Below are 131,046 nucleotides of genomic sequence, written 5' to 3' on the forward strand. Positions count from 1 at the left end.
ATAAAGCTGGGTATTATGTACACTTTGAAATGCTGAGAGATGTAGGGGGAATACACAACTCCTGCAATTATTTTGCTCTCCCACACTGCTCAATTCCTGAGCATGCCATTTGTTTGATTAATGAATGTTATCTTTGTCTGCAAAAATCGACAATTTCAATATTGTTTTCCATCAGAAACTATTTGTTCCTTGCTTGTGGATTAAGGAGAAAGTTCTTTAGCACCTCTCCCACATGCTGGCCACATCATTAATCAGAGCAACCTCTCCTGACCTGGAAGGAAGGGAGCTGTAACGTGCACATCACATGCACATTGCTCAGTCACTCTGCCTGCTCATTCCTGTCTGTATTACTCTGTTGCTTGCCCTGCACCTCTTCCCAGTGACCCTTTCTTGGCTTTCTCTTCTCACCCTCCGTTTTCCTCTCCCCCTCCTCCGTTTTGGTGGGTGTGCTGTGTGGGAAGCCCGTGTGCCCGTTCAGGGCAGCCTTTGGTGTTGCAGGGCAGCTTGGCCAGCCAGTGGATGGCAAAGGCTTGGTGCTGCATCAGCCTCAGTAACAGGGTAGGGGTTCACACCTCAAACTGCCAAACCTAGTAGAAGCACTAATACCCTCACTTTCATGTTCAGCTTGCTGGCATTACAAGCCACATTGCTCATGGTCCTCATGCCGACTTCTCCTGCCTTGTGATACGTGGATAGACTCCACAACTCGTTAAAGTTTTAAAGTAGGTATGCTTTTATTCAGCGCTGAGAAGCCTGGGGGATAGCTCCTCCAAAGGCATGCGTACCTCAGTGTTGTTTCCCTCTACATTTATTCTCTAAACTTATATATATTCATAAGGTTGCACAATGCGCCTATACATATTCATGTCCTATCCCTGCTTCATATTATAATGAGCTAGAAGGTCCTTTGTGCCTGTGCAGTGTGTGTGTGTGTGTCCAGTCATGGGTGAGGGTCTCAAGGTGAAGTAAATGAGCCTTCCTCTTGTGAGTAGGGGTCTTCAAGATAAAGTAAATGAGTCTTCCTGGAGCCTGAACTTTTAACCTCTAGCCATCACACATGCTCTTTAGGAGTCTGGTCAAAGTCCAAACCACAAAGCTGGTCTTCACTGGAACTAAGTGACTGTTCCTCCCCCTTATCAGTCTGTTTCTTCCCCTTATCAGTCTGTTTCTTCCCCTTATCAGAGTGTTTCTCCCCCTTATCAATAGCCTGTTGTCCTGGTATTGCATGGCAAGCTTGACAGGTATTTGCAAACAATGCTTTCTGTTAAACAGGAAAAATTCCTCTCTCCCCTCTTGCACAATCCCCTTGCACAACCCCTTGTACAACCCCCCTGTACATTGGTCAACCCTCTGCATCACTTGTGGACTCCAGGAACCACTGCAGAGGGAACATCTTCGCAGGGAGATGAGAAGCCACGGAGCTGAGTGGCAAGACCTGAATGTCACTCATTTCATGCCCACTCTTCCACGGGGATATCCTGTCCAAGCAGCTTGTCTTATTCCCACTCAGCATTTATCAGCAGAGCTTTAAACTCTCCTCTCTTAGTCAATACTGTCTTATAAGAGGTTTCTCTTGATAGCTGATCATGTTGTGATCTAGCAGCTGCATCCTGCTTCTGCCAGTGATGGTCACGCTGACTCCATCAGAAACACCTCCTGTCAGCATTTCTTTCCACAAACCACTTTCCTTTCTTAGCAGGAAAAAGTCAGAGCAAAATTGTAAGATTGAAAGCTTTTTTAATGTTCCCATTAATCTTCTTACTAGAGGTACTGAAAATATGTATTTTTTGAAATACAGGAAGAACTTTCTAATAAGGAAGTCTGTTTCTGTTTCTGTAGCACTTGTTTTTACAGCCTCACTTCTTTCCAGTTGGCCAATGCAAATGGGCTGGAGCCCACCCTCAGCCCCAGCCCATCTCCACAATTGGGTTTCCTGGGCTGGAGCAAAGCCATACTCTCTGCTCGTAAATGTAGCAGAGGATGGCTTGCTGAGCAGTTTCTATTCTTCCAAGGAAGTGCTTTTGGCTTCAGGAGGCCTCTCGTTGTTTCTGAGCTCTTTCAGAGATTTGGTGAATAATCCGGGTTCATGACACGGTGATGCTGACATGGATAGTAGTTGTGTTTCAGCTGCAGCTTGCCTTTGTGAATTCAGTCCTCAGCCTTCCTCTTCCCCAATTCCAATATGTCACTAATGGTATTTCACAGCTCCACAAAGGGACAATGGTTCACAAAGAGTTTCAAGAAGTTGAAGGTTTTAGAGGCTGCAGAGGCACATACATTTAAAGCTAGTTTAAAGTTAGTTTAAAGTTAGTATACAAGTATATATTTGTGGGAGCCGTAGTTGTTGCAGAAGTCACTATTTCTTGCTCTGTATTCATGCCTTTCCAAACATACCTCCTCACATGTGCTGAGCATGGCACACATCTTTGCCTATTGATTTCATGTCTGTATATATGAAACTTAGGATTCCTAAATCATCAGGATAGGTTTTTCTTTATTAACTGTTAGCCTCAGAGTGGTCTATTTAGATGCAGTTCATTCTGCATGCTCATATATTTTATGCCACTTCTAGGAATATATAGATTAATCCTGTGTTTAAGAGTGCAGCTGGTATCAAAAACAATGAGCACATGAAAAGACCACTGACTTTGACAAGAAGAATCTATGTGATTCACATATGAACAGCTGAAAGGGGCAGTGCCTTGTGCCTGCCCTACCCTCCTATTATTGAACGTCAGACATGCTTATCACATGCAAATGGTGAGGTTAACAGATTTCATACCAAGACCCCTAAATCCTCACCCTGGGACTTCTCATTTTCCATTTGATTCACAGACCTTTGAACCATTTTGGCATTACTTTTTAGTTGTTGATGTAAATCCAGTTGCAACAGATACTTCTTTAATTTACATGGTGTAATAGTTTTGCTGCTTATTTCATCACTTGTTTCATAATATTTGGTCCAATCTTACACCTATCTGCTACACATTAAAGCTTATCCCCTTCACTGGAGAAGAGTATTCCTGACTTAGCAGCAGAATTCTGATTTATTGAGAACTCCTCTCCCTCTTTTATCAAGATGAGCAAGAGTCAGCTACTACAGAAAACAGCACTTCTAGTACTTAGTAGATGGTCTGAATTTGTCCAGTATTTCTTTAAATATTTCTGTAAGACAAGTAGGAGGGGGAAGCTTGGTCTCATTAATTGGTACACTGAAATGTTCATGGATAAGCTCCTGAGGGAAGAATTGCAGGATGTGGGTTATTTATAGCAGCATTCACCTGTCTATGCCGAACGGAAAGCGCTTGTGATAGACAACAGTTGACAAATAGAAATTTGAGCAATTACGTGGAGCCAAGGAAACCTGTTCTGTGCCAAATTACGAATCACACCACGGGGACAGGTCTGAGGGAGCAGTTGCACTGGCTAAGAGAAGGCCAAAGAACTCTAATTACATAACAATCACATCAAATCCAGGTTTTTATCTCCCCTCAGACCCACATCAATATGAGAAAGGGAAGTTCTTGGAATATTTAACTCAGCATCAAGCATTTAATATGTATTACACGTCCAGGGAGTCTTTCTTAAGAACTTAAAACCAGTGCTAATTTGGACAAACTAAACTTGTTTCTGAATCAGTGTTATACTCCCTTTCACATGCTGCCTCTTAACTCAGTAACATGTCATCCCAAATCCTTTCCTAGTACAGTGTGTCTGGGCAGGGTTGATTGCTTCAGTCAGATATTGATGTGTGTTATGGTTAAATTGCTTGAGCCTCAGCTACATAGATGATAAGATTTACTGAAAGCACATTTTAGGTCAATGATTATCCATAACTTAGCAGCTGACTTACTGAAGACACCAGCGATACTGCCTTCAGGCTGTCATTTGACAAAGGTTCCCTTTGATGGCTCCCATCTGCCCTGTCTCTCAGCACTCACATCACCTCCTCAGTTTTGCCTTTGCAGACCATAAGGTGACCCTGGTCTGGGTCTTAAATAAATCTTCTTTAATGGACTACACAACAGAGCCTCCTATTGCTGCAGTACCTCTGCTCATTTATGTTTCACCCAGACAAGACCACCACAGGATAAGGAAGTATCTTCTCAGAAAGATGCACTGATTTTTAGAGTTAAGAGGTTGACTTATAAAAAGTCATCAGCTTCAAGGTTAGTTGAGGGAGACCAGGAGACCCTTTTGCAATGGTGGGGCACCATACTTTGCCTGTTTCTTTCTTTTGAGTGCCCATGCACCTCAAGTGAAGACTGCAGCCATCAAAACGTGCCGCTGCAGAAACGAACTCCTCCAGGAGCTCTCTTGAAACAGTGTCAAGGAATGGAACTATTTCAAAACAGTTCCTTAGGTCTTATGACAGGAGACAGTGTTACCTATTTCTAGTCCCAAAAGTCTTTGGGTATCTTATTTTTTAAGCTCCTAAAGCTTGCTATGCTTGCTGGGTGGTGATAAAATGGGCAAGGAAAAGACAAGTGAAATATTTGGACAGACAAGCTTCTGTGAAGCACAGTTGTAATGACAGATGATGGAGGTTGGCAATAAGGTTAAAAATCATGGATTTCAACAAAGTACTGGATTTCTACTTAAACCCAAAGGATTTGTTATAAGAAGTACTTGCAACCTCCAATAGCCTCTTCAAAAACCTCTGTCATAGCCTGACTGCATGCATGGGTATTTTATTAATGATGATGCATGGTCCCTTAGTGTTTAGGGTTACCAGACTCATGAGAAACACTGTAGACAACCCAGGGAAGGTCCTTGCCCCAAAGATTTTGGATGAGCTGTGCACGGTGGGACAGAAGGTGGCTGCAAGGCTGTGTAAAGCGACACAAAAGCAGAAGACAGGTTCTGCAGCTGCAAAAAAAAGCCACTCCAAACCCTTGCCTTGGAGACATCTTGGTACTTCAGCTGTGACCGTGAAAGCAAGCTAAGGCTTTGAGGGAGAATAACGTGGTAGAAGGATGAGAGGATTTTGTGGGCTGAGATTTATTTATTTGAACTTTTCTTTGTTCAGAACTTACCCCAAAGCAATCTAATATCCTGTGGAATAATGGCCCACTCACCTCAGCTCCTTCCGATACATGAGAACATTGAGAACAAAGACAGCATCTTAAAGGGTATTTGTTACTGTTGCTGTAATGGAGCTAAAAAATTAACAGGAAAGACATTAGAGATGCTGCTTGATAACATAATTCTTCAAGTTTGCTTTAGTAGCTGTACAAACCAGGGTAGTGAGGTAATTGCAACAGCCAGCAAGTCTGATTCAGTGTCCAAAAAATGGCAAGATTTGTTCAGAAAAAATAACTCTAAAACACATTTTGTCAAGTAATTGATTATGAAACGTGTTTTGGTTGCATATAAACTATATTAAAGGAAAAATTTTGAAACACCTGGAAGGGACAAAGCTGTGATTATCTCTAGTGGCAGCTAATGCATACCCTAAGAGAAGACAGAAAAAATTGAGACAGGACATTTTGTGCTATTTTATGTCTCTTTTTCTCAGCAAAACAAACCAATACATATAAATAAGCAGCTGGTCTCCTGCCCCCCCCCCCCCCCCCCCAGTAAGTAAACAGATTTTTCCAACTATCAGGAAGATGATGTGAAATAATTATGATGTCTGTAATCTAGGAATGAGCAAAACCACCAATTACCATAGCAAGACACTTCAAATGCCATCTTTTGGGAAATCTTACATTTCTAAATAATGTTGTCTAATTAGAATCTGTCTGTCACTGAGCTCTATGCACAAAAAACTAAATATTAAAAGCAATGAAGTGTCTGGACTCCAAATGTGAGAGGACCCATAAAGTGAGGATGTGGATGTGTTTCTGGAAAGCAGAGCATTTTATAATAGTAGCATAGCGCCGAGTTATGCTGATTTCTGGGTTCCTGTTTTCAATTTGAAGTGTCTTTCCCATTATTCCTCATACGTACTGTCTTCACGGAGAGATGGCAATTCACTCCATGTCTCTGACAATACCATGCCATAGTCAAACTGGCTGCTATGGGACAAAGTTAAGTTTTAGCATCTTCCACATCAGAAAGCACAGGGTTTAGATTTCCAGAAATGTGGAGCAGTTGTGCCTCAGTCTCTGCAGTCCAGGGATAAAAGGGCCGTATTCACACAGCTCATGCCTAGGTCTAACTCATGTCTAACTCAACTTTCTCAGCAGCCTCCATCAACAATAAGGGTGGAATACAGCAATAGTGTCTACATCAGTCATTCCTATCGTTAACAGCGGCTCTGTTGCAGGTGGTCTGAACATGTCCCTTTGTGACTGCCAGGTATTTCATAGTTATTTCTCTCCTAGTTAACAAAGCAAGATACTTGAAAACAAGAATTAGGATTTCAGCTCTCCATTGGTTTGCTTTTGCTCAGTTGTTTGGGGTCTTGCTCCAGATGACGGGGACGCCATCTCCTCCAACCAATAATCTAATTCGTTGCTGTGGTGCAAGCTGCTGGAGTTACAAGGAAGATGGAGATCTCCCCATTGGTTTCACTGCGGTGCTGATCCCCAGGCTCCAGAAGCTGCAGTCCTAGCCCAATGCCTTGACATGTCAGAGAAGACAAAGAATAATGCACAGCTAGAGCATCTTTTGCTGACTTTAGGTGGGGAAGGATTTTGCCAATCCCCTGCTATTTGAGGAGCTGGGGGGAGGTAGGGGAGGGGGGGTACATACACACTTGAGCAAACCTTACCGCAGTTTCCTTCTCGCCCCTCCTGCCCCACTGGAAGCTCGCCTCGGGCCAGCCCTCGGCAGGCAGCAGTTTGTGTTTGTCACAGTGTGCCTCAGAAGGGCTGGAAGCAAGGCCAGCAGTGCCTCTCCACTGCTGCAGGCATGTTGTGAAGATGTGTTAATTAATGTTTGTGAAGCAGTCGCAACATGGGGCGATGAATGCCACAGGAAAAAGAAGCATTAGGAAATCAGCATTTGAGAACACGGTTTGGCTAGCGTGTGGTAAATGAGGCCTGGGGCCACACGTTTGACAACGAGGAAAACACAGCACTGAGCAGCTTGCTCCCAAAGCAGGGCTAGCGCTTCCGCAGCTCCCAGCCAGGAAGCAGCCCCGCGGGACAAGCCAAGCAGGGGCTGGTGATGAACACACTCCAAGGGCCCGGCACGGGCTGCAGCGCCATCCCAGCGGGTGGGTGCTCTTAATGCAGTTCTGTGTGTGTGCGGCTCTGTGTGTGTGAGAGAGATATTATTGTCCAAGGAGAAGTAAAACCAAGTGTGCTGAACTGAAGCTCTCGACCTCCTGATCCCCATGAGCCAGGGGATGGTGCCAGATGGCGCTGGAAGTCCTCAGCAAGGTCTGGTGCTGGGATTTTCTGTATCCTCGCTCACATCAGGGCTTACACAGCCGTAAGCGCTATTGGAAACAAATACGAGAGAAGGTAATTTCAGTCCTTATCCTGTAACTAGTCTTTTGCTTGCTGAAGGGATTGAGTGTAGAAATGTATTTTAGCAGAAAAATGTATTTCTGTGATGAAGAGAGCTTGTGGTGAGTTAATCATGCTAACAGCATACTTTGTACTGTCGCCCAGCAGCGTTAGTCTAACTACCGTAGCATCTCATTAGACTTGGAGCTCTCCCTAGGAAATACTGTTTGCACGAAGAAGGGGAGAAGGAGAAGTGCTGTGACTGCAGCAAGCCAGATGTCCTGATTTACCTTCCATGGACATTTGGATATATAAATGGTCAAGAAACTGCAATATGAATGCCTCTGAGCTTTATTCATAAGACTAATGTGAAAACCACATTTCAAATCAGCAAGGGGAGGAGGGGGAATGGTCTAATTTAAGTCATGAAAGAACACTGATTTGTTTCCACATGGAGCTAGCACTCGAGGGAATGTTCCTTCCCGCTGGCACCCTAGCACCGGTGAGGAGGGATGTTAATGGCACACAAATATACCTTCTCAGGCAAACAGATTTAAATCCCATGAAGCCGGCTTTCATGAGGAATGCTGAGAGAGCAATAACAAATGATTCTATTAGTATGAATGCAGTCAGCTTGTGTTATTTATAATGTAAATATCATCCGAGTATAAAAATTGCCTCATTGGCAGAACAGAGGTAAAATTTCCATTCATCATGGTTTAAAATAGCCTAATCATAGAATATGTAGTTGGTAACCATAAATGAAAGGTTTTCTTAATATAAAAATGATTAATAATGGGCAGGTATCTGTTACATATTTTCCTATTGATGGAAAACATAAATACTTTGTCTCAAACATAAAAACTCTGATTGTATAAAAAAGTGTTTACATTAATCTACGAAATATTTTCTTTTTATTCCTGCAGGGATTAGGGCCTTTAAAAGGACATAAAGGAAATATGATTACATCTTATCTGCCTGAAGAATAAAACACACTGCAAGAGCCATACATGCACTTAAGTTTTCATGCTGTAATGGACTACAGCCCCAGGGGCTTGAACTGCCCCACTCCAAGGTGGGAGACGTGACCTGCAGCTCCAGTCCTCAAACACCAGCACCATTTTCACTGGGGATGCTCATTTTATTTTATCACACAGATGATACTCTTCCAACGTAGTCAGTCAGTGGAAGAGTAGCCAGGAAGCGAAAGGAAGAGCTTTTCCAGGTGCAATGCCTTGGAAATACCTGGAACTTTAAGTTTGAAACAATAAAAATATCTCCCTCCCAAAGGCTTCATGGGTGTTTGAATGTAGGGCTGAGCAGCTGACGTAACCCCCAAAGCACAGGTGCCCAACAGCCTGTCCTCAGCCCGTGCCCTTCCATTCCTCCTGCTTCCTACAACAGCCAATCTTCCGATGGGGAGCATGTGTGAGCCACAAGCAGCCTGACGCCACTAAGCTGCACAGGGCTTTATCTTCCCACCTCATCCATGAGAGGATTTTCAAATGAGGCATTGCCCCACCTGCCTTGTCTGCAAGGTCCTACCGACCCAAGGGCTTTTCTCAGAACCTCTTGGCTGAGCCAAACAGAAGATGCAGGTGCTCACCTGGCATTCAGAAGTGTGGTTTTATAACCCGTGTTTCCTCAGTTCAGTGCTGAAAATACCTGGTCCACCAGTCACTGGCTAGGGTGGATATTCCCAACTGAGCACACACTGCCATGCATTAGGGACCACTGACACAGAACATGTCCAACTGGAATATAGTGCCAAGCCCAATGCAGTATGATTCGTGTGTCATGATTCAAATTATCCCATGAAAAGTAAATTCATAAGTCATTGCATGTAAAGCAGTTTATGTACTTACTTACCTCATCCTTTCTATATATTGTTTAAATTCTGCTTTGAAAGCAGATGGCTTTCTGCACTCAGCTGGAAGTTACTCCAGAATTTATATCCTATGTAGTTAGAGAGCTTTCATTTCCTACTGTAAGTTTACTCATGACCAGTTTATATCACTTGTTCTTGTGCCCATAGTGTCTATAGCTCAAGTAGCTCCATCCTTTCTGCTTATCCCGTCCCGCCCTTGCAGTGTCCGAATTCAGTAAACACATCCCCTCTCTACCTTATTTGTGTTACGTAAAGCAAGTCAAGCTGCTCCAATGGCATGAAGTAAGCATGAGGGGAAAGAGAATCTCATAGCCCTTTTCTGACCCTGCTCCACTTTAACTTTGTCTTTCATGAACATGTGTGCTGGTTTTGGCATCTTAACTAATTATTCTCATAAATGGGCAACAAAGTTTGACAGAAACCATGAGTATCACCCAAACCCAGATTGCTCACACAAATCACTCTGAATTATTTAAATTCCAAATAATGCTCAGGAACAGCGAGCTATTATCCCAAATTCATGTCAGAATAAAACAGCCCTTAACACTGCTGTAACAGCTGTAACAGCTGGATGTGAGCAGTGACACCATCCTTAGCCTACTCAACACTTACGGGGCTTGCTCGTACAAACTGCCATGACTTGTAATTCTGCCTTCTGTGCCGTCAGGTCTCCCACTAGTTCACAGGACTCAGCACAGCACAGCAGACAAGAAAGGGAGGCTGGTACTGACATGAGTAAAAGTGTCAGAGAGAAATGCCTACTCCTCTTTTGGAACACTTTCCTTCCCCTGATCGGTTCTCAGAAGATGTGGGAGGCTGTAAGGAAACTCTCCTGCCACCAGGCATTGCACCTGCATTTTAGAAACACATCTCACATTCCCCTTGCGCCACCAGGATTATGCTGAGCCCCCAAGCCCAACGCTGTTCTGTAGGCAGCACAAGGATGCACTTGGTGATGCCACTACATCCTTGAGGGGACGACAGGACCCTGGAGACACCTGAACCTCCCTCTGCTGCATCAGCTCCCTGTGCTGGTGTGGAAGGACAAGAGGACTCTTGTCCTCCCACAAGGGGGACAGAAGTTGGGAGTTTGTCAGGGATCTGACCTGCAATTCCTAACTCAAAGTTTATCTAAATCTACTTTATTGAGGGGCTCATTATTACCGAAACAAAAAATAGTTCAACTAGTTGGGTTTTTTTCATACAACCATGTCATCCAACACTTCAGATTTTCTACAAGCAGAAGGATAGCTGGGTTTATCTTGGTTGCTAAGTTTACATTATATTTATCATATCAGAATGTACTTAATGAAGAGCTTTATATAAAATGTCCCTACGCAAAAGGCTCCACTTAACCAGGTGTGAAAAGGTTGCTGCCAGAAAGCAAAAAAAGAACATTATAGTGTTTTATAAGGTCAGAGCTGTGACTGCCAGCACCTCCTAGCAGTATGAGGATGTATAGCCAGGCCCTTACTCTTCAATAACCTCTCTGAGATCTAGAAACAGATTGTTCCTCTAACCTATTGGGTAGCCTAGAAAATAGTAAGTACATTGTTGATATGACTTCTGGACACACTAGAAGGACCACCTTCCAATGCCCAGGGATGCCTCAGCACTTTATAGGTATCTGTATTGTGCCAGCTACTGTAGTGAGGGGGAGCAGAAAAAAAGAAGGTTTAAGTATTAGAAGGCTCAGATAAACATGTTCCTGGATATTTTTTCTTATGAGTATAGTCTGAGAGAATAATCTGTACACGTGAGAGTGAGAAAGGCAGCCTATAACCCCTATTCCCTACAACCCTGCAACTACAGATGTAAAGGATATAATTTTAAACACAGCATGAATGAGTATGGTACAAAAAATATTTTTCGGTTTGGCTAAACTTGTTCCGTATGAGGACTCACACAAACACTGCCTAACTTCCAGTAGATAGAGCTTCACGGCAAATATTTGCTCCCCAGATACATGTGTGCACACCTTTGCCACCTGCTTTTGGGACACTGACATCTATAGCATCCTTTCTGCTAATAACTCTTATCAGCAGCTCAGGTGTGCTCCTGCCTGAGGCTGAAGAAGCTCCTGAACACCCACTGCCTCAGCAGATGGGGAATTCTCTTGGCATTTCACCCCCAAGCCTGGCCCAGAGGCATTTCAGAGCACACCAGCTGCTTCGAGCCCCTGCAGAACTCCACTGCAGAGGTCCTGGTACCAGAGGAAACTGCCCTTCCCCATGCCTGGTTCCCCTGCTGAATAAAAAGGGCCTGAAACACCAGACATGTATTGGCTTTTTGGTAAATGCTTAAACCAGGAAGAGCTTCCAGTGCTGGCCTGCCCCAGATTACATCCCTGGGTCAATACTGCATGGAGGCATAGATATTATCTCCAGTGGTTGTTTAAAGGGGATGTGAAACACACACATCCTCAATGCATCAGCTGCTTGTCTAAGGTAGCATACCCTCTGTCTCCTCCTTACCTAGATGAGTAGCAAACAGTTGATTTGCTAGTCTTCACATAAGAAGCCAAGAAGCTAATGTTTATCAAGCAAACTTGTATATGCTATTTTCCTGCTTTCCAAAGGTGTTCCTGTATGTACTATGATTAATTCTGCTTCTGCAATTCGAAAATTAGAGTTTAGTTGTGGAATTTATCCAAATGAAGAGAAAAAAATGGGCTTTGAACTGAGGCTATCGTATTATTGCAACTGAAGTGGAAAAATACTTGGTTTCATTGTGTTGGTAAGGACAGCAAGGTTTGGCTACAAGTCTTCCAGGTAAAAGGAGCCCTACACTCTTCTAAAATTTTCTGATCTTTCTTTTGCTTCTCTCACTAGGGAAAAAAAACAAAAACAAAAACAAAAGAAACCTTGGAAATTCAAAAAGCACATCTAAATCACAGTGAAATGAGGCACAGATTTGCTGCACCTTATAGGGTTGGTCAGTGGGAAACAGCTGAAATAGTACTATTTGGAATAAAAATTGGTGTTGAAATAAGCACTATGGAGTAAACTTTCCTCCTTATTTAACTACCTCAGAAAAAAGAGACTTTACAAGACGGGTGCTGTCTTTGAAATAAATCCAGGCTCCAGCATTGCTATTTCTTTGTGACTTTGCAATGAGAAACCCTCAGAGGAGCACCCAGAGAAACAGTCTGACTGTTTTCCAGCAGTGATAACACATGCTAATAAAGCAGAGCTCACGGTGAAATGCTGAGAGCAGGTTGTATCCCCTGCTTTCATGAAAGGTACCTCTCAATCATGCAGCTGACTTACTTTCATGCTGCTTTATCTGTGGCAGTCAACTAAAAATCATGCAAAATGGATTAGACAAAGAGAGAAGCATAGACCCAGCCTGAGAAGTAACTTCTCAAGTTGTTGGGTGAGAAATGGAAGATAGACAAAACTGTAAATGACAACTGGATTTAAAATTTCAAGTTGTAATTGTAATTGATGAATTCACTTGGAAAATGGAGAAGACCTTGAGGGAATCATCCTCCAGAGAACAAAGAGAAGAGTGACCCAGCAAGACTACAGGTCTGAGAGGGCTACCAGAAGATAAAGACAAGTGCAGGAGGATGCAAATACTAAATGTCTAAAAGACTCTCACAAAGGGAGGACTAGCAACTCTTTAGAAGACGAGGTTGAAAGGGAGTAGGGATGGTGGCAAGGACACAAGTTTGGAATGGCCAGAGGTTCATTTAAGCATCATAAATCATAGCAGATGGCTGTACCTGCCTACTGAGAAATGCTCAATCTCCCTATTAGATGCATGTACAGGGGACCTACAAGAAGCTGTGATTTTTAGTGGTGACTGGGCGAGTTGGCATGGAGGGAAGGGTTGAAGTTTGCTACTGGCACAAAATTTATTCTCTCTCCAAAGGTGAACAGACTAAGAAAAAGCAATGAAGCAATGATTTTAAATTAGGAAGGAAGTTGGAACTCCACTAAAACACTGAATAAATCTTGCCCAAATCTTTACCAAATCCAGCTTAAAAACTCAAGCATTCCTGGGTCCTAACATACATAAATCTGTCCTTGTTTTCCACTTCCCACCATGCTGGTTTCTCATTTCTGTGTTAGATGATAAATAGAGTATGACTTCATTTCACAAAAGCATGATATTTTGTCCTTAGGATAAACTGAGACACTTGGTAGTGTAAAGACTTAACAAAAGTCCTTCAAAACATCATAGACTGTGGCTATTTTGTCACTCTCTGAAGAAGCAGTTGACCTCCAAAATCACCTGGGAATGGAGAAACCAAGAAGGGAAACAAGTGGCCTCAAGCAGGCAAAGACATTTGGGGTGGGAATTTCACAAGCTAGCATCACAGTGAAAAGAAATGCATCTTGTAGGAAACACCAGGAGGTGGCAATAAACTCCAGAATGCCCCAGTAGAGCCACAGAAGTGTGGTAGTCAACTCTGCATGGTCAGGGCAACACAGGGCAACAGACATAGCTGACGGATTCATTCCACCAAACTCCTGCAAGTGTGAAGTTCATACCTTTGTGATAATTTGTGTTCCCTGAAGAAGACTGTAACAAATGCAAATGTAAGAATGTTTAATTTATTTTTTTTTACTTTATTTACAGGGACAAACCCACTTCAAAACCAGAAAAAAGAGTCCAAGTTGGAAAATGTTTCTGAGGAGAAATTCTAATCCATTTTGATCAACTGCACCAAAAAAGAAAGTACACATGAAGGAAAAAAATCCAACTATCCTGTAATTCCTTCCTTTCATCCTAGGAAGATAAAATGTATATTGAACATACATGATGATAACAGAGCATTGAACCTTTAATACGGTAACAGCTTGCTGCTACAGGAATGTCACAAGGAATGAGGAATTGTCTCAAATGCTCACATACAAATATCTGTCCATAGTACGGTGCCAATTTAAAATAAATGCAATGTGGAGCATACTAATAACATTAAATGATTATAGCAAAAAAATCACACTGAATTACTGAGAAAAAATGTGTAAGATTCTGTTAAGGTTAAATGCAGATGGTCCTTGTGGGAATCAGCACAGATGGAAAGAGGTGTGGTCAGTTAAATCCTGACAGAGCAGAATCCGGTGAGGGATATAAAGTGAATAGCTTCTTCAAGTGTACCCACAGCAAGAGAAAGGTGGGGTACATGTGAGGCTGCTGGTGAATCAGACAGGAGACCTGGTGAAAGAGGACATGGGAAAAGCTAAGGTCAATGAGTTCTTTCTTTAGGCTTTACTGATAAATCCAGCCTTCAGGAACCACAGGTCCCTAAGGCCAGTGGGAAAATCCAGAGCATCCTCCTGTGAAGGAGTTTGAGGTTAGAAAATGTTTAAAGACACTGGATGTGCACAAGTCCATGGGACCTGATGTGGTGCACCCACAAGTGCTGAGAGCACTGGCTAATGTCTTTGCAAGGCCAGTCTTGACCATCTTTGGAAGATGATGGCAACTGGGAGAGGTTCCTCAGGGCTGGAAGAAAACAAATGTTAGTCCTGTCTTCAAGAAGGATGAGAAGGAGGATCCAGAGAAATACAGGGCGGTCAGCTGCATCTCAGTCCCTGGGAAACTGATGCAAAAAGCCAAGGTACTTAATGCCTTCTTTGTCTTTCCCAGTAAAACCAAACTTTAGAAATCTCTGTGGTTGGATGTGGCTTCCTCCTGGAAGGGAAAAGGAAGTATGGAATACCTAATATTACACCAAGTAAATGGTCACTATAGCATCCACATCTGGTATAAATAAATAGTTAAAGTAAGGAAACAAAAGGAGCATGTATGCAACAGCATCGTATCATACTGCGTTTTCAAGATAGAGGCATAATTCTTTCTCCCTCTATCCAGCCACCCTCCTCTGACTGGTTCACACACAGATTCATATAAATTTTTAAAATCTAAATATAATGTAATGTATAGAAATCTTTGTGCTTCGGGACATTCAGCGAGCGCCTTGGGAAAGAAATCCCTTCTCTTTATCTGAATTTAGTGTTATTAGTTCTGCTTGAAAATGCACATTGTTTCCTACAATGGTTATTTGCCTTTTTTATTTTGTCAGACTCTCCAAATTAAGTGTAGATCATCATCATCATCATCACATCTAAATGCTCATGCAGCCAAGACAGCAACACATCTCTGACTGATGCAGTAGCTATAAATTTGAGTGGGGCCAACACTCCGCCTCTGCACGGTCTGAGACCCTCTGAAATTTGTGTGGACTGAGATGACCCCTGGGCAAGGTCAGCAGGATCTCAGCCTCCTGCTTCCCAACCAGCTTAACCAATAAGCAGATTACAGATGCACTTGGAGAGTTTCTGATTGCTTAACCCAATGAGACCCTTTCTGCATTTTGCACTCCCAGGCCCACACTGATGTTCAAGACTACAGAGACGATTGCGTTCTTCAGAAGATGGTGCTCAGCACTGTACCATTATCTGCCAGAACTGATCATTAATGGGGAACAGTCCCGCATTATTATTTACCAGCCAGCTCATAAATGATGAACACTACTCTGGCACTTTCTAAATGCATGCATGTTTCGTCATCATTCATTGTAAAGACGAAAAGCCAAGTTAACCATGTATCTGTCAACAAATATTTCACCTTAACTACCAATGTATTACGAAATGCCTGTTAAACACAAAGATGTTTTTTCAGCAACAAAAAGGATGTTCAAAGCCTCATGCAAAATTTCTTTATTTTTAGAATACCTTTTATCATATTTATGTTTTAGAATTGGTGATATCACTATGATTTTTCCAAACTGCAGTTTTACCTATCTGTTTATGAGGATGGAAGTCCTAATGGGAAACTGCAACAGTGTGCCAGATCGCACCTTAGTCGTTTCCAAAAGGTCCCAGCTCTGTGCCCTCCCACACCACGTCTTACTGCTGTGCAGTTCTGCCTGTTTGGTCTACCTCTTCCTATGGGCAGAGACCCCTCCCACCAGACCCAGTTGCTCAAAGCCCTGTCCAACCTGGCCTTGAACACTGCCAGGGATGGGGCAGCCACAGCTTCTCTGGGCAGTCTGTGCCAGTGCCTCAGCACTCTCACAGCGAAGAACTTCCTAATATCTAATCTAAATCTACCCCCTTTCCGTTTAAAGCCCTTATCCTATCACTACATGCCCTTGTAAAAAGTCCTTCTCCAGATTTCTTGTAGCCCCCCTTCAGGCACTGGAAGCTGCTGTAAGGTCTCCCCTCAGCCTTTCCTTCTCCAGGTTGAACAACCCCAGTTCTCTCAGCCTGTCTCCACCGGAGAGGTGCTCGAGCCATCTGTTCATCACTTCGTCACATTACTTAACTGATGGGGCTAATGCAATGTTCCTTTGTAAATACCTGAGAAAGATACTTTCTATTTGCAGTTATTTTCCTCTAAGGTGATAAATCATTTATTGTAGTAATTTTAGTAGGAACACAAGCTTTGGGTGACAGCTCTTGTCCCTGCAGCTGCTCAGTTACCTCCTCAGCCACTGGCTGTGAATTGAAGACAAACAGGTACAAGAAGCTGAAAACAGGACACTATTATTAGGACAGCCAATGTGAAAAGGTAGAGGAAAATACAGAAGAAACCTGGGCTTCCTTTGAAAAGAGTGCACCAAGAAAAAACAGGCAGTGATGTTTCACTTCCCAAGCGTGGGTGAACAAGACTATTTGTATTTCTATTTCTATCATTTATAAATCACTTTATAAAAGGAGTTAGCCAGTGGGAAAGGAGTCACTTGCTCCGTTGCTTGATCTTCCCAACACCCAAACCAGGTGACATGCCAGTTGAGTAGGAAAGTTTGAGTGAGTGTTGTCCTTTGATGTGGTGTCAATAAAGACCTGATTATGATCTTGCCTGGTCTCCATTTCATAGGAAGTGTTCTTAAAGGTTATCACTGCTCATGTGAGTGTTATTTCTGCTAAGCATTGTGCCTCTCCTGCTCCTTCCCACTGCTGCGGCTGCATCACCAGTAATCTTAAAAAGGTCATTCTGTATTTTTAGTGATTTACTGTGGTAACAAACTGTAGTCAAGGGTAGTATTTATAGGGGTAGTTAGAAGGAGAGTAATTAAAGTTAATTTTGGGAAGAAAATGGTCCCATTGCTTTGAAAAATAAAAGCAAGTCCATGCAGCTGTAACTGCTTTGGAAGGTTTACTCCCACTTTAAAAGCAGATGTCTCTGATGTCATTTAATGTTGAATAAACCAGAATAGCTGGATGATATTGGAAATATGCTGTAAAGACAGATGTCAGCCAGATTGGTTTAGTTCATATAAAGTATTTACAAACTCCAGAGGGTTATGGCCTCTTTTAGTTAAATAGAGTCTGTAACACACACTGCTTACCATTCATGAAATGCTGTTTGTTAAAAGCAGCTATTTAGGGAATGTTGACATTGTCCCATTCCCTGACTTTCTTGTCCATCTTTCAAGAGCAATTCACGGATGCCCTGTTTTTTTTTTCTTCATATGCAAAATCAGGCACAACCGTGTTAGTACTTTATTAGCAATAAGTATAATTTCAGTCAAAAATAAATCCGGTCCTTTGCAGAGGGAAGCACACTCATGATGGAGTTTGGGGGTTCCATATTAGCACTCAGAAGCTGGGATCTTTGCTGCCCACAGGTGACTCAATGGCATGTAACAAAAGTCAGTCACTGCATGGTGAAGATCTGTGATTCCAGGTGCTATGCAGAGGTATTTCTGCATCTGTCAGGAGTCTGATTTGCTGCAAAATGTCCTTCCTTAGGCCACTTTCGGATTTAAGGTGTTTATTTGAAGAAGATAATGATACATGGGGTCTAATAATGAACCAACTTTGAGATACAGGTATGCCAGTTGAAATGAACATTGAATATTTTACAAACTTACATTTGTTGTGATCAATGCAATGTAAATATACAGGTTTGGAGAAAATCCCTTGAGCACAGCTGAGTCTTCCAAAGCTCTTGTAAGACCAAATTTGGCTTTGATTGGCCTTTCATGTTACGCTGAAATGAGTTTTTCTCTCCAAACGATAATCCCTGCTAAATGACTTCAAGCAGACCTTTCCCTCATTTCCCTCAAAATCTTGTCTCCCAGTGCCTGTATTAAAGTTTTGGGTAATTGTAGTAGAACAAGGAAGAAAATGCGTCCCTGGACATCTTGGAGCTGTGGCAAATGAGGCATGAGAGGTCATGGGATAGAATATGGAAATTAGATAACTTTCCACAGAAGACAGGCTCTGGGTGGTTTAGATACCCATATGCCTGCTTTCAGGCAGCTGTGCTGAGCCTTCCCTAGATGTCCATTTGCAGTAATGGGAACTTTGATACCTTGCTCACATAAGAACATGCATTTAGATAACCTAAATGGAACTATATCACATCCTATTGTTTATATGTTTTATAAACTGGATAAAATTACACAAAGTCAAAGGATGCCTTCAGTTGTTATGCTGCAATTAATGCCGACAGTATGATGACATTTATTGAGTCATAAAACCAGCCGATGAGGTAGGGACTTAGAGGGTATTTATAGAGTCACAATGGTCTTGATGACTCCATTAACGTTGAAGGGTTACAACCAATATTTAAACAATTGAAAATGGTGCTACTTATGTCTTGTGGCTTCTATTGCCATGGTGTGCTTCAACAGAATTTGTACTTCAGGTGACGTGGGCTCTAAGAAAGCATTGCTACTTTCAAAGTGTACCTGTAACATCTGCTGGTCACTTTGACTGTCCAGCCAAGCCAGCAGGCAGGGACACCACTGCCCACAAGCTTTTGTTTTCAGTGACTGCTTCCTTGAACCCAGCAATAAGGAGGGCTAACTTTACCCCACGGATTTTGGTGAACTTGTGTCACTCGATACAGCTCTGGTTTGACTGCTCAGAAACACGTCTGGCAAAAGCATCACGTTTTAAAAGGGGCCTATCTAATCTCAGCCTAATTTGCTGTCTGAAAACAGCAGCACTGAAATTCTCAGAGGGGTTTATCCCATTCCTGTGCAAGGAGGAAGAGGCATTTCGTTCCATCTTTCCCCTAGCAGCACAGAGCTCCTGTCAGCCTCAGCAAAAGAGCTGCTTCCCTGGAGAAAGCACTCCTTGGTAACTAAATATTGCTGTGGAGCACCAGCCCTTGTAAAACCAGCTTAAAGTTGCATTTTTATTTTAAAAATATAGGCAACAAATATTTCACTCTGCATATCATCATTGATCCGTAATTCAGCTTCTCTCTGATCTATTTCTAGGCAAAGTAGGGATGAAAATAGCACTTTATATAACCCTGATGAAAGCATCTGTCAAGTAGTGGGAAAGAAAGAAGTACGAGAGACTTGTTAATAAAACAGTAAAAATACCCAGAGACACAGCATTACAATGTGGGAGCCTGGTGCTCTAATTAAACCATCTGCTTTTAAAATTGGTGTCCTATAGTGACCAGCTTAAAAGCTGGGGCATCCCTATGTGGCACCAAGCTGAGATTCCTGGACCCGGCTCCATCAGCCTTTCCCTGGGCAGGAAGGCATCATCCTCCACACCAGCTATCTCAGATGGTGTGAAACAGCCCCTAAATCCATCATCCTCATGCAGGAGCACTCCAAAGAGTGCTTCCTGTGCCAGAAGAGTGTTGTCATATGAGGTGGGTGCATTTCTGCCTTGTCCATACATCTCCTTCAGCAGGATCCATGCTGGAACACTATCTGACAGTCAATCATTTTGTAAAGTAATCCTTCTCTTTCCACCCACTGGGAAACTTCCCTTGGTCCAAGGACAGAAGTTACTGGCTGGTTTATAAAGTGAAATGATAAAGATCTGGGGGGTTTGTCCCAGGGAACAACTGGAAGAACTTTGCAAGCTTATAGCTTTGTGAAGAAGTCAATCCCTGTGTCATCCAGCTCTACTGGAACACCATCAGGTGTCCACTGCCTGGTTTATTTTCCAGACATAACACAGCTTTATTGCAGATGAACAGGTTTTCCCACTTCCTTCCCATTGTGATTGTCTGCTGTTCCTGGCATGGTGTGCAAGGGGAGCAAAAAAGGCCACCTCTAACATCACAGGCATGGGGACCATATTTACTGATTACCTCTTGCTACTGGACATTCTTCATCAATAAAATAAAATAAAATTAAAATAAAATAAAAAAAAAATATATAATAAGCCACTGAGGTCCACTGCTTGAAAAAGCAAATGGGTAGGACCCCCCCCCCCCCCCCCCAGCTTCAAAGGAAGCAGTAATAGGGGTAGCTGGGGGGGCACTTCTCAGCCAGCATGTAGAGCTGCTGGGAAGCAGTGGCACAGGTTACACCTACTGCATTACCTGCCGTCACTGACCTCAGCCCTTTAAATCCATGCTGAAAGCATGGGAAAAGCTAATTAAATGCAACGCTTCATTAAAATCCCTTTAAAAAAAAATTATTAGCTTTGTGCAAAACAGTTTATTCATCCATTTACTGTTGTGCTCAGTCTGTTTATGAAGGTAGCCTGTTCAGTAAGGCAGGAAAACTAAGGTGTGCAGTAATCTGCTGATCCTGGGAAACTGCCATTGAGTGCCAGTTCAGCACGGTCTAAGCAGGGCAATGAGCTGTTGCACATGTGCTCAGCCACACTGAGAGGAATCACAGGACACCAGGTTGGAAGCAACCTCCAGAATCACCTGCTCAGATCTTTCTTGGCAACAACAGTGTAGACTACATGGCTGAGCACCCCATCCAGCTGAATCTTAAAAGTGTTCAAAGTTGGGGAATCCACCACTTCCCTGTGGAGATTATTCCAATGGCTGATTGTACTCATTGTGAAAATTCTTCCTCTCGTGTCCAGTCAGAATCTCTCTGGGAGTAACTTGTGCCATTACCCCATGTCTTTTCCATGTGACTCCTTGTAAAAAGGAAGTTCCATCTTCTTTGTACAAACCCTTCACTGGAACACGGTGATAAGGTCTCCTCTGAGACTATTTAGGATGAACAAACCCAGTTCTCTCAGCCTTTCCTCACATGTCTGGCTTCCCATCCTTCGATCATCTTTGTGGCCCTTCTCTGGACCCTCTTCCGCCCCTCCACTTCTTTTTTGTATAGTGGGGACCAAAACTGAACACAGTATTCCAAGTGTGGCCTGACAAGTGCTGAGTAGAGTTGGATAATGCCTTCTTTATCTCTGTTAGTGATGACCTTGTTGATGCAAAAGCAGCTCCTCGGCTTGAAGTGATTACTGACCACCTCCTGGGGCCACCTCCTGGTGCAAAAGGAGCCAGCCCAGCCCAAAGAGCTGCAAACAATTCAAACTAATCCCACTAAAGCTTTCTAGAAATGGTATGAATTGCTGCTTCAGCCTCTTCAGTTGTTTTCTACATCTGCAAAAGCTTGATGCTGGCAGAAAGACACAGAGAAAGTGGCTTGTCTATAACAGCTTTCATCTTCATCCTCATTAGCTGTGCCAGGGAGAGGAGCCTACAGTGAAAATGTCTCTAAAATGAAAGCAAATTTCCCAGGTGCCTCTCTCTCATTTTCTTTAATTTAAAAGCAGGTTTACCTTGCATTAACAGCGGCTTGAGCAACGTATTCTTTATAGGCAGGAATAAAGTATTCATAATACAAATGGATGACGACAGGATCCTGTAACACTCCTGGTTGCTCCTCCAACCAGAGGGACCCCATCCAGCTCCCCAGCCCAGCAGAGCTGGGCAGCAGATGTGCCCTGCGGCAGGGCTCATACCGTATAGTGCCCAGCAGCACCTCACAGCCTCCTCATGACACCACGCTCAGCGCCCATGGACCCCGGCATTGGAGCTGTGGGGCTCTGCTGGTGCCTGCCCTCCCTCAGCAAGTCAAGTAAAGCCCATGGCCTCATGGTCATGGTGGGTGATGGCAGCTGCCTGTGTGCTCCCCATTAGGAAATGTCCATCGCTGCCAGTTGTTCTGGTTGGTCTCAGATTTTTTGTGTTTGCTGGGGAGAAGAAGATGAGAAGGCCCTCGTAGATGATTAATACAGAGTTTAGGTCATATGTAACCCTGAGAGGATGTTGAGCAGGTAAAGAAGATCCTGTAAAGTTACAATGATTAAAATTCTCCCCAGTCTTTAGCTGGGAAAAACTGCTGAAGTGGTCATCATTTCATATTTAATTCTCAGTGATTTTAGGACATATGCAACAGTGTTTTTCTGATTATTATTAACCATAAAAGCAGCTGTCCCATTGGGATTTGGAGACCATAAAGTCCATAGTACTCCTTGGGGCAGTGATGCTCCATGGGGTTTCGGCTAACAGGGTGAGAGGCATTTTCAGCGGGGTGGTGCTTTGTAATGACAATTGATAATCCTGGAAAGAAGATAACCAAGATGTTTCTTACATTTCCCCTTATCAAATACCCCAAAATATCCCCAAATATCTCCATAACCACTCGGCTGGTGACACAAGGCAGGGAGACCAACGTGAAGTTAGGGAGTGTGGCAAAGGCACGGAGGTTGCATCTGAAGACACAGAGGGTGTAAAGAGAAAAGACTGGAAAACACACTGATAAACATGCTGGAAGTCCAGCTAGGACGGTATAACAAGGGAGAGAATTCAGTTGAGAGCAGGTTGGAGCGGGCACCACAAGAGTGATTCTGGGGGTGAACACAGTGATTTCGGCTTGATGTGCAGGAAAGGCAGGCAGCAGGATGCCAAGAGGGGTGATAGCAAGAGCCGGCAAAGGAGCAGGGAAGGGAGAGCCTGAGCCCCATGCACAGACAGCAGGCAGCATGTGGCTGCTGAAGGGCAGGAGGAAGGCTCTGTACATGCTCTGGGAAAAGCAGCCATTGCCCTTATCCTGCTTGCCACAGCACACACAAATAAAGCCGGGACTGCAACAGGCTCCTCACAACAGGGTTTTATGCTAGGGTAACTGCTGTCTGCCATGGAGAGTCATGTTCCTTGTTCAAATCTGTAGGGAATTAGGATTTACCTTTACTGATTTCTTTTAGTATGTATGCCCATACATTAAACTGAAATGAATTTTAGGAGCATACTCATGGCCTTTCCAAGATCTGCATTCCACTCCACACCTGGTGTAAGTTGGAGGAGCACATCCCCGGCTATTGATTTTTCTGACACCTTTGAATTAATTGAAGGTTAAAGTCTGTCAAGAGAATGTTTAATTCATGCATTTAGCAAGTTCTTTCATCTGCCCACACAATATGCCCAAGAAATATGGTAAATTGGAGCAATAGCTCAGTCAGGATGAAAATGAGAAACTGTTAAATTTCAACGCTTCTGCCAAGATGAGAAAGCAAGTATCAGGATCATCTCTAAACCATGAATTCTGCTAGCTGAAATAATTAAAGAGCTCCTTCTGGGCTTGCTTCGTGGAGTTAACCCATACTGTTGCACAGAGGAGATTTCCTCATCCCAGGGCTCTCAGTTGCCCCTGGACATCAGTGGCACCAGTGACAGAACTGGACTTTGCCCTGGCTCAGCCACTTCTTCCACCTTAGTGTCACCAAGGCAGTAGAGAAAACCACCACGGAAGCACATACGCCAGGTAATTCCTGCGAGGGAGACTTATGAAAGGACAGCAAAAGTAACGGAGGTAAGCTGGACATGAATAAACTTCAACTGGAATTCGGAAGAAAGTTCATTCTTTAGTGCAGGAGCAGCGGGATTTTGAGACAACCTTCCACATGGCAGAGCAAAGCCAGGAAAAAAATCCCACAGGAAAAGAATTTCAACCCAGACCCAGTTTGGTGCTTTTAGCTACAATTGGTGGTTTTATGAAACAGACTCTGTGACGACAGAAATGCACAGGATTTTCCTCCGTAACCCACGAGATCCCCTCTAGGTTGACTATTTAATGCAGACCATGAAATCTCATTGCACAAAAATGCCACCACCCCTGTAAGTTTCTGTAGGTCTAATTGGGTTTGATGGATACCCGTGCTTTGCTTAGAGCAAGAATGCTCCAGAGAACATGAAATGGCCACTTAGGGCCGAAGCATTATAGTCTGGCTGGAGCAGTACTGATGCTACAGCAATTTACCTTAATGACTCAAGAGCATATCTCACGGCGATGCTGTGTAGCTGTCCTGACCTAAAAGCCCTCTCATGGCTTAAACTCAAATTTATGCCACTCACAGAAGACATCTGAAAGAAAAAAGCGTATCCAACAAATCCAGGAAGAAAACCAGGATTTAAAACTATGACAACCCAGAGATGAAAATGTGTTGAAGGAAAATTACACCAGAGGAACCAATGATTACAGAGGTCTCATAGCAGGAAGACCATTAGGTCAGGGGTCAGCAGTGAAAGCCATCATCAGCCAGTACTTGGGTGCAGCACTGGCCCCTCCACTGGTGTGTGCTCAGGGGGCTACAGACATCTTAGCAAGCAGCTTTGCTGTCTCTGGAGATGTCATATGGCCATGTCACCGCTGCAGATGGGTAATGTCACCAAAGGGCTCCATAAGGGCCATTCCCAGCAGAGACAAGTCATTTGGCAACATCTTAAAGAGAACAATATGTGTATGTTGGCAAAGGAAGCCGGGGCAGAAAGAACAGGACGCCTGTCCAGATAGAGCTTTAATTAGACAATTGATAAATGATAAATGTTATGTATTTGAAACACATCAGTATGCTGTTCATGTCATGCTTAGGAGTGATTCATCTTTCTCACTTCTCACATACGAAAGGCTGGTCAGTACATCAACCATCTCTGCCTCTTCACACCTACATTCTTCCCGCCTCCTTGCTTTAAGGATATAAAACTGCGAAATTAAGAGAAGCTAAGGAAAACAGAAGGGAAGAGCTGCTAGCAATGCTTCACCCCTGGCTGCAGGCTCCACAAGATGGATTTTGCAGATGGAGTTTCAAGGACAAACTGGTGTTTATGTGCTGTGAGGCCAGGAGCTTCATGGCAGCTGTACCCACAGCATCTCCAGTGCTGTGTGTGCCATCCGTGCAGCTTTGCCCTTGTGGAAGAGAAGATGGCACATGAACTGGCAGGGAAGGAAGAAAATTGGCTGAAGTTATTTTGGAGATGCAAAAGCCATCAAATCTGGTAATTATCGTTTTCCTACCAGGAAGGCATGAGCTGGAAGTGTTTAATGACAAGGAAGGGTGAGCTAGCAGCAGCTGGAGAAGCAGCTTGGGACAGACTGGAGATGCTGTCTTCAGCAAACCTCACCTCCTACAGCACGGTGTTTTCCTCCTGGCCTTGGCCACACATCCTTGATCATCCTCTGCAGGTTTCTCTCCTGCCAGCACTGATCTGCTTCCTACTCCTTTGGTCTCACACCTGTGGAACAAATCCCTTCTGCATAGGTGCACCGTCCCTCTGGGAGGCAGAGGGAAAAGCAGTTGAGGCTTTTGTTTGGCAGCCAGGGCTGGAAGTCCTGATATGGTGTCTTCACAGAGAGGTATCTGCAAAAGCGTGCTGATCCTCATTGCTGCTCGTTCAAATGAATGAGGCAAAACCGACAAGTTACTGGTGATTGTTTCCCTTTTGGTTCCCAGCAGAATAACTTGGTCTGCCAAGTTTATTTCTGGAAGGTGCTGTAGTGCAGACATGTAGGCTCAGCTCTTGTTTTACACACTCTGATGTTCATTGATTTCAGTGGAATTGCTCTTGATCCCCGAAGAGGTGCAAAGAAAAGGTAAGTGCATTTACTGTGCAGCATAGCTACGGGAGGTGGTGCCTGGGTCTGAAGGAGGGGTATGATCCTTGGGGCTCAAGAGGCACAGAATCAGTGTGCTGTTTATTCCTGTTATGTGAAAATACCTTCTCTCTCAAGCAGCAGATAGCCTTCTAAACACAATACTGCAGGGCAGTAGCAGACCTTTTCTTTAGGCTGTTAGTTCCTTAATCCTGTGAATTTCTAACGTTTCCCAAATTCATCAGGGGATTGAATTGCATGCAGTGGTCACCTTTAAAGTAATCAGTGGATGGAGGACCTGCAGCCAGAGCTAAGTTTGCCTGTGCCACACCATGCAGCCTGGGGGAGGTTACTTCAGGTGACAGCATGAAAGCACCTTCAGTGACAGTTTGGTTGAAGTTTCTGGAATGAAGAAGTCAGGCCCTTCTGGAACCTAAAAAGCAAATCAAGTTAATGGTCCAGTTGAGAAAAACCTTCTCAAAGCCCAGACTGACTGCTTGGGGTGGGAATGAGAAGGTGTAGTAAGACTGGTAGACACAAATGTGTGCAAACACAGCAATGACTTTCAAGCATTTTGCTCACTGATGCTCCTCTGGCTCAGGGAAAACACACAGAGCTGGGATGGATGGGAAGATGACAGCTAGTGGCAAAGCATCCTGACCATGCTGCCTCTGCCTGCTGACTGCCCTCAGAGTCCTCTCTGGCAGCCGTGTAGGAGGAATGGCAGCACCACGAGTTTACACACAGAGCACAGGAGGGATGCTACTCAAGCAGTGATACAGAACATCTCTTCACCTTCCTCTCTGGAAATCAAGACATTTCCACCCACCCCTGCAGCAAAATTTGCCTGCTTCTACCCACTGTGACACAGCTGCTACAGCTCCGCTCAGTTCAGAGAACTGCTGCTACCGATCCTACATCAGCTGAGGATCTCATTTCAAGGATTTCAGGCTTGCCTTCCACATCTCCTTTACTCATTCTGTCTTAGAGCAGGTGGCACAGAGCACCTTGCTCCAGGGTGCAGAAGAATGGGTAGAGCTTTGTAAGCAGTGCTCACTCTAGAGATAATGGACGAGTTTCAGACAGGTATTAAAAACCACGTATTAGCCTGTTAATCAAGGGAAGTCTGTCATGATGCAAACGTGTACCTTTGGTTAGCCACTGACTGGGTAAAACATATTTAAATACCTTCTATGTATCGGCAAAGTGAGCAGGCAAACCAGAAACTCACATTCCTTTCAGACAAGAAAAAGCAGCGCTCCTGAAGGTTTTAACCCTAGAAGCAAAACTTTCAGGTGTGAAAACGTCCTGGGCCCTCTGTCCAAGCCACCCCAAGGTACCTGTCATTTTTTTTTTTATCAGCTAACCCCAGTGCAAAAATGGGAGACAATAAAACATCCCTTTTTTGGTTTGGTTTGAGTTGGGTTTTTTCTTTACTACTATTTACCTGGGGAGGACCTAGACCCTAACCTGATAGGCGTCCTACACATTGCAATTCCCACTGAGCCACCAGGATCAAAGCCACTCAGCATCTTAAGAGAATCAGGCTCACCCCTCCTAGGAGAGGAGCTGTGCAGTGCTCCCGCCGGCAGTCTGCGGGAACCAGGCTGTCACTAGAGGGAGCTGCAGCAAGAATAAAGACTCGCATTTTGTCCTTCGGCACACACAACACAGTCCACGCGTCTCTTTTGAGTTACAATTTTTATTAGACGAACATGGTTTCAGTATATAACGTGTACACGGCCTAGGATGCAACATGCTCCCTCCCCCAATGAGTTACAAAACATTGATGCCATGAAGGTGAACAGCGACTCTGCATTTGTGACCTCACGGGGTGTGACAAAAGGCCAGGAACAGGAGCTTTGCACACAGGTGGGTCTGCACAGGACAGGGTGAAGCACATTAGGAAGAGGTAAAGAATAGGAAGAAGAGAGCAAGCTGGATCTGCCCTGGCTGAAGGACTGCTATCATGAAGCTGTTCTCCATTTCCCCTCCCAAATTCCTTAGGGAGCAGGAGGATGGTGGCTAGGCCATGATGCAGCTGGAGTCCCATGGGGAGAACTGCGTGGCTGCACACATGCACTGCCAGCCAAGGGCCCCTGTGAGAACCACTGCTCAGGGTGCTGTGGGCCATTCTGCACCATGTCTTCCACTCCTGCCCTCTGCGCAGGGGAAACAGGTGGGGCTTCCTCCTACTCCTCCCACTGCTTGTGCCAGGATCTAGTGAAATCAGTAGACAATTCTGATTAGGCAAGTGCAAATACCTAATGGGATATAGCACTTGCCTGGTGATGCCCACTCTTGCACTCCTGTAAAATGCCACAAGGCACTGCCTACAATCTCATGGTCCTACTTCTGAATCATGGTATTCCCTGAACTGGACTCCCTAAGTAAATGGCCTGATGGGGAGACAGGGTAGGGAAGAGATCCAAGAAAGCCACTGAAAGCTTAGGAGCTCCACTTCATTTCAGCAATAGCACTTGGGCTGCTCAACTCTCAAATCAGATAGATAGTTATTTTAAAGTGTAAACATGGATTTAGGGACTTTACTCCAGGTCCATTTCCCCTTTGGTTCAAGACAGTTAACAAAAAGGAAAAGGAAAGAAAAATACAAAAAGCCACACTAAGACAAATCCAGAGTCCAGCAGACTCACCAAAAACTGTTTCAGTCTTACAAAGCATGTGTCCTTTGACTCAGGCCTCAAAAACAATGTACTGTGTTATTAAAAAAATAGCAATATAGAAACTACCCCTTTCTTAGTTCAAAGTTTAAGCACATGTAAGAAGACCCTACAGAAACAGTCCTCTTTCTGACAAGGCACTATCCAGTAGCATGTGGCACAAACAAAAACACCTCTATCAAAGCCACTGATACAGTGAATGTGTGCATGGATGTCAGCCCACACAGCAACTTCAGCTAGGTACAAAGGGTTACAGTTTAATTCACACTACTCTCCCTTTTAAAAACACAGGGTAGTTACAAGTATTAGCTAAAAATTGGGATCATTTGGTTCTCATATGCATATGCAAGTATTTTAAACAGAATAAAGGATTTGTTATTCCTTTCAATAAATGGCTCTATTTTCCACAGACCTTTTCAGTTACCTGATAGCTACATTTCATTATTACAAAACTGGTTTTAAAAAATCCCACATCATTTTGTGTAACAAACTAGAACTCTACTTGCTTTAATTACAAAAATAAGGCTGTCGCACAACAGACCAAATTCACATTCAAGCAATGTATATACTTTTTTTTTCCTTCTAAACTAGCCACTTAAAATTCAAATGCTCTAAGGGACTTACACTGCCAATCCATGCAAGCAAGCAGGATACCTTTGGAGCTAATGTTGTCCTTCGTACAACCGATTATGCCCACACGCGTGCTCTGAAATAAGCTAGGTTTACCTACCTACCTCTCCACTGAACAGGAGGCTTCTATTCTACAATTATCAAGAGGAGTTTTGTGAAACTAATTTAATCCCTGGAGAAATCAGTGTGGTTTTGCCTTTCACATCAGTAAACCTGCGATTTTCCCCAGGATTACTCCTGTGTATATACTTATACACTTACCTAATCTTTCGAAACTGGGACTTCAGGCAGTTCTCAAAGTTTACAATGTATCAAGTACATGATAAATCCAGGATGGCTTCTCTGTAATCAACCGTGTAATTATGTAAAATTATATCTATATTCATTTGAAAATATACATGTTTTCTTTTAAGTTTGTTTTTAGGAATAGTTACATTGAACTTGGTGAAGATAACAACAACCAGCTCCACCCCATGTCACATTCCCTTCCTATAACGAGCTTCAAGTCTCATTAAAGTGTGCGACTGGTGACAAGAACATCACAATAACTTACAACAGATAACATAATTCTTTAAAATGCACATGCATACATATATGTACATATGTACATATATATGTATGTATATGCATGTTATCAGCTCACATTCAGGATTCCTGTAGAGAAGGTGCTGCATCTAAGATTTTGACTAGTAAACACAACCATGGACTCGAAATATGTGTGTGCTCCATCTAACCCTTTCACTGAGCAGAGGAGGCACCAGAGGATCCAAAGTGAAACTGATCTATGGATGGACTCCTTTAACATCTCCTTTTTCAAAGTTTTCTTGCCTTTGTACTAGAGTGAAAAGCCACACAACTGTAAGCAGTTTGTAGCTGAGACAACAAGAACAAGAAGGTAACCTGTTCTTCACTGTAACAACTGGCAGTCATGAACATTGTTCATGTCATGACTGTAGTTGTAAGCTGTTGTCCAGAACCTGAGAGGCTACAGTTCTATTGTTCAGCATCTTCAGCAGGGACCTGGATGATGACCTAGTGGGCACCCTCAGCAAGGCTGTGAATGATACCTGAACCTGGTTGGTGGAGCTGGCAGAGCTTCAGCTCAGTGGCATCCCAATAACCTTGAGGACTGGGCTAACAGAAACCTCAGGAAGTTTGCTAAAGACAGGTAGAAATTTCTGCCTGGGGGTGACGAAGCATCAGTATGGGGTCGAGGTGACTGACAGAATAATACTCCTGCTAAAGGGACCTGGGGATTTTAACGAAAGCCAGGTTTATCATAAGCCAGCAATGTACTCACTGCAGAAAGGGGAAAGCATGTAGTGCGCTACTTCAGAAGTGTGGCCTGCAGGCTGAGGAAAGTTGTTATCCCCCTGGCCACATCTGTAATATTGGTTTGGGATCTTCTCCCAGTTCATGAAGGATGTGAACAAACTGGAATGAATAGCCTTCCACCAAAGCACAACAGCCAGGGACCTAAAGCACACAGCCTGTGAGGAGAGGCTGAGGAAGACGGTTTTGTTCGCTCTCATAAGAAGAAGGCTGATGGATAATCTAATAGTAGCTTATGACTAATTTGAGATACTAAAAGGTTGGTGCCAATCTCTTTCTGTGAGTGCCAGAAAACATAGCAAAGGCAACAGCCACAAATTACAGCCTTGGAGCTGAAGCTGGACATTAAAGGAAAGTTTTCAGCAGGAAAGTGCTACAGCACTGGCACAGGTTACCTAGGGGGTTACAAGGTCTTCATAGTTGGATATTTTTAACACTCTGCTAGACAAACCCATATCTGATTCGACCTAGTGTGGTGTTAGCCTGGATTTTGACAGTTCTGGGCCAGATGACCTCCAGCTGTCCCTTCCAACTAACATGTCTCAGATGCCATGATGACTGATTTTAACAGAACATGTTAAACATTTGTTGCACAGGCAGTGTCACTTTCTGACACTTTTTAAGAGTCTGGCTTCCTTCAAGCCACACAGTCTGAGTAATGCTGTGATTGCAAAGAAGCTTTTCCACATAATGGTTGTCTTTTTTTACCCAAAGACATAAGGACATTTATTGGAATGACACTACCCTGTCATTATGAAATCACTTCAGTAAAAGCTACATTATAGCATAGCTGTTATTTTCATAGCCAGACTTGATTCAAAATGCATAATGAAGTTTGACTTTCATCTATAATGTATTTTGGAATGGTTATTGGCAAGTCACAGGCCTAAATGTGCCTATGTGCATCAACGCAGTCCCACTGGAATGATCTCCATGTCCTTTACTTGACTCCTGCTCCTCAACCAAGCTGACCATTGTGGCTTCATCCAGCAGAGCACACACTCAGCTTTCTCACTGTCTTTGAGGCACCTCCACATTTCTACACCCGGGGATACAACCAGGATAACAGCTAGGTGAGTTAGGTGTGCTCTTGTTCCATGATAAAGAGTTTAACCATCCATGGGACTAAGCCCTGGCTTTGAAAGTATCTCCTGACTCTCATGTGGCTAATGGTGGAGCTGTGTGTTATTGAAGGTAAACTCCAGGATTTGGCAAAATTTCATTTTAAGATTGTCTAACTATAGAGCTCCAACTATGGATGTTAAGTTTTCTCAGTTAAGCAATACCTTAATATTATCATTAGCTGTGAGATCTCTTCTTCTGAACTACTCAGTATTTTCCATCAAACGTTTTTCTGCACATTTCACCTCCACTTGGAACCATGTCAAAATATTTCACTTTGGCACCTTCTCCATAATAACAACTTTTTGAACAGTCAGTTGCAATGTGCATCATTAAACAAATGGAGTTTTCATGAACATGGTTAGCAGCCCATGTCTCTTACAATAAACATGATCTAGCATAAACATCACTATAAATAAATGTAGAGCAAAACCACAGCAGTTATTGGCTTACATGGAGACCTTAAGATTGACAATTTTTACCTTCTAGATCATAACCAGCACAAACATTCTAATAATCACCAGCGTTTTAATTATCATGAGGAGCTAACTTCAACTACAGTAGCTGGAAGAATTAAAAAAGGTGAAAAATCTGACTACATAAGTATATCCATGAACAACAGAAGCCCTACTCTTCCACTCCTTATTCTCAAACACAGGTGTCTGTTAGAATATCAGTGCTAGCTGCAAAAGCAATCCAAAGACAAAAGTGAAACATCAACAATAAGTATTTTTAAAAAGGAAGATGAGTAGCCCAGCCTTAATCCCGTTTCATATGTGTTATTAAGTCTGCATTATTGGAGAGCACTGTCTCACAGCAAGCAGACTACTACTAATGATCATGTTTGCTCTATCACAGTGATCCATTGGGAAAGATGTTGTGTGCTGAAGAACAGGGTCATTCATCCAGGAGATGTGCTTGTCCATACTTCAGGTAAGTTTTCTATGGTTCTGACTCCTATTTGAAAGAAAAGAGGAAAAGAAAAAGATCATTAATGCTTCTCTCCCATGTCTGTGACCTGTGCATGCCCCTAACCCTGGTCCTAACACAGCAGTTGAGGATTCATCACTGAAGTACTACCAGACTGAATCAGTGATCTGGCCAAGTTTATAATGTCTAGAACAGGTAGGAAGAGAGCTGCATCGAAGCTATTTCTGATTGCAGTAGCACATCAGCTTTTTCCTAGGGCTAGTTCTTCAAGCTACGAAGTGAGGCAGGCTGTCAAAATAACCAGCTTTTGCAGTGCCCTGCTGAGGTTTTCCCCCCACTCCTGTCCCTCATGGAGTCCAGAAATAAATGAATTCCTGGCAGAAAAGGAACTGTATACAGGAGCTACCTTCCAGGCCTGAAGCAGTACTACTACCAAACACAGCGTATCTATAGTAGTCAAGGGAAGAAAAATCTTCCCCTATGTGTCTGACCTACTGTCAAAAGGTGCACCATACAGTCTCTTCAAATAAGCATCCAGGCTTCCATATGGCAATAAAATGTCGTCTATCATACTGCCCTCAACAGAAAGATGTTATCTGGTTTTGTGTCCTGACCTGTATATATGTATTTATTAAAACTGAATTCTTTCCCAAAAAGGTGATGTAACTCCTGACTGCTTCAGCATTTCAGCATTATTTTTTTTTTAAAGCACATCAATGCCTAATGAATAAATGGCCTGGTTGAGCCATTAAGTCAGGCTGGCCCCATAAAATGATGTTTTGATGGCATGAACTGCAGATATTCCAGTGACTAAGATCCTACTTCTGTCTCCTGTAATAGTTAAGTAAGTTGCTTTCAACTTAGATTGATAATGTGAAGGAGACTATTCATTAAACTTCATCTATCTGCTGCCTCAGGTTAACTCCCCTGTATATGCTTGGTTTCATTCAAAATGCTTTGCTTTTCATGGCAACTGTTTCAATTACCTCATTAGCATGAAGCTGATATGGACAAGGTATAGATCAGGGCAGCTGTACATCAAATACACAGAGTTCTTTTGGTTCAAAGAAAATTCAATCTCACTTTATTTCAAAAACTCCATGAAAAACCTACACCAACCTTTGATGCCAAAGTAGGTTTCAGTCTGAGGAAGGAGAAGACAGTGTTGCTCTCCTTTGATTCAAAAAATCCATCATAATCCTAGAGAGGAAAAAAAAGATGAGTCAACATTTGTATTCATGTTTTCCTGATTATCATACCACACCATGCTTTAGTCTAAAGGGCGATAATGCTAAGGAAAATACTGATACCTACCCATATTCTCCTATGCAAATCTAAAAGCTATTTTAAACTATAAAGGTATCACCAACCACAGTGGCAAAGAAAAGCACAAAAATTCTTTAACTTACACCACCTTTCACTACTTTATTTGATAGGAAAATATAAATGTGGACTTGCATTAAAAGGATATCTATTGTGGTACATTTTAACGGTATTCAAGTGCCTAACAACACAAATAAGTTTCTGACTGTGTTTGCAATTTGCATTTTAGCAAACAAAATACTTCATAACATGCAAACCAAGAAGTCCTAAGGCAGCTGAACTCCTTATTTCTTGTGTGGTGGAACAGAGACTTCATCAGCAATCATATCTCAGCCTTGGACAACCACATAGTTAAATATAAAATGTTACCATAAAGAAACTCCTTGTTTAGAAAGATAAAAAACAAGCTTCATTAACATGATCAAGTTCGTTTTAGATTTCATTTGCTTAACATCAGATTCTGACGTCAAAGTGTTACTATTGCTTTTACTGATTTATTGCATTGGGCACCTGCTACTCTTCTATCATAAGATGAGCTGACAATATTCAGTTTTCAAGGGAAAAAGAGAAAACCGGAGCAGTTTAGTAAACGGATGTGGCATATGGCAAGGAGCCAGGAAGTTTCAGGTCCTCTTCACGGTTTGGCAAAGATTTCCTGTATGACCACTAGCAAACAATAAAGCACCCAGTTCAGACTCCTTTCCTCCACCACACAACTGCAGAGCTGAAACATTAATCCTTATTTAACCACTTCTGACATGTAAAATACTCTGTAAATGTCAGGAAATTTCAGGTATGTGCTCATCACTACATAGTAATTATCTCTAAATTCTAAGATTAGTAGTCATGCTTAACTTGAAAGCATTCAACAAGAGAAATGCCTTTAAACATTGACTGCGCACCTACATGCTTTCAATACAGAATAGTAACAGGCAGCCCTGGAGCCACAGCAAGCTTTCCATCTGTGTAACAGACATTCCCAATGCACCTCTGACCCACAAAGTTAGCACTTCTTTGGCTCCTAAGCTCTCATCTCATACTTTTTGAGAGCTCATCTCACAGTTACAGTTTCAGGTGCCTTCCCCTCCATTTTTCCCCAGCAGCAGCCGCTTTGCCCACTTGTCACTTTCCACTCCCGCCTTCTCTTCAACATGTAACTTCACAAATTACCCCACAATCACGGGGTTGTGCTAATTGAAAAGCAGAAATCTTTCTCTGACCTGGCTATTCTTGGAAGGCTGTCATGGGATATGCAAAGGTTAGGAACCTTCTATCTTCCATCCAGAGTTTACTTATGCCTAGCCAATAACCACTTGTGGTTACATATTGGCTTCTCAGATCCTAAGCAAGAAGCAAAAATGGTCTGGGCAAGCATTCTGCTTCCCAATATTCCTCTGGGTCTTCACAATGCAGTGTGAATCCCTGATTAGCCCTTCATCCCACTTGCCAGGCACAGTTATAAGATATATCAAATTATATCTTTGCAGAAGGATGGTTGGTATTTTGTGAAATAACTTTGTAAGGAAAGTGTGTGCTTGCAGATGAAGACTTTAGTTCTCTTTGTTCCCTTTTTTTTTCTCTCCACCAACATAAAATAAAAGATTGTTTGGACAGCAAAGTCATAGTCAACATAGCAAAGATAATAGACCTCCCGCAAGATCCATAACCATCCTCGAGATGTGCAGAATTTCTCTTAAAACCTTTACAGTGCACTAGCCAAATATGCTTTACTAGCATCTCCAAAATGATACACTGCTATACCAATATGCACACAACTGTTCTAGCAAAGTGATACTTCGCAGCTTCATAATCATTCAAATACCCTCACCCCAGAAAAAGCAGAGCAGCGCAGAGGCAGTTTCCCTACCTATCCCTCTATAATAAGAGTATCAGCTCTGAAAGACACAGAGAGGCCAGCAGGAGTGTATGGTGGTCATCAGGCCTCAGAAAAACTAGCTGAAATCAGTAGAAAGAGTAAACCTTCTTAAGATGGCTTTTTGTCATCATCTTAAAACATGGCAAAGCGCTGTGCTATAGACTAGGGCAATAAATCAGTATTCCAGGACTAAGCTTTCTGTCTACTGATTCTTCCAGCTTTCATACACATGTATATCTATGTACATATAGAGAGAGAGTGCACACACATTTCTTCTGTGTGGTTTTCAGTTCCATGGTTGTCTCCATGTGTGATATATCATTTCCAATGAATACCATCTACCCATTCCACATTATGGGAAGAGCCAAGTTTATTTGCTTTCACTGACAGGAGGATGAAACATATCAAGGAATAAAACAGTTCTGGTGCAAAGGAAGGTAGAATCTCCTGCAGTGATCAGCATCATAGACTGAAAAACAGACTTTGCAGACAGATGCTGCTTATCATTATGAGCACAGAACTACTACCATTACTGTTTAAAATGCTAACATATTAGACACAGTTTTAAGTTTCCTCACTGTTAATTTTAGGTATGATATGTTCTACCTAAGTTTGAAATTAAACATATAATTAAACAGAGGAAATAGTCACTCTTACATCAACTTAAAAAATCATTAACAGTGATGAACTGATGCTAATTTCATAAGTAACATAAATTTATAATTAATAACCAGAAAGTAAATCCACATAAAATAGACAGATGTCACAACTAAGCCATGGCATAAGCTGAAATAGTACTGAAAGCAACCCCAACAGTGCCATGAATTAAAAAAAGACAATGTAATGATTGAGTACCTAGAGGAGTAGTAAGTAATACTGAAGCTCTGCAGAAGGATGTTTGAGTAAGCCCTTAACCTCTATAAACAAGACTTGAAAAACTGTACATATGGTGTTAAACCTGAAAAAGGTCCAGTGTGATTCTGCTAAGCAGATGAAAAGCCATGAAGGACACAAGCTATATAAGGTACCACATGTGAAGACGGCACGTGATCTAACTGAGAAATAACCTTAATTTTCTCCACTGGGTTCATCTACAAGTAAATCACACTGTCTCCGGAGTTGGATGTAGGAGAGCAGTGGTTGAGTACAACCAACAGCAAGAAGAACAGCACACACACCTTTAATATCAGGGCAGGATAAATTGCCTCAAGATGCTCATGACAGCCCTGTAAACTATCGGCAGCCAACCTGTGGGCCGGCAGCTATTGTGAGCTTTTCTGCAACAGCTTGACACAAGACAGACATCATTCTCACATCCACCAGGAGCACCCTTTCCTCCTATGCACACAGGCAGTTTTCATGAACCCTCAGACACCTCTCTGTCTCAGTGCTTTGTCTGAGGAAGGCTCTTTGGTTTTTTGGGTGAGTGATCTCAACACCATTTTCAAGTTCTGGGGTTGTCCTGACAAATCTTAATCCCAGAAGTTCAATTAGCTCTAAACCACTGCTACTCTAAGTCCATGGGTTTTTCACTCTTTGATAGTAAATTGGAAAGAAAAACAGAGCAGGGAAGGATTCACAGCCTGAAAATAATGTCATAAGAAATAAGGCTGCATTCCTATCTCTGACAAAGACTTTGTGACTCTGCTAATCCACCAATATTTGTTAATACGTGTTTACCTTAACCTCTGCAAAGCAATTTAAAAGACTTTCTAATGCTAAAAAGCTTTCTGAAAGTAACAGTTATCAATTTTTACTCCCAGAAGTACCCGGGACTGATTTAGCACAGGGTTTTTTTTTCACTAATTATCAAACCTGGATTCACTTACTGAAAAAATTGTGAAGATTGCACAGTGAGCTAAAATGAGGAAGTATATGTTTGGAAGAGCACAAATCCCAGTGGACTGATTCATTTGAAAAGGAGCAGAATATTTATTACCACAACAGATAATCCACTAAAAGCAACTCCCTAAAGTTTTGAAATATCTGCATTGCAAAACATATCAAAATGCTATTGACACTTTCTTACTTTCATAGGGAACGGGGGAAAAGCACCATGATTTTAGATAAAGCAGCAGTGAAATTCTGAATAGAAGAATTTTCCTACTAATCATTGCAATAAAAACATATGATCTCAAAATAATCACATGTGGGAAAAAATGTTAGCAAAATGCATAATAGTCCCATAAAAGGTGAAGAAATCACTTTAGTAGGTTAGTTTCTTAAGAGATTTTTGAGAAGCATGATCTCAAGGAACACGATCTCAAGGATTCATCAGCTGTGCCTTGGTATGTGGTAGGAGTTCAAAGTGGGCATCCCTGGCTTTCCTGTTCCAGCCAAGGTAACAGATGTTCCAAAAACATCCTGCCTTTGACCTTACTTTCATAAGGAGAGAAAGTCTGTGCAGAGTTGGATGACATGTAAAGACACTAAATCCATGTGTGAGGACAAGAAAATTCTTGTCTCGCATAAAGAACATTCCACTGCTACCAGCAGTAGATGCAGAGGTTCAAGAAGAAAAATGGTGCAAAGCTCAGTGGAAGCTGAGAGCTTTGTACCCAGTCAAGAACCCAACTTGGTTGCAAGCCAATGGGTTCCACTTAGAAAAACTCAGTGTGACACTCTGCCTCCCACAGAGGAAGAACACCACCATCTGCTGGTTTTGGCAAGGCAGTGGTTCCCTGTTTCTGCACCAGGTTCTACCACCAGCAGCAAGCTACTACAATCCCTCTGTCACTGTTCCAGGCAGCCAGCAGGCACTTCGGCTTTGCTGGGATCAGCTGAGCAGTGCTGTCTCACCCCTGTGCAAGGAAGTGGCTCCCACTGAGGCCCTGGAGGCACTCAGAAAGCAGCTGTTAACCTAAAAATACATGAGCATGGCAAACTGCCACCCACTGCCCCACTTCAAAAGGCAACTGTGTGCACAAATATCATTTTGACTATATCGTTTTGAATGATGATCCTTGGTGCTTTCCAGAGCTGCTCATTACACATCATTAACATACAAAATTCTGGCAACATCAGTAGCTGATTAAGGCTACTAAAACTAAGGGGACATAGAGAAAGTAGACATAGAGACATCAGTGACACAGAGATATTCAATCCCTCTGGAAAAGCTGAAAAGCCAGAAATCATAGGATCATAGAATCATAGAATAGTTAGGGTTGGAAAGGACCTTAAGATCATCTATCAGGTGATATACCACAAAGACGAAGGTATGAAAGGTTACTGAGAATGAAAAATTCCAGTTAGGAGGAAAAAAAGGTATCTCAGGATGGTGTGATGGGATAGAGAATTGACAGGAGTACAAATAAAGTTAAGCAAAAAGCTATTTTAAGTCAGAGAAGGCTTCTGAACAGGATAACAGGCATCTGACTGCTTCAGGCCTGGCTCCTCACCTTTAAGGTCAATGGCAGCTTGATCACCTACCGAGTAGTGTGAGCAAGATACAGCCCCTCAGTTTTACCACCAGAATGGTTACAGTATTAAATATGTACTCTAAAAGCTACCATGGAATGGATTAGCTCTTGCTTTGTTGAAAATAAACAGAGCTAGCTGTACTGGTTTCAACAGCTCATCTACAGACAAGCAAAATGTTCCTGGACTTACGTGGCATAAAGATCTGCTTTCCCTGCTCCTACTGAGTGACTCCAAACCAGGATAAAGAGGCAGACTGTAGTTGAAAAAGGCCTTCAGGAGCAAAGTTACCCCAGGTAGTAATAGGAGGAAGGCTGTGATGCTCACTGTGGTGGCAGGACAGTTGGTACTAGATGCAAAGCTCAGTGGGCCCATGGGAGCATATTGCCAGAGCATAAGAAAGATGCAAAGTGCTTACATGGCTTCACCAGAAGGCTGGAGTTCACAAGAGAGAAAGGCAGTAAGAATTACTAAATACATTAAAGTGATATTTGTTTCAGAAAAATAACTACAGTCAGGGAAAACTCTCAACAAAGTATTTCATAAGCTTGACTTGCTTGGAGTCTTTTCTAGGCACATGCTTATGGTCACTGCTGCTACAAAACTGGGCTAGATGGACCTTCAGTCTCACACATTTATACACTTCTATTATCTTAAGGTGTATCTTACACAAAGTTTTAATATAACCAGCAAAGTTATGTTCTATGTTTAGTTAGTACACTGGTAAAAGAAAAAAAAAAAAAAAAGAAAGAAAAAAAAAGGCAAAAAAGATAGCTTAGATAGCTTTGTTTGCAAAATCTGAATCCTTGCAGTTTATCCTGAAAATAAAAGGTGCCATGGCAGCTTTGCACCTCTTTAAAGTAGATTAATCAAAAACAGGAGAACTCTCTTAATGTCTAAGATACGCAGAAATCCCAACAGCCATCCACTCCCCAAATGCTACAGTAAACTAAGGGCAGCTTAGTCTTTGACACAGTACCCAAGTATTCACGAAATCTGGACTTAACTCCTCATTACAACACAAATGTCTTACATCCTTCTGGCATTCACGGGGGATTTATGAGAATTCACTCCAGTAGGAAAACTGTTGGTCTTTGGGAATTCTCTTCTCTTTAGAAATCCCACTTCCAGGGTAGCTTCTCCTTTCAGCAACAACTGCCAAGTTCACAAAGTTCCAGTTGGCAGTAGATGTACCCCAAATGTGATGTGGAGGCCTTAAGGGTGCTGTATTCCTGGTGCTGGGAAATGAGATCACTGTACTGGTGTGATCACAGACACAGCCAAATTAATTTATTTGGCCCAGCACTTTGTTAAGCAGGTACACTGAGGCTTGTTCAAACAAACACTGTCACAACTGGGAGAATCTATTTGCTGCACACCAAAGTTGAAATTGGCAGTACTACAGATCAGCATAAATAATTCTTTGTGCTTCAAGGAGCATAACACCAGTGCGATGGCACTGGGTCAAAGTAAAACATTAACACAAAGTAGATTTTACTTACAATTAGCAATTACACTGTCTACCTATTACTGCAACTGTGATTAGGAGAACATTGTATCTAATAAAGTTTCAAAGACAGTAACTGTGAATAAATTTCCTCTCAGTAAATTTCTTTAAATGAGCAAGTTGGCTTTGTTGCCATTTGCTTTTAGTTTGCAACGAAAGAGTGAGGTTGTTAAACAAACCCTTATTGCTTACCACACCAAGAAGCAGAAAACCAATCCTTAACACACCAAAAAGCAGAAAAACAAGGAACCCACCCAAATTTAGCTTGCACTGCTTTTCGTACAGATTTTTTAAAATGCACTAATTATTGAACTTTTAATATATTATTATGATATCTCAATTCTCATAAAAGGGGCAAAGTAATTGGTCTTACAAGTAATGGTGGTGAACTTACAATTTAGAAGCATCGAATCAGCACTTTGCTGCTGAATTAATACTGTATGCCAGTAAAAATGAGCTGTTAGCATCCTTCCTGAAAAAGGGAGTTGAGTGCTCTGAAAGAGATGACATTCATTTACTGATCTGATTAGGATTACAGTGGAAAACTCTTACTCAGCACAGCTCTCCTTGGAGAATGACTGTGTGTGCACGTGTGAATCTTTTAAAATATTATATAAATACACAAAAACATGATCTTGTCTGCACATCACAGGACAATTTAAACATGACAGTTTTCAATTACCCAACCTTCTGGTAGGATCTCTGATCATGATTTTTAAAGAGCTTATAGAATTGACTCTACAAAGCAACCTGTTACTCCTCTCCTAAGGGCCAGATGTTTATTTCAGTAATCTCTCTAGTTGTAGGCTTCCAGAAAGGCTTTAATAAAAGGAAGCAGATGTCAGCCACAGCTCTATTCTTTGGACAGTACATGACAAATGCAGGCTGAATGTGATGTCTGCCATTCATTCAGCAATCTTCATGGTACACAGGCATCAACTATCTAAGAACCAATATCCCTCAGCTCTAAGACAGGGAGTCCAAGTGCACAAGGGCTTCCCTTAGCCTTTTAACTTGGACATGTTGTAAGGTAGCTGTAACTTTACAAGGGACATGACAACCACATGTTGGTTGGTTTTCATCTTAAAGTGGTTTACTCATACTAATATTAGGTTTAGGGATTTCCACCTTCCATTTGTTTATTTTATGAATTAGACTCTGACAGAATTATCTTTCAACATTTCCTTTGTTTTCTGTGGATCCTTTGGAGAAGAACAGAAATGAGAAACTACTAAAGAAGAAAGCCACACTAATTGCAATGGTACTGCAATGTATTATACCATCTTTACTTATAAATTGATTATAACTTTGAATATATCTTCAAAATGTTTCTTAGAAGACAATCATATTAGCATGATTACAAGTACAACAGTGGTACTTTGAATTACTTATTTTATCCTTGTTATCTGACAACAGCCATGGTCTTCTCTAGATATTGTTCCAAAATACTGCTACATCCATATTGTGTGCCCCCCCCAGATATTACTGACACTTAGGAATCTTTCTATCTTTTCCTCATATATCCCATATATCATATTTACCATATTTTAGTAGAATGTACCCTATATAAAATACTTTAACCAAACTAGTTATGACACCTTCAGAAATAAACTATTTTTTTCAAGAAAGTATGACACAATAGGAAGTTTCCATTCCATGCAAAGAATTAGGATCCCAAACAAACTTGTTAGTAATTTTGTCACACTCAGCGATGATCCCTAAGTTTTGCAGACCATCAATGTCAGAAACATAAAAACCAAAAAGAAAAAAATTTCAGTGTTTTCTATAACATCCCATAAAGGTGACAATTCTAATTTTAGACTGGTCACCTTTAAGTCTTTTAAAGTACATAAACACCCTACATTACTATATTTAGGAAATAGAGAGTCTGCAAACAGAGTAAGGTATCTCCAGAGATGTATCAAATCTTTGTCAGCTATCATCTTTATATGCTGGGGTGGTTTACAAAATACCTTCTGGCTACTTCACTTTGAAACAGCTATTCATGAAGTTTAGAATGCTGAGGAAAGTTCAAATAAAAACTGTGTTGCTCAATGGGCACATACTGTCTCCACTAAGCGGGTAAACAGCAGCACTGTAACACATTACTGAATCAGTTCTAACTGCTCTGAGGAGGATAAAATTTTGGGATTATTTTATTTTTACTGAGTTGCTGAGTTTCTATGTTTTTAGGCCCTAACACTGGTCAGGCTCACTAGTCTACACTTTGCCTCTGGTACCACACTCCCCTTTATTAAGCACATATCGCATGGAACTAAATCTCTTTACCTCAGGACACAGAAAAGCAGTGTGCAAAAGCATAGGCACAGCTTATAAATTAGAACCATGCAGACCTTGTGAATGGTCTGAACAGTTTCTTGCCAACATGGAGGAAACACATGGGAAGGGTTTGCTTGCCAGCACCACCACTGCTTTCTGTATTTCTTGCTTGAGAAAATGACTTAATCAAAAAGTGCTGCGTAACTAGCCTCAGGCCACTCACATTCAGCCTAGGGTCTGCAGATGCCTGTGAGCCACAAACTACTTCAATACAACTACAAAAGGAAATTAAGAACAATTTCAAGGAAACAGCTTAAACTTGCCATATAGGAAATGATGGGAAAATAATTTTGCTCATGGGAAAAATTATAAATCAAGAAAGTTTTGGCATCATCAATCATTAACGGCTGTTAATGAACTCTGAGTAACTCAGACGAACTTCTATCTAGTGAGATTATTCCTCTTCTAAAGACAGATCCAGACCACCAAGACACTCAGTGAGTCAGGTGAGACATCTCCAAGGGTGCAGGGAACTGAAAGTAGACTGACTGAATACCAAATTAGCCCCACAGCTGCATTAGTTTCTGAAGGAAACACACTACAGAAGGTGTTCTAAAGTGAATTCTGCTAAGTTGCTTGAGAATCGAGAGAGAGAGAGTTCAAGCTCTCTGTATCTGCAGGGACAAGAATAATGATAAACCCCCCATTGCAGGCCAGGGCAGAAACTCTGAGGTAGCTCTATCCAGATTTCTTAAATCCTCTCTTTCCCCTTCTTTCTCTTATCAGTGTGTGTTGGTACTGATCTGTCATTTGACACATAGGGAAAAGGAAGAATAAAAAATGTGTATGATGTGTAGGATCTTTAAAAACCAACAGAAGAGTCTGATACTTAACAGTGCAAATGAATCAGTGCCACAGTAGTTGCCTGTGTGCTAAATAGTTTCTCAAGAACACTGCACCTCTTTCAGCAGCCTATTTTCTTTCCTGTCTATAGGCCTTCACTTTTTTGATGGAGTTGATACCCATGTATTAAATTTCAGGGAAGAACAATAAATACCACGTATCTCTGTCTCTACTGCTGCCAATAGGCACTCTATCAGGGTTTACCCTAACACTCTAAACCATATGAGCAGCTTCCAAGGAAAAAAAAAAGAGAGAGGGAGCAACAGCCTGCTATGCTATGTAAATATTTTCCCTTCAGCTCAATCTCTCACCTAGAAAGACATTTCCTTTTAATTTGGTTGGCCTAAATTTCAGGCAATCTCACATTAGAGGCAGATTTCTGTGTATGAAACTGTCACTGTTTCAAAGTGCTACCTTGAAGAGCTATAAGGTTAAAGTTAGGGTGCAGTTTCACTAAGGAAGTGGAGACTTCCAATCTTCTGAAAGATCCAGGAGTCACTGTAGATTTCAGAGAAAGCAGAAGAGGGAGGTGTGAGGCACAGATCAGATTTCAGACATCATTTTTCCAACATTTCTTGCTTTCTGCTTTAAGAGCTTTCCATGTCCAGTGTTCTGGCTACCGCAGATCCTGTTTGGATACATGTACCTATGGCTCCTCACCTACCATGTGAAGAAGCTAGAGCCCTAGACAGGATTTCCAGATTCCACCACCAAAGCCACATCCCCAAAATTTAGGCATTTCAGGGCCTAGCATCATGCTGTATTCCCATTGTGAATCTGGCCCTAATGCACCAATCTGCAGTAATCTCTCCATCTGTCTGGATTTTCCACGGTCTGTATTAAAAAGGTAACAGTAGCTAATAAGTAAGTAAGGGTAAGTAATTATTTATTCATTCTTTTAAGTAGTCTTTAAACTGCAGGACACATAATAGTTAGTACTATTCTGGGTCCTACCAGCCGTACTTTAGAAAAATATGAGTAACTTTCTTGCAAAACCACTGATCCAGCTGTGTAAAACAAATTCACAATGGGAGGTAAAGCATTTAGAATATTTTCTGTAACGGAAGTAAAGGATTTAGTTAGTGAAAACTTAGCAAACGAACTGCAGTCTTCATGTTTTTACTGGGTCCAGCTGGGATGGAGTGAACTTGTTTCACAGCGAGCTCTATGGTACTGTGTTTTGGATATGTGACTAAAATAGTGTTGATAACACACCAATGTTTTGGCTATTGCCAAGCAGTGCTTGCACAGCACCAAGGTCTTCTCTGTTTCTCACTCTGTTCCCCCCTGCCACCTTCAGAGAGCAGGCTGAGAGTGGGTAAGAGGTGGGGGGGAGACAAGCTGGGACAGCTGACCCCAACTGGGCAAGGGGGTGTTCTATACCATATAAAATCATGCTCATAAAAAAACTGGGGAATGTTTGTCTTCCAAGGTAGCCACTGCTTGGAGACTGACTGTGCACCAATCTGGTTTTGGGAGATGGTGAGTGATTGCATTTTCATCACTTGGGTTTTTTCCCCTTCCTTCACTTTTTAATATGTCTTTATCTCAACTCATGAATTCTCTTGGTTTTGCTCTTCCTGTTTTCTTCACTGCTTGTGGAGTGGTCCAGAGCAAGCAGCTCTATGGTTGCTGCCTGGGGTTAACCCCCACAGTCCCTTCTGGCTCACGAACAGGGACTTAAAAAGATTCAAGATAATGGCAGGTTTGATCAGAGTGTGCTAGACTGATTTACAACTGTTACAGCTGTGTCCCAGTTTTGTCTGGGATAGAGTTAATTTTCTTCCTAGTAGATGGTGAAGTGCTGTGTTTTGGCTTTAGTCTGAGAACAATGCTGTAACACACCCATGTTTTAATTGTTGCTAAGTAGCACTTACCCTGATCAAGGACTTCTTAGTCTCTAGTGCTCTGCCAGTGAGGAGGGGCACAGGAAGCTGGGAGAAAGCAGAGACAGGACATCTGACCCAGATTAGCCAAAGGGGTATTCCATACCACAGCATGTCCTGCCCAGTATATATACATGACGGAGGGAGTCACCCAGTGGGCCCAGGTCATTGCTCAGGTCAGGCTGGGTAGCAGTCAGTGGATGGTGAGCAATTGTATTGTGCATCACTTGGTTTTTTTTTTTATTGAGCTTTCATTATTAAATATAGTATAACAATCAATTATAATTAATAGTTCTTATATTTTATGTTATTTCAATTATTAAACTGTTCTTATCTCAACCCATTTTTTTTACCTCTTTTTTCTGATTCTCCTCCCCATCCCACTGCAGGGGGGCAGTGGGAGCAAGCACATAACTGCATGGTACTTGGTTGCCAGCTGGGGTTAAACCACAACCTGTTCAGCTGTTATTTGGCAAGCTGTTACTTTGTGCTGCTGGTCATGATGCTGACTCATTTGTTCTTGATGCCAATTTGGTTTTTCCCTCAGTTGCTCTATTGCTTGCTCCTTTTCTTTCTGTACATCAGACTTGAGAGGTCTTTAATGGCTGTTCTCAGCTTTTGCTGTTTGCTGTGTTGCTTATCACTTTCTTTTGGTTTGCCTGGGAGAGCCATGATAAAAGCGTTGGCCTTGAGCCTAGTCTGGTATTTGGCCCCTGCACTGCCGCAATCCCAGTACCCTGGGAACCACCTTGTGGAGACAATTAGCAATTACACCTTTCTCCTCCAGGACCCACTTTGTGGAAGAAGCGAAGAATGGCATCTTCTTCTCCAGGACAGAGGTTTCCACCCTTGCTGCAATGGCCCTTCAGTTTCTTGAACATCCCAATTTACCCAGAAAGTTGTATTGGTGTTTGCACCAACACTGATTTTGGCTTTTCATAAGGCTGGCCAACCAGCTGAGAATGCCACGCAGGAATGTTCCCTGAGGCAAACAATTCCTGGGTGGCAAGGAGTGTGGGAGAATTTGGGCAGATGTGTAGAGCAGTTTTCACCTTCAGTGGTTTGGGACTTCAGTCCAGAAGACATGGAATCCTGTTGAACTGGCAGATCACTTGAAAGAAGGATGCCTTGCACATACCATAAACACACAACCTCCAGCACTGTGTTGGGGCCTGTGGTAAGCCTATGGCTATGCTTAAAGGAATAAGAGTTTTTGGATCTGACAACAAACAGACACTGTGAGGGCCTTTGGATCTGAGGACACAGAAACAGACACCAGATAAATCAGATATCCAACCCTCAATTACAACAGTTGTTCCTGCAGTTAAGAAGAAAAAACAGAAGCGCAGGTTGACTCAGTTAGTAAAGGAGATAAAAGCTTCTCCTGAGGGAGAGCAGGAAGAAGAAATCACGGACTGGCCAGAAGGCAGACATTTTGAAGCATTGCCTAAGGAGGTGACTCATGCTAAATAGGCCTCACTGTATAACAGATTACTAGAAAACGAAAAACAATATGCTCTATTTACTGATGAGTTCTGACATATTGTGGGAAAGCACCTGAAGTAGAAAGATGATGTGTGGAGTCCCACGAGACAAGACACGGAAATTGTCACAGGCAAAGGTGAACTGAGTCTGCTTGCAGAAGTGAAGGCCACCCAGCTGACCACAGACATTGCCCAAAGAGAAAAGTGGCCAGTACTGTATTTATACACTGCCTCACTGATGGTGGCAAACACCCTGTGGGGGTAGCTGAAACAACAAAAGCAAAGTAACTCACAACACAAAGGTAAGCCCATCTGGGCTGCTGCACTGTGGCAAGACATTGCTGCCCAGGTAAAGAAACTTGTAAAAGTACTTCATGTAGATACTCACTTCCCCAAGAACCATGCCACCAAAGAACATGGAAACAAGGAGCAGATAGACCAGGTTGCCAGAAATGAAAAGACAAAAGTGGAGCTTGAACCTAAGGACTGGGAAACTAAGGGCCAGTTATTGATAGTTCAGTGGGCCCATGACACATCAGGATACCTAGGAAGAAATGGGATATACAGATGGGCTCATGATTGAGGGGTGGAACTGACCATCAAAGCCATTGAACAGGTTATCCATCAATCCAAAACATGTGCCATGAATAAACAAGACAAGTAGGTATAGCCACTGCTGTGGAGAACAGCTGCTGGGAGGGAGTGTGGGTTGCTCTTCCCTCAGGAAAAAGCAAACCCATTTGTGGGGTTCCTTTGCTCAAGGGCACTTGGTGATAAATGAGGAAGATAGGGAAACACAGTGTGCACCTCAAGGAGATTTAACCCTGGGAGAAAATAATCCATAATTTGAGTTGTATGTCATAGCTGTGTGACAAAGTACAACAGCAGGAGCCACTAAAACTAACCAAGGATGAGCCTTGTAAGGAACCAGGCAAGACACAACTGGCTTTAATGCAACCCAACACACTCAACCTAAAACATCCAATCCAACCCAACCCGATGCAACCCAACACACCAGCTCCTTCCTATTAAGGCTCTGCTTGTCCATTTTTTTTATTTTTTTTTTTATCTTATCCAAATTATCTCCACTTTTCTTTATGCAAAGTGCATGAGTTCCCTCTTGGAAAGTGCACTAGCTGCTAACATTTCCTTACTCTTACACAGCACTAACTAGAGCAAGGTAACTAGTAATTTCAGATTTACACTACCGTAAGTTACAAGAGCATGTTCATGTGCCTGAGTCATCTGATACGTGTACTCTCTTCTCATACACTTAGAATGTTATAGCACTGTCACTAAGATGAAACAAAAGATTGAAAAATCATTAAAGTATGTAAATCATGATAGTGTCAGTGCTATGACATAGTGCTGGATTATCAGTAAAATGATTTGTGTTCTTGTGTGCTCACAGCTCTTCTCTTGTTCTCAGGAAATAAAAATGGTTCTTGCTGAGTACTGTATTTCAAAATCCATTCACAGAAATAGTTACTGAAAAATTGTGGACTGCATCTCAGAAGACTGAGAAAAGGAGATAGATTAATTATCATATTGGAGATTACATTGACTCAGAAAAAATCCAAGGTCTTGTTCACACTTCAAAATATAGAATCTGTCTGCTGGTACCAGAGGATCCCTCCCCCTGTGTGGTACAAGGTGTTTTGTGAACCAGTAAGCATTGGTCATCTTTTTGTAGCTCTCCCCTCTTACACCAGCTATTACATGCTCAGATGGCTGATGCCAATCAATTTTGCATACTTACTGACAACACCGCAGAAAAACTTCCTCTTTATTGCAGTCACATTCTGAAAAGTGATTATTTCAAATGGTAATGTCTTAGTCAGAAAAACATATTCTGTGATAATAACCCTGCATGCATTTCTGATGTTTCCTAGTAAAGGGAATATTGAGAGAGTTAAAAGAAAAAACAAAACAGAAAACCTATTAATGCTTTACTATACTGAAAACAGTATAGCTATGAACATGACATTGAGTCACTGCTCATATGCTTCTGAACATGTTCATGTTATTTCTCTATTGAAATAACATGAACAAAATAAAAAGTGTACTTATTTTGCTTCGCCTTGTTTAGCCCTCATACATTAGGAGGAACAGCAGTGGATCTGAACAGTCTGCACTGTCAATCAGTCTGTATTGTTAGTAGCAATGTATGAGATGGAATAAGTACATAGGCAGTTTCCTGGTGAGACTTCAGAACTGGCAGGCAGAAAAAACAGACAGCGTGTCTTGATAGAACAAATTGGATTAGAAATTGCAGGACACAAATCAGGAATGATAAGCTAGAATTTTCCCTAACTCAACTAACAGAAAACTCAATAGTTATTTTTTTCACTTTAAGTTATTTAATAGTGATTTATTTTATTTTTTTTTAGATAAAGTTTTCCTAGTTTGTGAAGATAAACATATGAAAACACTAACTGTGGAAATGATAGAGACGAGATGTACAGTCTGCTGACTTCATCTAATTGTGTTATTTTAACCCCCTTTCCAGCACTGACCTCCTTTGCCTCCTGACTAATGTTTTGCCTCTACTTTATTACCCAAGAACTTCATTAACTAATGCAGCAGTCTAACTGATGAATGTTGGAGATCCTGCACATACTTCTTCCTTTATACCAGAAAACACAGTTTCTTTCAAAGCATGTTTGCTCTTTATAGACATCCATGCAGCCAGTGAGGTCTAATAATAGGATTAACTCTGCTCAACCAAAAAGGCTATCAGCTGAGCAGAGAGATTAAGGAGATCGCCTCACATGTTGCATGACATCTTTCTTGCTAATTCCAAACAGCAATTTCTAGGACTAGTTAAAACATACTATGAAGACAAGCTGAAAAGGTAAGAGACAACAGCTTAAAACATTGTATTTCCCAGGCAAACTAAAATCACACAGAACAATGTAAATACTGTTATTTGTAAGTAAGGGGCAGCTCCATAAGTGAGGGTCAAAACCCCTTCCATGTCCCAGATACATCTCTTTAATTGACATTTCTTACCTGGAAGTAGGAAGATATGAGTTATACTGCTGAGGTAAACAAGGCCAATATAAAGCATATGGGAGGGATGTTAAATACCTCACTTCAAGAAGCCAGTTAGCTGCTACACCATACCCAATCTGTTTGTTGCAGAGGATCCCAAATCACTTCTTACATGCTTCCTACACTAAACTAACAATTGCACTGCATTTGAGAGGTTCTTAGCAGATGCGAACGATCCATCAGACAGAAACAGCTTTGTTACAGCTCTGTTGAGTCTGACAGGGACAAAGTTAAAACCAGCTTGGATGTATCTTCATCACATTGTAGTCAGAAACCCACATTTACTCTGTTACAGCTATTATAATTACAGAGACCCTCTTTCCTGTTTCATTCTCCCACTGAATTCTCAAACCTGACTCAGTCACTTACTGATGCAGCCAGGGCAGCACATCAAACCTCCCTGACTCTAACAGCTACCTCAAACCTGCCTCCTAAAGGATGTAGGTCACGTGGTTGAAGTATGAAAAGATGCAGCAAGGCAAAGAGGACCCACCTGTGGTTTTTTTACAACATTTTGTTCAAAGGTGAGTAGAAGTTCTGAGAAGATTCTCCCAGACTACAACACTGCCCGAGACACATACTGTGTAAGCGGCATAGTAAAACATCCATATGGTGCCATTCTTAACATACCAAAGGCTACCCCTCCAGCTTGCACTGGATGGAGAAGTTATTGTAGCTTACAACATCAGAGAAACCAGCCCATCCATCAATCTGTTGTCAGATTCACAGGCTCTCATGCTTAGCAGTTTTTCAGCAGAGGAAGACAAGTCTCAAGCTGCTTTGCTTTGGGGAAAAATTAAGCTATTCTACAATTCAAACAGCAAATAGTTTTCATTTATCCTAGAGACTCCGCATAAAGGCTCTGTGAGCGTAAATGAAATTTACACTATGATGCATCTGAGAAGAAGGTTAATTACAATGACAGTATAACTCAATCTAGCCAGTGTTCCCATTTACTGTTCCAAAGATTGCCTTCCGAATCTTCATGCTTGGACTAGACCCAAGTAGCAAGAAAACCATAAATCTCCCACTTAGAGTATTCTCACAAGGGACTTTACCATCAACAGGTGGTACACAAAGCATATGACATTACAAATTTGCACATTTGTGGAGGGAATCCATTACCTGAAGACAACCTTAGTATTTACAGATGCATGATCTGTATTTTCACTGTATGATCATTACTTGATTCTATTGCCACAAACTGTCACCATTAATTCAGATGCTACGAGAGATAACTCACCGGCAAGACCCAGCTTTTCAAATGGCTGTATACTAATATATCATCCAATCATGGTTAGTATATCATACTAATAAATGGTGTATACTAATATATCATCCAATGACAACCACAATAGCTACTTACTCCACAGTACCGATCATCACTGAATATCTGTGGTGGTAGTGGATTGCCTTGTGCAGGCTGCCTATCCTCAGGAATATTTTTATACATCCATTGTCTTTTCTCCTCCGACATTGTGATATCCACTTCTTCAAACTCTATGCGGTTGGCTTCCAGAAACCTCACCACATCTTGTTGCCTCTTCTTTATCTAGACAGAAAGAAGGAAGAAAGAAAAAAAAAACAATATTCAGGGCAAGCCCACCATAGCCCAGACATGCTTACAAACCTGAAGACATTCCTCCTCTCCCGTCCCACTTTCATGGGATGGGAAGTCACAAACTCAGAAACACAAAGGAGAAAATACTTTTCTTCAGTTTTAAGTTTATAGAAGTTGAACACTGCTGTTTCTTTACAAGTTGGCAAAGGTTATACTTCTTCACCTCATTTCTAGAAGGTCTCTCTTTATTTCAACTGCAGGAATTTCAGCCTTTACCTTCTAAAGATGCTCCAAAAAAAAAATAAAAATGTATATAACTCCTACTTCCAAAGTAGGAGTTAAAAGAGGCAGCTGCTTTTCCAGGTCATTAGGTGCTATGTTTTCCTAAATATACAGGCACCTAGAAATGCAAGGTAAGCAACATGGCAAGTCCCAGGAGAATCTACTCCTCTAAGTGTTCATTGAGGTAAACATGTCAGTACATCTGAAAAAAGAACACCCAGGCCACACACATTTTTGTTTTCCTAGACACCTCAGCAGTTCCCTGAGCAGGGCTTGTTGAATCTCTAATTAAGAGTGTCTGTCTGCATTATACACAGGCCTAAAAATTAGCATGAACTCATCTCCTGAAAATTTACTTCTTTGCAAAAAAAAAACAAAACACATGAGGTTTGTACTGTGGGGGTTCTGCCCCTCAAATTGATTATCATCTTCATAGAAAACCCTAACAGAGGCAGAACAGTGGCAGTTTTTAGCCACTGTTAAGTGTTAAGCTAAGATCAACCCTTAAGAGCTAGCGGGCTTCAAGCAGATGCACCCAGGTGAAGACTACTTCTGCCTCAAATCAGACTTTATATCAAGATAGCAACATTTCAAATGAAAGTCTGTAGGGGCTGAGGAAAGCTACCTGGGCTCAACTAGCTAGATCTGCTCTGCATTTTCTTCAGCCCACACTGTATTTTTTGCATCTACTTAACAAAATTAATTCTTTCAGAAAGGAACTATAAATTATATGCTATATTTCTTACAGCTATAATCAAGGGTATTATTTGAAGAAAAAAGATACAGCTTTAATAATTTTACAGTATTCCTGGAGTGTCAGAATCACGCAGTTGCTGACTGGCATAAAGCCCAGGTGGATGAATCATGCCTGTGGGCATCATATGACCTAGATACTATTTGGAAATCAGAGGATTTTTAAAGTGCATGTGCTAGTTGTTCTTGTCACACAGCCCAGTCTGTCTATCTAAATGTACAAAAAGTTATGCACAGAAGTACATAACTTTTGGAGGTAATGCTGATGAAATCACTGTTTCCTTGAAATAAGAAGGTAGCCATCCCAAGAAACTGCAAAGCTCTTACATGATCCCTGTCCTTCTGAAGAAGTGGGCTGCATAGGAAGTTTATGTCTCAGTGTCTTATTCTTTTTCCTTTTATTTATAAACTGGTGGGGTTTTTTAGGCATACGTGAAAGGATCACTTTTCCATATAGAAGGCAGCTTCTAAAATACTGTGCAAATAATGCATTATCAATAACAGCAAAATCACTGCATCATCATAGCTGCCAGCATTGAAGACAACATACCTTTTATTATCTCCCCAAAAATTGCAGACAAATTCTGTTGTCAGTGTAGAAAATATTTTCCACTGCCTTTCACCAAAAAAGCTGCAAGAAAGGCCCAAAAGAGACAGAGATTTTCTCAACACAAATATTAAGTATTTGTTCAAACAGAAATGAAGTATCTAAAATGACGTGTGGGAGAGGACATTTCCTTATAGTGTAATACTGCTAAAACCAGCATGAATTCCCTCCTGCCCTGGTCAGAGCAACTAGCAAACTACACAGTGCCTGGGCCAGCCCTCTGGCCCTGAGGCCAGATAGCATCATCTGGCCAAGTCTATTAAACCTGTAGCCTCTTGGAGTGGCTGCATGCAAACTGGGAATGAACCCTGGCACACTGTGTCATCTAAATCATGGCCACAAACTGTTTGTGAGGCTGTAAATTAGCCTTGGCCAAAGCTGCCTGTGCTGGCAATCATTCTTCTAACAGTTTCATAGTACCAGAGTGTGCCATTGCTCAGACCCAGGCCATGTACCAGTGCATATATATCTACACATACCCATTTCCATCTGCTGTCTTCCATTAATCTGTACCCTGGGCACAAGTTTAACTTATATTTAATCAGATCCTTAATATTTCACTGTTCACACCATAAGAATTCTCCCACAACTCCATGTTTCCTAGTATTTCCTTTTTTATAAAACTAATTAAGATGTTGAAGTGGAATAAATTGTGGGTTTGGCTTTGTTTTAGCCAGAAGCCTTGCAATTCTCCATATGACATCTGCATGAGTTATCAGCTGTGGATATGCCAGCTGCACAAATTTAAACAAAATGCCCTAAAAATTTTTAGCCAAAAATGTAGCATCTCCTCCTCCCAAAATGGTTTGATTCAAGCCTGTAAACTGAAACAACAGCATTAGTTACATTTAAAATCCTATTAAATTATGCCTTGTTGTTTAAGATGGATGATCGGAGCATCTGCCACAACAGAAGCCAGCTGACTATTCCCCAAGCAAACCACAGGACCTTTGTCTTCCCCTGCAACTGGATCTGTGCCGCAGGAGTGCGTCAGCCTCACAATCCTGACTGCAGCTCTCATCTGTGGTTACTCTGAGCTCTAAGAGCCTCCAGCATTAAACCACATGAAACACTGAGCAAAGACAACATGGCATAAAGAGCAGCATCAGTTCTGCCTTCCCCACTAGACTATGCAGAGGACCTGGGCTCCTCTCAAGTGCCCAGTGGAGAAAAATATATCCTCATTGGACAAACAATGGAGGTGGATACTTCAGTCCCCTTTATGAAACTCAGCCTTGTACCTTGCTGCTTCTGAGGTTTCCAGAGAGGGATGCAACTGACAGGAACCTGAACAGAGTATTCATATAATCAGAGGTACCTTGTTCAGGAAAACTTGGTTCATGGCTATTCATATGCCACTTTTGGAAAGCATCTGTATTATTACAGGATAAACTGCTTCATCATCAAAATATTTGGGGTTTAAAATTTGAAGACACTGTGAGATACACCATCAAAATATATATCCATCGTGAAGTTTCGGAGGAAAATCTTTACATAATATGATTCTAATATATCTTTAATACAGTGAAGAAAACTCTGAGAAAGCTAACAGTCCACTATTATAATTCAGTGTTTGACTCCCATATTTTTAGCAGGGTAATTGTTTTCTGAACGCCATTTCTTTGGGTTTGGTTTTACTCTTAATATCTATTTCTATTCATAAAATTAAGACAGGAAAAATGCTCAGAGACATCTTCATTTTATCCCTGTTAGGATTAAAAAGCACCAAAGTAGTATGTCCATTTTGATATACAAACCTGCTAAAATATGCTAATCACTTATTCAGTAGTCCAGTTTATAAAGAAAGTCTATTGTAGCTAAAGCAAACTTTCTTTCTGCCTTAGTTTTCATTTCTTTATACTGATTTCCAACAGGTAACAGGAGGATACACTTCAGACTCCTTTGGAGAAATATTTCAAAGACCTACTCAGGTCTGGCCAGCTGGGACCACTGGGACTACCTGTTCTCACCTCCAGCATCCCTGAATTAATTCCTCTTAGAAGTAAAGAGTTTATCTGGATTTTCCCCCAGGCTCCATTCCTGAACTGACAATAACACAGAATCTGCTAGTCTTTGTAAATTGTTCCCATAGTTAATTGTCTCCACTCTAAAATATTTGCTTGCTTCTGCGGAGAATTCACCTCACTTCTACTGAAAGCTCTTCTGTAACAAGATTTCTGTTTCCTATACAACTAATATGGGGGAGAAATGGATCCCCCAGCTAATCTGAACAGTGATCTCCACTAACAAGATAAACACTATTGCTCATTTCACAGCAGAATGACAAAATGAGGACCATCATAAAACATGATCAGACTGGAGCAGAAGTTCAGCAAAATCAGATCACATCCTCTATCAGAAAGTCCCTGGAAGTTTCTTACCACTTCCAACAGATCACAATTTCTTTTTTTTTTTTTTTTCCTCTCTATGTTTCCCAAACCTGCTTTCAGAAGATGCTCTGTACTAGAAAGGCTTGCCTACTGATAGCTACTGAACCAGAGCATATCATGTGGTCTCTCTGTTGCTAAATGGCATCAGCATTTCATTATTCTATACTATCTGAAGCAAGATATACAACAGACCGCAAAAATCTCTCTAGTCCAGGATTTATCTAACTCAGATAGGATAAAAGAATATTATTTCTACTGTACTACAGTAGAAGCAAGATGACCCAAGCAGCAGTACTACTAGGAACTGTGAAACAGCCATGATTAAAGAGAACATCTCTGCCTTATTTCATTAGCCCAGTTAATATAAACAGGACAAAGCAGACACATTCTCAGTTTCAAACTCTTCACAGTGTCAGCAGGCATGTTGCCAAGTGTCTGGTGCCCACACAGTGTATGCAGGAGGTTGGACTTCTCTGGACTCTAACCCCTACCTTGTGGTGATAAAGCATTCTCTTGGCTTCAGTCCTCTTGATTGCAAGTGGAGGGACTGACAGCAGGTACCTTTCAGTGCATTGGCTGATGAGTGATATCTGTAACACTCAAAGTCCTATAAGCTCTTCATCCTGGAACCAAAGGCACCAAACAGCCCACTCATTTCAGACAGATCCCAAGAATAAATAGCCTGCTTTCTAATACAAAATCTCACCCCAAAACATATTCAAACCACACATGCTGAGAACAAGGCCTTATGATGAATATCTTCCAAGCTAGCTTGCCAGACCACAAACACATTTTAGAAGCCTGACATTTAAAGAAAAAAGCAAATACAGGATCCATGCCTAAGTCCACCTCAAAGACTTGTTTCACAGACTGGCATATGCCTATCTAGACCTGTGCCTCTAAAGACAGAGATGGTCCTTCAATTTCCCTTCCTTCCTTTTCAATCTCGTTACTCTTTCCTCACACCTACCCTTACTCCAGAACTACAGCAGCCACATTATGCGCTCACTGACTCAGCTGAAAAACTGAATGTATTGCTTTTGGCAGGGGCACCTTTAGGGTGCAGTTTGATGATACAGCTAAACAGATCTCACTGCTGCTGGCTTTCACTAGGATGACACAATATTTGTCCTGCCAAGCAGCTCCTGCAGCTTTCCCAGCACAAACATAATGCAGGAACCAAGGGAACAAGGGAAGAAGCACCAGTATCGTCAGCACCACAATCTTATCAGTTTATATCAGTAGCAAAACTGCATCCTAAGAAAATGGCTCAGCAGAAGCTGAAGCATGATCAGCTTTGAAATATGAACTGCATAAACAGCATTGCTGTTACATAAACACGAGCTCCAGCTCACTCCCACAGTGGAGCTCCCAAACGGGAGCCTCTGCCTTTGCATGTCATGCAAACATAACCAATGGGACTGTTTCAGTGTAAAATGCAGATGTAGTATAGTTACTGCAGAGAATTAGTAATCTTCATTTCTCATACAGATGAGGCTTGACACATATTTCCAGATATTAAGGAGACACTATGAACTAATAAAGAGATGTAAGCCCTAACCACATCAAATGAACAGAACCATAAACAGCTTTTACTGCAAACCTACACATCCCTTCCCTAGAAAAGCAAGGAGGAGGCAGTGCCTCTTACAAACACACTAAGCAGCATCTCCATTCTTTTCTTCTGTTTCCAGAGTTTTTGCTCTCATACACAAACAATCTCACACTTTCACAAGGTTGACATGCAAATCCTCATGGTCTTGTTACACTTGCAACCTGTAGTGACAAAGACTTTTTGCCAAATTACTCTTTCTTTGCCTGGCTTAGGGAGGAAGAACACAACTGACCCCTGGCAATTTCTATTCCAGAGGGATGGCAGTACTGTGACACACCTTTACAAAGATTCATATGTTTAACTCACTGCTCTTGGCACAGAAAAATACAACTCAGTTATGTACACAGGGAAAAAGGAGATGAGAAGCAGTGATGAGGTGAAGGAGGGCAATAACAAAGAAATATTGAAAATAAGAAAAAAAAAATCAGCATTGCATAATTATTCCCAACATTCCCAAATGGCTACCAGTCATAGCAAATACTGCATTACATGTGATACAACAACAAAAGTCTCCTCAGAACAGATCTCCAAATATCAAACCCATCTTCAATGCTTTGTCCTCAAGAAAATGTTCCAATATCCTAAAAACTGACCACAGAACTTTCCAATCTGAAGAGAAACAAACTGTCTCTGAGCAGTGGCCCCACGCAGCCTGCACTGCCCTGGTGTCCTGCCAGTCACAATATTCCGCTTGCATACAGAGATATAATTAAGGACACGCCATATGAAATACTGGATTGAACTGAGAGGGCAATCTGTTCAGTTTTGTGTAAAATAAGTTTGCAGGTCCTCGGGAGCTGCTACGACACTGCTTAGCCAGGCAATATGCACACCTTTACCTCTAGGCAATATATGTATGGTATCTTTGAAAGACTCCACTAGTTAAGAAATTTAACTAAAATTTGAGCCAGGTTTGTTTTTTAAGACTCCTAATCACAAGCAGTTAGTAAAGGAAAACATATTATTTTCTTTTTCTATAAAGCTACAAAAGACAATAAACTGCCCCATGCCCAATGCCTGCTAACCTCTTATTTTCTCTGTCAGATGTTGCACTATGCTAAAATTAATTTAAATCTATTTCTGTGAATTTATTTCTCTTACAAGCTGAAAGGAAAAGTTTCTTATTTAAGATAATTTGTAAGAAACTGTTGTTCTTTGTACGAGTAACAAGGTAACATTCAAAACCAGGAATGAGTCTTTAGTAACTACAAACACATGTAGCATTTGTGTATATATAGATATATCTATTTATAGATATATCTATCACCGCACAAAACAAGAGATGCTACCAAGTAAAGCTCAGGGCTTTACTTGGCAGTATTTCAGTAAGCATAAAGGGAAAAGGAGAGGCAGAAATGGAACAAACAAAAAAAAAGGGAAAGACCAAGAAAGAGAAGATTCCACAGAAATATCAGCTACAGGCAGTGCCATGCAGGGCACCTTTGAGCTGCATGAAGCTGGAAGCCTCTGAAGTCACTCCCAAGCCTACTTCTTTTGATTTCATCTGTATTTCAGTAAACAAGGCTTGCCAATGATGTACACAAATGAAGTAAGCACGCCTATGGTAATATTCTTGCAGGAGAAACAATGCGTCCTACAGTGTTGAAAATCCACTTAGATGTGAGTCTCTGACAGAGTAGAGATGCTAAGAGACCCAAATGCTGGCTCACTACTTCCCATCAAAAGAATAAGAATCCCACTGAAGCTGGATCTTTCTTCCACTTATTGATGTGAATTTGTATTCTGTTGCATCAATATGAAACCAAAACACTGGCACTGCTTGTAGAAATAAAAAAATAGGTAAAACAATGTGAAACTCGGAGACTGCAACAGGAACTGAACCAGAACTTGGAAGTCCCACTGAATGTAGAGGCAGGCAGCTCCAAATCAGAGAGACCTTGGCAGATGAGCAGCCAGAAGAGTCCATGCAGGCTGTGAAATGCAGTGAGAGGATTCCCAGCCTAACCTGGCAAGCAGCAGATGACTGCCAGACTTAAGGTCAGGATGTACTGCTGGTTGTTCTAGTAGGGAAGCTTGCAAAACTTACTGCTAGTTTGGATCATAGCCTACAGGAAGAGCTCAACTCTCTGGAATTATACTATCCTGAAAACTTTTACATTTCTGTTTGACAAAAATGCATGCTTGAAATTATATTTGTGCTATACAGATACAGCATCTTTCCTAGTCATAGATATTTTCTTGTGAGGACACTGGGAATGTGTACTGGTTCTTCTTTGGCTGGAACTCTAGCTAAAATAAAGTGCAGTTTAACACAGCATGCTGGTACTTTATTCTGGTTTTAAAGATGTCTCAGCCAACAGTGAGCCAAGAAGTTTCAAAATTATTACAATTATGTGCTAGGACTTTTTTTTTTGTTGTTGTTCTTAAAACCAAGTTTGGGATCCTAGTGGCTAGCACAAAAGACAACAGAAACTCTGAACAGCCTGGAAGATCTCAGGGATTCATAAAGTGTGGTGTCAGCTATCAAAAACTTCTGATGGAACCACCCCACCAGGCTAGAATAATTCATTCCAAAAGACTAACAATTCAAAGCCTAGCTGGCAGCTAATTTTTTCAACAGATAGATGTTTTTGTTTACAATTTACCATACGTTTCAGTAATTTGAGAGAGTGGTTAAAAAGAAAGCGTTATTTTCATGCAGAAACTTCTCAAAGATGCCAGAGAATAATTTAAATTTCCTATTTAGCATTCTACATTTAACTCCTGCTCGTACTATTCCCTTTTGTTAAAGTGGCATATTTATAGCAACTATTTTGCATCATGAAAGAAACCCTTTCAACAAGCAACATCTACCTTCCTTTTCAAAATGTATACTACACATAAATCAAGTATGATAACTGCAGCCTTTATTAATTCAGCTACTCTTTAGTACCTCCTAATTAAATGCAATGTTCTCTGATCTCCATGTTATATTATGTTTATTCATACATTTATTCCTTTTGATTTCTCTAAGTTATTTGATTCTGAAGAATATTTTTTCTTTCTCAGTAAAGTCTCAGTTCAGCAAGGCAGCTGAGAACTGTCAAGTTCTGAACCATTGGAAACTCAGTAGTCAGTCCTGCAGAGATGAACAGAAAGCTGATCTTTGAATCTCACAGTTCTCTCTGCAGAGTTAGGAGGGGGGAATATTTTGGTGTGTTGCACATTGAAGTCCAATACTGCGATAGCTGAAAATACGCAGGAATTTAGAAATACCACTTTGTGAATATGAAGCAAGCTTGGTTGGTAGAAATTACGATTTTGTGGAGGGACGAAAAATAGGATAACTATGGTTTGTTTCTTTTTTGAAACATGTTAAATACTTGGTAATTGTTTAACATTCACTGAAATAGCACTGAAGAGAGTAATTTTATAACAAGGTTTTGAAAAGTAAGCAAATGCCATAATACTCCTATGAGTCAGCCGTGTGCTCTGGCATCCCAGAGGGCAAACTGCATCTTGGGGTGCATCAAGCACAGCACAACCAGACAGTCAAAAAGGGGATTATCCCACTGGGTTCAGCACTGATGCAGGCTCGCCTTGAGTTCTGGTCCCCACAATTTAAGCATGTGAAGGTCCCTGAATGCATCCAGAGGAGGGCAACAAAGCTGGTGACAGGGCTGTAAGGAATGTCCAGCGAGGAGCAGCTGAGGAATCTGGATTGTCTAGTTTACAGAAAACGAGGCTGAGAGGTGACCTCACTGCTCTATACAGTTTCATGAGGATGGAAAGTGAGGTGGTGAGCTCTTCTACCTGGTATCCAGTGATAGGACACATGATAGCTGTTCAGACTTGACATGAGAAAGCATTTCTTTACCAAGATGGTTGCCAAACACTGGAACAGGCTTCCTAGAGAGGCGGTCGATGCCCCAAGCCTGTCAGTGTTAAAGAGGCATATGCGCAATGCCCGTAATATCATGCTTTCACCTTTGGTGAGCCCTGAAGTGATCAGGCAGTTGGACTAGATGATCGTTGTAGGTTCCCTCCAACTGAAATATTCTATTCTATTCTGAGTTCTGCAAAGAAAAAAGTTTAAAAGCGAAAAATCTCCCTAGCAAGAAATTCACACACATTCCCTATTATGTAACATGCTTATCACCTAAACTTTTAAGATGAAAACACACAACTGTCTTTATTTTTTTTGTGACATGGTGAGTCAGCAGAGCACTGAAAGTGTTGTGAACTGGTTTTATGTACTTATCAGTCACATTGTTCTGTCACACTGAATAAAGTAACTCCAGCTGAATTTTCTTGTACTTACTGCAAATGAGATAAAAAAGCAAATCTCTTGGTAGTAAAAAAATAGGTCATGTTTCTTCCTTCTCATTAGCTTTGAGCATCAAAGCCCAGTGGCACTGGAATATTTATCTATTAGAATGGATAAAACCACCTAGCAGCCCGTGAGACTGAATCAGTAATTAGCCTTGTTTCTTCTGGGTGGGTCTCTGTTCCATTGGCACAAGATGTAAGTCCTTCTGCTCATCTCCTACCCTACCCATGAGGCTGCACCCTTCATATTTTGTCACTATGGACTCACAGCTCAACACCCAGTTACACCTGACTGTGGATCCAGCTATTTCTGAAACAAGAGCCAGTTGATGAATTATGGAATCATGTAATAGTTAGGGTTGGAACCCCCTGTGCAATAAACAGGAACATCTTCAACTAGATCAGGTTTCTCAGAGCCCCAGCCCACCTGACCTTGAATGTTTCCAGGGATGGGGCATCTACCACCACTCTGGGCAACCTGTGCCAGTGTTTCACCAGCCTTATTGTATAAAATTTATTCCTTCTGTCTAACCTAAATCTACACTCTTCCAGTTTAAAGCCATTCCCCTTGTCCTATCCCTACATGTCCTTGTAAAGATTCTTTCTCTAGTTTTCTTGTAGGTCCCCTTTAGGTACTGGAAGGCTCCTCTAAGGCCTCCCTGGAGCCTTATCATCTCCAGTGTGGAGAAGAATGTTATGAAGAATGAAGAGTGTGGCGCTGTAAAAAGTCACCTGCAGCAGCCTCCTTGCAGCATGGTAACATTTTTAAGAGACATTAAGGAAAGCTTCAAGGCTGCAGTACAGCCTAGCCCAACAGTGGCAAACTGGGCTTCATGGAGAACTCTGATCTTATATAAACATGCAGGCATATCCATATTTCTCCCATAAAGCTACTAAGATCTCCCCATACATTTGAGAGAATTATAAGACCTCTTGGACACGTGGAAACCTAAGCCTTCCCCTAAAAAGGACTATGCTTGCATTTATTTGTTTTCTGATCCTGAAGTATCGGAGATATGATTCCAGTAGAATTTGAAAAACAAATTTGTGAACTAAAGCTCTCAATACTTTCACTATTTTCTCATGACAGCTACAATCCGCACAGCACAGCTGTGTCAGTCTGCCAACCACAGATACACACACCCTGATAATGCACTTTAAAATAACAGCAGTAACAGCAGCACAAGTCATTCAGAATTTGTTGTGCTCAGTTTTACAGATATTTACAGGTTTTCCCAGCAGTATATGGAACAGCAACAGAAAAATGCATCTGAGGCTCTAGACAAATGTCATTTTTCAGATAAAATTGGACTATATTACTGCAAAGTTCTATCAGTACAGTTTTATAAAGCTAGGATGATGGATTTTGTTGATATAATTCTCTAAACCAGGGCTGACTGCCACTGCTATTATTCAGATCAAAAACAAAATTACCTTTGACTCAACTGAGAGCAGGATGAAGCTTCTAACTTTATTAACAGATGTCAATGGTATTTCTCTTCCAACAAATGCAACTATATCCATGTAGTTTGTGTGTTCTTGCAGCTCCGTATGTGCAAATTATCACTTCTTTGGTATTTCTGCAGCTCAATTTCTTAGTGACTGGCTGCATCCCCAAACACAGCAGCATTCTCATTTTATCCCATAAACTGCAGACACATCTCCTGTAAGGTCAACAGGAGTCACCTCCACAAAGCCAAAGGTATTGCTGAATATCATGCTGAATAATCTCATAGATTTTCAGACTCCCCTGGGGTATGATGCTGGGAATCTTTACAAGAAAAATACACCTTGCTGCAAGCAAACCATTTTTACCACATAGGAGGGGATTGCTCGCACATAGGGGCCTTCATGGCAGCTCTCTTCTCTGATCAAAGACTAGTTTTCTAACTCCTTTCTAATTTTAGCTTCCTAGCAGGATCCTACTGAAGAATGTGACGCTGTCTAAATCCTTCAAATGCCACTCCTGTCTCTGCTTCTATATAAACATATTAGATCGCTCAATTAGAGATACTCCAGGAGATATCTTATGAGATGTAGATCCAGATCAAAGGTTTAATGCATACTTGAATTGCGTTTCTTTAGATTAAAGAGGGATAATTTCATGAACCCTGCAGCAATGTAATGAGAGGTTTCAGTTGCTGAAGCTTTATTGTTCATCAGATCAAAGGAAGCTTTCTTTCAAATGAAGACAACAAAAAGTTCACTTGCCTTTCTTGGGAAAACACAGACCCCAATTCCATGATTAAGAAACCAGTCATTAACTGACTTGTAATGTTACTATTAAATTGTTCTAAATAATTATTCATAAAGATTTTCATAGCACAGAAAATACCCAATATTATCCTCTGCAGCATAGGAAAATGTCAGGAAACAAAACAACTTTGTGAAAGTTGTGACAGAATTTCCACCATTAAATTCTGATGATTTTTTCTTTTGAGTCATGTTCTTTTGCTTCAGCTGAGATCTATCCAGTGAATTCAGAGGACTGGTGTTACAGAGCAGACTGGTGAAAAGGACATTATCTTTATTTCTCTTTTGAGAATGCAAAAATCAGTGGTTTATTTTCACCAGGTGATAATTAGATTCTACTGGTGATTCTGAGGTTAAGAAACATATATGTACACTGTATATACTACATAAATATATATATAAATATATGTACCATCTACATATGTATATTCAAACAAAAGGCATATGCAAATGTCACTCCCAGGCATTAACTTATGCAAGTTTATTTCTTGCAGTAAAACGAGAAACATCTCGCACATTGTCTTACCAGGAATGGTGGGGATTAGTTATCCAGAGGTAAAAGAGCAAAACCAGCAACAAATCCTGAAACTCTTAACTGTTAATACAAGTTCTATCCTACCCAAATGAGACAGGCAACAACGGAAGGGCATGCTGTTATTGGTTAATTAATGTGAGTCACTGAATATCCTGCGTCTCCTAAGAGCTTCTCTTCATAAAACAGCTAGCAAGACAGTTACTCCCTTTTCTCTGTGGCAAATTCAATTACCTTATACTTAAGTACAATATTAAATTTAGACTAAATAAGCTGTTTACTGTTGTAAAATCCAGCTGTTTTTCCTCTTTTCCCACTGAGATAGAAATAACTTGTTTTAAGAAGGTCCCTCATCACTATAGCTCTTATCACCCCAAAAGAAGGATAGCCACATGCTTTAGACTCAGCCCCTCCCGAGTTGTGAGAAATAACTTACAACACACCTGAATGGAAGGACTGCCACAGCCTTGAACAGAAGAATCAAAAGATTTTACCCCAAAATACTTCACAGATAGAGGCCTAAACCCCAAGAAAGCAGGTTTTGTATCCACTTTCTCTTGCTAGGGACAAACTATGTTAAATGAGTTGCCTGCATAATGTTTATCCCAGTCACCCCTTCTTCCCAGTCAAAGCATCTGAAGTTCACTAACAACTTTGAGTCATTCCCTGATCAGGTCAAATTCTGCTCACCTACATGAGTCCCACTGAAGTGAATATGATGTTTGTTTTCAGAAATGAGAGTCAACAGTGACTCAGGTTTCTGAACTGACTCCATCTGCCCATCCAGCAAGTGCTGGCTAAGCAATGTACCAACCCCAAGAGGGAGGATTATGGAAACAACCTCATGGCTACAGAGGAAGTCAGAAGCTCTTCCAAGCTTTTGGAGCTAACTGCAGACTGTTTTCATTGACAGTCACAGCTAAGAAACACTACCATGACTTCCACATTTCCATTCACCTCACCAAGAATGAGGTGAGGACCTGCAAAATGTTAACTAACTTCTGTAAAACTTATCAAAACATTAAGCTGGTAAAAACCACTGGCATACTGGAATATGCTCATGGGTTTGGATACAGTAGATTTCCACCAAGAACAGATCACAAGGACTACAGCATTTCTGTGTTTATTACTCTTATCAAGCTTTCACACTGCAAGAAAAACAAAGATTGCGGTATTTTCTTCTGGATAGACTCCCTTAGGAGGCCAGCACTTGAGGCTGCAGGTGAGGAAACTGCTGCTCTTTGTGTACTTGCTAATAAAATGATACACTCTGAGTTACCAGCTTAGTGACAATTCTTTACCTCCAAGTTGCATTCAGATTGCTACAGACAAAAGCAATCCTGATTTTATTATATAAAGAGCTTCCTTAAAAGATGAATTTTTTCCACAAATACTTATTTCTTCTACATTTCCTTCTTTGGATAAACAGAAGTATAAACAGCCTGAAATAATTAAACTGGAAAATTGATTGTACATAAGAGTACCAGAGTGAATCTAACAGACATCAACTGAAACATGTTGCATTATAGACTTAATTTTTTATTTTAATTAATCAAAATCAAAAGCATTCATATAGCAAGTGAAATGGACTTATTCAGCAGTATACTTCACCTTTGACAAGACTATTAGAAGCAGAATACTCAATATATCAGTTAAAATATTGAAATTTTTTAAAGCTCTTACAAGTACTAAGAAAGGTAATTTGAGTAAATATTGTCCCATACTTTGGCAGGTTTTATGGGGCTTTGACTATCAGGTAACTGACTAGTGCAATTTCACATTTACTGGTATGTCTTCATTGTTTTTTTAATTTTATCTATCGGTCCTTAAATTTAAGACATGGGGAAGTATTCAGGAGCAGAAGAGAGAAACGTTATTTGTTTCTAGCCTACCTGTCCACCAGAATTGTGGAGATTCAGGAAATTCAGCTCTCTTGCCCAGAGTTTGGCCTGGAAGTCATGCAACTGGTACTTCCTTGCTAAGGTTTGCCCAAGAACAGAGGCTTAGGCATCCAGTACAACACTTCTACCAGCATTCTAGCTATTTCATTTTAGATAGAACCTTATATCCCAAGATTCATTTCTCCTTACTGCTAATGAGGACATGTTATGTTTGCAGACAGTACTCAAGTGATTCCAAGTTGGTGTCAGCAGCAGTATTGTACTGCTTACATGCATGAACAGATTTAGAATAATATTAAAGTCCTGAACTCATTCACATAGGAGACAACATTCAAGTATAATAGTGGAAGCCACCTGGCCTGGATAAAAGCCCAGTCAGTCAATAAAGACTTTTCCACCAATTTCAGCAAGCTTTACTATACTAGATATTACATCTCAGTAAATTATGGCAGACCATAGGATTCACATTAGTCAGGCAGTGATTTCAATTCAGCATCTTCTTTTTCTCTTTTTTTGCCCAAATAAGACTTCTTGGGAAAAAAAAAACAATAATAATCATCTAGAGATGAAGTGAGTATCTGACCTCGGTTTACAGAAACATTGCTGACCAGACTTTGGGAAAGCAGTTCTGTGATGCCCAGATGTAACGGCATTGAGTCATTGTCATTTAGCTGAGCAACCTTTGTAGTGATAAAAAAACAGATGCCAAGCCTGCAATAGGCTGCATATGGAAAACATGCTGCTTTCAGTTTGAATTTACCAGGTTAAAGTTGCTGGTACCAAGATCTCCAGTTCAGTAGCACTGAAGCAAGCAGCTGAAGTGACCAAATGTGTTACAGCACGAGAGCTGCCTGCCTTGCCCCTCTGCTGGAGTCTCTCTGCAGGATCAGTGTTGGCACAGAATAATGTGACAATGGCAACCAGAAATGTGGCAGTTTATATGTTTATATAATTTATATGTTGGTGTACTAGTGCCAGACAACAAAATGGGGACAACCAAAGAATGACATATTCTTTATTCCCCGCCTAACCCCCTGGGTTGTACCCTCTAGAAAGCAGACAAGTGAGTTACGTGCCCAAATTAATTTTCCTTTCACAAACTGATGTGGAAAATAAAAGTAATCCAAAAGCAATTTGTACTAATAAATTACATGCAAGTTAGATATAGATTTTTTTTTCACTGATGTCATCAAATTCAGCTTTCTGTGATCTCCAGTGATCACTGACACTATGACTAGGGTTAGGAAAAAAAGGATTTCTAGGCTTTGATGGTATGGATGGAAGATTAAGGAGAATAGGTCACCATCAGTGAAGTATGTCTATTGAATGGAATGGCTTTGCACTTCAACACTGTTGTAATCTATAGAAAAACAGAGGGGCTAAATCTTGAATGAAAATGTCATTATTGAATCATGCACAAAGCAGACCAGCACATGGAGAGTCAAAATGCACACTTTAACACATGCTCAGGAGCCCAGTCAGAACAATAACTCCTTTGAAGTTCTATTACAGCTATGATTGTAATCAGAGGTCAGTAACCGTCCTACTGCTCATGATACCATGTAGTCTAAAGTGTGCTTTTCAAGGTAGCATTATTTCTGACATAATCTACCTGCCAAGAAGAAATGTAAATATTTGGAAAGCACTAGAGCACACAAGTGTGTGTTAGTTAGGTACTGAATACCATTCAAATATGGTCTAAATTCCACCTACATCCTTGTGACTAGGGTTCTCACCCAGCTCCCTCCTGAACACATTCCTTAAGCTACCTCAACTGCTGTTCTATGGCTCTTATTTCCCTCCATCACAAGGATGTGACTAGAATTAAGATTTTTTTGGAATACAGACTTGAGAGCTAGATCCTCAGAGGGTCCTTAAGGTGAAAAACACCTGAAGGCTTTAGTGCTGACCTCCTTGCCTCATAGAATTCACAGTTGCTAGTAGGGCTCTCCGGCTCCGTCTGCCACTTGAGCCCTGCAAAACAGGCCTGACAGAAACCAGCAAAGATGAGTATGAGTCACCTGACCTGACAATCAGAAACTTGAGTAAGGATGACAGAACTGATTCTGTCAAAGGGACTACATCCAGAAAATCCCCAGATCTCTCCTACAGGCATCTCCCATAGGCATCTCATACAGGCATCTCACAGATCTCTCATATAGACAATATAATTGCTCATGTCTGAGACACAGATACATGACATGTCCTGTTACTGGGTGAGGGTCCAACTATCTCCATCTAGTACCACTATCTCCATACTATCTCCAACAGTACCACTGCTGTTGTTACAGCACTACTCTGTAGGTGCACAATCAAAAGCAACACCGTCTTCACCAAGTGAAGGGACACAGTATTATCTTCATGTGAGATTCATAAAATGGGCTTTTAGGATCCAATCCAACAGGTGTATCCTCAGCATGCTGGCAGATGGTAGACAATACTGGGGTCGTGCATTTAAAATACTATTATTTCCCACATGCATATTGCAGGATCTTCTAACTGTAAAGATTATTGTCATGTTTCTGAAAAGCTAACTTTCCTGCTGCTCTGATCTGATCTTACAAACTTCTAATATTAAAAAAAAAACACATTACAATGTTTATAATTTACAAAGCTTAATATTTTATATCATAGGTAGCTGAATTTCCACTGATTGCATGCAACAAGTTGTAAATCCCTCCACATGACCACCATAACTAACACAGTTTTCACAAAAGGGTGCAGAGAGGCAAAACAACCTGTTAGCTGGCAGATATTCTAAAAGTGACATATTTTAAGTTAATTTATTCCACACCTCCCAGCAAGACACACATTCTTCCTGAGAAGTGCTAAGAGAAACATAGCATTGTTGAGTTACAATAACATTGTACAAACAAGGGTGGAGTTGAAATTCATGATTATCACTAGGAGACAAGCTTAGCCTTAAGTATGCAAGCATTGTATTTGTCTTCATTACATTATCCAGCAACACCTGAACCAAACAAACATGACTGTAATTATTCTGACATTCTGATGTTTTATGCTGTAATCAAAAGTCATTCCCGGTAGCAAAAATTCCAACTCATTTGACTTCCATAACATGCTTAAATAAAAACAGAGTTTATGTTTAGTCTCATAAAACAAATATTTGCCATAGAAAACAATTTATCTGCACCTATCTTATCAAGCTTCCTCATAAAAAATATATAATTCCCTTCTGTAGCAACAGTCAAACTCCAAGTTTTGGTCATTTAAATAGTCTATTCTTTTCAGGCTGGTACTCTCACTAGTCAGAGTAGATTCTACCTGCTGTTCCATTACTGCAGTAACTAACCTCCCTTTATTATCCGTTCTGCTTAACAGATGATGCTCCAAGGCAATAAATCATTACCACAGAGGAGAAAGCACAAGCAAGACAGTTGTTTCAAGTTTTTCCATTATTTGAAAGCTCTTCAATTATATCCTCCTTACCTGATCTTCAGTCCTCTGACTGTGAGAGGACTGAAGTCTACTCTGGTTTGACATTTCTAGATAACTGTAGGAATTCCGGGCATAGGGTTACTTAGCTCATGCTACCTGTTTCCTGTCACAGGTAGAGCTGCTTTAAAACACTGAAAAAAAACCATTTAACTGAGTCAATGCATAGCACAGTAGCACAAGTGTAAGTCTCTATTGATAGACTGAAAATGTGAAACCGATCAAATTAAGAGTTACCTTGGAATGATTTGTTGAAAAATGAGGGCATAAACTATTTCCTGAAAACAGTGAAGCACGGCTAAGGGAGAAGAGTGAAAGGTAATTTTAAAGTAGCCTTTCTTCTCAGCACAAAAGAACACAGATTGTCCTTATCAGGGAGGAGTTGCAAAGCTTGTCTCCACAGTCCCACAAAGAAGTGCTTGGAATTCGAGACACAGCTTACCAACGACCAGTAGAAATTCAGGTCAGAAAAAGTATGAGACAGTAAGGCTTGTAGAAACGTGCCTGCCTGCCCATGCAGAGGCTTCCCATTGTGATTCAATTGGATCTGCCTAATACATGCTTAAAACAACACGAGGATATTCAGAAATGTGCACATACATAAAATACCTTTATCTTCCCTTCCCACAAGAAGGTCTCAAGAACTTGTCTACAGCATCTTTATGGGTAAACTCACATTACAGCTTCCCTAAACACTGAAGGTGAATGTTTTCATTCCAGCAACAATTAGGTTTTCAGACCTGTGAGCTCTTTAAAGCTCATGAGGCATTTATATTCACAACTTTTATTTTAAAAAACAACAGAAATAGTAAGTACCATTAACCTCTCAAGGGTCTAAGAACCTTCAGAAGTGAGGAAGGTGCTGCAGGGAGAAGTCCAAGACCAAATGATGGGAAGGTTCACAATATTCTTGGCTCCTTCTCATCCAGTCCAATTATTTCCTTTCTATTCCCCAGAATGACACCCAAAACATTTTATGCACTGAACTCTTAGAATTATGTATGACTATTATGCATATTCATCTTCCTTAGCACAGAATAAATTACACCAAGTATAGGGATCAATAACTATTTTAAATGTTTCCAACGAAAGTTATATTTATGCGAATTGAAGCCTGCGCTGACTACACAACCAGTGTATTTCTCAGCAATGTTTCAGCCAAATGTCTATCATTTGACTTGGGCATTCTGAAGATTTCCAAAGGAGTCATATTTGCCAAACCAAAAGCTTGCTCTAGAGACTAGATGGACTTTTCATTTTAAAGTACAGAGTAATTCGACATAAGTATTTCTAGTAACATTAGGAAAGTGAATCGAGTCACCATGGCACTGCTTTTAGTTTACAAGCAAATCCTACATATAGAAAGTTTTGGTCAATTACAGCAGGTCAGACACTAATCTCAGACACATCCACTCACAAGCAGTTAGCTTACAATTTGACTCAAGCTGACCTAGAGGTGTAAATTAAACCATGGATTTTGACACTCTTTTTAGCAGGAGACGGAGTAGGATCTATAAGGGACACACATTTCTCTAGACAGGGAAATCATCCTGTCCCATGAATTGCACAGGATCCCAAAAAGTAGCTGATGTAGTTGTGCTGAAGGCTGGAGAAGATGACAAGGAATTACATGACTCACTTTTTGTTGCATTTTACTAGAATGTAGCTTGAGGAGGATGACAGTAAGTTTACAACTTCCATTTTTTAGAGATGTATGATACAGTAACCACCTTTTTCTCCAGATGAGTATAGCCAGCTGATAGTGCTTTTTTCTTTGTCTTTTTTTTTTTTTTAATCATTCAGCTTTGATGTACACACACCCCATGCAAACCCAAAATCAAAAATCTTTGATGATGTGACACTGAGAACAACGGGAACTCAGCCCATACTGAAAGCTCATGAATGCTGCAATGAAACAGATGAATCAAAACTGACACAAAAAAGATGTCACAGCTTTGGCCCGGTGTGACAGTACCTTCAGTCACTAAACTATCTATTATTCTCTGGCTAGGCAGTACTCGGACATACTGCTGCCTAGATGAAGTTGACTATCACCATATGCAAATTGTTAGCCATACTATATGTCATATTTGTGTTGTCCAACCCAGAAAAAAAGACAGCAAATGAACTGATGTGCAAATTAAACTGCTTCTCATCCTCAAATTTGGTTTGTTGGGTTAACAGATAGTGAAGAGGGTTATACTGCTGCTCTTAATCGGACATGTATCTTGCAGGCAGAGAGAGGGGAAAGAGTGCAGAAAAAACCTCCCATCAATAAGCTATTTAGAGACTGGAGATATGGGTGAGCTAATAATGTGGCCTTTTTCCTCCCCTTCAATAAAAACAAAATATAAAACTATGCATTATTGTTCAAGCTATGAGGTATGAAACAGAAACTAAACCTAACAATACTGCGCTACCACAGTGTGAAACAATTGCCCATGCAGGAAAGAAGATGTTTCTATTATGGATGTTTGATGAACATGGATTATAGAGTTCTGAAGACACTCTGTGTTTACTCAGTTGGCTACTGAAATGGATAATTAGTTTTTATTAGCTGTAATGCAGCCACTAAGCATTTTGAACACTTCATGCCAAAACATATCAGAACACATACCTGTCACCACGCCACTGAACTGAAAACTAGTATTGTGCAGTAAAAAGCTGAAGGAAGTAAAGACACAATAAACCTTCAGACTGGAAAATATACTGCTACATCCTTCCACAATGCAAAAGTGCCACTGCCTTCATTGCTGAAGCATAAAGAATAGCAATTATATCCAAATCCTTCTGATGTTTACCATTAAAGGACAAATTCAGTAGAATGCTTACACTTAGATTGCCTTCACAGAAATCAGAACTGTCACTTTATATAAAACATATGGATGTTCACAGCTCACATGCAGAAGTAATTCAACAAAAGAAAGCTGTAAGAACTTCAATTAAGCAGAGGATGCAGGGATGCCTTTCAAAACCGAGTTTGGAAGGAGCTGTACCTTTCCCAAAGTATTTCTTAGTGCAGAGAAGTGCTAGGGGTGAAGTCTGTCCCTCGGCTCTCCTTCTGTTTATTTTTGAACCTGCGGTAGTTGGCACGCACGGAGGTACCGCGCCTGCCTGCGCCGAGGCGCTGAACCCCGCTCCTGAGCGGGCAAGTTTAGCCCTGTTTCATCACCTTTAAGACCCTTTAAACACACCCAGTGTTTGTCCCCCACAAAGAGGTTTCAGAGGGGCTTGCTTTGCCAAAGGCAGTTTACGAACAAGTTAATCTCTGGCTGCCTTTCGGGGCAGGGGGGAGCAGTCATTTCCACCACCACTGCACACGCAACCCCTGCAAATTCAGACCCGCGTTTCACAACAGCCGACTGCCTGGATCCCAGGTCCTCGCCGCCGTGCAGGGCGAGCTCTAGGAGCCGAGGGCAGGCTCGCCAGCCGCAGGGACGGCGAGCGCCGGCGGGCAACCACCACCAGCACCGCAACCACCACCAGCACCGCAACCACCACCTCCACAACCCCCACCGGCCGGCTTCGCCCCGGCCCCTGGGGCTCAGCCCCGGCCGCGGCGGCCCCGCACCCCTGTCATCTCCCTTCTTCCCCGCCGCTCGCCCCCACTCACAGCCACGGAGCCCGAGGAGGAGGCGACGAAGACGCGGATCACCATCTTCACCTCATGTGCCGCGCCACCGGACGGGACGGGGCAGCGAGGCTGCGGGGACACCGCTCCCCCACAGGGATCGGGAAGGGGAGGAGGAGGAGGCCGCTGCGCTCCACCCCACTGCCCCCCGTCCCCAGCGGCGGCAGCCCCTCTCAGGCGAGCCGGGTCCGGGTCCGGCTCCTCACTGACAGGAGGCAGGCGATAACGGCGAGAGGCGGGAAAGGTGGTGGCGGCGCGCAGGGGCCGACGGGCGCTGTAGTTCTTCCCGGGCGGGGCACAGCCCGCCGCGCCGCCCTGCCCCACCGGCACGGCGCCGGCAAGACGGCAGCTGCGTGCTTCGAGCCGGGCTGCTCAGTGCTACCGCGGCGTTTGGGAGACTGCGGAGGGGCTTGTGCGCACTCCAGGTGCGCTGCCCGCAGGTCGAGGTGACCCCAACGCACGATGAGCAACGTCCACTGAGTCGTGCCCTCCCCCGTTACGGCTGCTCCCCCCCTCACAGCTCGGGCCGCCTGGCTGTTCCCAGCGCTCCTACCCTATGTGCAGCCACTGCCTCTGCTCCGCCATGCTTGGGTCTGGACCCCCTGGCTGCCACTTACAGGGGAGAAGGGGTGGAAAACGTTGCCGTTCCGGAAAGGCTACATAGGTATATTCCTGTCAGGGCAGGTGAAAGGGACAATGCAAGGGATGTTAGGCCATTGCGCAAGAGGGCTCTTCTGCACCATACATCTCAAAGGAGTCAAACAGCGCTATTTGCACTCCCTGGTATAGAAGTACAGCTGTCAATATTGACAGCTGTGGAACAGATGTTATTAATCAACAGGATAAGCAGACAACCCCAAATAACCCTTCCCCAGTCAGCTCATCTGCAAGTGACCAAAGAGAATCCCTACATCCTCATCAGCTTTTGGGGCCTGTCTTTATTTAAAGACTCAGAACCACATAGCTGGCAGCCTTATATGTGCTACCACAGTAATAACCCTCATCCTCTTGCTACCCTACAGGCAGCCCAATGGTTACTCTCTCCTTCTGCCTAACTCTCTCTTCCCACCGTTTCATCCCAATGGCAAAGTGTGTGGTGCCAGCTTCCTTCACATCTTTGCATCGCCACCACTATCACTGAACTTCCATTGTCCTCACTAAGCACAGACCTCAACTCACTGCCAAATACACCCTTAAAGCTTTCTTTACATTTTAATATTGATCATTTATGTTGAAATCCTGCAGGCCTCACAGAAGGTACCTAGCAAAAGCCATAAAAAAATTATCAGAATTCTCAGTGTTCATTTGAGTTTGATTTCTAACTTGTGGAGGTCACTCAGAGGTTTCCACTGACTTCACTGTCCTCTGGAGCAGAGCTCAATATCAAGTCCAATCCTGTAATGGGAATTCAGTTACTAGTCTTTCAAAGATCTATAACAATGTATTACTTTGCTTTCCTGAGAGTGCTTGTTGAAAAAAGTAAACCTCATTGGAGAAAACTTAGGTACAAAGGTTAGGGTTTTCTGGCTTCAGTGATCCTGTCTTCATCTGAGCGCAACTCTTGCTATGGGAACCACAAACAGAAGACCAAGAAGTGTTTATTGGTTAATTGCTGCTGAACAACCAGCACAGGAGGCAAACATTTATTTTATGTTGGTTTGTAAGGTAACTCCAAGCAACTTGTTAAAATTCTGTGATAGGTGAGTAATTATAGGAATGTGCTGGAAAATCCCCATTACCTTACTCGGTGAATTTCCTTTACACTGCAGGATTATTTCTGGCAACGTATTTTCTTGTGCTTCTCTCAGTTTTCTTTGAAAGACAGAGGTGTTTCCTTCCCACTTACTTCCCTATTTACTCTCTACTAAAAAATATTGGGTTTAATATTCTAATTTGGCCATACTGTTATTATATGAAACAAATAGAAGGGCAACTCACTGCAGCTCATTGTATTTGATTCTCTCAGAGCATTGATAAATAATATTAAATTATAATATTAATAACTCCTGCCTTTTAATATATTTCTTAAATATAGCAAAACAGAAAAAGAGAAAGCAAAGTCTGATTCTGAAGTGTGCTGAACATCTTTAACTCTCACCAAACAGAAGAGTATGCTCCTACCTCTCAGAAGCAGCCTTGAAACATAACCAACAACTAGAGAAACCATGTGGCTTCTCAGTAACAACTTTGATGTAGTGTGGGCATTGAGAATCCAGACTGCTTTTTTTATTTCTATCTTTTGCTAGTGTTTCCATACACACAAAGAAGCTAGATCTGACATGGAAGCGATCCATAAGTTAGGAAAAAGAAATATTACACTGAGAAGTTGAAGATTTCAAAGCTTGTAGAGCAGCTTCTTACTTTACATTGTTCCTAAGCAGAGAACTATTAGTCTGTGTAGGGTAAAACCTATCGGACATTGCCATGTGACATTTTGCACTTTAACATGTTGTACAGGTGAAGACTGTCCATCACCTTCTGTCCTGCAGCTGCTGTTTGCAAATGTCCTGAGGCCATACCTCTAACTCCATTTCTGTTCTACATTTCTAGAGGCTTGAAGTCCAAATTGTAAAACATTTAGCTAAGTAGAAAAAAAAAAAGTAATAAATTAAAAAATCATTAAAATTATTTATGAGCAGTTTTCCATGTTTACAGGGGGTACAGAAACACTGCAATCTAAGACTGGAGGTGAAAATACGGATTTATGGAGGGTAGTGGGATAGTTTCTAAACATTTCATGGTAAGAATGATTCACTGTTATGCCAGATCTTCATGGAAGATTAAACAGAACTTTACTGCTGCTAAGGTAACAAAGAATATACAAAAACACAGTTCGAGAGTTTGTGAAAATAGAAGCACAACCTTGGACAGAGAAGATTCTAATTTTGATAAAAGATTATTTGTATAGCAAGATGCAACAGGCATAGGAGGAAAACTCTGAAGAAATAGAATACTATGTTAAGGACTGAAAAAGTGGTTAAGATGGCTTCATCTCTCACCTGAAAGGAGCAGTCTGTCTGACACATTTCAGAAGTTTTCTGGTCTCTGGCTTGTTACTACCCATCAGTTATTTCTCTGGGTTCTGTGAAACATTGCTATGAAGCAGTAAATTCACACAGACCTTGCAATAATCTACATACCTAAAGGGGTCTTCAGCACTTCTTAAAAATTCTAAGTACCAAAACAAGTCAAAAATTACTGGTTTAGAGTGTCATTAAAAGCTCTGACAGTCCTGAGCAATCTTCCTTGGTAGAATTGTGATTGTCATGCCAGGGAGCAGCTAAAAATGATAAATAATAGAGAAAACAGAATGTTTCAACTTCAATAGACCTATCAAGTATCATCAGCTGATCTCACGTTGCAGATCCCAGGAGAAAGTGGATAACTTAAAGGCTCCAAAACATACCAAATGGCCAAAGTAACATAAGTATAGGATTGTTCCACTTTTTAAGTCACAGCACTCACTGTGGTGGCTGATAGCCTATAAATATCTTGGCTACACACAACCTGAAAGCATATAAGATGATGCTGTTTGGAGCCTGATTCTCTACATACACTCTAGAAGCCACTATATAATCAAGATGTTATTTTAATCACAGAAGGAATGTCCAAGGTACACTCCTTCAGTTATGCATTAATGCCTAGTTGTGCATACTACTACGACTCCTCCTATACACAGAGGTCCTAATACAACAGGTCAAACAGCTCCTAGTCACCCTTTCCCTTGCAAAAATGGTTTTGGAGGTCTTGTAGATCACACCGAAGTCTTCCAGTAGCAAATTCAGTTTCACACAGGACTCTGTTCTTTCCAGAACTTTCACTGTGGTCAGAGGTTTACATTCAGAGCATTTCACAGCTTTCTCCATGGTCAGATTTTAGAGATAACATCCTAACATAAAGCTTTTTTTCTTTTTACTTGAATTATTGAAGTGCTACAAAGCATAGGTATTACAGCAGACCCTTAGAAAGAGACAGCGCTGGGACAGTTTTGAGAAGGGTTTTGATTCTTGAATTCACAAATTTATGGCAAGTTGAAGAAAGCAGAAAGGTATGGCTGTTCTTGATTTCAGAGTGCTGAGTAAACCTTCCTTTATGCCATTTTAATCTAAACATGCCTAGGTGATCGGAAAGCTGTGTAAGAGTCCATTCTTCTCAGCTGCTGCCCTTTAGTTGAAGCATGACTAGTTGTCAGTATCTGTGGCTGCTTTGATTCCCTCTCTGAATTCCTAATACTAAGAACCTTTGAAAATAAAAACTTTTTCCTGTGAAACACTTTATCTGATGTAGCTCAGTCATCTGACTGAACCCAGAAGTAATAACAACTTCCAGGCTCTGTATTAAATAAGTCATCATTCCTTAAACTTACAGCTACATTGTGTAAGAAGTGCCAGAGTTCATTTTCTACTCATGCCTTTAAAGATGCCACCATTGCTGTAGCTGATCATTCTGACTGAGGAGCAGGAATCCACAAAGGTTTCAATCAGTGTCCAGCCTTCTATCCTGCCTGCTCTTTCAACCCAAGCTATTGTAAATTAATCAGGCCCAATACTATGAAGCCCAGCAGGTTTGCATTTCTTGATGAAATCAAACTTCTGAGCAGATTTATTCTCTCTCTTTTTTTTTTATTTTTAAACATTGCAATTTAGGGCAAGGGTTCATCCTTGTTTCTGCTAAGTTGAACAACCTTTCATAATCTATATTAATGCCGAGGGATGAGGGATGAAAGCCCCCACAAATCTCATTTCCCATCAGCAGTTCCAATGAAACTTAAATTACTGAGCACTCAAGATGTGAAGTGCACTCAGGGAGCAGTCATAGAGCATTACATTCCTGCCAAACCTTTTCTGGGGGACCTTCTGCCAAGCTCTTGGAAAAACAATCTACCACCACATTCATTTTGGCTGGTTTCCAGCTGGTTTTCCATGTCTGTCCAGTTTCACTCTGACAAGGCACTTTAGAAGATTCACTTCTTGCAGGATTCCGGAGAATTGGGCCAGCAATGATACTTGCGTATGCAAGGACAAAGAGCAAACAATTTTGTGGAGAATAAGAAGCAGCTGAGTACATGAATACTGTAAGCTTTCCTGAAGTGTATGCACCAAATGAACTAAGAATAGTTATTATTTTTATAGTACTTAGGAATTTTCACAGAACAGAGGGGGGGGGAAATCTCAGACTTGGAAATCTCAGACTTGGAAATCTGGGGTAAATTTGAAGATAAAGGTTATATGTACACTGCATTTCAAGCCCACAAACAGAGGCCACATTCACATTGTGGGGCACAAGACTGTACTTGGGCACAGGTTTGAGCTGACCTTTACAAACCAGCAGGGAAGAGACACTGACCCACACTAATCATCATCCCAGAGCCAAAGGTGTCCACATACACAGCGCGGGTGACCCACGCATTTTGTGATGGCCCCTGTCCTGTCGCAGGTGTATCCCATCTTTCTGAAGAAGATGCTTAATTGGCAGACCCCTTCCCTGCAGACAGGATGTGCAGATGGCATGAATTTAACTCTATAAAAGCAGAGCAGATGGCTGCAGCCAACCTATTGGCATCCTTCTAAACCAGGGGAGTGCTGCCCTTATGACATCACAGGCTGCATGGGCAATGCCATGGAGAACGAAGGGCTGAGGAAAGCATGTGGGTCCTTTTTTCTAAACTGGAGAGGGGACCGGTGGAGGGAGAAGGCAGAAAACAAATAAGTGGCAGCAGGCATTAGGGATGTGATGTGCTGCAGACAGGTTGTATTGACCTACCTGGGAAATGATTACAATTTCATGAGCTCATGAGAACAGAGAGGAACCTCTCCTGCCTGGAGAGAAGTGGAAGAGACGTGGACTCACAGTAGGAGCACACTGGATAGAAATGAGCTGCCTGGCCTGGCATCACCAGGTCAGGGTAAATACAACTTGTGAAACTAATACACTGAGCAGTGGCGTAGCGTACACAGGAGGCAATATAAGCCAGGCTAAACCTGCAGCTAAATAAATAAGAAACCATACAATATCTGAAGCAATGAGTAGACAAGCCATTGCCCTTCCATGCATCTTGTTATAGTCTCAACCCAGGCTCTTTTGTGCTAAGCATGTATCTGTCAAAGCAGATACACTTTTTGTATTATTTGGTAAAGTAACCCTGAAAATTTGGTAACATTATTTATTCCTTTCAGATTTGTAGCAGTTTGTTACATTTTGCATTTCCATGACCTGTTTTTCGCACCATGTTTTCCTAGGTCAGCCATTCAGTGAGCTATTACTCCACCTCAGAGCTATCTGAGATTTATTTTCTACCGCCATAAAGGTACTGGGGAGGTAGTGGTTGGGAAGTAATATTTTCTATAGAGGACTCATTAACCTATAACTGTTGTTCAATTCTAAAATGTAAAGTGGTGAAAATGCGAAGTGGCATTTTTAGCGTTTCCGAAAAGTTAGCTACAAAACCCAATACTGTTTGGTCATGTTTGACCTTACCAGCCCTTCTCTGCAGCCAAAATGACATTCTTTGTGCCCATGTTTGCCACTGGGAGAACTGATGGTTGACACAGTAAGTATATATTACTTTGGTCAGTGAAGTCATAGCTTAGGGCAGCTTCCAGACTATTCTGAGCATGACTTTGATGGTAAGATAAAAAAATTAATTCAGCCCACTTTATTTAATTAATTGGAAAAGGTTAGTGAAAGACACACAAGTGGTTTTCACCAGAAATCTGTAAAACAAAGAAAGGAGAAGTTAAGAGAGGTTACCAAAATTAATATTGCTGCAAGAAATGTTATTTCCTCCATTCATCAAAATCATCTTCTTAAGAGATATACCTTCCATTTCACTAAGCAATGGGCATATCGTGCATCTAGCAGGGTCAAGTCTGCTGTTGTACTAACGGCATGGCAAGGGTATGCACGTCAAAGCTGCTATTGATTCCTTCTAAATGCGTCTGGACTGAACTAGAATTACTTTCAGAATAGCAGGTATGAAATAACTAATGAGGTTTTGGCCAAGCATCTTGCTAAACCTAACAGCAACCTTTTGCTCTCAGAGTCTTTTGGGGATGAATTTGAGTGCAGAATATGACCCTGGGTTATGTCAGAATGTTAAAGATTGGAATAAATTTTGAAAGAAAAAAAAATATCAAGGATGTTGTCTGGCCACTAGAAATAAACCTAAAATCTTAGGGTTTACAAGAGCAATGCATGCAAACTGGCTTATTTTAGACAGTATACGTGCCTCAGTAATAACCTGTTTCAGCCATGAATTGGTCAGCATAGGCTGCTCTTAGAGAACTCCTGAAAAAGAAGATACAATTTAAAAAAAACTATCTTTTAAGGAATTATTTCCTTGTTTAAAGAAAATTGTCTTTTGACCACAAATGGACAAATACGATACCACAGCTATATCAGACCCTTAGCGGGTCAATATCTGTGATGCCCAGTCTACTTTCTACACTTAAAAAAAAAAAACAACTAAATAAATTCTATTTAAAATATCAGGAGATAACTTTGATAACAGTTTTACATCAGGAGATAACAGTTTTATATCAGGAGATAACAGTTTTTAATGTGATGACTGCAGTCTAGAAAAGTGGCATTGGGAGCACCCTTAGCAAACCTCTGAGTTTTGCAGCTGACCTAGTGTGTAGCAAGTATAGAATCACAGAATCATATGTATCTTGTATATCATGTGTATCTTCTTTAAAGCAATTTCTGACAGACAGCCTCTCAATATTTCTTTTAGGATCTTTCAATTTTGTCACTCACTAGGATGCAGTCCTTAAGCATGGCAATAATTGTTTGTTGTGGTTTTCATACCTACAGGCATCTTCTCCATCTAACTCAGATTCAGTTTTACCTGTGGTATTTTCATTCTGTCTCCATGTTACTGTCACTTCCAAGCTTGGGTTGTCTCATCTGTTTATCTGAAAGCTGCATCTAGATGTTGAACCAGTGAGACTGATTTTGATGGGACATGGATATAATGAAGATCACAGTTGATGACGTAGTTTCTCTCATAGTCTGGAATTCATGTATTAAGAATAAACCCTTCAGGGATTCAGAACAAATTTCTCGTGAGGCTGATCAAAAACAGTGCCATGAACTTCCCCAGGAACTAAGGGCTATTTATACTTCTCAGTACAAGTTACATTAACAAATAAATAAAACCGAGTGAACTGGGTTACAATATTTCTCCTATGTTTGGAGTTTGCTGAATTCCAATGGAGATGGGAACCTTTGTCTGTGAAGCAAATCTTTTTCATCTGCCGCAATGGAAATTCATGTCTTGCTCTAATGTGGGAAATGAAAGCTGTTCCCAAATGGATTTAGTGCCACAGAGCTGGTTCACCTGCAGAAGCAGCTCTCTTATCTACAAAATATTTGTATGGATTTTTTAAATTGGAATGGTACCTGCCTACATAAGACATTTTATGATATGTACATTCTTTGGAGATTTAGGAGACTAGAGAAGAAAACAAAAACACTGCATATAGTCTTAATCTTGGCTCCCCACTCTCTGGTTCCTTCTCTGACCTTGGAAGTTTTTGTAGTATCAATTTACAGCATTTTCAAAAATATTAGTTCTTTTCTAAAGGTTTTGCTTTCCTGATTATTTTTTTTTAACTAAATAAACATTGCTTATTTTAATTAAAAAAAAAAAAAAAGAGAGAAAGAGTTTGTTTTAGTTATAATGAATGATTCATAGTTCTTGTGGATCATCCAGGGACGCCATTCATCGTTAATGATTAATATGAAGTAATAAAACATGAAACATTTGAAAGTCAACAGTGATGTCTCTGAAGGTACATCTTTGACAGAAATTGCTGACAGCATCAGAAACCCTCCCTCTACAAATATATATTCAAACACAGTAATTTCTCTGTTTATTTTTTCTCCTTTTGCCTTCTCTCCCTTGCACCTGCTGTATGTGCAGTTCCAGATTAATATTCTAGCAAGATGACAGGTTATCTAATTTAATTTAACATTTAAATTTAACATTTTTCTTTCTTAGTTCCCCCCCCCCCCCCCTTTTTTTTTTGCTAAGTTTTAGCCTGCAGTGATTATTTGCATGGAAAGAAATTCTCTTCAAAGTCTATATTTAGCCTGATATATCGGATTAGAAATGTAAGCCAATCATGCAATGAGGTTAATTTTAAATCCTGTGGAAATTGTACCACTCTATTCAGTTTTCTCAGCACTGGCACCCATCTTGCTTGACATCATATGACTTTTAATTCCAGTGTCTAATGTAACTTCCCACCAAAAGGAGTAGAGGCAATCCCCTTAAAACCGGCATTTTAGAATTTATAAGGAGAAGAAGCCTGAGCAGATTTTTTTGTTTAAAGCTGATGCTCTGAGGGCTGTGATTGTGTTTAAAAGTATGCAAAGAATTAATAGAAAAATCATGGAGAAAAAAAAAAATGCAGAAACTTGGGCTGGTTCTCCATTTCCTACCACAAGCAATTCTTACTTAAGGGTCACCCACCGATAGTGGTAGACCTGTGTTTTAGCCAGTGCTGTATTTATTATATTTAGCCAACACCAATATCAGTTAATGCTGGGTTTAAGTTCTAAAGTTGCCTTAACTGCGTCCTTCCACCTCAGTCTGTCCCCATTTCCTCTTCCCCCCCCCCCCCCCGCAAACATTTTGAATTTATGTTTTGTTTTGTTTTCAAATAATATTGCTGTTTTCTTGGCAGTGTCTGTGTAGGGATGACTAGCACATTCATTATCCCCATCAAATCTATTTATATCTATAGGTTAAAATTCAGCTTGTGATTACTGAGCTGCAGACGGAGCTCCTCGAACAGCAAAAGGAGTCCACGTATCCGTGTCAGGCGCTGTCGGAGCCACAGTGAAGAAGGGCCTGAGAGGATCTGTCCTTACAGAGTCTTTATCCCTCTGACCTTAGAGAGGTGTCAAAAAGAGGCAAAGACTGCTACCTCACCTGTGTATTAGTGTCGGGGCTTTTGGCAGACTCAAGAGAATCCCGATTATCCAGGGGTTTTTGCAAGGTGACATGAATTTTACAAGTAACTGAAGAGAGAGCATGTTGAGTGGATGTCGTTGTCAAACTTCCAATGAATGATGGACAAAATACTAAAAAGATGTATTTTTAAAGTATGGAACATACAGGGTAGGAGTTCTTTTTAAAATGTGTTTTTCCAGTAGAACTCATTAAACATAGAGGGCAGTTCCACTCTAACCTATAAACTTCTGCATGATTTGCTATAGGGATATTTTTGTTTTCTAGGGCATGGGCTGGCTTGAATATTTAATTTCTTAAGTGCATGAACAGAAGCTGGAGTAAGGGTTTTAGAAAAGAAGGAAGGACCAGACAATCAGAAAGTATGTCCTCCACCAATGCCATAAGCAGTGCAGGACAGTCCCATTTCTGGGTAGGACTTCACTGGATTTCCTAATGGCTCCAGATGGACATGAGGGTGTCTCCTCATGGAGTGCTGCAGAATCAGGCTAAACCAAACATATTTAATATGATCTCGGACAGCTAAGCTGCTTATCAGTGTGTGTCAGATAATACATTATACAGCTGAGTGGCTAATAGACTAAACAGGGAAAGGCTGATGACAGGGCATTTTCAGTTGCTTCGGATTATATTCCCCCCTTAGGAATGACACTGTGAACTTGGCAGGCAAAGGAAAGATTTTCAGCTTCCTGTTTTTCCAGAAAACATGATGAAAATATATATAAATATTGTCTTCTGTGTGCAAAAAAAATGAGCAATCGTAAAAGCTGTCATGTTTTAAAAATCTTTATATGAATGGATCCTAGCCAGGAATAAGGAGTTAATAATTAGATACACGTATTGTTACAGAAAATCAGCCAAACAGTAAGAAATCTTTAGTTTGGTTCTGAAATTTCAGGTTTCAGTTTCAAAAAGGGTTTCCAATCTACAAAAGAGCAAATGGAATATCAGTGTTGCTGAAAAGATACCTGCATACAATCATAAAGGTGTGCACAAGCCTGCAGTGATACCTGTGCAGCCTGCAGCCTAAGAAGGATCAGGATTTCACGTTTGTAACTATCACCATAAATGAAATTAACAGAACGAAGAAGCTAACAGTGTTTGCATGAAAATAAAGTAGTGGTTTTATTTGCCATATTTATACTTTCTGTTTCTGTTTTTGGAAACTGTGCTTATTTACTTAAGCCATCCCAGACACCGGAACTCTGCCTCCTTCACTGTTAAACAGTGACTATGGCCAGTGCCATGGCTTTCCCCTTGCTCAGCTAGCATTCTCCCCAGTGACCCCCATGAACAGTTCAGGAGGCAGTGCAGGCCAGGGTGCACTGCTGGTTTGGATACAGCTGCACAGTTTCAGAATGACAGACTCACAGACTAATACAGTTTGGAAGGGACTTCTGGAGGTCATTGGTCAGACAATCTGCCCAGAGCAGGGACAACTAGATTAAGGTGCTCAGGGCTGTGTGCAGTCAAGTTTTGGGTATCTTCAAGGACAGAAACAGGACCTTTCTAAGCAGCATGCTCCAGTGTTTGACCACCCTCGAGGTGAACAGTTTTTTTCCTAACATCTGGTCAGTATTCCCCATGCTGCAGTCTGTGTCCAGCTGCCTCTCATCCTTCCAGCAGGCACCTTGGAGAAGAGGCTGGATCCATCTTCTCCACACCTGCCCAGCAGGTAACTGTGGATAGCAGTAAGTTCTCTTGGAAGCATCTCTTCTCCAGGCTGAGCAAACCCAGCAGGCTGGGCTGGGTCAGGGATGGGATAAACCCAGACCCTGGGGTCCCCGTGCTGGTCCACAGCCAGGGGGCTGCCTGTGGATGAGCGGAGAGGTCCCTCTGCATGTCAGTGCCCCCGGCACAACACAAGCAACTGAAAGCAGCTCTTGATGGTAAGGGTTGGCCCTGGCTGCAAACCCTCCACAGCACATTTGAAGTTCCCTGACCCCAATCACTCCAAATCACCCCAAATGGAGTGATCACCAGAGTCACTCTTGACTGCACAGGTGTGGAGTTAGCCCCAACCTCGGCAGCCAAACCCCAGGAATGGGACTGTATACCCAAAGCACTAACAAATTCCATCCCCTTGTCCAGCTCAGTACTAAACACATGAAACAATTCTGGCTCCAGTATCCACCCTGAGGGATACCTCCAGCCACCAGCAGCCAGCTGGACTTTTTACTGCAATCACAAACTTTTGAGTCTGACAGTTTTCACCCACCTTATCAAGCTTCCATCTTTCAGTGTCCAACGGAGGCTAACAGAGTTAAAAGCATGGAAGTGGGCAGCTGTGCCACCAAGATGCTCCGATCATGGTCTGGTTCACCACTACAGACGCAGAGTCCCAGCCTACAGCCCAGACCCTGAATGCACACTGAGCCAGCTCTCCTGCTGCCTAGAGACATCAGTGCTGAACCAAGGTGATGCCATTCCCCACTAGTGCAGTAAGATGTGAGGCTGAGGTGTTAAAAATAGTTTAGAGGACTCATGGATGTGTTTTCTACTAATGAGACCGCACCCTTGCACTGCCGTGCAAGCCTCTCCATGTACACTGGCTGGTGCCCGTACACGTACCAATTTCAAGGAAAGATAAAGCAGACAAAAAGGTTTACTTGTCAAGCGGGATGAAAGGAAACAGCGCAGCACGCAAGCCGGGGTCAGAAGGCACATGGGCGGATTCAAAGACGCGACAGAGGTGTTCCAAATCCCTCCACCGCCTTTAAGGGCTGGGTTTGCTCCCTCGGAAGCGGGCAGGCCAGCTCGCTGCCTCTGCCGGGGCTGAAGCCCCACCTAGAGCATCGCCGCGCTACTGCGCCCGCCGCAAAAACCCGTCCATCGCCTCCAAGGAAGAGGGGAAGGGTTAAGGAACTGAACGCAAACAGGTCTGCAAAGGCAGCCCTGCGCTTCGCTGCGGGGCGGGCTGCAGCGGTACTCCCGCGAGCTGAAATTCAGGCTTTGCACAGAAAAAGTTAGCAGTGAACCAATATTTGCGGACGATAAATGTAATCGCTTGGGTAACTACAGGCAGCGTTAGCCAGCAAGTGTCATCAAGCAAACTAATAGAAATACCTATACGGGGTACTAATAACAGGATTGACAGATTACAGATTTATCAGCATCAGTCAACACGGTTTCCCAGGAACTCAGACTGCCAAACAAATTTGATACTCTTTTAATGAGCTTAAGCATTAGACTGATAATGAAGATTGTGGTTGAAATAGTGTCTTCATCAGACATTTGACATAATCTTGCATTAAAAAATAACTTTAAACAAAATCAATGTAACACATTAAAGGATAATTTTTAGAACCGGTTAACAACTAAGTCATAAAAATAGATTGCAGTTGGAGTGCTTTCATTCCAAGGGATTGCATATTTTGTGAGCTTATAGAAGGATCTGTTTTGGCACAAATTTTTCAATACATTCATCAATGCCCTTGATGAAAACATAGCATTACTGCATGGAAAGTGTGCATGTATGACATACAAATAACTAATGTGGAAAACAACAAAGGCAACAGTTCTGTTACACAGACTGACTGATCATTTGTTGAGATTAAAAAATGGTCAGTTTTGTTAGTGCAGATGCGAACCCAAACACAAAATCATACACCTAAGAACCAAAGCATCATCAGATTTCTCAATTTGCAGCCAAGTCCTAAAATGCAGTAGGACATGCAGAAAGAACCCCATCAGAAGAACAGGAGTTAGTCAGCAGCAATTGGGTGCTGATGCCACAGTGAAAAATCCTACGCAAAACACTGCATACATGAGAAGTCAAATGATGAAGTATCTTATTAGGACCGGTGTCATCAGCCCCAGTGCTCCTTGCACACTAATAAACATTCTGGTGTCACAGAATCACAGAATGGCTGAGGTTGCAGGAACCTCTGGAGATTGCCTGGTTCAACCCCCACCTGCTCAAGCAGGCTCAGAATAGATTGAGCAGTACTGTGTCCAGTCATGTTTCCATTATCTCCAAAGACAGAAATTCCACAGCTTCCCTGGGCAAACTTTTTGATCACCTGCACAGTAAAAAGTGTTTTCTTATGTTTAAATGGAATTTCATGTCTTTCAAAATGTGCCCATTACTTCTTGTGAGCATCGTTTAGTTCCTTTTACTTTACTCCCCCCATGAGGGCCACCGATGAGGCCACCATCCGCTTTCTCTTCTTTAGGCTGAACAGTCCCAACTTACTCAGCCTCAACTCATACAGCAGATTTCTCAACCTCTTAAATCACCCTCACTGTACCCACTCCAGTACGTCCATGCCTCTCTTGTACTGGGGAGCCCAGAACTGGTTCCAGCACGTTCAACAAGCCCCACCAGTGCTGAGCAGAGGGGAAGGGCCACCTGCCTCCAGCTCACAGAGGTCCCTCCCCTGCAGCCCCAGGTGCCCTGCAGCCCTAGGTGCCTTGTGGCTGCCTTTGCCACAGGCGTGCATTGCTGGCTCAGGTTAATGCTCATTCATGATGCATGATGTGCCCTACACACCCTCAGTTACATGTCATGTTCAAGTGATTGGTACCTAATTATCTCACAGGCCCAGGTTCCCAGCTATCCTTGGCACATGGAGGCTCGTCCAGACTGGAAATTTTCTTGGAGCTAGGATCCAGTTAAAACCAAGGGGTTAGCACATTTCAGCATCCTGCTTTTGAGAACTACTGCAGCCTGCTTCAGCACAATTATTTCACCAAGTGACAGTCACATTCAACCATGCCTTACAGGTTGTTCTTACAGTGTAATGAAGACACAACCCCTCAGTTCCATTAAAACATTTCTATGTTAATTTAGCGGAATACAATTCCTCCTTCCCCAGAAGAGCAGTTCAGTCACCAGTGAAGACCAGTTTGACTGAAAATACCAGATTTACTCTGGAGTACCTGAGATACAGCCACTTCACCTCCTTCTGTAGGCTCTTATAAGAGCAGTTACCTGCAGCAGCAGGAGAGACCAGACAGCTGGGGCACTCACAACTTAAAATTCCCACATTTATTCCTCAGTTCATCCAGATAAAAACATGCCCTTTCACTGTTAAAAATGCAAACTTTCTTGCTTGGAACTAGATCAAACTTTTAACCACTAAGGTTCATTGCACCTTTTTACTGCTAAACAAAAAGCCATCTACCATAAGGAACAACAGAACTCACTATCAATCAATCTCTCAACCTCTTATTGCCTTGAATCTTCTCTTTCATGTCTGTTCCTGTAACATTGAGTTTTATGGACCCCCAGTGATTCTTGGAATGTGTTTGTGAAGCCTTTTGAGGTTTCCAACACCTTTCTTCAAATGCGGACACCACAACTGCCTACCTTATTTCAGTTGACAGGTTTCCCCGGGGCCCAGAAAGATGTGATGCCACTTTCCTCTCCAAACTGGTATTTCCTGGTAGTAGCCATGGAATGAACTGGACTAAACACCAACAATCAATGCCTCCAATGATTGTTTTACTACTTGAACCAAAATGGATTTAAAGCCCCAGTGAAAAACTGACCCTTCTCCAGTTCTAGAACTGCAGTAAAATTGAGATCCCAAAAGGTGCGGGACAGAAAGAAAGGAGCAGAATCTGCTCTGTGGTACAGGTGAAATCTGCAGGCCCAGTTCCAATGCTTTCTTGAGGAAGCATCCCCACCACCACCTTCTCCCATCTTCTAGTAACTGGCTCACCATGTTTCAGATGGAGTATCCAACAGGGAGGCAGTTCATGTCACTGTGCTGGGCTACAAAGAAGGCTCCCCATGTGGTGACCAGAAAGAGATAAAGCAAGTAAGAGTAAAGCCTACTTCAACACTCTGTTTGGATGGGCATCTCTCCCTTTTTTTTTGGTGATATGGGTTTTTCAGAGGGCTAGCCCCTCAAGCCTCACATTAGCCTTTGTAAACATTCTTCATGCAGTCCTTCAATATGTCTGAGCAAGCCCAGGATTTTTCTTAAACCACCTGAAATATCCCTCCCGTTTGCTCACCTGCAGCCCAGCACTGGTTCAGTCACTGTCCTTGCTTTTCTGCCAGCTACACAGCAATTGATCTCACTATTTACTAAGTCTTTAGAGAGGGTTGACAGTTTCAGTTATAAAAACAGGAAGGGGAAAACATCCAGAAAGCAGTCTTCATCAATCAAAGCACCCTTGAAGCACAGTATGGAGGCACAACAAGAATAATAGAATATTCTAGCTTTTTTATTGAAAAAAAAAAAAAGTTAAACTACTGCGAATCCTGAGAGGATGAAAAGGACGTTGGTTTAACGTTACTTAATTCCAGTCAAGCGAATTCCAGTAAGCTGATGCATACACTGCAAGAGTTTATACACCTCAAGCTGTAAAAGACTTACCCTAAATAGGCTTTTGACAAATTAAGGTAATAAAGTCAAGAATGCTTACTGTCCTGATAGTGGTGCCCAAGCTTCCCAGGGCATGTGTTCTGCTCAGAGGCTTCTCAGCCTTCCCAGTGACGGGCAGCTCAGGATATGTCTCATGGAGAAGTAACTTCAGTCTACCTCTGCCTGACTTGGGAGGCACATCCATAAATCTGAGAACCCCAATTTCAACTCCCTCCTCTGAGTGCACACAAATCCCTACCTCCTCCCTGCCCAAAGTCTGTGATGTGTAAGACTGTGGGCTGAGATGCTGGTACTTCTCCCCCTCTCACTGAAAGTGTTCCATCCATTTTGCATTAAAAAAAAACAAACAACAAATTTGATGACATGATCAGGCACCTAGAAGCAGTGTGAGTTGTGTAGTGTTAGATCTCTTTCTAATACTAATAATCAAGATGTGTTTATATTTTGAATGAAGATTGTTTTAAGGGGAAGATTTTTATTTATCCCTATACAATACTTGTATACCTTGTATACAAGGCATACCTGCATATGCTTTTAAAGCAGTTGCATTCAACACTAAAGCCAAATTTATTTTCATATAACATCCATTCTCTTTACTGGTTTTAAAGATACATCTGACCTTATTTCCATACAACATAATTTATATTACTAAACTCTACAGAAACAGAACAAAATTTATTTGCCATCCAAGCAATGGAAATGAATTTTAAAGCCAGAAGAGATGGATGTGCCGAAGCAACACACATTTCTTTTGATTAAAGAATATGTCAAAATTATTTGGTCACTGCATTTCGTTTTTGTCAAAGACTAATCCAGATATTGTGAATATGAATTTGTAGATTATGCAAAAGCAGCAGAAACAAGTCCACAGATACCATGTTTGTCCTTCAAAAAGTGGTTTTCTGGAAAAGCATTACTAAAGCCTTCCAAGAACAAATGCAGTATTTAACATAAAACGCCAGATCCTGAACAATATGCGTGAAATTTTCCTTCCAGATGTATATGTCTTCTGGAGAAAGATGTCCTTAACTGGAATGTCTCCTTCAAATAATATTTTCTTCTTGTCTCCTCAGGATCTTCTCCACCTTCCCAGGCTTTACCAGACATTTTTGGTATTGAAATTGCTTACAAAATACTTGTTGATAGCCCATAATCAGTAACAGCCCTGTTTTAATTTGGGACCTTGTTAAAATACACCCATATCCACAACCTGAGCAGTTAAAGCTTCATATTGTAATAATGGAGCATCTTTTTTTATTAGGTGGGAGTTTTAATTCATCACATTGTTAATTATATTCCTGTGATTCACCAGCAACCACTTTTGTTATTCACCTAATCTTTCTCCACTGAGTGGCTGTGAGTTCCAAATCCAAGCAGGTGTACTAACACAAAGAATTTGGACAAATTCATAAAATCTCTGAAAACTAGTGGCGTGAAGCATACACAAGTGTTTCTTTCATTGCACTGGATTTTCCCCTTAACATCTCAGTGCTTCACAGACTTGGAAAATTGTATTGCTAAAAACAGTCCCCCATGAATAATGCCCTATGCGCTTCTTTCATACATCTCCAAGTTCAGCTGAGTTTACGGGAGCCCATTCTCCATTGCCTGTCAGAGAAACAAAAGGGGCATCAGTAACACCACAGCAGTTCCAATGCCACCACAGTCAGAGAATGCTCAAGCAAATCCCCTTTAGCTGCAACTAGCCATAGTATAGGTGACACTAACAGACATTCTTTCAAAGAATTCTGACACCAAATTGTAAAGGTGAGCTGTCACTTTTCAGCAGAGGACTCGGGAGCACTTGTGAAAAGAAACAGTGAAAAGACTTCAGGTCACTTCAGAGTCCAGGGCATGGGAGATAAGCATTAAAAGTGATCTTGGGCTTCTCATTTCTCAAGGTAGGAGAGCATGCAGTAAGAAAAGCAGCCAGCTGCCAACAAAACTACAGCTTATTTTGGCAAATGCATTAAAAAGTACAAGGAGACCATGAATATCTATAGAACCAAAACAGACTGGGATTTAATTTTATTTGCATTACAATTTAAAATATTTTTATATGATTGCAGATAATTGAGAGCAGAGGGAAGTATGTGCTCATACACAATATAACTTTTATGCAGGAGAATATTCCAACATACTTTAAGGAAAAAACCTTCAGCTGGAAGGAACTACATCCATGCTCATGCTCTAACACAGAGATCTTAGTCGCATCGTAGACTGCCTTCATAGCAGTGGAGGGAGAGGACAAATATCTACCTCACCACTGAAAACAGCATCCAGAACTGGCTCCCTTGACTACCCAGATCTGCAGAACTGCTCTGAGCCAAAATCTCTTTAGAATAAATTCCTGGACATTGAACAGAGCTTTTCTGCAGGTGCAGATGGAAGATACTACCTCTGGTGTGCGTGTATAAATGTTCACGCATCTGTTCCCACGTGCAAGGTAGTATCACATAGCCTGTTCAGAGGGAAAACATTAGACAGTGTGAAGGCTGAAGGAGCCAAAAGGAATCTTCTTTGACATTTTGTACTCTATCTGCTGGCTTCAACCAGTCTTTGATCCTTTGCAGAGATTGAGTGTCTAAGTCTGAACCTCACAATGAAGTTTCACACCTTGGCATACTCACGGTTAAAGCCAGCAGTATGTCAGCTCCCTCACTTATATCACCATGCGCTTTTTAAGTCCCCACTTCTTCAGGAAGTCATGGTATTGAAAGCAATACCATAAAGATTTTCCCTTCCTAATTTGAACACCATCTTTGTTCTGGCAATTCAGGGAGTGTTTTATACATCACATTAGATACGGTTATTGTAATAGTTCCCATCCTGCATGCCACAGACATTGCTATGGCACAGTGGAAATCAATAGCATTTTTCCTACACGCCAGGGATTTCCCATCGATATTTTGTGTAACAATTAAAATGAGCACAGGTTCCATGCAGCTGAATGAGCCCAAAGGCTTTATCTCTGTTGGTACCTCTGGGAATACCAAACCACATGACACTATGACCTGCTTTAGCTATTGAAGGTTTCCTCGCTCCTTTCTGAAGCAGCCCTCTCCTCAGTTAAGCTCTGAGGCTATGGCACTTCCTTTTGAGCCTTCTACTTCCCACTTCAGCATTTGAATGAAGTATTCTGTTTCAACAACCTTCCCATCCAAGCAAGCAGTTAAGACATCAGACTTGCTTTACACAGACAGTAGAGAACTGCAGAACATTATTTCTTGCTCAGGTGATTCAGCTATTTGTCCAGTCCAAGGGAATCTGAAACAGGGGGTTATGGAGTCTCCTACATTGGAGATATTCAAGGCCCGCCTGGACAAGTTCCTGTGTGATGTACTCTAGGTTACCCTGCTCTTGCAGGGGGGTTGGACTAGATGATCTTTTGAAGTCCCTTCCAACCCTTGGAATTCTGTGATTCTGTGATTTATCTGCACTGTATTGACTCTTATGTGGAGGACAACACCTGAAATCCCTAATCATAGGTTTTAGATTAACACACTTTCATCAATTAATCTGCACAATGTCCGCCCTGGATGGAGCAGTTGATGGAGAAGTCTGACAAGATGTCATTTGTTCTGAACAAGAGGCCTGTATTCAATACAATTCAATACCTATATGCAATACCTGTATTAAACATGCATACTGCAGGAATTCAACACCTGTAACACCTGTATCACCTATATTCAGTAACTAACAATTAGTTAGTTCCTAACCAAGTCCCAAATGGTTCGTCATGACAATTAGTCTACAAATTATCAACACAAAAAAAGTCTCTTCCACATTTTGTAAAGCTTTCTCCTGTTGGTTTTATTGTTTCGGGCTGGGGTTTTTAATAGCTTTTTCTGCTTATAATTTTCCTAGCTACAATGGGCACAGAGATGGATTATGAATCCCTTTCATCCTATTTACAGCAGCAACAGCATTTCAGATTCCAGCCTGGCTTGCTGCCAGATACAAGCAATCCATTTCCTCCAGTTGCAAGCAATAAAATTATTCTGTCTTTGTCATTCTGCGTTTCCCTGCATCTTTTTGAAGGACATCACTGATTCTCTGCCACTGTTGTTGGGCTGAATTATATGCTTTAGCTGTTTAGCACAAGGGTGAGTGATACAAAGCCACAGAGGGATGAATTAAAAATATTACGCACAGGAGTTTTTATTGTTTGGTTTGGGTTTTTTTTAAACCAATTTCAAAATAGTAACGCAAATAACACAAAAATATAAGGCGCAATTAGAGAGACAATCGAAAGCAGGGAATTCACAGTCTGGTTGTTGGGGGTTTTTGCATGCCTCATGCCTATTTCCTGGGACTTTAGGATCAAAAAATTAAAAGCTCATTCAGCCTGTGTTGTGGTTTAAGCCCAGCCGGTAGCTCCCATGTCAGGTCTATGTCCCTCAGGTGCTTTCCTGCTTCTGAAATCCCTGTTTCTGTGTCCTCTTCTTTTACAGGAGTTTAAGCTAACATGTTTAGGATTGCATTCTAGCCTACCCAGGTACACTACATTTTCAAGAACTCTGATTAAGCATATTCAAAGCTCTTGTGCACAGTGCCAGCTCTGAGAATCTCTCAATTCTGACTTTTTTTGTTTTCTATTGAAATGGATACCATTTTTCCCAGAATTTATATTCTGGTGAGATGGCAATTTTTCAATTTCAAGTGCATTAAAACTGTATTTTCTCACCTATTTCCTTGTATTTTATTGTGAAGATGGTGAGGGTTTTTTGCCTGAAAATATTACCTTAGTTGACAGAACTGGTACCTTGTCGTTTCCTCCTGTTCTTTTATTTTCATTGAGTGGTCACTCAGTGTTGATTCTGAACATTCAGGACTGTGGAGAGATGGCTCTGTCCACTGCAAATCTGTTTCCCTCTCAGGAACATCCCATTTATGCCTTCCAGTGCAGGCAGGTTATAACTTTTGGATTAAATGTTCTCTGCTTTACCCTTCTCCACCCGAATTCTTATGTCACTTTCATCAGTAAGTTAATTGAGGCAAACAGGATCTGTTGTTTGTCCATTTTTCCCTTCCTCTCTCCAGAAAGAAAATAGCAGTGACTTTGAATAACAGAAGCCAAGGTTTGGAAACGCTCTTATTTCTTTGTAGAATAAAACACAACAGCCTTGTTAATTTGGACCTGCCTTTGGACTCAAGTTTATTTGCTAGCTGCAGGCAGTACTTCTATGCTTCTGTCAGTATAATCCATTTTGCTTTTAATTCTGGGGTATATTATAATCTGACACTATTCCTTTTGGTTTGCTTTTTTCTTTCCTCTTGGCTTCAGGTAGTTTTGCTTTTAAATTACCTCACACATAGAGTGCACACAGATAGATGGATGGATATGCATAAAACCTGTCATACATTGGTTATTCACCTATCTTCCCATCCTACTTAAAGAGTATTTTTGTTTCCTTTTGCTCTCACCCCTATCAGTCATTATTCCCAGATGTTCCTCTGTCCCAAAGCCTCATTCCCAAACGGCAGATGACAGTAACTGCCCCATGCCACCTAAGGCTTCCCTCAACCCCACTCCTCAGAGGAGTTACAAGAAGGGCAGCTCAATATCACGTGGTGGGTGTTAGTAGATTGCTGCTTTCACCCCTGGGCATCTCTCTGGCCACAGAATCATAGGCTGGAAAAGACCTTTAAGACCAACCAGGCCAACCATTACCCAGGACTGCCAAGGCCACCACTAAACCACGTCACTGAGGGCCTTATCTACATGTTATTTAACACTTCCAGGACAGTGATTCCACCCCTTCCCTGGAAAACCTGTTCCAATGACCGAGCACCTTCTCAGTGAAGAATCTGTTATTAATATCCAATCTAAACCTCCCCTGGTACAGCTTGAGGCCATTACCTCTTGTCCTATCACTTGTTACTTGGGAGAAGAGACCGACCGCCACCTGCCTACAACCTCCTTTCAGGTAGCTGTAGAGGTCCCCCTGAGCCTTCTCTTCTCCAGACTAAACGCCCCCAGTTCCCTCAGCTGTTCCTCATCAGACTTGTGCTCCAGACCCTTCACCAGCTTTGTTGTCCATCTCTGGCCCTGCTCCATCACCTCAATGTCTTTCTTGTAGTGAGGGGCTCAGAAATGAACACAGGATTTGAGGTGCAGCCTCGCCAGCGCCGGGTGCAGGGGAATGATGACGTCCCAGGCCCTGACAGGTATGATTTTGCACTAACGCCTGCTTCGACACGCGTCTCTACAAAACTAGACTGGTGTCGCCAGCAGTCTCGGAGCCTGTAAGAGGGGCGGAGCGGGAGCGCGAGTGCACCACGCGACTGAAGACAACACCTAACCCGCTCCGCCGCCGCCAGAGCATCACGGGAATGATGCGTCGCCCGAGAGCCCGCCCCTTCACGTCTCCGGGGCAGAGTCTCAACCAATCAGCAGCCGGGGTGTAGCTTCTCACCAATGGGCTCTGGTTGTCCCTCGGCCACCGCCTGCTGTTTTACCAATCAGCCGCAGCGTGCCGCCGCAGGTAGCCAATGGCTGATGAGGAGAGCCCGCCTCCTTTGTCCTCTCCGTTGCTGGGGCAGCCGCTGTCAATAGCCCCCGCGCGCCGCGGCGGCCCCTTTAAGAGTACCGTGGCAACGGCCACCGCGTCCGGCAGGGAGGTACCGGCAGCAGCGGGGCCTGGAGGGGGCAAAGGGGTGCGGAGGGGAGGGGAGGAGCGGGGTGGGGTGTGAGGGTGTGTGGAGGGGATGCGCCTGGGGCTGTGGGAGCGGGTCTGGGCCCGGGCTTAGCCTTCTGGGGAGCGCGTGGTGCTCGATCTCGACGTGCCGCGAGAGTCGGCCCCGGGGATGGCGTCTGTGCACCCGGGCACCCAACGGCGGGGTGGGGCCGCGGAGGAGGGGTGTTGTCCCCCGCACCGGTGAGTGTCGGGCAGCAGGCCTTCCGAAAAGCGGTGTACGCGGAGCCGCAAGTGATCAGTGCCTTCCTGAGAAGTCGTTTGTTGTAGAGTTCCTGCATTTAAAACGTACTCTCACGTGCAGGTAGTTGTTTTAAAAGTGTTCATTAAAATAATAGATTTGATATGTACTTCTCCCCAGTGCAGGAGAGTCGCTTTTTCACACTTTGGGAATGGCTGAGTTGAACTAGGTAAATCCATACTCAGCAGAGGCATAGGTGGGAATATGAACGAGGGCATGGGCCTCCTTGATTTAGGATTAAGAAACATCGTATCTTCTCCTAATTGTAGGACTGGCCTGCATGTTACCTGTTCGGACTGCTGTTTTCTCATCTCTGACCGGGGCTTACAGCAGCCTTTTCATTTTCAGATCTGCTGCTGAAAGTAGCTCTGAAATATTACTGTCAGATATGTTTAATATTGGCTTTTAAAACCATAGAGCATTTTAACTCACCAAAAGCTGATAAACCTAGAGGAAATACATATAGTTAAGTCAGCAGGTGCAGAAAGATTCCCTAATAAGTATTTGCTCCTCAGTAAAGCCTCATAGGTGAATACGTTTTGATGTGATACAAGTAAGTCTCTTTTCTGGTGTTTGGATGTGAAAAATATGGGTAGAGGGAGAGGAGGGAGACAAAGTTATAGTTAATTTAAAGTAATTCTTTCTTCTTTTATAAGTTCAGCACATTAATAGTTTGGATTCATGCTTTTGTATTTGTCTGAAGCTGGCTCTTTCTTGTGCTGTCCCTCTCTTAGAAGAGGTGGAAAAACTGATTGGACCGTTAGAGGTCAGCATTTGTACTCGGGAAGTATCATGTGGTGACCAGTAAAAGCATCTTGCTTCCTCTGGTATCAGAAGGGTGTTGAGACTGAAAAGAATTTGAAAAGTTTCATAAGGCTTGTATTACAGAAGTAAGCTCTGGGTGTTCTGTGAGGGAAGAATTACTGAGTAATTTTCCTTTCTCTCTATCACTTAATATCTGTAATCCAGTAGTTCGATTTCTATTTCTGTGATTGACATAGGAGTGATAGGGGGACAGTATTCTGTCACCACTGGTGATATTTTGTGTTCTCTGTTTTGCCTGTCATATCCTTTGCAGTGACCTACAGCTTGACTGTTTTCTTGTGATAATGAGCATGTTTTCAATACAAGATATGTAAGTAATAGCAATAGATAGAAGTGAAAGAGTATGAAATTATGAAAACAAAACTATTTCTGAAGTTTGTACAAGTCCCAGATTTACTTCAGCCATTCTGTACTGATGCATTAGGCTTCCAAAAGCATGTGTGGCATATTTGAGGGGAGGAGCTTGGGGTTTTGGTGGTGGTGGAGTTTAGTAGACCCACTGCTAACCCACTGCTAATGTTTGACTCCTCAGAAGCTTATTAAACAAACCAGGAGAAAATAGATATCTTTGTGGCTCTTACTCACACAAGTTGAACTTCCTTTATAATCAGCTCAGACTAGTTGGTAACAATTGAAAAGTCAATGAAACAAAGTGTTTCATAGGCTAAGTGAAGTAAAACTCAAATACCCCAGTGATTAATTTGTTCTCATGATGTACATTCTTTATGTTAATCAAATTACGTAATAAAGAGGTTGAAAACTGAGCTTGGCAAGTCTTGATGGGCAAAGGTTTCTTATTTTGTGTAGAAAATTCAATACTATTACCAATTTCTAAAACTGAAAACCATTTGAGGATTCAGAAAATGGTTTTGGCCATCCCTCAAAGGAGATTTTTACTGGTTCACCTTTTCCAATTTGTTTTCAGTCCATTGCTTTTCAAAGTGCTTCCAGAACGCATCAGAAATTACTGTTCATAGATGTTGCTGTATGTCAAAATGATGCTTAGGAAAATATCCTCAAAAGCAGGGAATATCCAGTTCTTACAATTTGTCTGTTTTAAATACAATGAGTTATGAAAAGCAGTCTTCAAAAAGATTGTTGCCTCTTCAGTGAGCACTTATGGGACTATAAAATAACTGATCAGCTTTAAGACAGTAGGTGAAAGTGAGTGTTCTTGTTTTATATCTATAATTAGACATACTGATGATTGAACTGTAGGCATATATGTTTTTCCCTAAAGGCAGTCACATTTGTTTTCTTTCAAATTTCCTTTCTTTTCAAGAAAAAGTCTGCATAATGATTTCTTTCTGTTCTTCTGTGTCCTGAAGGCAGACAAAATCTGGGTGTATCTTGGCTACATCTACACTGTTGAAGATATTTGTCCTATAGAGTAATCTCTGCCTCCACACAGGGCTAGGTTAACGCCTGTAGATGTGGTGGTGCCTCTAACAGTGATGTGCCCACTCCAGGAGTCAAGGACTCCTCTGGATGGCACATGTGGCCCTGGGATAGCCTTGCATCCGAGTAACAGATGAGGTTGCTTGAATTCTGCCACTTTGTTTTGTTCAGCATGTTGTTATGAGCAAAATGGGGAATACATTTCAGATGCAGAGCCAGTAATTGTTATTTTAATTAAAATCTGAATTGTCTAAGCAAGGACTTGTTTCAGATACTAACACAGTTCAAGCTATGTACAATTTCAGTGCTAAAGATGCAAACCTGGTGTTATATTAACCCACTCACTTTCCCTCTGGGACCTGACTTGCTTCAACTTTACAGGGGGGTTACATCGACATCCCAAATCCTTCCAAGGCAAGAAGAGGATGGTCATGGTTTCTTCTTTCTTGCTCTGGTCCATTTGGGTTCATTTTTATATGCTTATTAACACACTGTGCACCTTACTTTTTATTCTGTTTTATTCTGGTTTAGTCTACTCATTGATTCATGGTTCCACATTACACCTGAATTTACTACATGTGGTGTGCTTTACATGTGTTGAGTACTTGTTCTTTTTTCTATGCGTCTATAAGGCTGGTTTTACCTAGCTCCCAAGACTGCATCCATTGATGACCAGCACAGGTGAGATGTTACAGCTTAGGGGCCCAGTATTGTCCTGCAGTTTGCTTTCCCACCCCTCCAGTCACCCCTCCTTTACCCCTCTATGCTGCATTTTTGCAAGAGTTGTAGATACTTTGCATAGAATAAGTACATGTTATTACTGTCTGTTATAAATGTAGCATTAGATGCTAGACAATTAAATATATTAGTTTATATTTTAGTTTGTATTTTTTGCATTCCCTGACAGTCTCCTGTAGAGACAGAGCTGAAGCAGTGTTTGTCAGTGCACCCTCTAGAGAGCAGGTTGTTTCCAAAACTCTGCCTGTATTTCAGTTGGGCTTGTGCTCTTCAAGGAGCAAAATAATACACATTCTGCACAGATGTCTGTGAAGCTGGGACTTAGGATTGAGCTGTCTGGGAGCAGAGTTGCACCCCAGTATGTTCTGGTATTCCTACATGATCTAAGCTTTGTGCTCAAGAACATGTCTGAGGGTCTTAAAGACAAACAAGATAAGACAGTTATGGTTAGGGATATACTTAAAAAATACATTTAATAACTGCATTATTTTAGAAGAAAAACAGTTGTTACCTATCATTTGAATGTTCACAATAACTGATAATATTTAGGTGCTTAGAAACCATTATTTTGGAAAGTTATTCCCTAAGTAGAGAAAAAATACTCTCTTCCAAATAATTCAGTATTAATTTCCCAGCAACTTCCCAGTTTAGAATTCTGTCGGGCTATTTATTCCTCTAATTCCTTCTGTATAGATTATGAAGGCAAATGGATTCCAGTCACTGGAGACTGTTCTGCTAACAGTGAACTGGGCCAGAAAGCTTGAATTTGTAATGAAAATTGTCTTGGCAGCTGACATTTCTGATCTGCTTGGCTATGCAATTCTGCATATATAGACAGTAGAAGGCTGAGAAGCATGCTAAGTTTATTTTACTGGGAAATAATACAGTGAAAATTTTACAGCTCATTTACAGGTATGTGATATGCCCTGCAGTATAAAGGAGTTTTGATTAAAAGCTGCTCAATTTTTTGTGTGTAGTTTGCTTTACCATTTAGAAATGGGCTGGGAGCTTATGTCATTCAACAGGCAGAATTACTGGGCTCTGATGCAAGTCCTGTTTATACATCCATTAAAACACTGATGTTTTGAAGTTGGACTGAAGGAAGATAGATGTTGAAATAAGCTTGAGCACTGTGAAGAGTGGAGGGAGAGACAAAAGACATAAAAAACCCTAATAAAAAAGATATAAAAGAACCCCAAAGGCTACATTTGCATTTTCCTATAAAGCACATGACACCAATGCGTGTACTCCTGCCAGTTCCTGAAGGCATGAAACACTAGGTGTTGTAAGGTACAAAAGTGTTTTCTAGGGCAGAGACTGTGATTGGCAGTTAGGGACAGAATGTCCTCCAGACACATGGGACAACTGATTTTCAAACCCATTATTTGACATCATTGGAGTGTCAGAAATTGAGATATGGAAGATTTAGTAAAATTCTGCAAATACCTCAATTCTAGTAACATGAATAAGTTGTTAATTCTTTTGGTTAAAAAGTTTTCAAATGTCTTTAATTTGGTTTCCTGAGTAGCATCGAACTTTCACTTCTGTTTTGATTTCCAAATACTTCTTTTCCCCTCTTTATAACCTGGGAGTAATTTCTTATTCTGTATTTAGGTGTGTTAATTTACTGATTTCTCCTTCAGGGAAGAAGTGCCTCAAACCTCTGAGTGTAATACTAGTGGTATTCCTAGAGTGGTGTCTGTCACATTTCATATAAATAATGAGGCTAATGCAGTCCAGCATGTAGGATAGGGCTATAGGAGTCTTGTGTAATTTACAGTTTTTTACTTTTTGTAACTAAACAGCAAAATAATTCTCACTTTCCTTTTTCTCTCTCTAAATTGTTACAGAAAAATGCATTCAGAATTATAACTACTGCTTGTTGAACCAAACTGCAAAGATCTCATGTTTTGGAGGTGAAGATGATAAACCCAAGGAGATAATCCAGCTGCTGCCATTGTACAACTGAAAGATCCTTTGTGTCAAAATGAGCAGTCTTTGAGAAAAATCTGGAAAGCCATTAAATCTGAGAAATGGGAGAAAGACTAAGGAGCCCAGATTCTGAATATGACAGGAAATCAGATGGAGATAAAAATAGTGACTCTTATTATTCAGATGAAGGTAGTGCATCTCATTCATCTGGTCAGTCACCAACACTAACATCTACAAGCCAAGAAAAAAAAGATCCCAAAACACAAACTTCAGACAGCCTTGTGCACTACCAAGGTAGGTAGAGAACAGAAACTGCTGCTTTGTAACTGCCTCCAAGAGTAAATTATCTTTGAAAACTGAAAGAAAAGTGGGAAACTATCATTAGGAGAATCTACAAATAAGGTTCATGTGAATTATGCTACAGATGGCAGGTAAACTGCAACTCTGTGTTGAAAACTGAAATTAACCTATTCCTGAATAAGGAGGATTTTTGGTGATTTTCAGAGTGATTCGTGTATTTCTTAACAAGTAGCCGTGGCTCGTACGCTAGCGTTTTGTTGAAACATGCTGATGCACTCCTTTTGTCTTTGACAAAAAGCTTGAGGCCAAGGACCCAGAGGATGGCCTTAATCTGCAGCCTGTAAAAGAGAGATGATTGTTAAAATTTCTCTGACAAAATACCCTAAAGATATCTCTCTTGTGGAAGTCTAATTGACCAAGCTTTACAGTGTAATATTGTGTACTTTCAACAAATAAACAAAGACCACTAATGGAGTAAGAGAGAGAAAATACATTTGGTGAAAATTAGGTTCATGTGGAAATTCAGAAGTCCTTACTTGAGGGTGAAGTATCTGATTTGAGATGAAATAGCTCCACTTTGAGCTCCCTGACACACACCTCACCTACATAAGGTGCTTTTTTGATTGAGAATGTGGGGAAGTGAACATCCCTACAAAAAGGGAGAGAATGGTTATGGAGATCCTGGGCTGAAGTAGGGATGCGAGGCCTTTCTGACCCACTTTGGAAGCTTGTTCTAAATAACTGCACATGTTTTCTGGTGAAGTCAGAGCATATTCTCTATATATGTATATAGAGTACTCTATTTTATTCATAAGTGCTTGATAATATCTGAATCATTTGTTCAACTTTATGATCTAGAGTGTACCAGAAGGTCAGACCTTCAATCTAGAATTTGCCCAGGGAGTGTAACTCTTCAGATTCTTGATAGTGTTGGTGTCATGGTGCAGCTGGTATTTTGCCAAGCTTCTCTACGTTGAGAAGCAGCATCTTCTCAATAGTAGGCATGAGTCAGCTGTCTGGAAAACAAAATGTGCAGCTCCACTGTGCCATTTAATTTGAAGGGGGCAAGTGAATGACTAGTTCTTTGATTATTTGGCCAGAATTGAACACAACTATTACATGAAGGTGTTGTGAATGTCATGTTGTTCTTGAAAGACACTATTCCCCAATTTAAGTAAATGGTCAAAAGTGCAGACTTGCTATGGGAATTTTCTGTCTGTTCTGTCCTAAGTGTGGATAAGTTTTCGAATGGTCTGCAAGTCTAGGGTTAATGGGAATTCCCTTAGTGATAGGAGTCACATCATTTCTGCAGTGCATGTATTAGATAATCTTTTCACACCTGAATGTGACATGAGTGTTCTTTGTAAAGGAGAAAAACACCCCAGAACCCCAAAATATAAACCAAACAACATCGTAGAACCAAAATACACCAACCTTCTTTTGTTTGACCAAGCTGTGGAAAAAATGAGCATCAAGCAGAAAAGGAATTAGTGTTTGTGGAAAATGTTTAGAGGAAATTATAAGAAGATATTTAAAGCTGTTATTTTTGCTGTAAAGTATTCTCTGTAGAATAGAAACTATTCTATTCTGTTGGTGAAACTATTTGGTAAGCACCAAAGGGGAGGAAGAATTTGCTGTCACACTCACTGTCTATGTAGAAGTAACTGCACTACTGCCAAGTTTCACCTTTCAAGCCTAAATTATAAGCTGCAGCTGCTGCTGTTCAGTTCTGCTAAACGCTGACGTACCTTAATAAATTACGTACTCTATATATTCAGTTGTTTTAAGAGGTATTTTGGGTAGATTACATGCTTCATTCTTTGAGTGTGGCTTGAGAGGCAAATAAGATAAAACCAAAATGTTTAGCTTTTATCTATGGGATTAATAATAATATCAAATAGGAATGCAAGTGATGCATAATAGTAGTCAAATAAGGATACTGTGTGAAAATAACGTGTGATACAAGAATAAATTATTCAGGGGAGAACTGAATTTTCATGGGATTTGTAATTTTGCTTTGGAGGCTTTCTGCACTGAGCCTTTGAAATCTGCTGTTTTGTCTGTAAGCATGGCAGCTGGATTTGAAAATACTGCTGCATTTGTCTGAGAGAATTACATCTTGCATAAGACACAACGAGCTAACACTCAGCTAATTGGTAGCATTTTAAAAGCATTTGATAATATTGTATGCAGAAGAATATAGTATTTAAATATTTTAATAAACAATTTCAAACGTTCACAAAACATGACTGTTATTTCTGATACAATTTGCAGATGATTACTTTACAATGGTCCTGTATTGATGGCTGTAAATATTATCTCTTCCAGTAGATCACAGACATAAATTACCATTTTTTTTTTATCTATGAGAAGGAGCGTAAGTCTGTTGTATACGTGCCTTTTATTGTCTGGTTGGAAAGCTGCAGTCTCTGTTAAGTACAATTATAAAATTGTTTCAGGCAGAGCTTTATTCAAAGCAGGATGTCTGAATAGACAAACTGCATTGTCTTAAACATGCTTTTTATTTTTCCTCTCTTAGCCACAAAGAAATTGGATTCCAAATATGCACCAAGCAAAAGAGGGATACGGTGGGGTTTCCGTTCACAGAGCTGCACAAGGGATTCTCCTGCGAAAGATATAGATCTTGTTACAAAAAAAGTTCTTTCTGCTAGGCTGCTGAAAATCAATGAGCTCCGAAATGAACTGACTGAACTCCACATCAAACTAGATGAGCTGCAGAAAGAAAACAGGGTACTGAAGAGGCTTCAGCACAGGCAGGAGAAAGCCTTGAATAAGTTTGAAGATACAGAAAACGAAATCTCTCAGCTTCTTGCTCGGCACAACAATGAGATTAGAATATTAAGGGAGCGTCTACGGAAATCTCAAGAGAGAGAACGTGCGACTGAAAGACGGCTGAAAGATTCGGAAGATGAACTGTACAGAACAAAAACTGCCTTGCAGAAACTGAAAAAGCTGTCTGCAGATAAGCACCTTGCTGAGAGAGATGACCTGGCAAAGAAACTCGCCTATGCAGGGAGCAGGCTAGAAGACAGTGAAAAAAGAATTAAGGTGAGCCGACTTTGTTTTCGTAAGGAATTCTGCAACAGGTTGCCATCATGAGTTTCATGAATTGTGTTTTTTTACAGTTGTGTACTAAATAGAAAATCATTCTTTTTTGCATTTTTTCTTTTTTAGCAGGTAGGTAGCATCAAGTAAATTTCCAAGGTGATGATATAGTTACATACTTGGTAGCTGGGCATTCAAATTGCTGTTTAAAAATGAAGCATATTTTGTCAATATATACTATGGGCTTGTGCTTTTACATGTTTTTATAACTAGTAATAATGTTTCAGAAATGCATGCAGCTGTCAGAAAACTCTGTGCAATCTCATTTTTCTTCTTGGAGGGGAAGCATTTGTTTAAAAAAAAAATCTGGGTATTTAGGGAGCTGTACACTAAAATTCAAAGAAAAATATAGATAGTTATTCTTTTTCAGTTTTGTTAACTGCATTCATGTGGTGTTTGATTGTCCATTACTCTGCACATCTGAGAAGTGAGTTGAACAAAATTACAGCAATTTTTTTGATACCCAAATGAGCTTTAGAACATTTTCTGGGCATCCATTTTAAGAATTTTGTGCAATATATTTTAATTTTGTTCAGCAAAAATGTTTACATTTTTGTAAATGTCTAAACACGTCTAGATTGTAAATGTGTAAAAAATCATCTTGTTTAAACATAATTGTGTTAGGACTACGAAACTGTTGGTAGTTGTATACAATACTATTTTTAGGTAAAATTATGTTGGTCATTAAAATGGTGTTGCAGTTTGGTGTATATATTAGTAATTAAACCTAAATCATATTACAGAGATAATTTATCTGGAAATCCAAAGGATTAAGCTGCAAACTAAGCTTTCATAAAATAAATCCCAAAATACCAAGATATAAACTGCTGAGTTACCCAAATCACTTCACCCCATAGTGTCACCATCTGGCATCTGTAGTTTTATGATCAGGTATTTTAGCATTTGTAGTACTGGATAATGTTAAAATTAATCATGCTCTAAAAAGTAAGGGATTTTCTTCTACATTTTTTTTCCTTCTATCATCATCACAGGTTCACTTAAAACAGCTATTGCAAGATAAGGGTGTGTAAAGGAAATCACAATCACAGATTTAGTCCTAGTAGAAAGGTTAAAAATTATTTCTTGTATTCTTCCTTCTAATCTTGTACTTTCAGGGAGGTATTTTTTTTTTCTTAACCATCAGTCTGAGATTTGTCTGGGAGATCTGGAGGTCCACTGTGCCAAGAGCTTTGCAGAAAGTAGTCTGTGTTCACATTATCTCCTCAAATCACCTCTCAGTGCTCCAGAAGGATGAGCTGCAGCATCTGCAGGTGCTTTGTCTGCCTCCTCAAAGTTGGGATTAAGGATTTTAATGTATTCAGTGTTACAGTAATGCTGGAGTCGATATCAGGATCCAAGACATTGGTTTACTGTAATTTTATTGAAGTAATGTAAAATTACTCTTTTAAAGTAATTCAATTACTAAAAAAATACTATTGTGTTTTAATTGAAGGATCTGGAAAAAGGTCTTGAATTAAGTAGTAGCAGTTTTCAACGAGAGTTACAATCAAAGAAAAAAAAGATCTCTGAGGCTCAAGAAATAAACAGAGTTCTCCAAGAAGAGCTTCATCAACTAAATCAGAAGCTGAAGGTAAAATGTGAAGCAATACAAGTTGCTAACCATGTTCTGACATTTTATCTTTGGAAGTATCTACAGCCAGGTTTGAATAGTTTACTAGGGACTGCACTCTCTGATATGTACTTAATTATATCCCACATGTGAGTTCTTTTTGTGCTTTAAATTGAAATGTTCTGTGCTCTGACCCTACAGTCTCTATGTTAATCGTTATTGTTAGCACTAGCTAAGAAAAACAAGATCGAGTACATGGCCAAGCATTGAGATTAAACCACAAGATCTACTGGACAAATAGGTTTTGAAGGCTTGAATTTAAAATTAAGTTTGCAGGCATATGAAGTACTTTATGTTGCTAATGTACTTGCATTACAGTAGGTTTGTGTAAAGGTTAATTTAATGTATTTGTGTGTTGCTAAATTTGTGCAAAGGTTTATTTGCATCCCCCCTATCCTGTTGTTGCCCAAATTCTGAATGTAAGGACTGCAAATGTTATGTTCTACCTAGTTAGTTATCTTTAGGGAAAAAAACAAGACAAGTAACATTGCTAGCATCAAAATACTTAAGTCTACAATACTGAAAATTCAGTTGTGCAATATATATATACATTGTCTCATTCATGTCTATGGAAGCATTAGCATTTAGTTTTATTTTCACTGCACATATGCTGCTTTTTTTTCCTTTTTTTTTTCGTACCACCCTCTAATATTTTGCTAATGACTTTTCTCTCTGCTTGCTTGTAGCATAAGCCAGGATAGGAATGTGATTGTTCTCCTTGAAACGTTGGATGTAACTATTGATTGCCTTACTCTGTTTCTATTTGCAACATGTGTTTTAATTTATTATGCAGCTTGGCTAATGACTTGTAAATGAAATGTTAGTAACTCAGTGTTATATCTTTCTCTTTCATTCACAGGAAAAAGAAAGAGAACTTGAAGCAAAAAATATATATGCTAATCGTATGTTGAAGCTATCACCAAGAAAAGACATTGATATGATACAGAGAAAGAGAGGTAACTTCTGTAAAGCAAATAAAGGCAGAAAAATTAATAGTGACTCTTCAAATTAGTCTACTAAATTCTGTCATTCATCCATTCAGTGACTGACTCTACTACTGCTTGTTAAAGAATGTGTACTTTTTTGCTCTGCTTTCAACACAGCACTGATTACAAAAAAGAGCACATTGTTTGTTTGATTCTTTGGTAACTGAAGCAGAACTAAAACCCGGAACTTCATCAAATAGCATCCTTAACTCCTTTCATAGCAGATACTCCTTGGGTGAAGGAGGAGGGGGAGATTGTTTAGTAAATTCTCTAATAGATCATAGATAATGTCTACATAGCAATAATTCCAGAGTCCTTAAAAATAGTAACTTCACTGCTATGAATATTTTGGGGTTTATTTCCTTTTTGCTAATTCAAATTTACTGTCTGTCAGATGAGCTATAGTCATTTTTTCTCTCAAGAAGTACATATGTCCCAGAACATAATCTAAAAGTATCAGTGCAGTGATTTCTTCTAGTGTGACAAGCAGCCTCAAGCCTTATGCTACCGACATAAATATGTGTGTGTATGTATGTGTGTCTGTGTGTGTGCTTAGACTATTTTCATTGGATCAGTAGAATCTGCTTGTCAGAAGAAGCAGGAATTTATGGGGCTGGTTTAAATATTTAATGCCAGCATTTCAAACAGTTTGCCTGCTGCTCATTTTATGATGGATACTCTACTATTATTCTATTTTAGGTTCAGATTTTTTAAATGTCATTCCACAGAGGTAAGTGTATGTATTGCGAAGATGCAAAGAATTGAATTTTAATTTTACGAGTTTGCTTCTCTACATGTAGCTTCTGTGAAAAGCAGTAAGAGGAGTGAGATATTTTGTGGGGATTTTTTGACAGATAGAAAGTATACTGTAATGCTGCTGTAAAGTTACTTTAGAAGTAGCTTTAAGGTGTTTTTATTATTTTTCAGGATAAGTTATGCATGCAATTTTTTTGAAATTAGCTTTTACAGATGCTGAAAACAACTATGTGCTACTTGTCAATATTTTCCACTTCCATTGGCTCCAAGACATTCTTTTATGTTTGCTGCAAATCATAACAAATGAGAGATAGGTATATAGTAGGACAAGTGATTTAATCGGTTTGTATTTTCTACAGCCAGCAATCAAAATAATAAGACGGGAGCACAGTTCACAAAAGGAGTACAGACCAGTGGATACTTCTCCCCAGTAGAATTACTTCCGGAATCGGAACTTGTCCGTGGTGGCACAGTAAGCAAGAAAGAAGGGATTCTTCCTAAAATAGTGAGTGCCGTTAGAATCTGAGACTTGCTCTTTATAACTGAATGGTTAATGCAGAGCTTATATTTTAGAAAATATGTGTGAATATACAAATGTGAATATGTAGACAATATAATCTAGAAAGCATTCTGCTCAGCTTCCAAAAATGTCATACTCCATTTTTGTGACAGTTCATCATAATCTATCCCTTGCTGGTAACCATTAGCGCTCAATTTGTTTCTTTTTCTGCCACTGACATTTTTTTGAAGTTTTGAAAACTTCATTTTGGTTTTCTCTCCTTTTCTTCATTTCTAATGCTTGTTTGAGCAATCTGTTACAACAGCCTTGTCTCTCTTTTTGCTTTGTTCTTAATTATGGCTTCTTGCTTCTTTTATTTTCCAGATTTATTTCACAATGCATAAATCTAACACTTCCTCTTATTGTCACAGTGCTGGTATTTCTTCTGTCATTTTTCCAGCTTTGTGAATATGGTTGGATTTTTGTTGTTTTTCCATTTCTCTTTTTATTATAAAATAGTACCATTAAAAGTATTGCTAATACTTCTGTGACCTCAGGCTAAAATCAGAGAGATTTGTAAGGTATTACAATTCAGAATGACACAGATTCTGATACAAATTGTACAAATTCTGATTGCATAAGTCTAGGACTATTAGTCAGAAATAATGCTCTGATGATGGTTCTGACTGGCTTCCTGGTAGGACTGAAGCTTTTTCATGGCTGTTTCTTTCCTATATTCTTTCTTTCAAAATCCTTTCACTAATTATGGATATAGTTTAACATATGTGTTCTCAACATATAGTTTGATGTGTGAGTTACACAACCACACAATTGGTACCAAATGCACATCATGGAGTCCAACTGTATGTCATCTTGTAAACCTCTCTAGTTCATGTGTGGCTGTTGCTTTAACGTATATTAGATCTGGGCTGCTTGTGCTTTCATCTGTTTTCTAAGTAAGTCAAGTATTTTAAATACTTGGACACAATTTCTTTATGAAATTTTTTTCTGGTTTTTTTTTTTTACATGATTATAATAGGAATTATACTCTTGTACTTGAAGGGAAAAAGTTGTTTTGGCCGATAGTCATGTTTTCTTTGTTCATTAAGTAGGAACTATTTCTCAAATTTCTTAGAAGTGTATTTTAATCTAGAAGCTTATTTTGCTCTAAAATAGGCACAAACTGCAAAGTTAGTATCCAAATGTTGGATTATGCTGGCTCTCCATTACTAGTAGTGTTTTTTTACTGCTGACATTAGTATCTTTTCTGCAGCTTCCTTCCATTTAAATGTGTGTGTATACTCACTAGCTGAATTTTTCAGCCAAGATTAAAAATTTCTCTTTCACTGTTTGTTAATTAACTCTCCATAACTTCAAGTACCACTGTGAAACTGTCTGAATCTACAACCCACTCATTCGAGTATAATGATCAGATCGTGGAAATGGAGGGTAACTAACTGCTTGCTTATTAAAAGAATAAGGTGGTGGGGTCTAGCCTTCTCTTTAAGCCCGTGAAAAAGAAAACATCTGACTCCTAAAGAGAACTATCCTGACACAGTGATAATTTTGCTTTACAACATAGGAGCTGCAACTTTCCTGAAATCTGGAATACAGTTGATTATCTATGCCTTTTGGTTTGGGTGCATAAAGCTGCACTATCAGTAGTAAGGTTGCAGGGTCAAAGCCCTGGTTGTCAAAGCTGATTTATCTTAGAAAACTTGCTTGGTTTTGTGTTTAGCAGTAAGAATGTGATTTTAGAGTGACATGGAAGTTCATATGATTTTGCTTGTTTGTTTATTTTATTGATTGTTTTCCCCCATCAGTTTCAGTTTTGTATTCATTTATTTCAGGAAAAAGAAACTGAAGACAGAGGATGGAAGGAGAAAGCAGACCTCAACAAACAAGACCAGGACAGGGAAACAGAAGAGAAACTGAAGTGTTTTCAGGGAATACAGGTTTTAGAGGAGAGGATTCAAAAACTTCCTGATGGTAAGGAAAAACAGGCAACTGGAGGCTGGAAAATATGCCATAGAATACTAATCAAGTAAGGCTGCTAGTTTCTTGTGAGAAATGATTTTGCAGAGATCACTACAGTGGAAAATTATTTTCAGTTACATTATGCAAAGAGAATCAGAAAGAAATGCAGGATGTAGAATAATGTGTGCCCTGTACTGAGCTGCAATTAAGTATGCAGCAGCAAAAAATGCTGTCCACAAAAAAGTACTGAAGCCTGAGATTTTGCTTTACAAAACAAGGATGACATGGCAGGTAAATGCTGTTTTTATCTCTGACTTGCTAGATGTTATGGAGGTAGGCAGTAGATTTTTACTATAGTAGAATAAATCTTCTTTCCTGGTCTGTTTTTTTCAGTGCATATCTACTTTCTTGTATCATTTGCAATTTTAGTTTCTCTTTTCACTTTGGTTAAGTGAATAATTTAGTGTGACTATTTGAGAAATTTCTGTTATTATATTTTAATTTTTTTTTTCATTTGACTTCACAACATCTTAATGACTTACATTTGTAAGTCTCTTAATCTAAAGTATATTTTAGGTGGACTGCATCCTGTCATGTTAAAATACTTTCTTTGATTATAATTAAAGAACAGTAACATTTATGCTCAATGACAAGGAAGAGTTATAAAAATCTATACCTGTTTTCAGAGAGAAATTCTGTGAAAAATCTTCTACCTCCGGTGGCATCAGTGCACAGCTCACATATGCTTTTGAAAAAATATTTAATATATTAAAAAATTTTAAAAAAGTATTTAATATATTAATTGAACTGATCCTGTTATTTCTCTAAGCTTGTTCTGAAGTACAACAGAAAACATGGAACTTTGTGAAAATTATCAGTCAGAAATTTGGATGAAGTGTCCAAGGCATGCCAGTATGGTGAAGGGGCCAAGTAGTCCTATTCAACTTTTGGCCAAACACATGCCTCCTGTCTTGACAGAAAAATATTTTGAAGAGAGAAATATTTGAGAAGCTTTCCCTTTTTTCGTACACATAAGTATTTGCAGGTTCTATCTAGAAGTTTATTACTGTTTTTCAACTTTGTCCCTTTTTAGCCATACAGACTGACATTTGGTATTTGCACAGACACTCACTGAATTCAAATGGTGATGCAAAGAACACTGATGTAAAGATGTTTTCTGATTGCAGCAGGTGCAGTATAGTTTAAATTGTTAACTACTTGAAGGAGGTAAGGATTTATCTATGACTCTGTGGCCTGAAAGCTTCACAGAAGTAGTTCCCATTGTAGGGAAATCACCCAAACACAGATCCCAGTGTTTTTGGGTGGTTCTGACAAAGAAAAATAAAGTGCTGTGCAAGTCAGAACTATTACGATCACTGATGTTGATTTTCATTTTCACTCAAACCCAGGAAATGGGAAGGCAACTGGCAGGAGTTAAATTCCTCTGAAAATGCTGGAACGTGGGTAATGTCCTAATCCCTTTGTTAGATGGCTGTAAACGTTTATATCTTAGCAGAGAACCTGTTTTGAATTTAGCTGTAATTTCTGAAGAATTGATTTTTGCAGTAGGAAAACCACATGACACATAGAGGAGCAAATTGAAAGCTCAATGGCTTTTGCTTGCAGTATTCCAAAATAATCTTTTGAAGGCATTTTGAAACTAGAACATTTTCAATAATGTTTAAATATTTCTTGCAGAGCGGGAAAAGGAAGAATATGACACAATGAAAAAAGAAAGTGGCTTTTTATTGGATAAAGAAGAGAAAACAAAGATGGAGACAGAAATCCAGAAACCTGAAGTCAAGAGAGAGAGCACTGAAATGCTGGAAGAGTGGCAAAAAAGAGAGTTCTTGCTTGCTAAACTGCAAGAAATTGACAGAGAAACTCAAAATGTAACAAACATGAAATCTGTTTCCAAAGCACCACTCATAAATACACCAAGGAAATCTGATTTCCTGGAGAAAAAAGAAAAAGCTGATCAATTCTTTGGGATTCCTGGGAAGGTTACAAATGGATTTCCGGCAGATAACAGCCACAATGATGCCACAAGAGCACAAGGGGAGAAGCAACGAAATCCAAGGACCACAGATTTAGATGGTGAGCTAACATTTGGTAGTTATGTACCTTCCTTTGGGAAAGGATCAGGGAGGCCGAGTTGGCTTACTCAAAAAAGTGTCAACTTGGAAGAAAAAGTTAAGGAAAATGCAGATTTCAATCTTAAGAAGGAAAAGTCCAGTTTAATGGAACAACTCTTTGGAAGCAGTGCCAGTACCAATGTTCTTTCTAAAAGTAACAATACACCATTGGACATAGACTGGGACTCCAGTAATACTCTTCTTGCTGATAAAAAAAGTAAAGTCACAGTAAAAGAAGACTATGAGCTTTTTGGTGAAGGAAGAAACCGAAACAGACACCATTTGCAACACACTACAGTAAAGCCAGGAGTTCAGACCCTTGGTTCTTTAGAAGATGAAATGGAAGACATAATCTTACAGTGATCATATTTTTATATGTTTCATATTTAAATGCTGTAAAAATAATTTCATGTAATATTTATTAGGTACAGATTTTAAACATTTCAGATATATTGTGAAGTCTTGTGAAGGAATAATTTACATAAATGCGTATATATAGAGAGGAAAGATGCACTTTGATAGAACAACCTAGGAACAGCCATGCAGGAAATTTCTTCAAAATATGATGTCCAAATACAGACCATGGAGATGTAGCAGTGACTGTTCTGGCAGAAGAACAGGGAAGGTGTCCTGAGGGACTTTGGTAGATGAGGTAGGCACCAGCTGGCCACTTCAGTCATCTGAGAAGATGCTCTTGCCCCAGCTTGGGCTCCATCCAGACTGTCACTTGCCTTGTGGCACTGTCTGCTTGTGCAGCTGTGGGCCACGGTCCCAGAGGCTCAGAGTCAGAAAGCTGGTTCGGGTGCCATAGGAAGGGAAGGACTTGCAAAGGTTCACACTCACTTGTACCCTTTGCTCATACTCTCTTTTACACCCTTCATGCTCCCTCTCACTCTTGTGCACTTGCTCGCTTCCCTTCTCACCTCCCACCCCTTTCTTCTTGCTCACTCTCACTCTGTCTCGTGCCATCGCTCTCTTAAATTTTTGAGGCTTGCTGATGGTGTGATGGTATGTTAAGTAAAAGGGTACTTCTCTCAAGGGAGCATTAGTATTTGTTGCAGAATGTGTTGACTAAGAAAGGCAGGGAGTTTTTATGTGGCAGTCCTGGCATTTGCAGGAGCTACTAGATGGGCGTCTCTGGCTAGCCGGCATGTGTTTGGGGTTTTACCTGTAGGCTGCTCACAGGACACTGGCATACTTCTTTTAGGCCTCTGATACTTTCTTTCTCGGGCATTTGGAGAGCATTTTAACTGTGTCGGGAGAAGGCATAAGTGTAACAGCAGTGTCACAGGATGGATAGAAGGGATGTACCTACTGCAAAGGCTCAGGTAGAAAGAGAATATTCTACACAGCAATTATGTTTTCTCAGAAGAACATCAACAGAAACACGATTAACTCAGGAACAGCTGATCTCCCTTCTGCATAGGTTTTCTGTAGTACTAAATTTGTATCTAAATTTGTACTTCCAAATTTGTCTAACTCTCCTCATATGTTCAGATTATATTTATTATATAATGTCATTTTTGTAATTTCTGAATTTTCTATGTAAAATTCCGATCATTACTAAGTCAGTTTTTAACAAAATGGTTTTATTAAATGAATTGAGTGAAATTTGTGTGTGTGGATCATCTTTACCACAAAGTTCTGGCATTTTATATCATGTTACTGATCTGGGGGGGCGGGAGGGATGGTGCCATGCCATGTACACAAGTTAAGAAGGTAGACAGTGAAGCATTTAGCAGAGGCATTCCAGAAAATAAGCTGAAGGTCGTTCTTTTCTAGAACAACAGATTTTGCAATGCCTCTGATATGCTCCCTATGGGCCTGATTGAAAACATACTAAAACACAGAAAATTCTCCTCATGATTTCAAGATGCTTTGAGTCAAGATTTCTCTGCACACAATGGCTCTTCTGAAATGCAGACAGTGATGTCTGCATCGTGCAATAACTTTGCTTGCTCCCCCATTCAGAAAGAAAATTAGTGACAGGTCCAGACCCAGACTCTTCTCACTAGGTGCTTGGTAACTCATGTCCACCTGCTTGCTTAACAGTCACAGTTACTATATGATGTGATAATATTGCAGGATTACAGATAACATTACAGAATTTAGCTGGTTCAGTTTGCTTCAGGTGGTTAGAATATCAGGGCAATGGTGACCAGCAACAGTGACTCTAACTGTGTGTGTTCCTCTTCCGCAGTGACTACTTTGGGGGAATACTGTGGTGTGAGAGGTAGGAGAAGGCTGCAGGTAAACACTGTGGCTGTGTGTGAGTGTCCGGTTACTTGTCTTAACTTTCTTGTCCTACCTGTGGGTGGCTGCTGCCCTTGTAGAAGGCAGCACTGAAGATGCTGCTGGGGCAGGATGTTTGTTTTATTTCCCTGTGGTTGAGGATTCTAAGGCATGGAACAATGATGTAGCTGCTGCGGTTATTAAGGATCATATGGCATATGGAGGGTTGGGTTTTGTTTCTTTGCAAGCCAACCCATTAACATCTGGCAAATTCTAACTTTGATGCTGAACTGACATGCCCTGCTGTTTCAATTACAAGTATAGTTTCTAATCTGTTCCATATTATCAGCCACTTCTTACGTTCACAAATGTTCACATCCTGCTACCAGACTCTTCCTGAAGCAAATCCTGCAGGGGGACTTGCACAAAAAAGGTATATCTACATTAGGAAGGTGAAAATTAATTGATCTGCTGAGAACAATATCACAGGTACAGTTTCCCTCTTCCCCTCATTGCTGTCTATCCATACAGCTTATTTTCTTTTGCTTGCTGCACTGTTTAGTTTTGGAGTTACTTGTATGTGAATATTATTACACTTAAACTGTATAAAGCTAGCTCTTTGAGAGGGAATCTGCTATTTTGGGGAAAAGGGGGAACCTTTGAGTCCTAACACAGAAACACAGAATGGTTTGGGTTGGAAGGGACCTGAAACATCATCCAGTTCCAACCCCCATGCCATGGGCAGGGACACCTTCCACCGGACCAGGTTGCCCAAAGCTCCATCCAACCTAGTCTCGAACACTGCCAGGGGTGGGGCAGCCACAGCTTCTCTGGGTAACCTGTGCAAGTGCCTCAGCACCCTCAAAGGGAAGAACTTCCTAATATCTAATGTGAATCTCCCCTCTTTCAGTTTAAAGCCATTCTCCCTTGTCCTGTTAATACGTGCCCTTGTAAAAAGTCCTTCTCCAGCTTTCTTGTAGGCCCTCTGTAAGAAGTGTTTTTGTTGTTGAGGAGCAGTTTTATACTGACTGGAAGCAAATTTTGCAGGGTCTTCAAAAGGTCCATGGATCTTATGATATCCCCAGCAGTCCTCTTGACGCCTCTTCACAACTACTGTCACCGGATAGCCTGCACATTGCATTTCTTGGTGTTTAATACCAGTTGACTGCCTGCAAAGAAATCCATCTTTTGTGGTAAAAAAGTGAGTCACAAACGCTTTGATGATGATGATTTGTGTATGACTTGGTGTTTGTGTCCAGCTGTAGATTCTTTTTGTTGGATGTTCAGCTCATGTGGCTGTTACATTTGTTGTTTTGCCTTCCTTCTGAACCACCAAAGGCGGTGGGTAAAATTCCTCCATTCCAGCAAGAACAGATCATTAAAGTTTGATTCCCAAATATTCCACTGCGTTAGTGGAATATTTGGGAAGATTGTTACTGCCCTGGGAAAACTGGTCTTCCAGTTTTGACCCCCAGAACATCAGTGTGGGAGAAGCATATGAGAAAGGTGTTCAGGTGTCAGGGCTCACCTGGCAGACAAAACAGGAAGTTTTAAGAACGAAGATGGTTCTCTTTAGAGTGGAGGTGAACAGTGGAGGGTAGTGGATCTTGCATAATCTAGGAGAAGAGATGTAAGCTGTAGGAAGAGGACTTGGGATGCACTTCACAGCTCTGAACTGAAGCCTGAAGAGCACTACAGTGGTAAGAACTGGGAAATGCTTAAACGTATTGAATGTTTTTCTCAGATCTGTGATATCTTTGGGCTAGTTAAAGGGTAAAAATGAAAAAGTTTTTTTCAGGACCCTAATAAATCCTGTGTTGCTGATTTTGCTTTGCATGCCTAAAGAAAGAGGTGAATTGCAAATCCATAATGCTTCCAAAATAGGAACGCTTGGAGTGGATGTGCTTAGGCTGCTTGGTAGCCTCAGGTGTGTTGCTGGTCCTAAGAAGGTCTAATCCAGCTAGCCCAGAGCCTGTCTGCATTGTCAGGAAAGGCAAAAGAATATCTGATCTGGCAGTCAGGAAGTAGGAATTCATTCAGGGGCAGATGGCTACAAGAGCATCATCAGGGCTTTTGCTGATGCCTGTGCTCTAGGTAGTGCTTCGGGTGAGCCTGCGCTGTCCAAGAAAACAGTGATAAATCCTGCACAGTGCTCTAAAGCAGAGACCAGCAAAAAAGGACACAGGAGAAGCGAGCGCCTTCAGGAGAGCAGCTGCAGGAGGGGAGGGTTTGTTCCCCGAGTTGCATGGCTTCACTGAGCCTGACCTCCTCTTGTTGCGAGATGACAACCTGAAGCACAAGAGATGCCCCGGTGACACTGCTCATTTATAACAGTCCCTTTTGTTAGATCGGATATAACATGGCTCCTGTTCCGAATTATCTCTTTGGTTAGCTGCAAAGTTTTGATGTCCGCGGGAAGAGAACAATCGAATCAGTGTGCGCTGTCAGCCGGGACCGTGGCTGCTGTGGGGAGTTGCTAGGATACCTCTCTGAAAGGTACGATTCATGTGATTAACCACCAACCCAGTTTGCATGAGAAACACTTCTGTCTTTGTTTTGGGCTGGCATCAACTGTGCATCGGACGTGTATGTGTGTTCAGAGCAAGCTACAGGTTGACTGTCATGTGTGTCTCTTCCCTGCTTTTGGAATGCAAAAATCCCTGTTCTCCATCACAAGGAATCCAGAGCAGTTATAGTCATAATTTCAGTAATCTGCAAAATTAGCATTGCTTCCAGGGGGGAACATGAGCCACAGAGAACCATCTGGGAAGGGAAGGTTTGACTTTGGATATGAATTTCAGGCATATAACTGAGGCTTAACTTTGTATCTGGGAAGATGCAACAGATTATTTCCTCTTCTATGCACTATTTTCTTTCCCTGCCCGGCACGGGGGGTTGGATGATATGACCTGTCAAGGTCCCAGCCAAAGCTATTCTATGATTCTGTCATCATCCCACTGGCATCAATGCTTCCTTTCAGCAGAAGTCCTCTGCACAAAGCTCCTTCATGCTACTTGCACAAAGTTGCCTCAGACCCCTCTTGTGTGTCCATCTGTTTTTGAGTATGGCAGTATTGTATTCAGGATGCAAATCCTAACTCTTTCTCCACAATAGCTGCTTCAGACATGCTCATCCTTCCAATGCCCTTTTTTCCTCCCTGTTTCCTCAAACATTTTGTTCAAATTCTGTCTTCAGGACCTTTTGCTGTCATTTCTGTGAATCTTCCCTTGTCCCTCAAGCCTGTTTCTTCTCTTTCCCTCTGACTTTCATTAACTCCTCTTGCTGCTTCCACTGTTTGTTTCCTCTTGATGGACCATCATTCAATCATTCTGTCTAGAAAGCTGGCTTTGGAAATGCCCTTTGAGTCCTTTAGAAGCTGCCCATGATTTTCACATCTGTCCTGCTTCACCTCTGGGAGTCATTAGGATTTCCTCAATGTCCTTTCTCACCTTCTCTGATCTGCCAAGGTCTCCAACCTGTTCTTTACCTTCCCACCATCTCCCCTCAAAAGCTTGTCTTTGTTTAACCTGGGTATAGGCCACCCCTTCTAACCCCAAAAGCTACACATTGCTGTGCTAGGATCTTGATGACCCGGTGACCTGGGTGCTTCTTACAGCCATTCTGCTGCTCCTTCTGCTGCTCCCACGTCCTGCACCTTCCCAGTCATTCACCCTTTATACCAGTCATCTTGTTGCCATTACTGTTCTCTACACCGTGATACATGAGGAGTCTATGGGACTGGGGCTATGTATGTGCTGCTGTGTTTTGCAAAGCTTCTAATGAGCTGTTAGCTTCACAGTTTGCCGCTTAATAATTGTCATCATAGCAAGGATAGATAACCCAGGTGCTGTAATGCACTAGAGATCAGTTAATTACTAGTATTCAGCATGAAGAAATCACGTTTGGATTGGCAAAGGCCACAAACTGAGATCCCATACCTGACCTTCCCCTTGCCGTAAAGCTAAATCTGGCTTTAAATTCTCAGTTGAAACATGCACAAAACTAAGCCTTAAACTGTCTGTGTGAACCAAGCACCTGAGCCCTGGGGAATGATTTTTATTTAACTAGCAAGCATTTGTTTTCCTGTATGCAGTTTTCCTTCTCCCGTAACCTATCATGTAGAGGAACAGCAACAGCACATGGGTTTCAGAGACATTTTTGTTTCAGCATACTCTCTAAACCTATTAGCCTAATGCCACCAGTGTGGAAACCCCGAGGAAATGAGAGGGACAAAAGGCCTTCTTCGAGTCACACTGGTCCACGGTGGAAGTTAGACTAGAAATTTCCCCTTTCTCATTCATTATAAGGCACCACCCCCATTTTTGTGTGCGTCTAGGCATCCTCTATCCAAATCTCAGATATTCTAATGGAAAAGGCATTCAACCAGCCTTCAGTCCTGGAATGAGGTGCAGCGTGTAATTTATTCTGTGGAAGAAATGCTTAAAGCTAGGATGAAAATGTTCCCAATAATATTCTAATGTCTTCTAAGGATACAGCATCTCTGACTTTTTGTTTGTTTGTTTCTAGTGAATATATGCTGGCATGTGGATGTAACTTTTGTAAGCAAAGGAAGTAACTTTGCTTTAACTGATAAATCACAGAATCCTCGTGATACTGTACCTGCAATCCAGGGGGCGGAAAAAGCACAGTTAAAGCATGAGCAACATTTACACATTCACTGGAAATATTTAATTCTAAGCAATATTAATATTTTCATATTTGTTTATTAATATTTATTAATATAATCTTTTCCATTATAAATTACAGTCTGAGATCTAGAGTTCCTCCAAAACCAAATCAAATAAAGTCTCATTTTAATGAGTGGCAATCGCAAAGCCTGGGAATTATTGTCCTGACTTTCTGAGTAGAAAGCCTTGCAGTGCCTGTTCAATTCAATGCAAGATTAATCTTCCTGGGCAGCAGGCTGTTGTCCTGAAACACTGTACACCCATGTGCAAGATCTGCACATCAGTCCGCTGTAGACTCAATGGCTCTTTTCTTGATTTGGCCACCTGATGTTATTTGGTGCAGTCGGCCAGAGACTGGAAGTTTGAAAGAAAGTATGTGCTATTGTTCAAGGTACTTCATATTTCTTGAAAGAGGGTAGGTTGAATTTTATAAGTGAATCACAGAGTAATTGCAGACTCCTTCCTGTTGGCTAAAGCTGAGACAAAAGCCTGCATATAGAGCTCTAGTTCCTCTCTGGTGCTTGTTTATTCACACACTTGATTCCTGAACAGCCCTTTATGACCCTGCTGCTGTTTTGTGTTATTTAGCTCAGGATAAAGCTTTATGAAATATATCGTGGCCTACTTTCACTTGTGCAGACTGTCCTGCTAGTTCGATGTAGCTTCCTTTTCTGAGACATGATCCGAGGTCCTGCTCTCAACGTTTACGGATGTTTTGGGACAAGGATGCCTTCTTACCCTGGACAATAAATGTAAGAAAATATCTGAACTTTGCACAGGCTGTCTTTCCCAGATTCCGGAGGGACAGTAAGGAGTCTGTCTTTTGTCAGCTTATCGATTATTTAAATTACTGCTCAGAAATAGATCATGGGTTATTCAGTGGGGGTGTGGGCAGTGGGTACAACAGCTGTCAAGAGCTCCTGTGTATCACATGCGTTTCCTTTAGAGGGCACCATTGACTTCCATGAACTCTCTACTTGCTGTTAATGAGGCTTGTTACCCACATCTGGACATCTGAGGTCTAGTTGAGTATTTTTTGCTCTAAATGTTTGGGATGCTGTGGGTTAGTGCACGTTATCTCCTGTATGCAAATATTTGACATAAAATGCACCTTGCAACAGACTTCTCAGGTCTTGGCTTTGATGATTTTCTTAGTTACCAAGCAAAATGCTGGAAGGAATATACACTCCAAGATGCTGAACTCTGCCTTCTAACAGAGCATTTAAGAGGCTTGGAAGGCTCAGCTTCAAGTCATAGAGGCCAGCGTACAAGTGAGCCTTCACTTTCACTGTGTGGTCTCAGAGATGCAGGTTTTCCCATCCTGTGTGACTGGCTCTACAGATATCCTGGATTCTCCTTCTCTATGTCTTTACTCATTTTCCACAGAAATGATGGTTCTGCAGCCAGATGTATCACTCCATCTCTCTCTCACTTTCTATTCTTGTATGTAATAGCCAAACTGGACAGGATGTGTGGTCATCTCCCTTGATAAAGTGATCCCAAAAGGATGCAGCTTTAGGATGTCAATGGGTGACATGAGAAAGTTGCTTTTAGATTTCTTAGTCTATTTTTCTGCTTCTTATTTTTTAATGAAGAAGCACAGAGATCAGGGAAGTATAGAAAGTACCTACCATGGTCTCCCAGCTTGAGGCAATGCACCGTTCAAGGGAAGTTCACAGTGATGTAAGCAGGATAATCACGTAAATAACTGTCTGATCCGCAACAGAAAATGAGCTTAGTTTTAGAAGTGAACCCTCAAAAGGATGTATCTCATTTGTCCAGATAGTTATTGTAATTTCATGGAGATGAGGGAGCATCCAACAAAATGGTCATTCAGCTGCTTACCTTCTCTCTCACTCCTTATTGTGATTGTTTATATACTCTTCAGTGCAATTGCATCAACATGGTCCTGATAATGTGGGCTTATATTTTATAGTTACACAGTTAATTAACCACAGAGCTGAAGCAAGCCCATCTCTTAACACTGCAGATGACTGGGGACTATTCAGTGCATTTGCAGCCTCTCAGCCAAATCTTTGATCATGCTCATAACACTGGCTTCTTTATTGGCATAAAAGGTACCTATAGCCTGCAGCAGGAGCAGGCTGATGGCACAGGCAGAGTGAGAGGACTGGGTTGAAGGAAGAAGAAAAGCTCAGATGAAAGTGGAAAAGCCATTCTGTGATGGCTTGCAAAGGGTTTTTGCAAGCACCATGAAGCACTCGTAGGGCAGCAGCAACAGGGGAAGGCAGCCCAACAGATGTCCCTAGGTATCTCCCTATGAATGTCACCAACCCATTGCTTCCACTCCTGCCACAGGTCACTTTCATTACACCCAGCAGATTAAACTTCCTGCATGGACCTGGTATTCAGGAAACTCAGCATAAATTTATCTTGTGTTAGTGGGACCCACTGTTATGCCCTGATCCCCAAAAGCTTTGCAACCTCACTCTTGTATCTAGAAATCTCTTCTAGAATGTTATAAAATGTATTGTTATTATTAGTATTAGTTAAATGAGCAGAACCAAGTTGGAAAAAACTTGGTTCTACCAAACTTGTAGTTTATTTGGGTAGTCCTCTGTGGCAGGCATGTTTACATCTCTGTGATCCTAAACCTCAGGGAATTGCATTTCATTTCAGGGCTCCCGAGGCTCTGCAAATCCCAAGAGATTTTTAGCTTTGATTTAAAAAAAAACAAGGTGTTGTTTTCCTACGGTTGTGGAGAATACCCTGAAAGATAGAGACTAGAGTCCTCAGAGAAACAGAAATAGAACTACAAACTATGGTTAAGAAAGTAAATTTAATAAATAAAAATGAGTGATAAAATAATGGGTTCCAAATGCGTATTTCACATCGTACTTTCTTTCTTAAAAGAATACCTTCATTTTCCTGACAGACAGAAGGTGACAGTTCATGATTTTGGATTTGTTCAGGAAAACAGTTCTTCAAGTCTCCATTAAGATGACTGTTCAGGCTGGTTTGTGCTGTTACACTGAAGGCTGTATTCTTCCTAAATAAGAGAAAAATTGCCCAATTCGATCCAATCCAATTAAATAAGGATATATTATCAGTATCTCAGCCTTACCGAAGAACAAGTACACAGAACTGCCTCTTCCAGAGCTGCTGAGGATGTCTGCCTCCCAGGTAACTTAGAGCTGGCTGAGCCACCCAGTACCCACATGGCCCAGTTCTAGACTTGGAGCACTGTGTTTTAATCTCAGTTCATATGGGAGCCAGTGGGGCCGGCGACAACATCTCTGTAACCACAACTTCTTTGCTCCTCCCTCTTCTAAAAGACAAGAGCAGTGATGTGTCTCAGAGGGATATTAGTTAGCTTACAAGTATTCGTAGCCCTTTCTGAGATCTTCTTCCTGTCACAGTTCAAGAGTCTGAGACACCTCAGAGTTGAGATCATTCCAGTGAAGTACAACCTGAATTTGAACTAAATCAGTTACCTATTGATTTAAGAAGTTTTCACCTGCTGTTTCAAAACTATCTGTAAAACACCTCACTCTTAAACCAAGTTCAAGAGCACACAGGCACCTGATCTGCAGGGAAAGCAATGGACAGTAGGTCCTGAAATACCCATGAGGCCATAAGCCTGTCAGACTGCAGCAGTTTGCAACACTTCACCTGCTTCAGCCTAAGAAAGGTTTTCTCCAAAGGTGTGTGCTCCTGATTATATTCTAGAAATGTAGCTGAAGGATGTTGAGTAAGCCAGAGGTATAAATGTAGTTCTAGCAGAACTAAATACATCCAAGAAAGACTGGTCTGTGCGAGTTATCAGAAAGATCCTCAGATGCAAAATGTTTGGCATGAGGCACCAAAGGAAAGACCATAGCATGGTCACAGAGCTTATCCTGATCATTGTAGTCTTTCCTGAAGGTTTTGGACAGTGATCAAGGACAACTACTGCTCTCAATCACTGCTGTCACTGTGTTTACTTAGTTTCAGCTCATGTTAGCACTTGTAACTGGGCTGGGCTCAGTACCAGGGCTTGCTGGGGTTTCTGCATTCCCATAGTTTGTGAGGAACCACCAGTGTGGTGGGGTTTATATATATATATATAACGTAAAATCATCTAATTTCTGAAAAATTAAGTTCACTTCTCATTTTCCTCTACACTACCAGTAACATCCTGTGTACCTGATACACAGCTTCTTCCCCTTCCTGTTTCCAATGGTACACCATCTAAGCCCCCTCTTGGTTCACACCACTTACTACCATTGGTTGTAAATGTGATGGTAAAGAGACTTCTGTTGCAGCCATCCTGTTACTGCAGTTACTCCAAAAGATTTAGCTATTGACTGAATGGAAGCATTGGACAAAATGCTGTACGCTGTTCAGAGGGTTCAGGTTCCTTCAGGTATTGTTGTACTCTGTGACTTCTGGCTTTTATAAGGGAAAAGAAATGGCTGGTTGCTATGACTTCAAGAAGTCCGTTGCTTTAAAGCAGTGCCAGAGTCACATCTTTTTTTTATCTTTTCAAGCCTTCCATGTCTTTCTCTCTCATTTTAGACATTCTCCAGTTCATCTCAATCCTGACACTGTGCCCCACTGCAGCCATGCAAAACCCCAGAGCACTCCAGCCTCCTAACACTTATTTCCCTCTTTTTCAAAAGTTCATATTTCTGTTCCATTTTATGACCTTCATATAACTTTCATACAACGGTCAGATGCACTCACTCCTAGCCTCTGGCCTCTATTTCACTGTAACAGCCAAGAAGTAGAAAGGATCTCTTCATCATGAAACCCAGCCCTGCACTCAGACAAGTAAACATCATATAATCCTTGATTTAAGCTCATTTAGCTCAGTCTTAGCATAAGTTAACTTTTGTGCCCTGTGCTTCCTTCTACAAAGCTGTTCTTACTGCTTTGGAAAGCCTCTGATTTTCAAAATTACCCTGATGGTATTTTTCTGGTTCTCCACTGGCTCTGAGGTATTTGTGAAAGGAGCTACTCTTGCTTTGCTTTTTGATGCTGAACAAGTCAGGCTCCCCTTAGCTCATCTGGAAACATAGGCGCTGTAGCCCCTTTACTGTCCTTTTACCCTCCATGTTTGTATGCAGCCCTCTGCTTAGGAACCTGTCAGGCAGCTGTAAATTGGTGCTAGAATCAGTATTGAGTTTAAATTGATACATGGATGTGAGCAGCTTCAAAGCTTAAGGGAGCTAGGACCAAGGCACATGATGTGCCTCATCTCTTAATAATTATTATTTATTATTGCTTATAGTAGTTTGCTCAAAACACTAATGAAAATGTGGCTACAGCTCCAAAAAGCTGATAGCTTGGTTAGAAGCTACGTTAAAGTTACAGGATTCAAATATATAATAATAAATTTGTTATCCAGTGTATTGCTGATAACTGATGGGACCTATAGATTAAACCTCCAACATACAGCCGCAACCCCTGGTTTTTTTCAGCTTCCTAGGCTAACTGCCTTTCACACCTAGCTAACATGAGGACAAAGCTGATATGAATGCAAATGAGGCTGATATGATGAGGGGCAATTTCCCATTATTTCTGTTGAGTCCAGAAAGGTTATTTTTCATGTAACTGATGTAAAACAGAGAGTTCTTAGAAGCCCTCGCTCTTAGTGAGGCATACTTTAGGCTTGCACTGAAGCTTCATGACTAGCTCACCATCTCCTGTGACTCCTTAACTTCTTTTCCTCGGGGCATAGTCTCTGCTCACAGAAGCACAAATGTTCTTTTCCCAAGTAAATAACTTTTTGGCTTTACTGTAAATGAATTTTGTTTGCTTGTTTGTTCTCATTTTATTGCATCTGCTGGAGGGAAGACCAGTCCTTTTTAATATTTAACAGTCCTCACATTTTTGCTTTATGTGCAAAATTTACCAGCAGTTTTACCATAGAATCATAGAATGGTTTGAGTTGGAAGGGACCTTAAAGATCATCTAGTTCTAACCACCTGCTACGGGCAGGGACACCTTCCAGTAAATCAGGTTGCTCAAAGCCCCATCCAACCTGGCTTTGAACACTGCCAGGGATGGGGCAGCCACAGCTTCTCTGGGCAACCTGTGCCAGTGTCTCACTGCCTTCATAGTGAAGAATTTCTTCCTTATAACTAACCTAATCTCCCCTCTGTCAGTTTAAAGCCATTCCCTGTTGTCCTGTCACTAGAGGCCCTTGTAAAAAGTCCCTCTCCAGATTTCTTGCTGACCTGTTTAGGCACTGGAAGCTGCTCTAAAGTCTCCGCAGAGCCTTCTCTTCTCCATGCTGAGCAAGCCCAGCTTTCTTAGCCTGTCTTCGTAGCAGAGGTGTTCCAGCCCTCAGAGCATCTTTATGGTCCTCCTCTGGACTCACTCGAGCAGTTCCACATCCCTCTTGTGTTGAGGCCCCCAAAGCCAAACACAGTACTGCAGGTTGGGCCTCACAAGATTAGAGTAGAGAGGCAGAATCAGCTCTCTTGACCTCCTCGTCACACTCCTTTGGATGCAGCTCAGGATACAACTGGATTTCCATTTCACTGATAAAAGTTAAATAATATGAAGAAATATGGCAGCACACTAAAAGGGAACTTCCTTAGTGAGGATTCTTTAGGTATGCTTAAGTTTGAGATCAGTCAGTTAACTGGTTTTATCATCTACCATTTTGGTGATGATTCAGCAGAAATATAATCTATAATAATTAAAATTTCATGTATATATACATACATTTCATATATTTGATTTGCATTCATGTATTTACCAATCAAATCTGTGACATGATCAAAACGGGACTGATTTGCTTTGGAAATTATTTGGTTTTATCTTCTTACTGGTATTGATTGTACATCTCTCCTTTTATTTCTTTAATGATGAAATCCCATATCTGCTCTTTTGTTATATTTACTAGAACTGATACCAGGTTGCCAGAAGTATGGTTCATTTCGTAATCCCTTTAATGGCTTTTGCGTTCTTGTATGTAGCTATGTTTATTTTCTCCTTCCTTCTCCCACTAAATGCACTTTTACATGCCAAAAAGTGTATGTCAAAAGATAGTTGCTGTTGGCATACACGAGCCACTTTGTGACAGGATCAGACTACCAAGGTGTTTTTCTATAATCAGACAAAGAAATGTGAGTGAAGCCTCCAGAACAGACAGAGCAATATGTATTAGTATACTGAGTCCATCTATTTCCAGGGAGCATCCTTCAGTGATGAAGAGAATTAATTCCCTTTGTTTCTCTTCATCTTGTGGACACAATCATTGCTGCTGTGCTTTTACACTGATGCTTCTCCACCTTGACATACTCTTCTCTCTTCATTAATTTTGGTGACTGCTGCTCTCGTTTCTGTTCTTGGCATCCTTTGTTGTTATTTATGGAGTAGAAAGGTCAGTTTGCCCTTTTGAGACTTTGTAAATCCTGGCAAGACCCCATTAGTTTATCTGAGAAAACAGTTGGGATCTCATTGCTTTTCTCATCAACCCACAGTGAAGTTTCCCTTCCCCATATAAATGCCTCAGCCACCTGATACAACTGGAGCTAGAGATGGGTAAGAAACAGTTTCCCCTTGCTGAAAAAGTATTTGTGTTTTCAAACATTCTTCTATCATGTTGCGTGACAGTTACCTCCTGGAATGTGTTCTGCTGATGGACCCAGCTCGTTGTGGACAAGGACAAACCAGCACCCTTCCAGATCTACTGGAAAAAGAGAGAGTTGTATACTGGAGTCAGGCACAAATACCTGTGGGCTAATTTAGCAGCTGCAACAACCAAATGAGACAACTCTCATTGCAGAACAAATGCTTCCTTCTACAGAGAGATACCTTCCTTGTTCTTCCCCAGCTTCCAGACCTCTCCCTTCCTGCTTCTCCTTCTGTTTCTCAAAAACCTTAACATGATTTTCAGGCCATCCTTGTCACCTGCTTCTCTTTCTGGGATGCTCCAGTGGAGCTCTGCTCTTGCTTCTTTTCTCTCATGTGTAGCTGCTGGCTGATCCCATAAATAGCAAATTATCTCTATGCAGGTGACAAAGCTGATTTAACATCTGGACCTCTCTCCTCTGTTCAATCCAGGCCTATCTTTCTGGCATGTCTTCAACAATTATCAGCTCCTAGAGTGACTAGTGCAGATCTTGGCCAAGCCTCTCCCAGGCTCTTTTCTTCATGGGGGAGGATTGAGCTGGCCATCCCATGCTGCAGGCAGTCAGGGCCCTAGAACTGGGATATGCTTCAAGTCATGCCTCTCATCCTCAGACTCCTCCTGTAACTTGCATAAATATAGATGTAGGCACGTCAAACATCATATGTATCAAATACATTTATTTGTGGCATAACTCTTCTAGGAGATGCAGTTTTGCTCTCTGCCACTTACCCGGAGCTCCTGCCCAGGCCCACACAGATACCTGCAGCATCCTTTTCTCTGGCCTCAAATTAGCTGTGCCCTAGCAACGGTACTCGGAGGGTGGCTTTTGCATTAATTCAGTCTCCTAGCATCTGCTTTAGACCACGGAGGGCCAGTAGCATCCTTTTGTCCCAGGAAGGCCATCTGATGCGAATGGAAGGGCTCTGACCCTCAATGGCAAAGCCAGGAGGGAAGTCACGAGCAGATACCAAATGTGACTGCCATTTTTTTTCTGAGTCCATTACATACAACAAGACACCTCAGCATTTTCTGACCACTTACAAAAAAATCTTAGTGCCAGTTCTGTGCAACAAAGTGGTAATGGCATGGGTCAGGCAGGGCTGGAAGGTGCTCATTGCTCTTGAGCAGTGGGGAGGCTGGGGAAGGGCAGGCAGAGGAGCACCAGGGGACTGATGCTGCTGTGAATTACAGGAGTTCCTCAGCCTGAGGATTTCCTCCAGGGTCAGCTGAGTAAGGATGGCTGCCTGGACAGCACTGGTTTCTAACAGATGTTTTCAAGGGCAGTTTGAACACTTATTGGATAACACAATTGACTGGTCAGATAGCATTGCTTGGGTTTGGAAAAGGTGAAAATCCAAATTCAGGCTCTTAAGCTAAGCAATGCCACTAACAAGCAAGTAATGGCTTTTTCATTCTGGCTTTGTGCATCATGCAATGAGGTCTTGATCCATGACTACAACTCCTAAGCTATAAAGTAATACAAATAATTAATAATAATAATGAGTTGGGATTCATTACGTGTCTTGCACTGCAGAAAATCCCCTGTGAGCAGTTACTGCCTGTGAGAATATTTCATGTCTGGCTGCAATTTGAAAATGTAGTGCAAGTGACAGCGTAATAAACCAAAGAACTTCATCAACTTCTAATTGAAATTAATGAGAACTGAACTACTGCATTGTGCATAAAAGAAGACTCCTTCCCCAGCCTTAAAAGCAGTTGACTCCAAGGGTGACATCGCTCAGTTTGAATTACCTTTTTTTCTACCTCAAACATCATTTTTATTGCAGAAAACTTGTCTTATTTCAGATAGACAACAAAAATCACATTGACTAAGAAGTCAGACTTTTCTCTCAATTCCTGCAGAACTGTTTTTCCTATATATGTATCAGATCAGTAAAAAACTATGGCCATCTGTATTTTGGATGACTAGGAACTGAAAATACATTCCTTACCTACAGGACCAGTTTCTACTATACTACTTCAGAAATTCATGCATAGACCAAATCTTAATGAAAAAAAGACCCTATTATTTCAAGGTCATTTTATACCTCTGTGACAGAGGTATGAAGGTGAGAAACAACACCATGCGAAAGCACAGTGCACTGAGGCATGTCAATGTGTTCGTCAAAATGTCTGTGGAAGCCCCTTTCCCATCCCCTGGCGGCAGAAATTAATAACAGAGGTGGTTGGTACTGGTCATTGCATTTTATTACCATGCCATAACACAGGCAAATATGATTCCCCATGCTGACATTTGTCACCATTTCACAGTACCATTTCACAGACCCCTAAGAATTGCAATGGGGCACAGCCCAAGCCGCTCAGCTCAAGGTTACTGAAGTATTCCTTGTTTTCATAATCACATGTAATATTTACTTTTCCAATAGCATTTTTGCCATGAACCCTGCTAAAACTAGAATTAATCTATTCTTTGCACAGCTCTGCAGAGCTTTAAGAATGTTGAACTTGCTGTAAGCTTTAGCACAGCCATTTACATCCTTCCACACTACTATATGGCAGCTGTTTGTGTTACATCTTGTGGGTCATTTGTGAAGAGAAGAGTCATTATGATGTACTGGACTTACAGACAGCAGGCACAAATCAGAAGAACTGTACTTGGAGGCATATCATTAAATTTCAACAAACAGCTTTACTGAAGAAGTCATTCTTCCTATGAGATCACTAAAGCTGCCATTGCTCATAAACTATTTAAAAGACCTGAATAAAGGGATACTTAAAATTTTCAGTTGATAAGACTTAATGTTGTGTCTTCTTGTTCCTTTGTTTCTTATTCTCCTACTTAATAGGATTTTTTTTTCTCAGTGCCAAAAAAATCTCTGCTCATGGACACCTACTTTCAGGATTATTGGGGAAACAGGATATTTAAATACTAGCTCTAATACCTACAGAGAGACGTAAAGATCTCTGAGATTTTTGATGGCTGCAACATAAATGGATGGTTAGCTTGTGACAAAGCATGCCACATGAGCTGAGTTCAAGCGACTGTCAGTCTGTACCTCAGATATTGTTGTTTTATTTCTTTTCATCCTAGGTATATATACTACTTCTAACAATTGTTGTTTTTCATATACCATCAGCCTGCACCCTGGGTCCAATTCAAAGACTGTGAAGTCAATGGAGATTATTCTAAGCAAAGATAAAAAAGTTTCTCCAGAAACAGGAAACAGCTTGTAATGTTTTATTCTATTTTATTTTATCCAAATGCAAAGACATAAAAACTATAACTTATGTAACTTTTCTGAAAATGTGATTAGTCTTCACCTTCCAGAGACTTAGAAAGCAGTGCCCAGAGTCTGCATATTCTTCTCCAAAATGTTTACCCTCTTGGAACTAGAAACACCATGTCAAAATCCCATCTTTCATAATGGAATTTACTACTTCTTGGCAGAGAAGGATGCTTTCTCCAGCAGTATTATGCACTAACAAGGCATGAAT

The 131,046-nt window shown here is 41.1% G+C and overlaps 2 protein-coding genes across 6 annotated transcripts; one reads left to right on the top strand and one right to left on the bottom strand.

The window, feature by feature from the left end:
* Positions 1-27,531: 27,531 nt before the first annotated feature.
* SH3BGRL2 (SH3 domain binding glutamate rich protein like 2) lies at positions 27,532-77,390 on the bottom strand. Its single transcript, XM_061460720.1, has 5 exons — positions 77,241-77,390; positions 73,507-73,839; positions 51,641-51,826; positions 33,664-33,744; positions 27,532-32,571 (listed from the first exon to the last, which is right to left on the bottom strand). Exons 1-5 carry the CDS (start codon positions 77,388-77,390, stop codon positions 32,557-32,559), a joined length of 765 nt encoding a protein of 254 aa, XP_061316704.1. The 3' UTR covers positions 27,532-32,556.
* Positions 77,391-96,319: 18,929 nt separating this feature from the next.
* Positions 96,320-114,693, top strand: LCA5 (lebercilin LCA5). 5 transcript variants are annotated; one of them, XM_061460426.1, is made up of 8 exons: positions 96,320-96,465; positions 101,592-101,967; positions 104,513-105,042; positions 106,553-106,690; positions 107,589-107,685; positions 108,831-108,943; positions 110,821-110,959; positions 112,646-114,693. In XM_061460426.1, exons 2-8 carry the CDS (start codon positions 101,775-101,777, stop codon positions 113,443-113,445), a joined length of 2,010 nt encoding a protein of 669 aa, XP_061316410.1. In that variant the 5' UTR covers positions 96,320-96,465; positions 101,592-101,774; the 3' UTR covers positions 113,446-114,693. The 5 variants fall into 5 exon arrangements, with proteins under 5 accessions (XP_061316410.1, XP_061316406.1, XP_061316411.1 ...); XM_061460422.1 differs by having other exon boundaries at positions 96,321-96,465; positions 108,831-108,976; XM_061460423.1 differs by lacking the exon at positions 96,320-96,465 and adding an exon at positions 96,576-96,810 and having other exon boundaries at positions 108,831-108,976.
* The last annotated feature ends 16,353 nt before the right edge of the window (positions 114,694-131,046 follow it).

Source organism: Pezoporus flaviventris, unplaced genomic scaffold (assembly GCF_033815535.1).
Source record: "Pezoporus flaviventris isolate CSIRO_AGI_PZ_B2104156 unplaced genomic scaffold, CSIRO_AGI_Pfla_v1 ptg000031l, whole genome shotgun sequence".
Lineage (NCBI taxonomy): Eukaryota > Metazoa > Chordata > Aves > Psittaciformes > Psittacidae > Pezoporus > Pezoporus flaviventris.

Excerpts from the sequence above, each read along its gene's own strand:
- SH3BGRL2 (XM_061460720.1), bottom strand. The coding sequence starts at position 77,390 with ATGGAGAAAGCTGTGAAATGCTCTGAATGTAAACCTCTGACCACAGTG. Across the intron at positions 73,840-77,240 it reads CCATTTTTGCAAGGGAAAGG|GGCGGCGCGGCGGGCTGTGC; the intron begins GTGACTAGGAGC and ends CCGGTGGGGCAG. Across the intron at positions 33,745-51,640 it reads GTGATGATCGGTACTGTGGA|GATTATGATGGATTTTTTGA; the intron begins GTAAGTAGCTAT and ends TTTCCTCTCTAG.
- LCA5 (XM_061460422.1), top strand. The coding sequence starts at position 101,775 with ATGGGAGAAAGACTAAGGAGCCCAGATTCTGAATATGACAGGAAATCA. Across the intron at positions 105,043-106,552 it reads ACAGTGAAAAAAGAATTAAG|GATCTGGAAAAAGGTCTTGA; the intron begins GTGAGCCGACTT and ends TTTTAATTGAAG. Across the intron at positions 110,960-112,645 it reads GATTCAAAAACTTCCTGATG|AGCGGGAAAAGGAAGAATAT; the intron begins GTAAGGAAAAAC and ends TATTTCTTGCAG.